The following is a 128828-nucleotide window of genomic DNA, read 5'->3' on the forward strand; positions in this document are numbered from 1 at the left end:
GTGTCCAAGCAGCTGTGCAAACTTGTCCTCTGCCACAATTTGTTCAAAGCTCTATTCTTTACTTCCTCCTACGAATTTCTACTAATGCTACTACTACTAACAAATCACTGCAGCACTAAGCCACCTGAGACCGACACAGCTACACTTATTTCCTTCCAAATTTATTCAAAGCATCTCTCTTTACACCCTACCAAAAAGTTTCCATTTCCCTTAAATCTTTCCTTACAATATCCTCCCAACCAGTTCGGGGACAACATTTTTTTCGTTTAGCCCTAAAGGGTTGGCCGACAAGGACGGTCTCGATCTTTGGCAATCTTTCATCCTTCATCCACAAAGCGTGTCCTAGCCATCTCAACCTTTCTCTCATTATAGCCCTAGAAAGCCGGATTGAGCCGGACTTTTCGTAGAGCTTACTGTTTGAGATACGGTCAGTCAGTTGGGTACCCAAAACAATCCGTAGAAAATTTATCTAGAAAACATCTAGCGAATCCTCTTCCGTCTTTTGGAGCGCCAATGATTCAGAATCTCAAATAAACAATCAAACTTATTTCGAATCACTGGATGTGGCCCTTTACGAAGAGACTAATTTAAAGCCTGTTCACACGTATGACATAAACCTCATTCGTCAAGGAGACTGTGATTCTTTCAGTGCTTCCATTCCACTAGTATGGGAATAAAGCACTCAAGTGCGAAAAAAAGAGTAGAACTATAGTAGGGCACAATCCGGAAGTATGTTATCAAACTTACTATTTGAACAGCAATGTTAACAAAATTGATTCTTACGCTATATTACCAGTGTTTCCACTTCAAATTTTTTCAATCCCTAAAAGCCTGGAGAAAAATCCCTATTTTCAATACCAAAATCCCTAGAAGTTTCCCCATTTTCTGACTTCTTTCCAAGTCACAAGTGAAGCCTTATTACGCTGAATGCTGAATTTTTATAGCATTTGTTCAAGGCGACTTATTTTGCAACTCAAGACCTTTTACGTGTACCAAAATATCTTCTTCTGACGTTAAAAACAATGCTTTGTATTTATCGACTAGTTAAGTTCGGTTTTGATTTATAAATTCCGGGTCCATATGTCAGATTCTGGAGTATATGAATATAGTTTATTTATTTGTTTTTCTTTGGCATTATTTTTTCCTTCTCTATTGCTACTTTTGTAACACCCTCGTTTTCATTTGAATTGGCACGAAGAATTGGCATGAATGATATCCAACCAGTCGCTTTTTCACGCAGTATTTTGTTTTGGATTTTTTTATATAGAGTTGTAAATATCAGCAAGGTGTACTAGCAAAAATGAATCACTTAGAGCTTGATTTAAGGACAGCGCCTGCATTTTGATCTTTTGAACTATTCGATTTTAACCAGTGTAGACTGCTACTTGCCTCCCAGTTTTCCAGAAAATGCCGAATGTAGACTCACTTTAAACTGTATTCAGAAAAATTTAATCAGAATTACCAAATCATATGATTTAAGAGAAAACACCAAATACTAAGATTAACACCCCGAGTCATCATTGTCGTCGCCATCCCCATCGTCTTTCCCAATGCCTAAAAAAGTGACGCATTCGGACGCAGTTGCATCGGATTAAATTTTTTTTCTTCTTCATACTCTCGGTGAACGTAGGAGGGCCTTTACGCTTCATCCCATGCTTGACAGAAATCGTCGCAGCCGAAGTTACGTTTTTGAGCCCATTCCTCTTTTAATTTTTTTCCTGTTTTCAGAACGTTTAAAAGTTTTTCCACAACGATATTTGAGCAGGGAAGTCTAAAAATAAACTGAATGACATGAAGGACGCTAGTGAACTTTAGCACTCAACTTGGCGTCTTGATGGACGCCACCCGATTCCAAAAATCAATCGGGTTTCTGCCACTGAGCAAACTGTCGTCTAGACTAAGCAGCATCAATGCCCGCCACTTTTCTTCAACCAGCCCGAAATCCCACGAGGGGTGCCCGAACTTTTGGCAAAAAGACGCAGCGATGGAATATCACCATCCGATGCGACTTTTGGGTCTACAATCTCTACAAAGTTGTAAATGTCGTAATCAAATGGAAATCGGTCGACTAGCTGGGACGCAGCTTCAATATATAATTTCTGGGCAATCTACTTGATGCTCTTGCACTTCTCCGTGAGCTTTGTATCTTTTCCTGGTAAGAAAACAGACGGGCGATCGCTTCTGGTCCCAGGTAAACCTTAGAGGCGGGTACGAAGAACTCTTCTCTTTTAAGGTTCACATAGTCTTTTACCATAAAATTGTGACAAAGGCTCTAGCACTTCTTTTTTAAGCAAGTAAAATCGTAAATGTGCATAGGTGCTTCTATTTGTATTTGTCTATCACTTCGGTCCTTCCACGTTGGTTGTTTTGTTTCAAATTTTGCGGGTTTATCCAAGTCCGACAAAACAAGAACGTTTGTCAATCGCTTTTGCCAAAATCCCGCTGTTGTTACTAAAATTCCTATTTTTTCCGTAACAAAAATCCATAGGCTCGGCAAGAAGAAAAGTGGAAAATTCAAATTTAAAGTAGAAATAAAGTACTAAAGTAGTTCTAAAAATATTAGAGGAGAAACATTTAAATAAAATAGTCTACTCTAAAATATAGTAGAAATGGAAGCACTGGATTCTATATAATTTTTTGTAGTAAAACACTTTTATATATCCATCTGCCCTTCTTTAAGAGCCTTTGGAAATAATAAAAAAAAGCTGTGTGTGAACCCTGATTCAGCAGATTCAAACTAAGCTGTTTATTTTGCATTACTGTGCACAAATATTAGCCTCCAACTAAAAGAGTCACCAAGTCAAGTAGGCTTGGGCATCATGGAAGTTTTTGGAGAAAGGTTTTATATATAGGTTTCATATTATAGCAAAATAAAGCTAAACTTAATATTTGATGTGCTAAAATACAGTTTTAAGTTCGAAGCAATATTTCGACCTGGCATGAGAACAATTACACAGTCTTAATTTATATAATCAGAGAGTTTCCGTGACTTTTTATAACGTAAAAATAATAACAGCATATTGTCAATGCCTGTATTTATCTGTAGTGCCTCAAAATCAGATTTGGATGGTTTCTTATCATATGAAGGAGTAAGTTTTGTTTTTATACCTGAATGCTTATAGTCATTCAGATATTACTATAGTCATTCAGATATTACTTTAGTCATTCAGATACTCAGAGTCATTCAGATTACTATAGTAATTCAGATATTACTTATAGTCAATAGTATATATCAAAAGGTGACACATTTTGCATGTAGTGTGGTAAGGATACTCTATAAACCTGTTCTAGTTGGGTGGTTAGCAAGCTATACTTGACATCCGATGTCCATAGGAAATTTTAAGCCCTTGTTCATCAGCAACTGGATTTGGGATGGGTGTGAGCAGACTCATCCCAAAATCCGTAGGCCTAACGGGAGACATTCAAGGAAAATTACAGAAAAGGTGGGCGAGAGCACAGCATGACTGGCCTCATCCCCACATCACTATTGCGTTTTCTAGATGAAGGGCCAAAGATTAAAACTACCGGTAGGGAGTGTAAGTCTAGTTCAATATCCTTACCTTTTTTTGCTTACACATATTTCTTTTTGTCTCACAGGTAAGAAGTCTAAGTTAAAACTCTTAGGAAAAATTATTTTTTTATGGATGGTGGTGGGGGGGGGGGGTAACGTAACTTGTGGTTTTGCGTTTGGGGGAAGGAGGCGAAGTACTTTTTTCTGGTCATCAGGAGAGAATGCATGCTACCGACAGGCATAAAAAGTTGTTCGACTGCCAGGTGAATTTTTCAGGAGAGAAATGTTAACATAAAAATTATTAAATGATTATCTTGATTCATCTAGACACGGTAGAATTGAGTCATTCCAACATTTAACACAATTCGAGTTTTCGGTTGAATATAGACGAATCTGTGATTTTTATTGAAATTATTATGTCTAAATTTCCAATATGTTTTTCCTCTGCTATCTGTAATGTGTGCGATATCCTTTGTCCCTTAGGTTTGCAAATTTTATTCCTACATTGAAATAAGATTAAAATAAGAGGAGACAATATTCATACATCGAAATAAGATTAGGGTTGTATCGGGGTGCTCCAGAGCGATAATTTTTTTTTTTAAACTCTCGTGGTATGAAACAGAACGATATTGCAAATTGAGCAGTATTTTTCAATTTAACCTAAAATGTTGAATTAGAGTAGTAGCATGTATTAGGTATTATAACTTAGGTATTTGGAGCATTCCCATGCCCCCCCCCTTCCAAAAAAATTGTTACGCATGAAATGACGGGTGATTAGAACATTATGACCTTTTATTTATTGCTACGACAAGATAATATAGACAAATAACGTTCCTCAGTGTGTAAATATGATTCCAAAGCTTTTTTGGTGTTAAAGTTACAATTAAGTCCCCTTAACATCATGGTAATATCTTACTTAAAGATTAATATTAGTTACCTATCGAAAATATTTTACCGGATGCCGAGGATTTTCTTTGCTAAAAGCCACCCACGAGTTACTTTTCTTTACAAAGCTCCACCCTTAACTCTAATGAGGCACAATGGTCAATTTTGGCTCCTTGTGATTTAAGTCATCAGTCACCATGACAAGGTGCTAGGTAAACCATAAACAAACATATAGAATGTGTATAATTAGCCAATGTAATAAGCACCTAGAAGCCCCCCTCCCCATTTTCTAACTATAGCAGTCAAAATAGTAATTCTTAAAGAAACATACACTATTTTTTATACAAAACTTTTATTACAGCTACAATAAACTTAAACAAATTCAGATTAAAGAAAAAAGAAAACAAGAAGTATTTCCTGAAGAAAATTAGAAGTTCAATAAAAATAGTCCAAAAGTGTTATATATTTAGTTATGTGCAGGAGCGTATCCAAATATTTCGCTGGGGGGGGGGGGGTAAACATTTAAAATAACATTAGTGGGGAGGGGTTAACACTTAAATTATTCGAATCTATCGAAAAAAGGAGGGTCATTAAAGTCAATAAAATTGCTAAATTCCATATTTAGAATGTTTCAACATTTGAACAGTCATGAATCAAAATAGACTATTAAAATTACCGAGAGTATGAGGTATTTATTTAGTGTTTAGGATAAAAAAGAATTTGTGACATGAGACCTTTGAGGAGAGAGTAATCCAGTCACTTAATCCTCCCTCTGAACACGCACCTATATACATATATAGGTGTACATATACAAATATATATATATATATATATATATATATATATATATATATATATATATATATATATATATATATATATATATATATATATATATATATATATATATATATATATATATATATATATATATATATATATATATATATATATATATATATATATATATATATATGTTTATATATAACAAAGTTTAAACAGGAGGCAAAACCCATAATGCGCACGTTTTATCAGCACTTGTACTTAAAAATGAGAAATCAGAAGGATGCCATCTAGCAGAAATTATTTTATCTGCATGCTGAGCAGCTGATACACTGGGCAACTGTCTCGTTAAATCACCTAAAATAAACAATAAAAGAGTTTAAAGGAAATCCAGCATCTAAGCTATTTACTTACACCAGAACCGTATCCAGGATTTTTCTCGGGAAGGGGGGGGGTAACAAAAAGCTCATAAAGAATTATATATATTCATTTGTTGTTTTTACGAGTCGGACAAACATTTTGGAGGGGGAGGGTCAAACCCCCTAACACCTCCCTGAATACGGCCTTGACTTACACCACACACACCAAAAATTAAAGGTTAAAAAGAAAAGTGCTCTGTGATGTTAAGTGATAAGAATTCCATACAGGGGCAGAAACGGTTTTACGACCTAACAACCACATTAGCTGCCCCTTGGCTGAATAACGCATACTCTTTTTTGACAACTTCTATTCTTTAGATATTTCTATGCGCAAGAAATGGGAATACCCTCGTATTTTGGAAAACAAAATTACAGAATCTTCAATTATCTCTGGAAGCAAAAGATAAGCAGGGAAACAAAGTTGGTTATTCGATCCAGCATATATGTAGTTTAGATTAACGGGGATTTGCAGCAATATACCAGGAACGGCTTAGGGTATTAACAAACTTTTATTGCAAGATTAGTTTAATCTGACTCTCAGCTTTAGCATATTAATAGAAACGAAAAAATGAACAATAATAAAAAAAAAATAATAAATAAATGTATAATCTAATAAATAATTTGTACAGATAACCAAAATATTAAAAAACTTAGTTTAAAGGAGCTAAAAGTTTTAAAGGACTTGGTAAAACTGTCAAAATGAAGGTTGAAAATAACAAAAGCATTAAAAGAATCTCCTTTAAAGCTCATTCCAATTATGTAATATTTATATATATCAATAATTGTATGAATGTACATTTATTTATTTATCAGTAATTTTTTTCCAAAATGGCACTATATTTTTTTCAGAAAATTGGCGTTGTGTATCAACATCGTGTTCCCAAAATATCCCGCGACGCTGTTAAAATAACCAAAGCCGATCTGCAATGGCACTCTGGACTTGAAATGCTGAGGTCAAGGGGTTCGAATCTTAGTGTCGCTGGTTATTTGGTTTGGAACGTGGTCAATGATGTTACCCTGTAAGCACAGCCAGAGTCGACCCAGCTCTAAATGGGTACCTGGAGAAATCTAGGGAAAAACACGGGATGCGTCGGATAATTTGCCCCCAGCCACGCATTGCACTCCCGGCCGAAAGCATTGAATTAGGAGATCGGTACCTACGCAACGCAGACCTTTGATCAGCAAAGGGTTGCCACCGTCAGTAGGATTTTACTAGATCTATTAAAAAAAAAAAATCTAGTAAATTTCCCGAAATCTAGTAAAAACTAGTAAGAAGTCATGATTTATAGTAAACAAAACATTCTTTTTATTTTCCATGCATTCAAGGAAAAAAATTATCGTAAACATATGACAATTTACAATTTTGGCTTGTCTGTTTTACAATTTACAATTTTGCTTGTCTGTCTTAGAGACAGACAAGCAGTCACCTATTCCCATACAGACGCTTCACTTCCGGCGTCTAAAGGTCGACAAAATCAGTTTTCTGTGTATCAAATCTTACCAACTAAAAATAAAGCTATAATGACACTTGGATTTGTGGTGATTGGGAATCTATTGGAATCAAAACAAAAGCCAACCACCCAAGGCGATTAGGTGAATCTCCTCAGTTTGAAAATTTTTTTTGGAGAAAAAAGGAGCCTGCTGAGAGAAATTAAAAGTAAGTAGAAATGTAACATTATATTTACATATATATATATATATATATATATATATATATATATATATATATATATATATATATATATATATATATATATATATATATATATATATACATATATCCCAAAAAAGGATTTTTGAACTTGTAGGTTTCCGAAATTTTCAATCATACTATAAAAACGCAAGAAAAAAATTTTTTTTGAGCATTTAGTAAAAATAGATGCGATCTAGTAAATTTTCCTCTCCGATTTAGTAAATTCTTCCAGGTCAGGATGGCAACCCTGGATCAGCATGCGAAAAAGTTTAAGAAGTTTAGTTTAAGAGTTGCAATGGAAGCGAGAAACGTAATATTTTTAGAATGATAAAAATTATTTTTGTGAAATTGCAAACAAATTAAGATTAAAAAAGGAAAAGTACGAAAATGTATTTCTGTTATCCTGAAAAGTATGTAACCTAATAAAATATATTGTAAACGTAAATATATTGTATTGTAACGTAAAAATAGAAAGTATGAAAACGTAAAGAGTGTATTGTAACGTAAAAAAATGAATTTCTGAACACGCACTTGCATATATACATATTAAAGAAGAACAGGAATATGTTTTAGAATGATAAACATACTCTTTATGAAGCCGCAAAATTACTGTGATATTATTACACAGTAAACTAAAGAGCAAAGGAAACTTAATAAATTTTCGAAGTTTCTTATTATGAAAAAAAGAAAAAATTTCATTATAGACTGGATATGTATCATTATCATCATCATTTTATTTATAACACATCACAAAATACTGGGCAGAGCCCAGAAAAAGACAGTGTAAAAATCAAGAAAAACAAAATAGAAACAACAGAAATAAAAACATACTTTGAAAACTACAAATAAGAGACAAACAGAAATGACTAAAGATGGGAAGACTTCTGGCTTTCAATACAAAAATCGGTACTTTCCCATTATATGGGGACCTATGAGGAAACCAGTCATGAAAAACCCGTTTTTGACGGGTTAATTCAATAGACGACTTCAGAGTAATGCAATCCATAACGTGGTTTTCATTGCGTATACGATATTTAAACTGTTGTTTTGTGGGGTATACAGTGGGGGAAGGTACCTAGGTTAGGTCAGGTTACGTATTTAATATATGCAATGCTTTACCTCCCCCCCCCCTCCCACCCCCTAAAGTGCAAATATATAGCCCAAACTTGTTAATAAACTATTATGTATTCATCCTATTTTATTTCATTAGCATTAATCAAACTTGACTTTTTAGAAATGTCCATATAATAGGAGAGCACCGAGAAATCAAGAATACGCTTCTCAATAACCCAGCGGGGTTTACCAATTGATACTTTTTTGCAGAAAAGATTTACTTGTCCAAGTTGGAAGCTCCATTAAATACTTTGCAAATTCAAAATAATGATGATGAACTTGCTTTCTCATACCACAATTAAAAAAAGACGAAAGAGGAGCAAGGGCAAGTAAGGGAGGAACTGTTAGACTATTATATAACCGAAAACGGTGAGCACTACTCAGATACGACACGTTCGAAGCCAGGAATGCATACGCAGCCCGGATCTTACTAGCATAATTTAAAGTTTCTTTCAGGTTTGCTCCAACAGGTATGCCCAGGTATATATAGTTTGATAAGTATTTTCTGTTTTGTCTCAAGGTGGGGGAGGGGGGTCAAGTAGAAACTTTTAAGCGTTTTGAGATTTTTTGATCAATCAGCTTTCCGTTTAGTTGTGCCGTCTAGCAGCCCCTTCCTCATTCCTCGCTCTTTGCACTAAAATTTGACTATTTTTTCCATTTCTTTAAGAACGAACACTGAATTACAGGGGGTCATTGAGTTAGAACGAGGCGAAGGACGAGGAAGGCTCATATATGGAATATTTTCTGTTCGTTTTAAGTTGTAATGTTGCTCCTTACTTTCAGTTAAAAAACTTGTTTATTTTTAATTTAATTTTAATACAAAAAAGAACCAAGGACATCAAAAAGAAAACATTTTCTGCCACCAGTCTTCCAAAATATTTTTCCACTTGTACATAAAAAAATTCTTATATAGAAGGCCTCGAAGAAATGTGATATTAAATTACCAAGGACATCAAAAGCAAACATTTTTCTGCCACCTGTATTCATTTAAGGCCTATCCATATCTGAAAACCATGTATTTCCATGTATTGAAAACCATGTATTTCCATGTATTGAAAACCATGTATTGAAAACCATGAATGTTAAAGGTCAGTTTTCATGCGCAAAAAGGTACGCCAGTGTTTGCAAACCGATCCGTGAAAAATAAATTTTCGTAAACTAATTCGGTAAATTTCACACTTCAAATAGTAATTTGTAATTTGCATTTTTCGCACTTCAAAATTCAAAGATATTGCAGGAACCTACAAATAACTTATTTAAATACATGTCTTGAGTTTTACTTTACGCAATATTTCATATTTATCCTCAGTGGGGTAGCCAAATTCCTTATTATATATCAAGCGCTATCCAAACAGGTTAGGTCGACTTCAATATGTGAATCCTACGATAGAATGTGTCATGTCTGCATATTTTTTTTCTTGGTTCCTGAAGTGAAACAATGATTTTAATATTTACACTGTATGTGATACAAGTTAGGCAATAAAACTTATACTTTTGAATCAATATCTGGAAAGGCTAAATATTACAAAATGGGATAATTGGTCTTTTCAAAAAGATGTTCTTATAGGTAAGTAAGCAACTAATAATTTGAAGTTTTGAATAATTTTATTAATAAACAAATTAATGCATAGCTTAAACTTTAGCATTTGCATGATACATATGCTTCTTTCCTATTCCTATTTTTTTTAACAAGATGTTAGGCGTAGTCTATATTTTAATAATCCAATCACTTGATTTTTACCCAGTTTGATACCAGTTAATGATTGTGTTTTCCTTCTGCTACAGCAATCGGGAAAGTTACGCTTTCTAGATCTGCAAGATGATAATTCTTTTCGCTCATTTTTTGCTGATTTTTCACACACGTTCTTTGTTTTTGAACTTGGCAATCCCCAAACGTAAGAACGGCATACCTGATTTGAAGACCTTTTTCATTATAAATTGAGTTTCTGATTTGAAGACCTTTTTCATTATAAATTGAGTTTCCGGGTTTTCCTAATTTTTCAAAACGTACATCGTTATGTAAGTTTCGACTTACCAAAATTTAAACAATTAGATTTCATTTACAATGTCCTTGGTACTTTAAACTTATGAGGCAGGACGAGAATAAACATTAATTACGATTAATTATGTTATTTTAGTTTTGAACTATTTTAATGGATTTTAAAAACCAGTCAAAACTTGTGGTAACGTAACAGAATTATAGAGAGATTTTTTTTTTGGGATACTTGCCTTGTAAATCTGTTAGTATAAGCTTCCCGTCATATCCAGCAGTGAGGAGATAGTAGGCCGAAGGAGAAAAACGGACACTCCGTACATCAGAGGCGTGAGGTTTAAACATCTGAACATGTCTTGCACCACGTATGTCATAAAAAACACAAGCTCCGTCCTCGTGACCGGTTACTAGAAGCCGCCCCGATGGATCAACGCAAGTTGAAGCTACTGCGGAGCCCTAGAATTATTTTCCTTATTATTTTTATTATGATTAATAAACAATAATTATTATTCATAATGATAAGTATTATAATAATAATAAAATAATAATTATATGATAATAATATATAATTAATAATAAATAAAATATGTAATTAATTAATTAATAATAATAATATTAGTTATTATTCTTACTTTTTTTATTATTAGTTCCTTCTTTAAATTTACTTCACAGAGAGAAAAAATAACACTAAATTATAAAGGGCGGGTGCATAATATACTAGTGAAGTGAGATTGTACAGATCTGGAACTGTCTTTTGAGTCAGAAAAACTATCAGATCGGACTCTAATTTTTGCTCTAAAAAAGATGTAATAATATTAAAAACGAAACTTGATCATTCCAAAAACCAACATAGAAATGGCTCAAGTCAGGCATCCCACCTAGGGAATGCCTTTCCCCCCTCACTCTTTACCTCACCCAAAATCTCTTGATTTGTCTTAACCAAAGTTGTGGCCCCTTAAAACGTAACCTCCATCCTCAAGAAGCTTCCTGTCTTCAAAGTTATCCTATACTTAGATTATGCAGATGAACTGAGTGTCAATAAAAATATCTTATCGCAAAAAATGTGATTTTTATACAATTTTCTAGGCCTATAATGAAGGAAATGTAGAGAGGGCTAAGACTCGTTTTGCGGATGAAGGATGACAGATTGCTGAAGATAGTTCCTTTCGTTCATCCAGCAGGGACCAAAACGAAAAGCATGTCGTCTACGACTAAAATGGAAAGAGTTCGTAGGGAAGGATAAAAAAAATGGAATTTCTTGGAATGGGTAAATAGCGAGGTTTTGGATAGATTGGGGTGGAGAAGGAGCATGCACAGCTCTATCGGCTTCAGGCAAACATAGGGTATACCTTCTGCTACCTTCTATGCACGTACCGTACGTGGTGTGAAGTACGAGGGGACCAAGTTTCGCTCGGTAAAGCGAATTTTAGGCTTAAAAACAGAAGAATTAAAGAATCTTAAATATGTCAACAATTTGATAATTAAAAGCAAACGAGAAGTTAGTTTAAAATAATTTTTTTTTTTTTACCAATTGTTAAATAAAGCATTTATAGTCAATGGAACTGCAGCTAAACTAATCTTTCGATTCTTTAGCCATAGAACCAAGAAGTAAGATTTGAAAAACAAATCAACAAACGAAAAAAATAGTATAAAAAAATAGGATATTTAATACTAAACATAGGATATAGGATAACAGTCCTGCTCGCAGTGTATGTCACTGGGCTTTGTTAGGATTGCCGAGTATACAGTTCATCGTTCTGGTTGTATATTAGTATAGTTTTATTAACTGTCAAGAATATTCTGTGGTTTCAAATATTAATTCAATCTATTGATCTATTTTTTTCTTTTTTCTTCGAGAAAGTCTATATTGATTATATGAAAAGAGCTTAACTTACTTAGAAAGGCTCTCATTTCAAGTCCTACATACGTCTTAAATGATATTATATGAACATTACAATTTATGCATGCTTGTATACAGCAATTGTTTGAGGAGACTTGGGGGAAGGGTGTATCCATGAGAAATAGACTGTAAAAGTACAAACGACTTATATAAGAAATTTTATGTTGTAGATTTTAAAACTTTAAATTCTTCTGATTTTTTACGGTTTTTGAGACCCCAGGCTGAGCTTCCTCGTGTGTGTCATATTATTATTTGATGTGAAGGGGCTGAAGGGTCTTGATTATTTGATGTGAATGGACATTAAATGCTGAATTTAGGGTATCAGGTTGTATCCACATTGAAGCAACAGTCTATATAAAAGATTTTTATTGGTAACAGAGATAAAAAAAAAGAAAAGAAAAAAGGAAAGAAAATTGCACAATTTTTCAGAAACAAATTATGAGTTGTAAGCAGGTCCTAGTAGTACTAGTAGTAGTAATTTTCATGCATTCCTTTCGAGTTTAATATATAAAATTTTCAATCAGACTGAAGTTAGAGAGAGAGAGAGAGAGAGAGAGAGAGAGAGAGAGAGAGAGAGAGAGAGAGAGAGAGAGAGAGAGAGAGAGAGAGAGAGAGAGAGAGAGAGAGAGAGAGAGAGAGAGAGAGAGAGAGAGAGAGAGAGAGAGAGAGAGAGAGAGAGAGAGAGAGAGAGAGAGAGAGAGAGAGAGAGAGAGAGAGAGAGAGAGAGAGAGAGAGAGAGAGAGAGAGAGAGAGAGAGAGAGAGAGAGAGAGAGAGAGAGAGAGAGGAGAGAGAGAGAGAGAGAGAGAGAGAGAGAGAGAGAGAGAGAGAGAGAGAGAGAGAGAGAGAGAGAGAGAGAGAGAGAGAGAGAGAGAGAGAGAGAGAGAGAGAGAGAGAGAGAGAGAGAGAGAGAGAGAGAGAGAGAGAGAGAGAGAGAGAGAGAGAGAGAGAGAGAGAGAGAGAGAGAGAGAGAGAGAGAGAGAGAGAGAGAGAGAGAGAGAGAGAGAGAGAGAGAGAGAGGATTTATTGAAAAAAAAACATAAAAATATTGGCCTGGAAATTTTTTGGGGACAGGGACAGGGGGGGGGGAGGGCTAATCAGGATTTTTGCCCGGGCGCAAGAGAGGCCAGAACGGCCACTGATCCAAGTTCACTGCGATGAATAACGGGCATCGAGGTACTAAAGCTAAACTATGAAACGCATCTCATTTTAGCTGAAATCTGTTGAATTTTAGCAGAATCTTAGCTAAAATTTGATAATTCGTCATAGGTGTTCGTCAAAAATAAACAGATTATTGAAATAATTGATTCTTGGATCGAATACTCCAGGCATTACCCTGACTTCTTTTTCGCCAACAAAAAGTGTTATTAACTTTTTAAAAGACCAAATTAAAAGTAAAGTTACAAGTATATTTACCTTATTGATAGAGAGGTCACTCGTAACTGGCGTGACTACAGAGACACATCCACCTATCCGTAGATCCCAAAATCGGACAGTTTTGTCTTGCGATCCACTTGCGAACATTGCGCCACCCCATGTATACAGTGAGAGAATAGGGGCTGAAAAATATACATTATGTCAGAAAAATTGCAAATTTTAATTTGCATAAAATATGCAACTAGTGGATTAGAGCAGTAGACGGCCAAAAGTTTTGCTTTAAGCATGATCATTCCAAAAGCTAAGAGTGGTCAGATGCAATGAAATCTGAACTGAATATGGTTAGTAGAGATGAACTGAAGTAAATACATTGCATCTTTTTTTCAAATGGAAGAAAAGAGCGTCATGAAAATTTGAAGCAAATAGAAACTATTCCACGTGTGGAATAAAATGACCACACACACCTTGCACTAAGTTTATAATATTTTGAAGAAACTTCTTATTCTGATTAAACAAGCCTTGGATTTGAGCAGTCTTTCTAAGAGGATTGGGACAAAAAGTCAAACTTTGGCGTAAGGAGTAAGTGGTTGAGAAGGGGAAAGTACCTCTCGTATACGAAATGGTTTCTGGTTGTTTACAATTTTAGTGTGATTCTGTCTTTTCATTTTAAAAAACTTATGTTTTTGTTTTGCTTTTTTTTTTTTTTTTTACTAATTTCTATTGGTTTTGAATCACCTATCAAGAGTTAGCTTCAATTTGAGGAATGGTTTCACCCCCTAAACGAAAACTCTTTAAACCAAAATTTTGGTCAATTCTTTTCCAGCCATGCTTCAAGAAAAAGAAACTAATTTCTATTGGTTCTGAATCACCTACCAAGGGTTAGCTTCAATTTGAGGAATGGTTCCACCCCCTAAACGAAAACTCTTTAAACCAAAATTTTGGTCAATTCTTTCCCAACCATGATTCAAGAAAAAAAAGAACTAATTTCTATTGGTTTTGAATCACCTACCAAGGATTAGCTTTAATTTAAGGAATGGTTCCACCCCCTAAACCAAAACTCTTTAAACCAAAATTTTGGTCGATTCTTTCCCAGCCATGCTTCAAGAAAAAGAAACTAATTTCTATTGGTTTTGAATCACCTACCAAGGGTTAGCTTCAATTTGAGGAATGGTTCCACCCCCTAAACGAAAACTCTTTAAACCAAAATTTTGTTCAATTCTTTCCCAGCCATGCTTCAAGAAAAAGAAACTAATTTCTATTGGTTTTGAATCACCTACCAAGGGTTAGCTTCAATTTGAGGAATGGTTCCACCCCCTAAACCAAAACTCTTTAAAACCAAATTTAAGTCGATTCTTTCCCAGCCATACTTCAAGAAAAAGAAACTAATTTCTATTGGTTTTGAATCACCTACCAAGGGTTAGCTTCAATTTGAGGAATGGTTCCACCCCCTAAACGAAAACTCTTTAAACCAAAATTTTGTTTAATTCTTTCCCAGCCATGATTCAACAAAAAGAAACTAATTTCTATTGGTTTTGAATCACCTACCAAGGGTTAGCTTCAGAGGAATGGTTCCACCCCCTAAACGAAAACTCTTTAAACCAAAATTTTGGTCAATTATTTCCCGGCCATGCTTCAAGAAAAAGAAACTAATTTCTATTGGTTTTGAATCACCTACCAAGGGTTAGCTTCAATTTGAGGAATGGTTTCACCCCCTAAACCAAAACTCTTTAAACCAAAATTTTGGTCGATTCTTTCCCAGCCATGATTCAAGAAAAAGAAATCTTCTTGTGCTAATTTCTTTTTTGTTTTCAAAATAAATAAAACAGTTCGTGGCAACGGAGCAACCCGGCTCAATAGTAACCGAGCCTCTAATAAACGGAATTTTGACATCAGAAGATACATCAAAAGAATGTATTTTTATGCTGACTTTAAATATATAATTTCATCAAGCTTAGTCTTACACATCAAAAGTTAAGAGCCTGAGAAAATTTGCTTTATTTTTGAAAAAAGGCGGAAACACCCCCTAAAAGCCATAGAATCTTATTGAAAATCACACCATCAGAATCAGCGTATCAGATAATCCTGCTGTAGAGGTTTCAAGCTCCTATTTGCAAAAATGTGGAATTTTGTATTTTTTGCCAGAAGAAACATCACGGGTGCATGTTTTTTTTTCAGGGGTGATTGTATTTTTTTTCAAGGGTCCTAGAATGTCGCGAGAGGCCACATTCAAACGGAAATTAAAAGTTCTACTGCCATTTTCAAGTGACCAACAACGTTGGAGGGCAACTAAACCCCCTCACACGCTCATTTTTTTCTCAAAGTCACCGAAAGAAAATTTCGAGAGAGCAATTTTGTCCAGCATAGCCTAACTAGATTTTATCAATGTCTTTGAGGACGACTTAGCCTCCCGCAGTGCCCAGGGGAAGAGATGCAAGTTATGAACTTTACCCACTGTTTATTGGTTATTAGGTAGCTTCATACGTTTTCAGGGGGGGGTTCTGGGGCGGCGGGTGGGAGGGTTCGGGGGAGGGGTTAAGTGGGAGGATCTTTCTATAGAGGACTTTTTTATGGGGGAAGAGAATTTTCCATGAAGGAGGGCGCCGGTTTTCCCAGCACTATTTAAAAAACGATCAGAAATTAAATAAAAAAAAACAAGTTTTTTTTCAACTGAAAGTAAGGAGCAACATTAAAACTTAAAAAGAATAGAAAATATTGCGTATATAAGGAGGGTCGCCTCAACTCAATAGCTCGCTCTTGCGGTAAAGTTTTTTTTTTAACTTTTAAAAGAGGTTATTATTCTAATTAAACAACCTTTGTGATTCAGGAGTCATTCCTAAATAAATAGAACAAAAATCCAACTTAGGATATTATAAGGTTATTATTAGTTAAAAAGGTAAAACTAATATGCAAATTTCGTTTAAATTATTCATGTACGATGAGGCAAATTCAAAACCTGCATTAGTTCAAAAACGTTCGGAAGTTAAATTACAAAAAAAGTCTTTTTTAACTGAAATTAAGAAGCGACATTAAAACTTAATACCAACAGAAATTATTCTGTATATGAAAGGGGCTGTCCCCTCCTTAACGCCCCGCTCTTTACGGTAAAGTTTGACTTTTTCTCACATCTCTACTTTTAAAACAATAAAAAACTTTAGCGTCAAGAGCGAGGGATTAAGGAGGGGACATCCCCTTTCATATACGGAATAATTCTGTTCGTTTTAAGTTTTAATGTTGCTCCTTACTTTCAGTTAAAAAAAACGTGTTTTTTTCATTTAATCAAACAGTTCGTGGTAACGAACTGTAAGTAAGGAGCGACCCAGCTCAATGGTAACCAAAACTCTATAAAACGGAATTTTGATACCAATAGATACATCAAAGAATCAGATTTTAATGTTGATTTCAAATATATAAGTTTTATCAAGTTTAATCTTACCCATCAAAAGTTACGCGCCTGAGAAAATTTGGCTGATTTTCGAAAAAAAGGGGAAAGACCCCCTAAAAGTCATAGAAACTTAATGAAAATCACACCATCATATTCAGCGTATCAAAGAACCCTAAGGTAGAGGTTTCAAGCTCCTATCTACAAAAATATGGAATTTTGCACTTTTTCCCAGAAAGATCCCGGATGCGTGTTTATTTGTTTTTTTTCCCCAGGGGTGATCGTATCGAAACATTGTTCCTAGAATACTAGGGTAGGGCTCATTGGAACAGAAATTAAAAGTTCTAGTGCCCTTTTTAAGTGACCAAAAAAATGAAGGACATCAAGGCCCCCTCCCACGCTCATTTTTCCCCTAAGTCACCCGAGCAAAATTTTGAGACAGCCATTTTGTTCAGCATGGTCGAAAATATGATAGCTATTTCTTTTAGGATGACTTAATCCCCCGAAATCCTCTGGGGGAGGGCTGAAAGTTATGAACTTTACCCAATGTTAACAGTATTGGTTATTGGGAAGTATACAGACGTTTTCAGGGGGGATTTTTTCTGGTAGTGGGGGTGGGGGGGGGGGGTTATGTGGAAGGATCTTTCCACGAAGGAAGTTTTCATGGGGGAAAGGACATTGCTATGAAGGAGACGCCGAATTTCTCAGCATTATTTAAAAAAAAGATCAGAAATTAAATAAAAAAAAACAAGTTTTTCAACTGAAAGTAAGCAGCAAGATCAAAAATTAAAACGAACAGAAAATATTACGTATGTGATTGGGTTCATCCCCTAGTCATTACCTCGCTCTTTAAGCCAAAGATTTTTTAGTACTTTCATAAGAGCTATTTATTCTAATTAACGGCCTTTGTGATTAAGCGGTCATTTTTAAAGAATTGGAACAAAATTCAAACTTTAGCTTAAAGAGCAAGGTATTGACTAGGGGGCGAACCCTCTAATATACGTATTAAAATTATATGAATATAGAAGTTCGTTACGTAAGTTACGTATATTTATTACTAATAAAAACGTTCGTAAATAAAATTAAACAAGTTTCGAGAAAGCCATTTAACCAAATAAAAGTAAAATGAATATTTCAATTTTTGTTTTAATTATTCAGGTACGGTGAGCCAAAATCAAAACCTGCATTAATTCAAAAACGTTCAAAAATTAAGTAAAAAGAAAACAAATTTTTTTTTTAACTGAAAGTAAGGAACGACTTAAAACGAAAAGAAATTATTCCGTATAAGAAAGGGGCTGTCCCCTCCTCAACGCCTCGCTCTTTACGCTAAGATTGACTTTCTCACAACTCTATTTTTTTAAAATAAAAAAATTCTGCGTAAAGAGCGAGGCGTTGAGAAGACAGCCCCTTTCATATAAGGAATATTTTCTGTTCGTTTTAAGTTTTAACCTCGTTCCTTTCAGTTAAAAAAAAAACTTATTTTTTTTTATTTAATTCTGTCAAGATCGCACCCTTCTTGAGATTAGATTAAAAAAACAAACAAGTTTTTTCAACTGAAAGTACGGAGCAACATTAAAACTTAAAACGAACAGAAACTATTACGTATATGAGGGTTTAACCCCCTCGTCAATACCTCGCTCTTTACACTAGAGTTCGAATTTTGTTCCAACTCTTTAAGAGTGACTCCTGAATCACAAAGGCTGTTTAATTAGAATAAATAGCTCTTTTGAAAGTTCTAAAAATATTTTAGCGTAAAGAGCGAGGCATTGACGAGTGGGCAAACCCCCTCATATACCCTCTCGCGACATTCTAGGACCACTAGATCGATACGATCACCCCTGAAAAAAAAAACATGCATCCGTGATCATTCTTCTGGCAAAAAATACAAAATTCCACATTTTTGCAGATAGGAGCTTCAAACCTCTACAGCAGGGTTCTCTGATACGCTGAATCTGATAGTGAGATTTTCATAAAGATTCTATGACTTTTAGAGGGTTTTGTCCCCTTTTTTCGAAAATAAGGCAATTTTTCTCAGGCTTGTAACCTTTCATAGGTAAGACTAAACTTGATGAATCTTATATATTTAAAACCAGCATAAAAATTCGATTTTTTCGATGTATCTATTGGTATCAAAATTCAGTTTTTTAGAGTTTCGGTTATTATTGAGCCGGGTCGCTCCTTGCTTACAGTTCGTTACCACGAACTGTTTGAGAAGTTCGTGCCTATTTCTAAAACTATCCAAATTTTGATGAATGATCATCATCCCCAAAAAAATGTGTGTAAATAAAATATTCTTGAGGAGGGGGCTTGCAATACGAAAAAATAGGAGGGGGCATGAAAAATAAAAATAATAATTATAGGTATATCCTTTTCACAGATTTTTAAGTGAATCATTTGGACAGATCTTTTATATAGGCATGTTCTCATGGACACTAGAAGGGGTTAAATGCCGACCGAAAAACAAGAAGTCGTTTAATAATTGTGTATGAATACACGAAAGAGATGTATTACCAGTTAAACATTGGTGAAAATCTACTCCTAGTAGCACTTACCCTCCTCTACTCATCCCAAGTAATTTTTCTGCTGGCACTGATGGTCCCTCACCTCTCCACTTTTGTGCCGATAGGCTAGGGATTGTTTTTTAGTTACGGAGAAAAAGACTTTCTGTTATAAAATCTTTCCCTCTCCGACACCAATATCTCTGACGTAGTTCAAAATATTCGCGAGAATTCAGAGGGATTAGAGATTAATTTCTAACCCTCCCCCCCCCAATTCTGCAGTTGTTTTGACTTTACTATAAAAACAAAACAAAACACACAAAGTCTTCATAATTTCATCTATACTTTTCGAAGATGCAAATTCGTATCAATTTTCATCTACTCTGTTATTTGTGTGAACCCACTCCTAAGACAAGCCTCTACTCCGCCTAGAAAAGAACTTTGTTTCCGGAACTGTTTAGATCAGATACATAGCAAATACCATCTTATTATGTCTCAATATCTCTTCAATTGGGGAAATAAAAACAAAGGAAAATTGATATGCTGCACTTACAAGTATGTCCCCCAAAGGCCTGGAATGCCTTCCCAGTTGTACAATCAGTGATATAGACTTTACAGTCCCCAGCGCCTCCACTTATTAACAAACTTGACTTGTTGATGCTATCTTCAATAAAACAGACATCACGAATGGTGCCATCATGCACAGATACATCCACTTCGTCACCTGGAATTCAATCAATTCCTGAAAAATCTTAATAAACATCATTACCTAAATATCACTGTAATCTCAAATTTATAATTTTGATCAATATTTAATGTTTTATAATCAAATAACTAATTGTTATCAATAGTTATTCGTAAATATAAGCTACGAAGCATTTACTACTTTTTCAGATTTCTCGTTTATATTTCTCATTTTCTTTATAGATCTTGCATATATTTACATGTAGTTAAGAGTCTTTTTACTTTAAGCAAATACGAATTATAACAAAAACACAAAATCCAATGTTACAAAATCTTGATATTTTAGAGGATTATAGGAAACCAAAGGTGCATTCCTTGTGTAATTACAGCCTAGCTCAAATATGTTATTATGCAGCATTTTGAAGTTAAAATTGCGTTCCCACAATTACCAAGCCAAACAAACATTAGTAAATTATTCGAAAATAAATCAAAGGGATTGGGATAGTCTTCGGAGTATATTTGATGCCCAGAAGTATCCCTAAAGAAAGGTCCTGACGAAGCCGAGAACACCCTGACAAGTCAACGGACAATTTTATTGGAACTAACATTAAGTGAAAACAAACCCTGGTTCAGCATCAGCTGTAGGAAGATTATTTAAGCAAAGCAGAAAGAAAACAAACACTTGGTTGGGTCTGAAAGTGAGAACGATCGAGTACGATTCTTGGGAGCCCGTAGTGTCGCTGGTCAACTAACCTGCAGTGGCGATTCACCAATCGCAACAACAAAAAGAGCAGAATTTTGGCACCAAACTTAAAATTTTAAAATGTTACAGCAAAAATATTTGTTGCAGAGTAGTTAAGGAGGGGGTGGATTCGTCAAAGGGATATCCGTTCTCTCGTTCAGACTAACAGGACTGTGATTCAAGGTTTTCAGGCAAAGACTGAAGTTCTTGCGAAGTTTTTTTTTAGGTTTTCAGTCACTGATTTCCTCATTGTACAGATACAACCCTCGACCGCGTCGACTTCTCTGCTCCAAAATTCCAGAGGTTTCTACACCACCTTCATGTAACCAAATAACATCACCCAGATAGGATACCGAGTCTTGTCCTCAAGAAACTACTAGCTGGACCTCAGTCATCATTATTCTGGCTCTGATTTCACTATGGATTCTCCTCAAGGATGTAGAAGTTTACCCATGTCATCCCTGATGCCAAGCAGGAAAGTAATCCTACCAATTTTGACCCGTCTTGTGCAATAACTCTCCTCCCTTGCATTGGTAAATTCAATGAGGGTATGTAAAATAGCACCTTCTATATATCTGGAGCCAAATAATCCTTATAAGCAATAAGCAGTATGGGTACCGCCGGAAAAACACAACTGCCCAGCAACAAAAGTCGGGAGATTTTATGACCTAAGGGTATGATATTAGTTGGTAATTATTGATATTGCAAAAGTTTTTAATAGTCTGATATAAAGATCAGGTAAAAAATTCCAAGCAGACAAAATTTGTGATCGTCTCCTTGAGGTTGTTGGGAGTCTTCTAAGTAACGTAATCCATATAGTTCTCAATGGATTTATTTCCGTGGAAAGTATAGCAAAAGCTGGGGTTTCTTAAGAAATATTGTTGAATTCATACTTTTTCTGGTGTATATAAACGACATAGGGGACAATCACATTACCCCTCTAAACTATTTCGTTTACGGCATAATCGTCTATGCAGCTGTCTATATAAACGAAAAACCTATACAAGGGGGACCCAATAGTACTAACCGGGTGATTTTACAACCTCGTACTGAATGATTTCATGTGGCGCCAATAGCTGGTTTTAAAAAGTGCATCCAATACTCTCCCTTTCGCAATTCATATCCACCTGTACCGCCTCCTTTTAAGCCAATATAGCAAATACGCAGAAACATGGTATTGTCTGATTACCTACGAGGGGAGACACCCTTCACTGATTACTTGAAGGACAACTTTGTAAGACGCTGCACCTCCAACCAGAATGGTCTCCTTAGGGACGGTGTCCTAAAAATCCGTCAGTTGCTTCCTAATTCAATAGACACAGCTCAATTCAATAGACATGGTTAAATAGTGGAATATCAGGCCCTAAGCTAGTAGAATCCTGGTGCCCTGAGTATTGTCATAAAAAAAATAATCCGAATCAAAAGAGCTAGCATACGGGAATTTATTCTAGCACTATATATAGGACCATTAACATGGAGCACACATAAATCGCACTCAGGTTGAATTAGGCCTAGCGTTCAATGCATACTGATAGAGCTGTATTTTATGGTCTGGGTAGATAATTCCAGTGAAGAAAAGCATTCTTGAGCCATATGTTGAACAAGAAAAAGTAACAGAGGAATTTAATCGCAAGCTCCTAGCTAATAAGAAGGTACACGCGTCTTTCTGCTAAGCCCTAGTATGACAAGGTTGATCCTGAACCGATTTAAAGATAAGAATTGTATATACTATTTTGGAAATCTCTAAACATATAATAAGATGTTTATTTAAAAAAGACACTACCACAGGCCCCAAAGGACCGAATACATATTTCGGGGCAAAAATGAATACAGAAAAAAAAAGTTCCAAATCAACAATACACTGGAAACTGGCTAAAGAATGCAAAATCAAAAGAACGGGATGGAAAAATTATATATAATAACCTTAATCAGTGCTCATCCCTTTTCTTAAAATGGATGAGAATTCACAAATAACATAATTTATTCTGCACACCTACACCCCGGAAATTTTAGCATGGGGTAATTAACAAAAACCATATTCCAAATATTTTTTTTTTCAAACTTTGTATTGAATAACTCGTTTGGTTATCTAATTGGGAAAGACAGGACATGATCATTCTTTCATCAAATCATTTCCAACAACATGCTCTTCTGAAATATGTCCACATCCCGAGTTCAATTTTTATTCTATATTCAAAAGATTCGGGATTTTCGGGAAATCTAAGCACGCAGATTTCAAGATATTTGGCCAAGACCACGCTTAATATTTAGCCCTAATGTGAAATAGGCATATTGAAATTTGACCAAAAATATACATTGGATAAAGGCAGGGATGTCAATCCTCAGAATCTTAGGAGGGCAAGAATATTTTTCATTTTTTGTGAAGATAAGGATAATGACATTTTCCAAAATCTAGGACGAGGGTAATTTTGTTTCATTCGATTAATTTCAATGGAAATACGAAAAACAAAGGTATTTTTCAAAATACATGGGGATTGTCCCACAAGCCCCTCAACTAGTGCCCCTAGAATTAAGGGTAAGGCAGATTGAGCCCTCTAAAATATTGTCAGTTTTATTGGCTCTATACAAATTTCACAATTTTTAGTTCGTCGATTTATGTCTTTTTCTACGTCCTCCCCAACTTCCCATTAACGTATATATAATTACCCGGGTCACCTCGCAACCATTATCCATGCACATCTGATGTTGACATTTTTTTTTTTTTGTCTCAATGTTTACCTGCAAGTGGTCAAAGGAGGAGGAGGAGGTTGACCTTGACCGTGGAAATATGCAAAAAAATTCAACCCCTTTCTCTCCAAATAATTCGATGACTCTATTGCCTAACTTTATTTTACCTAGTCCTATTATTAAGCTTCACTCTAGTTTGTGTCTCTATTTTTTCTTCTTTTTTTGTGAATGAGAAGCTTATACAGTTGATTATAGTAAAATCTTAGGTCAAGAACAGTTATAAATGTAATTAAAAGCTGTGTCATATATATATATATATATATATATATATATATATATATATATATATATATATATATATATATATATATATATATATATATATATATATATATATATATATATATATATATATATATATATTCAAGACTACCATATAGACTTCCTTTCTAGAAATTTACGTATAACTTACAGGCTCTTCATTTTATTTAAGTTTACAGTTTTAATAATCCATTTATGGGCTTTGAAAAACTAAGATAGCCTTAACTACTGGCAAGTTTTGAAAGTCATATGGCAAAAATGCTCTACCAGTCTTTAAAATATATTTAGACTTCATCCTTCTATTTGATGCATTAAAACCAAACTTCCTCCTTCAAATCCCTTATGAGTTATTTTTTCAAAAAATACCATCTGAATTTTTTTGTACACAGGAAATTGTTAGTTCGTTACGAAAGCTAAGCCGAGACCACATTCCATACTTTTCAACCAAAGATAATAGAATACCCGTAAGTGATGGCACCCACCAAGGCATATGTAAAGGAATCCACTTACAAGGAACCGCATCTTCAAGAAAAGGCCCAATACGACTCTACTTGAGAGCATCAGACCCCATCTATGTATGGGAAAGTGTAATGTAAAAATATTGTGGGATTCACCGAAAATAATTTTGGAATTCCTAAGTTTGAACCCTAATACATGCTAACTATTGTAAGTTCCTGTCTACTGTAGTAGTATTTATTAATAATACTCATCCATTCAAATGTGAATTCAGTAGTATCTTACAATTAAGGTAATCAATTTAACATGGGCACAAGAGTAAAAGCAGGGTTGAAACTAGGTCAAAAACAAAATCAAATACATTTTGAAAAAAAATTACTAGTTCAGCCAAAGAAAATTAATTTTCCTGTTTTATTCTTAAAGATGGTAGATGTTATATTATTTTTCTTTATCTAGGCGTTTTTCCTATTAACCCAAAAGAAAAACATAAGCTGGATGATAAAAGCTGGCTGGCTATGAGCGAATGGCGTTGTCATCCAACAGGATGACAAATAAAGATGCCTACATCATTAACATTCTGTATATTGGCAACATACTTCTCTGTTGGCAAAACGACAGTATTACAGTCCAGATCGAGATTGCTTGAATCTGACAGCTCAAATGAGCAGTCTTGTCGTCCTTCTACTGTCACTCTCCACCTGTTACACCCACATCTGATTTTAGCTTTTCAGTCTCTGTTAAAGACCTCTACATTACCATCTATTGTCAGTAAACAGCATTTGTATAAGGTAGGGTCGATGGAACAACACTAAAACTGCAACAGAACTGTCCACACATTTTAGTTGCTTTTAGAAGTTCGTCGTGAAAATTGGTTTGGCATAAATTCTCCTCAAAAAGGGATGTAAAATCGATATGTCTGCATTGAACTCTATCAAACAATTCCCTGTCAATTATTCTGGTAAGCAATTTGAATTCTGCACCGTCTTATATACTTGGTTGGCATCAAATTGGTTTTGGTTTGGTCTCAAATTTCCTCGTAAAGGGGTGTAATACTCGATATGTTTATATTGAACTTTATCAAGCAATTTCAGGTCAATTATCTGGCAACCAATTTGAATTCTGCACCATGTATATAACATCTTTTATACTTGGTTTGGCATCAAATCTCCTCGTAAAGGGGTGTAAAACTTCATCGAAATCTATCAAGCAATTTGCTGTAAATTATTCTGGCAACCAATTTGAATTCTGCACCGAGTACATTGCATCTTATATACTTGGTTGGCATCACATTGGTTTTGGTTTGGCATCAAATTTCCTCATAAAGGGGTGCACAACTCGATATGTTTACATTGAACCCTATCAAACAATTTCGGGTCAATTATTCTGGCAACCAATTTGAATTCTGCACCATATATGTAACATCTTTTATACTTGGTTTGGCATAAAATCTCCTCGTAAAGGGGGTGCAAAACTCGATATGTCTGTATCAAGCTCTATCAAAGAATTTCCTGTCAATTATTCTGGCAACCAATTTAAATTCTGCACCAAGCGAATACCATCTCATATCCTTGGTTGGCATCAAAATGGTTCTGGTTTGACATCCAATTTCCTCATAAAGGGGTGTAAAACTCGATATGTTTACATTGAACTCTATCATACAATTTCCTGTCAAATATTCTGGAAACCAATTTGAATTCTGCACAAAGTATATACAATCTTATATACTTGGTTGGCACCAAATTGGTTTTGGTTTGGCATCAAATACCCTCATAAAGGAGTACAAATTTCCTCATAAAAGACTACAAATTCACTAAAATTGGATTGATATTCCACGGGGTTGATAATGTCAACCCTGAATTGGGTTGAAATTGGGTATGATGTTTCGTTGATATTTCAAGAACACACTGGATTAGGTTAACTTTAACTTCAACGATAAGTCATGGATTCAAGATACAGAAGAATCTATACAGAGAAGCAAAATTTAAAAAGAAGAAAATGAAAAATAAATAGAGAAGAGAAGAAAAAATAGAGAAGTGAAGAAATAATAAAAAGAGAAGAAAAAAGCCTAAGAGAAGGTGTCCGAAGGAATATTACTGGATAGTAAAACAAAAGAAGTCTACAATTGAATGTCAGTTAGTTTTTTTTTATTTAATCAAAAACAAACAAGAATTAAAGATGAACTTAAATATATTTCCACTTGAAAAAAACGCCATTTTTCCTTGAAGTCAACAATAACAATAATAGCAAAAATAAATTGGAGCTAAATTACCAAATCAATAGCCAAATCAAGTCAATCTAATAACCAAATCAAAATAACTTGTAGATTAATACAATGAAACTGACAACAAATACAGATAACCTTTTGAGCTAAATATATTGTTTAGAATACATGCTTCAATTCTCGCCTTTCTTAAAAATTTTATGATAACAAGCATTAAATTAAATTTTACAATATTTTGATATATGACAGATATCCGTTTTACTGGTTTATTCAACATTTCCCTATACAGTATATCGCGTGGGTACCATCAAATAGAACAGTACCAAACTAAGATATTGAGTGTTACTATCAGTTATTTACTCAGTCTAATAACTTATTAGACTGTATGATCTTATTACAGAATATAAAAGCGATTTCTTTAAATAGTTTTTGTCTGCTTTGTTCATAAAGTGTTATGATACACATTAAGTACCGTATATGTTAAATAACTCATTCATAAAGCCAGTTTGTTTATTTTGTGTTCAGTACATTTGATGAATATTTGTTTCTGCCTGATTGGTTTACAAGTTTTTGAGCCACAAGATATTTTAAAATAAGCACAAAAGAATGTTATGACAAGTTTTATTTTTCGTGGTCTGGATTTATCGCTATTAAATTACTCTAAATTTGAATAAACTAAATAAAAGAAATAAATTGGAGCTGCGTGGACACCGGGTAGCAGTAGCTTCAATACCTATAAAATTCTTATTTTCAACGTCAAACCTCATCAGCTTCAGTGTTTTATCATTTGAGCCGGTAGCTATCAAGTCACCATTTGGATTCCATCCTAGACAGTAGATTGACCCTTTATGATGGCCGGTCTTTTTACAAACAAGCCTCGGAGAGCTAACAGCGTCATTTCTCCTAAAACGAAAACCAATAATAGAAACGAAATTATTTCTAGAAAAGCAATCTACTTTAGAAACAAACAATTGTCCTAGAAAAAAGACCAAAATATATCAAAGAAAAAAATCCCGAAGTATCGATAAAAGATAGAATAAAAGTTCTATCTTTTCTTTTAATCCTTTAAGAACCAATATTATTTTACAGATTATGAATAGTCTGAAAACTTCCAGAAATAAGCCTACTGCCCCAAGTATAGAGGAATACATCCCATTCCAACAATACATGCTGTAAGTCCAGTCTTGAGCTCCATGCACTGAGGTTGTTTATTAACTGTCTTTGGTCAGTGTTTAAACCCACCCCTAAAAAAAACAAAACAAGAATTGGTGTATTTGGACTTCTAATAATGACTAAAACGGAAGATGAATTAACACAAGTCTTTCCGTGGAAGAATTGGTCAGGTTGTTGTTTAAAGTTCGGCTACTAACTTCGCCACAAAATTTCTCAGTATTAATGGCTCATTTGCTCTTGATTTCGTTAATTAACACTGAGATAATTCCAAAATAGTAGTCAGGCAGGGGCGGATCCAGAGCAAAATCTTGGGAGAGACCCAATGTGACAAGGGTGCCAATGAGCAAAATCTGGGGGGGGGGGGGGCTAATATGACAAAGGTGCCAATAATTTACCAAATTGACAAATTTATTCTATATAAAGATTAAAAAAAAAAAAAAAAAAACAAGGAATGAGGGCACCAGAAAAAACTTGGAGGGTGCCCGGGATCCGCCACTGTAATCAGGTCTCACATATGAGTCTTTTGGACTAGAATATTATTTTAAGCTGAATTTGCCACCGGAGAACTTGGTCTGTGGTTCCAGGTCCGAGCGAATGGTTTGCCCTTAAAAAGTAGATTAAAAGTATTTGAAAGAAATGTTCAGGGCCCGAGATCATGTTGTACTTGCTTTTTATGTGGTATGGAGGCTTTCAGATTTCAGATTGAAGTATTTGGGTAATGGGGAATGGTTTTTTCCTGGGATCCTTAAATCTTCATCCCAGGAGACGATTATAGCAGTTACTGGATTTATAAAAGAGGGTCTAAAAAAATGTAAATAATGGGTTTATTGTTTTTGTTTGTTGTTAGTAGTTATACCATTTATTTAAATGTATGATGGCTGTTGTCTTATATATGCATTGTAATGTTTGTGTATGGCCTAGTGGCTGAATCAATTATCTATCTATCTATCTATAGCTGGAATATGCCACCAAAATCCATGCATGTCTTAATGTCTCAAGCAGAGACGTGTCCGGTAAAGTTTCGCATACATGCCCTAAAATCAACACCTACCCGTGTGCATGTTTTAATAATGGACAATGGACAGCCTCGGTATAACTATTATATTCTTCACTTAGCATTCCATATGGCAACACGACAACATGACTCCAAGAAAACAAATGTCAAAGCTAAGCAGACTGTGTTGCTGTTGCCACCTTACGTTAGACATATCTTAATTTCAAATGATTTTTTAATTCAAGTTTCCTTGAATTCTTTTTAAATGGAGTAAATACCCCATTAGGCAGTAAAGGGCAGTAAAGTTAGCCAGTAAATAAATATTAGGCTACTCTAAAAGTTTTTTCGCAGGCTGACTAATGATCTGCGTAGCACAGGTACCGATATTCTGATTCTATGCCTTCGGCCAGGAGTACAATGCGTGGTTGGGGGCAAATCATCCGACGCTTTCCGTGTTTTCCCCCAGATTTCTCCGGGTGCCCATTTGGGGCTGGATTGAATCTGGCTGAGGTTGCAGAGTCATACCGCTGACTCCCGTTTCAAACCAAACAACCAGCGACACCAGGACTCAAACCCCTGTCCTCAACGATAAAGGATTTAAAGTCTAGCGCGCTAGCCACTTGGCTAGAAGACGGAAGACGAATTGGCGAAAGGGTTACGGAGTCGAAAAAGGTAAGCTCCTCAGTTTTGTTGAATTCTAAATAAATTCTAAAAACTAGTGGTGAAGCTATTATAAAATCAAAAAAGCATTGTTTTTTATTGCAATAATTGATATGATGAAAAGACAGTTAAAAAAGTAATAAAGTAATAAAATAGATATATCTTATTTAGCAGCAAAGTCATCCAAACAAGAGTTCAAAATACAACAACAAAAATAACTATCTGGTAAATAAAGTATTGAAAAAAAAGATCAGTTTTAGTATTTATGCGCCATAAAAGGAAAAACAGAATGATGCTATTTGCGTTATCTTTCACTAGAAAATGCATTAAACATTTCTCTATACAATAATGTTTCAGCGCTTCCCTTAGGGCGATAGAAAAAAAAGAAAAAAAGGTGATATCACTACATCCCATATGAAAAGCTGATTTTCCTTTTTGCTCAAGACGGGGGACTGTAATTTTCCTGAATTTGTTAGTTAAAATAGCTAGTTAGATATACAGTTAGGTAACCATGCATATCCTTATTTATATCTAAATCAATTTTCTGCTAGACTTCGCAAGCAACTGCCAAGTAACAAAGGGATGTCTAATGATGCGACTAAAGGTTACCGCCTCTTATAAAATAGCCGATTGCCACATGCAACAAAAAGTACACTGTTTGCGTAAAAAAATCCCTCTTATAAGCCCAGGGGCGTCGGTGCTGGGGGGGGGGAGGCAAGGAGGGGCAGTTGCCTCCAATAATTTGAAAAATATAATTTATTAGGTAGCTTTAAAATTGTTCCTCGTTTTAAGTGTCCAATTTGCTCTTTATTTTGAGCAGATAATTTTTTTTTAAATTAATCCATGCTCATTTTTAACATAAGGAAAACAAGAAAAATAGGGGTTTATTACACTTCATAATATGTTCCACATTGATATTTTTCCAAATATACTGCCTTTGAGACCTTATCAAGTAAAATGTGAGCTTAGTTAATGAGAAAATTGTAAAATGTTCTATGCTTCCTATTTCGCCACATTTGCCCAGGTCAATTTCCCCCCTGATATCTAAGGTGCCTTTATTTTATAAAATCTGTCAGTTTAAGATTAGATTCTCTTGTTTTAAAACTTTCAAAAGGGGAAATGAATACACCATCTACACCATCTAATGAATATACACCAAATGAATACACCATCTACACCTGTAAATAAGACAGAAATGGAATCTTTAAGAATAAGAAGGTACAATACAGTGAATATAATTTCCAGAATTAAAAAGAAATCATTGAAAAAGAAAATAAGACTTAGTACTTTTTATAGTGATATTCGCACTATAACTAGATAGACCAAATCGATTTAGTTTAGTCATGGAATTTGGTAGATGGGGCCCGCTCCAGGAATCATTTAATTATTTAATTTTTATGTCCAGTATTTAATTGAAACTTCGATTCTCTAATTTATCATTGAAATGCCTAATAAGCATTGATAGCGTCCTCTTCCTTACGTTTTAGACTCACATACTGACGCATAAATATTCAACTCCCTCTATGTACAAAACCATGCTGATTTCTTGTTATTTTTCGCTTTTCTAAATATTTCTTTTAACCAGCTACAAAAAAAGAACTGACGTAAATGTGCTAATAATTATGACTGAAATTAGTTGCATTTCACACAACGCCAGCGCTACTTGTGGGGCATTTATCTCTGCATCAGCATACTGTACGAAATGTCTGCTGAGAATAGAGTTAAATGAATTTGAAGAAAATATACATATTTTTCTCACAAAGTCACAATTTAGAAGTTTTATGTGCACGTATAAACGGTACCAACCCATTCTCTTTCTCTATTGTTTTCGGTTTAATCATGCAGCACAAGGGGACTGTACTTTGCTTGTGAAGGGAATTATAGACATAAAAACGATATTCAGTGTAACCCCTTCCGGGAATGTATACCCCTCATACCCTGATTTACACAAAAAAAAACTTTTGCGTAATTCCTATAGAATTCGTTTTCTTAAAACAAAGATACAAAGGGGAAGGTAATTTTCCAACTCTAAGAGTCAATTCTCCCTTCCTATTGGCATCCCTGGTAATTTTTAATGAATTTAAGGTTTCTGCTACAATGATGCCACGAATTGTCAAGATACTCTGGATATTGTTTGTCAAACAATACCCAACGGATACGTTAAAAATTCTAACTTCATTTTTCGAGTACTTTCAAATTTAAAAAACGGTCGCTTTTTAAATGTGGGGAATATGTCACAATATAATGTTTCACAATCTGTGATAATGCTTTGCCTTATCCTGTATCTTTACTCAGACAACGCTATTGAGCTGCCTATGTTTTTTTTCGGCTTTGGCCCGCTGATATTAATCTATTTATTAATATAAATCGGCGAATCCACAAACAAATCAATTAAAAAAAATCACCAATATTCTTTCAATAAGTCACGCATATTATAAGTTTAGTGCAACAATTAAATCTTACAGTCAAAATCCATTCAAAATTACGAGCAAATGAATAGTGCGATACCCTGGGATATTACAATAAAGCTTGATTCAATTACGAGATTGAGCATCTTGTGCTGGGTGTGGGGGTTGGGGGAAGTGGAGGGTGGATGTGTATTGCAGCATTAGTGGTGAATCTGGCTGAAAAAAGCTGAGTGTACACGACATTCACCTTCGCCCACCGAAAGCTTGTTCACGCTATATTACTGCCGTCTACAGCAGCTCATCGCTGACAATTTTAGTAAAACCTAAACACCAGCACGTATATTTATGATTGTTTAATATGTGTTTATTATTTATAATATATTGCGTTATGTTTTTAAATTCTCCAAGTAACGTGTTTGTTAAAAAGTTACCTTTCTCCACTACAGTTTGAATAGCATCTACTTCAATAGCACCTCCTCTTGCCCCTACCCAATAAAATACTGTAGCTACGCCCCTGTATAAACCCCCTCAATACCCCCTCCCCTCTTTTAGTAAGAGAAAAAATGAAGCATGTGCTTTGAACGAAAACTTTCGAATGAAAAAAACACCATTTATTTATTTTCAGTTTCATGATAACAGTTATATCTTTAGTGCAATTCTCAAAGATGTAGGTGACAACACACCTGGAATTCTTTATCTAAGTGACAAAGCTGCACTTATCCTGTTTGAAAGTTTTAAGGATATAAAAAGTAAATTTAATTTAATTATATTTACTTAAAAATTTAATATATTTAATATATTATAATATATTTAATTCCCTATTTTAACAAAAAATCATGTCAACTTCTTTGGTTTTATGGCCCAAATGAAACAAAAATCTAAAGTTTATAGTATATGTCTAAGAAAAGAGCAAATTTATTTTTAAAAAAAGCAAATTTTTTTTAAACAAGCAGAGATAAGTTAACTTAAAACAAACAAAAACCATCGCTTTGCAGATAATTCAAGCTGTGTTTACAAAACTAGCTCAAACAAATTGACTGGTGATATTTTCTAATTCCTCTAGAATTCTAAAACCCAGTACTTACTGAAAACTGAGATTACCCGAGGTTTGCTTCCCAAACAAAAGCTTTGTTTTTTTTTTATATTGACTGTGAAAAAGTCCAAACAGTATTGGGAGAACTTAACAATACATTTTTGGTGACAATGTGCAAGCTGAAGTTAGTAATCGGATTTCTATTTACTGTTATTTCCCTCAAAATATAAGAAAAACACTCCATCGCTCACTATTTCTTGTGGTAACCTCAAGAGTCTAATTCTTTATTCCTTTAGGCTAATGCAACTAATATTTAAAACACGTTTTGAAAAAAACTGTCTAGTGGGAAAAATTGCTAATTCGAAAGTATTACAGTAATGATGAATTATATATGTTTCCGCTTTAAAGCAGAAGCTTATTGCGAAAACAAATTTTTAGGATTTTTAAAAAATACGTTAAACCATAAAAAATAACGACCGATCATATTAAATAGTACACCATAGGAATCGCCATTGTCATTTTAATGATGACAAATTTCAACATACCTTAATCGTATTGTTATTATTATTATAGCTACTTTGGCAGCGGCCTGTTATTGGATTCGTCGTTAGCATTGGGTTAAGAATTTCTTTTTTCTTTCTATTTTATTCTATATTTCTTGTGTTTCCATCTCCCAATCTCTCTAGGGATGTTTTTTTTACTTCTTGTTACAGTTTATTTTTCTTTAAATCCAAGATAGTGGAGCCCAAATAGTTGAAATACTTCTAAATTTATAGTAGGACTCCGGCTCATTCCTTTTCAAGCTCAAAAATCTGTGATCTAATTAATGCATATCTTTGATATTAACAATGATGAAAAACTTTTATATTATAACGTTAGCTACTCAATTATTTTATTAATTTAGTAGCTTTGTACTTTAATTCACTATCAGTTAATTGATGTATTAAAGGGATAACCTAGGTTGAGTTTAGTAACAATACAGCCAAGTTGTGTATACAATACAGCCAGGTCAAGAAGGAGATATGTTCGATAGAACATATACAAATATAGGTTAGAGAATAGCAGAAACGTCAGCAGAAACGGGCCAAACTGCTACAATTATTACGAACATGTTAGCTCTTGGAGGCCCCCCCTCCCTCACCTCTTTGTTCTTGTTCAGACATAAAAAATGGTTAGCCCACACCTAAAACTACCATGAGTGATACCACTGAATGTTAAAAGGATTGAGAAGTTGAAGGAATATTACTATTATCCCAGTTAAGTGGATGAAACCCTTCGCAATTCATGTAAACTTTCAAACACAATATCTGAGTCTTCTAATGATTGATATTCACCAATCTTATCAATTGACTGAGGAAGTTTAGCCAGAAAAGTATGGCCGATGATGAATATCTACTATGATCAATTAAAGATAGGCTAGAAACTGAAAGATGATGATAAATATAAGCTAGAAGCTGAAAGATGATGATGAATATAGGCTAGAACTCTATCCATGGAACAACATGGCCATTATTAGATTCTGATACAGTATTAATATATGAGCCCTCGATCACCCTTCGAGCTTCCTATTCGTCCTCAATGATGTGTATAGCCATGAGATATTTACCCATTCCCTAAAGCTGGACCATAAAACGTAAAGGGGAAGGCAGAGCTTATGGGTCCTGAAAATTGCTGAAAGGTAACTATAAAAACATTAAATACAAGATTATTTGGGAGAAATTAAATCTTCATTTTCTTATCTGATGCACCGACCGCGGAGATTTAGTGACCAAAATGAGATATTGTGTAAGAACTTTGTCCTTATTAAGAAAGAAGAAAAAGGAGAAAATTATTATACAATGTAGGAAACGTTGTCAAGGTTGTTGAGACTCTAAGTCCTAATTTTGCCTGTAAAAGAGTCGCTCCATTCCAAAAATATGTTGGAAAAAAAGTACACATATTTAAAATGCTTACTGCAAAATTCGTGTTAGAACAGATAATAAAAAAATAGGCAAAGTAGGAACATAATTCTCAATATATTATCGGTTCTCATTTGAAATCATATCAAACAGTTCGTAGTAACGAACTATTAGTAAGGAGCGATCCGGCTCAATCGGAATTTTGATTTCGATAGATACATAAAAATAATCAGATTTTTATGCTGATTTCAAATATAATATATAACAAATAATTTTTATGCTGATTTCAAATATTTCATCAAGTTTAGTATTACCCATCAAAAGTTAAGCGCCTGAGAAAATTCGCCTTATTTTCGAAACAAAGGGGAAGCACCCCCTAAGAGTCCTACAACCTTAATGAAAATCACACCATCAGATTCAGCATATCAGAAAACCCTACAGTAGAGGTTACAAGCTCCTATCTGCAAAACTGTGGAATTTTGTATTTTTTCCCATAAGAAAGATCACGGATGCGTGTTTATTTGTTTTTTTTGTTGTTGTTTTTTCCAGGGGTGATCGTATCAACCCAGTGGTCCTGGAATATCGCGGAAGGGTTCCTTCGAACGGAGATCAAAAGTCCTAGTGCCCTTTTTAAGTGAACAAAAAAAATGGAGGGCAAATAGGCTCCCTCCCACGCTCATTTTTTCCCCAAAGTCACCCGATCAAAATTTTGAGATAGCCATTTTGTTCAGCACGGTCGGAAAATATTATAGCTATGTCTTTGATTATAATTGATCCCCCCCCCCCAGTCCCCGAGGGAAGGGCTGCAAGTTATGAGCTTTGCCAAATGTTTACATATAGTATTGGTTATTGGGAAGTATACAGACGTTTTCACTGGGGATTTTTTCTGGTAGTGGGGGGGGGGTCGGGGTACAAGTGGGAGGATCTTTCCATGGAGGAAGTTTCATGGGAGAAGGGACATTGATATGAAGGGGGCGTCGGATTTCCCACCATAACTTAAAAAAAGGACAAGAACTTAAATATAAAAAAAAGTTTTTCAACTGAAAGTAAGGAGCAACATCAAAACCTAAATTTTTTTAAACAATAGAAAACTTTAGCGTAAAGAGCGAGGTGTTGAGGAGGGGACAGCCTCTTTTATATACGGAATAATTTCTGTTCGTTATAAGTTTTAATGTCGCTCCTTACTTTCAGTAAAAAAAACTTGTTTTTTTTTATTTACCACTATTAAAGATTATACTTTTTTTCATTAAAATAGTTCATATTATACTTTAGTTCAAAAAGAGAGTGACCGAAGAAATGTTACCACTCTTTTCTAGTTTAATCTCACATTCAGCCTCATATTAAATGCTTTGCCAAGTTGAGCCTCATACCCAGTCTTCCAAATCCAGTGAATGGTAGGAAAACATACAAAAAAGGAAGCCCTGTAAAATAAGTGGCTACGCTCAGATCAGACCCTTCCCATTTAATCGAAGAACAAGCATTAAAGTAGATAAGCTTCTACTGAATACACCTTAAAGGTAATTTTACCTCAACTCGGATATTTTTGGATAGTCAAAAACTCTTAAAGTCCGGGAATTTGATCCGACATCATAGAATTTTCCAGATGGATGAAATTAATCGAATCGAACCCATTAATCAAAAAGAAGCATAAAAACAGATAAGCTTCTATTGAATACACCTTAAAGATAATTTTACCTCAACTCGGATGTTTTTGGATAGTCAAAAACTCGTAAAGTCCGGGAATTTGATCCGACATCATAGAATTTTCCAGATGGATGAAATTAATCGAATCGAACCCATTAATCAAAAAGAAGCATAAAAACAGATAAGCTTCTATTGAATACACCTTAAAGATAATTTTACCTCAACTCGGATGTTTTTGGATAGTCAAAAACTCGTAAAGTCCGGGAATTTGATCCGACATCATAGAATTTTCCAGATGGATGAAATTAATCGAATCGAACCCATTAATCAAAAAAGAAGCATAAAAATAGATACGCTTCTGTTGAATAGACTTATAGATAGTTTTACCTCAACTCAGATATTTTTGGATAGTCAAAAACTCTTAAAGTCCGGGAATTTGATCCGACGCCATAGAATTTTCCAGATGGGTGAAATTCTGCACATCTTATTGCCTGACTGTCCTCAATTATGTTTGCAGGGGCAAAACAGGAGCGCACATCGTTAGAAGCCTGCAGGTGGTCAATTATTGACGAGTCCAATGGCTATAATGAAAAATAAATATATGTACTTATGAATCCAATACATTTATGTATTGACTTTACTCATTATAAAGTCAATGCATTTATGTATTGACTTTGACTTTATTCTAAATACCTTAAGAATATTTAATTGAAGAAACTAATATAATGTTGCCACCATGTTCTTAAAGTAAAAAAAGACAGAGTATACTCACATGTTTGTAGAGGAAAATATCAAGCAAGAAAAAATAAATATATACATACAAAGGTAGATGTAGAGCTGAAAAAGAAAAAGGCCATAAGTTAGGTTAAGATCTGAACATATTCTATTAAAAAAAAATAAAGAAAAAAATAAAATGCACTGAGTACTAAATAAAAGGGGAGCTAGGCTACTTAACTCAACTATTAAAAAAAAGTTTTCTTGCGATAGTCTGCGAAACGATATTTGTTTGTTAATTTAACTTTCAACTTCACTATTCGATTCCGCAAGAACAACTTTTCTAAATAATTATTTCTCGTTTTTTTTTCTTAAATGTATATAATAGCGCTTAAAACAAGATATCTTTCTAACTTTGGCGATGACACTAAAGAACCCAACACGAGTCCTTCTGGAAATATAGTGTTAAGTCTATGGTTCTACCTCCTACCTCCCTCAATTTTTTTTACTACCTCCCTCGTTTTTTTCTTAAATGTACATAATAACAATTAAAACAAGATATCTTTCTAATTTTGGCGATGACACTAAAGGATCCAACACGAGTCCTTTTGGAAATATAGTGGTAAGCCTATGGTTCTACCTCCTACCTCCCTCAAATTGAGATCACACCAATGATTAGGGATGTTTCCCCCTTTTTTTAAAAATCAGGCAAGTTTTCTCAGGCTCGTAGCTTTTGATGGACAACATTAAACTTAATGAATTTTATATATTTGGAGCCAATCCTTTTGAAATAAACAATTGTTATCAAAACTTCGTTTTTTAGAGTTTCGGTTACTATTTGACCGAGCCCATCCTTTCTTACAGTTTGCTACCGTGAACTGTTTGATCGTATGACCTTAAAGCAAATCCGAATAAACAAACCATTCTTCTCTAAAGGCATTTTGTTGAAGACAATTCAACAATTCACCACATTACTCTCGCGTAAGAGCATTCATTCTTGGAGCAAAGGGAAAAAAAAAAAATTAACTTTACTGTGGAAACCGAACGTAGAAAGAGGGTGAGGGTAGAAGTATCCTCATGACAGATTCTGCCCACTTTGTGTTTTAACGTCGTTTTTTGTGTCCATTAACAAAAGATTTTTTTCAAATTACATTCGTTTCTGAAATATATTCAGGGCTATCTTACTAAATATGAGGGAGGCTTTCTTTCCTCAAACCCTTCCCTCACTTGTCCTTGTTCTTTAAACTAATATTTAATTTTTGTACAATAATACTTGGACACCCAAGGCTAATTTAGGTTTATTTGTTTTCAGTGTAAAATAAAACGTTTTAATAATGAGAAAGAGTTGTTGTCCTGGCTTAAGGGCCGAGAAAATCAGACCAACTCCCCCCCTGGTGAGGACTGTAAGTCCTGTGCCGAACCGTTTTACTTTTTGTTATTGTTACGAAGGGCCTTAGGTGAATAGTTTCTCAACTGATGAGTGTTTAAACGTTAAAAATTCTCAGGAATACTATGTTTCACTTACAAAACCCATAATAAAAATGCGTATATTACATATGACTGCTAAATAGTTTCCAGAGCCTTGTTCTTGTTATATAAAAATAATTTGAAACAGAACTCCGGATATATTAATGATTTTTTACTCCAAAGTGCATCACAAAAACACCACGGTGGTTGTAACCCATATTCAACCCATAATATATACACTCAACTCAAGTTCGGTTTTTTAACACAAATTATTCCAGTTAAAAGTAACATTTCCACAGTAAGAGAGGTACTGTAATATCCCCAACACCGATATTTAATTCAAATTAATCCACATATATTCCTTCAACTGAAGCAGAGCCAGGAATTAAATCCCCCGCCTCCCCAGATTTTTTTGAATCCAGCTCTCGCAGAAAGTTTAGCAATCTGGATCTAAAAATTTCAATTGTTCTTAGACTTCAGAACCCTCCATCTCCCAAAAGACAATCCAGACTTTCTCCGTGTGGTATAATGACCCCTGAAACTGGGAGAATTTTTATACAGCTTTCTAATAGTTGATGATCAATTGTCTACCTCAAAATTCTTCCTCAATGACAGTTTAGTCCTCTTTGAGCCGAAATAGTTGTTTACACCAAGTGGTGTGCACCCTTTTCCTATTAAAAAAAAAAAAAAAAAAAAAAAAAAAAAAAAAAAAAAAAAAAAACAGGATACACACCAATAATATAAATAATGAAATCTTACGGGTGGTTTTGGAGCTCTCCGCTTAGTCATTTGAAATTTTAACCTCGCCTTATCGGCTAGAATTGGCGATTCTGTGCTCGTTTGCCACTCATAGTTGTTGTGGTCTTTGGTGGTTGTGACTGTTTTTCTCCAGTTGTCTTTCAAATCACAATTTTTGTCAGGTAACGAAGAACAACTCAAAGAATTTTCAAGAGAAGATATAGATCCAGCGTTAACACGAGGCAAATTATAAATACCTTCTTCGATATTTAAATCAGGCGTTGATTTTGATAACGTACACTTGATTGTACTTTTTGTGTCAGCATGTACGGAATTACCATATATATGTATTTTCATTTGAGGCAGAATATTTTCATACACGTCTTTACTATAACAGTAGTTGAGTGAGAACTGACCACACAATTTATGCAATACTGTTAAGGTTGTTTATTAGTAATTACGTTTTATATCCTTTAAACACCATATGGCGTCAGTATAAAATTAAGCTATTCAATTTGCCTCAAATTCTACCAATCTTATGTTGGCTAATTCATTTTCCCAACTGATGCCTTCGTTGTTTCTTTGTAATCAATTAAGCAAAAGATATATTCTGGTCGTTTTGACTTCGAATTATTATAGGAATTTATTTTTGCTGGTCTTAAGTTTAATATGAATCTTTACTTTTCTCTGAAAAACTTCTTTTTTCGAAAGCTTTTTTTTTAACTAATTGAAAGAAAAGTGGAAGTAAATTAAAACCTAAAAGCCCAGACATAAAGTTAAACGCTAATCAAACTTTCAAGTAACAGAAGCTACTAAAATTGAGTGGAATTACTAGTACTATTACTACTACATGCTCCTCCTCCATCTCGATCTATTCAAAGCCTCCCTCTTTACACCCTCCCCGGAAGTTCCTATTTCCTTTAAAGCTTTCTTTATGACATCCCCCCACCCAACCGGGGGCGACCTGTTTTTCATTTACCCCTAGACGGTTATCCAAAAAGGAAACTCTTTTGCAATCTGTCATCCATCATTCGCAGAACGTGCCCTAACCACCTCAACCTTTCTCTCTTTATAACCCTAGAAAACGGGAACTTTTCGTACAGACAGCCTGCTGTTTGAGACACGTTCAGTCAGTCGGGTACCCAAAATAATCTGTAGGCAATTTCTCTGGAAAACATCTAGCAAATCTTCCTCCGTTTTTCGGAGCGTCCATACTTAGAACCATACCTGGCCACTTACATCATTGTAGCTTCCAATATTCTAATTTAGGTTCTTACATTTATCTTTCTATTCTTTCAAAATATTTTCAACAGTGAAGAAACACTCTGAGCCTTGGCTATTGTAATTTTAACATCTTCACTGCACCCAGAGTTTTTACTGCTAATACTACCAAGGCAAGTAAAACTGTCTAGTTGATCAATCATCTCGTTATCCAGCATAACTTTTTCATCTCCACTTATTTTTAGCGTCAGCGACTTATTCTCCTTAACATAATTTTTAAACCTATTCTTGCACCTTGAACTCACAAAACTTAAAAAAGTTCAATAATTTCGGTAACTCGCTACCTCTGCTAACTAGTTCATTCATTGAGTGTAATTACTGCTCCCTGAGACTTCTAAAGGCCACAGCGTCTTTACCTTCATTCACCCTCACGACAAGTATCTCCTGTTTAAGTCTTCAAGCCTTGTAAATTTAAGCCAATCGAATTAGAATCAATTTAGTGAAGAAATAGAATTTCGTTACCAAATTTTTGCATTACATCGATAAAACCAAACTATAATTATTTGGTTTCTATGAAAGTTTACTTGACCATACGTATCCTGCAAGTTTCAAGTCTATTAGAGAAAAACAAATAAGGTGAACTGTTTGCGAATGAACTTTTGGACTTTAAGGCTGCCTTCGATTCTGTTGATCGCCGTTCACTTTGGCTGATACTAAGAACTATGGGTCTGCCCAATAAATATTGCTCACTTTTTGAAAAGCTGTATGAGGATACAGAAAGCTGCGTGCAAGTCAATGGAAGACGCAGTCCCACATTCGCGGTGAAGACTAGCGTCCGGCAAGGTTGTGCCGCCGCTCCTGAGCTTTTCAACTGCGTCATAGACCATGTTATGGCCAGCACGATGAATCGCCTTCAATTCGGAGACCGGGTACTCTCTGATGCTGACTTCGCCGACAACATAGCGCTAGTTGCGAGCACCGTCGAAAAGATCACCAAAGCTCTCCAGGTGCTCTCAAAAGAAGCCTTGAAAGTTGGCCTGAAGATCAACTGGCAGAAAACCAAATTTATGCTCCTTGAGCCCCCCACGTCCTGTTCTACTGTAAAGGAAGTCAACATCGGAAGCAACCGAGTAGATGTGGTTGAAGACTTCACTTACCTGGGTTCTATTCTGTCGAATGATGGCTTGATCACAAAAGAGCTTACATCTCGAATTGCCAAGGCTTCAGCACTTGTTGGGAGGCTTAGCAGCATCTGGCGAAAGCCAAACATAAGCCGATTTACCAAAATGCGCATCTACAATGCGTCAGTCCGCACCGTCCTGCTGTATCGAGCGGAGACGTGGCCAGCTGCCAAATCTATCCTCAGCGCCGTCGATGTCGCTCAGACGAAACATCTCCGAAGAATCGAAAGACTTCACTGGACTGACCTCGTTAGCAACCAGACTCTCCTATCACGTACGGCTCAAACTCCTTTCTCAACGCAGCTTGCCCAGCGTACTGTTCGGTGGTACGGCCACCTCCTTTGCATGGCACGCGACGCCCCAGCACGGGTTGCATTTGACTTCGACCCCACCCTACACGGATGGAAACGACCCAGAGGACGCCCACACACTAGGTGGAAAGACAAAGCCGATGAATTCCTCACCCAAGCCCACATCCCGGTGGAAGAAGCTGCGATCCTGGCAAGCGATAGGTCAACCTGGAGGCGCCTAGTCTCATCGTTCTCTACGCCGAACCCTCGGCAGGAGCCTTAAGTCAAGTAAGTCAAGTCAAGTTTGCGAATGAATGTCACCATTCTATACAAACAAAGCAGCTTCAATTTTTGTTTCTGAATTGAAGAGCCCCTTTCCTACATAAACACTACTTTAAAGCTTGAACTCAATTCCCCAAGCCGTTTTCGAGATATTATAAATACGTTATTTTGATAAACAGGGTATGCACACTTTCTTTGATTTACCTGGCCACTTCCCGTTCATAGATTCTGAACTCCGCAGAAACTCATAGCGGAAAACGATTGGAATGACCTGAAAGAGCAATATTTACCGTCTTTCCTCCATGAACTCCTTTCAAATGAGAATTTAAGGTCCAAAGGCTTCTCCAGTGCTCCCTAAAAAGATAGACTGGATCCCCAAACCATTCTCGAAATATTGCAGATAGGCTATTTTGATTACCTGTACTATTACACTTTTTCTTAACTTGCCACACTACTTCATCATGAATAAAACAAGTTACACTCGCACTAATGGTGTCTTTCGGTACATCGCGCTACTTTATTGTGAATAAAGTCCCAAAGGGTCTCATACTGCATATGCGTCAAGGTGAATAGGAGAAAAAACATCCTAAAGAGCCCTGTCTCTGACCTCTATCTTTGGTCAAAGCCATGGACCATTGGTCCCCACTGACAGTCCCTGAAAGTGTTAAGTCGATCCTTCAAAGCCATACGAAAACATTCCTGATACATAGTTTGATCACCTGGGCATTCCCATTGACTAGGTGTTTCACCGTGGATAAATTATAAGTCTCACACGGACTTATTGTTAAAAATCTTTAAGCAGGATCTGAGACAAAACGTCTTTGAACACTCCATTTATTTCGCCCTTCCTAAGAGTCAAAACTCAAGATCCAATTGGACCCCACCAACAATCTCTGACAGTTAATATCGCTACTCCGGCCCGTTCTCAAGATGTTGCATACATGCCACCATCATAGCCAGGGTATACACAATATCTTTTTATTTAGCCCGCCACTTGAACGTGAACAGATTCTAAGTTCCACAAGGATTTACAGAATAAAAAAATTTTCAGTGGGTCAACAACAAAACGCTTTCCTCTCTCGCTCTCTCTCATTAAACAAACTATATTTTCTTTATATAGATTCCTATTCTGTTGCCCTTTTAAATGTTCTTCCCCCCTTTTAAATCAGTTTGTTCTCCATCACGGTGATCCAGGATTTTTTTCGGGGGGGGGGGTACTAATTTTTGACTCAGTTTTCGACTAATTTTACTGATTTTTACCTAGGTTTTACTAATTTTCGACTTATTTTCGACTCGGTCAAAAATTTCGGGGGGGGGGAGTTCAAACCGTGTAGCCCCCCCCCTGGATACGGCCTTGCCGTCACCCCTTTAAATGTGTTGATTTTTTAAACCTTGGATTCTACAAAAAAAAATCATTGGCTCATAGCTACAATATTTTTTGAATGAGTCGTCATACCCGTGAACCTTTTCAAAAAATTATTTTACTCTCTGGATGCTGGGAAATTGACTTTCAGAGGATCACCGATAATTGTTTCTTCTGAATGTTTTGATAGGTTTTCACCTCTTCGTTCATGTTAGGGTGTTAGGGTTCAGTTCATGTTAAGTTATTGCTGAATTATGTTTAAGTTTGTGCGGCATGAGTGCACAGGTTGATAATCTAAGTGATTTTGTTTTCTATATGCTGCGATTGGTTATTCCTTAACCCAAGATATGTTGGGGGTATGTTGTTGAAAGCTGAAGGTGACAGCTTTTTCGAAGATATTTCCAAAGGAGATGAGGAATGTCATAGCGGTGGTTTTCTTTTGATGACATGTAGCTGGAAATCATACGCTACAGGCGTTTTAACCTATAAGAGGACGTGAATTTTAGGCGAACTCTTAACGCATGTTGAAGTATAATACACAACATTAGTTGTTTTTCCACAGGCGTACAGTATAAATATATAAACAAGTATATTTATGCTCTGCACGGGCGGTTTAGAAAGTTCAGAGATTTATTGATTGTGTACCTAGTATTCAGAACTAATTTGCATGATGATTTAGGGAGGATTTGTCACGTGATTCTTTGGAATGCTAGGTAACCTTCCTAATATGGGATTATATAGTAGCGAATTGGCGATAATTTGTTATGTCAGAAGAACTAATATCCGGGACGTATATATCAGACTTTGTGGAGAAGGGTAGTTGACCCTGTTTGATAAGAGAATAGAAATATGAGTCAAGATATTGATATAAAAACCAATACCAATATATCCAATCAGTTCGAGTCTTATTCAGCCAATTTTCCACCGCTACCCCAGCCTGGGGATGCTGCTTCTTCACTATCGAGTAGCCATGCTACAGTGATTGTTTCAAACCTTCCGCAAACAGTTTGCAACCCCAAAAGTCGAAAGGAATTCTTAGACCAATTGTCAGGTCACAAGTCAGTTTCCAGTGTCCGCCCACGAGGTGACAAGTTGTATGTCAACATTGAGAAATCTGTTATTTCGGATTTCTGCAATTCGATTAGTGCAGCCGCATCGGGTGCTACCACTAAAACTGTGCTTAAGCGTCACCTTGGGATTGCTAGAGGTATCCCTGAGGATTTTGACATTGCTGGACTAAATTCGTACCCTGGTGTGATTGAAGCCACTCGTTTCGGCTCTTCACAAACAATTAAGCTAGAGTTTTCGGATACATTCGCAAAAGGCAATGCCATCAAGAACGGCCTGAAAATAGGTTACGAAATATTCCGTGTGTACGATTTCATCAGTGTACCCCGTTGCTGCTTCAAATGCCGATCCCCAGATCACATGATGAAGGATTGCACCAGTCCTGTTGATAAATGTGCTCGTTGTGCCGGTAATCATACTGCCACTAAGGAAACGCCTTGCCAAAATAGCCCCAAATGTGCGAACTGCAACGGTGATCATACATCCTTTAGTTTGAAATGTCCAGTGCTCAAGTCTCGCGTTTCGAGTAGTGCCCGAAAATGATGCAGTCCCTTTCAGCTGTCTCGTACAACATAAATGGTACCAGAAGAAAAGAGCATGTTATTGACGAACTTGCATGTAACTATGACATTGTCTGTTTGCAAGAACACTTATTATCGTCGGCTAATACAAACCTGCTAAAAAGAAGTGCTAATCACGTCGTTTTCGTATCGGCGGCACGAACTACTTTCGGACGGCCGTCGGGTGGGCTTGCTTGTATATTGAACCGAAATAGTGTTGCTTGCTACTCGCCTGTGCTTTTTCACAGTGATCCTAACATTTTGGCCGTGCGGATTAACGATTTAGTGATCGTAAATGTTTACTTGCCTTGTGACAGAAAATCGGTTCAGTCTCTTAACAGATTCGCTAAGACTTGCAGTGTATTACAGAAACTTTTGGAATCCGTCTCAAATCAAGGTTATCGTTTTTTGATCGCTGGAGACTTTAACGCTGACCTGCTGTCATCGAATATTCGCTCGGATTTGATATTTGATTCGCTGCCGCAGTTTAAGCTGGTTGAAAAAACTTGTATATATTCTTATCTTCATCATTCCGGTAGTCAAAGTAATATTGATCATGTTGTTTGTTCTCCGGGCCTACCCGTTTCTACTGTAACTGTTCATGAAGATCATTGCGATTTAGATCACCTACCGATTTCGTTTGTTTTTCAAATACCGATTTGTACTAATCGTAATGCTTTACAAGCAGGACGAAGATGGGTTTTCCGTCGAAATTGGAATAAGATAAATTTATCGCTGTATATTTCTACGCTAGCTATGCTACTTGCTACAATTCAAGTTCCTTTCCACCTTCTACAGCTTAGTTGTAAGTCTTCAAATGATAAAAATACTCTAAATGATTATTATCTAAAATTAGTATCTTGCCTTAAAACAGCTGAATTGACCGCTGTACCACAGGAGCGAGTCAGGCGAAACACGCGTAAACCGGAGTGGTCGTGGGATCCTGAATTGAAATCGATTAAAAATAAAGCAAAGTTTTGGTTGCGGATTTGGGTTTCTTGTGGTCGTCCGTCTGAAGGGGTTATTCATCAAATAAAGCAAAAGACAAAATTAGAATATAAAAAATACCTGCGCTCGACTAAATCAAAAATATCGAATTTCCCGTTAAGTAAATCTGATTGGCAAAAGGTAATTAATTCTGAAAAACTTGATGATTCTTTTGCTACAAGCCCGATTAGTGCCGGTGGATGGCATAGTTATTACAGTAAAGTTTTTAGTTGAGTGAATTATCATGTCCATTCGGTTTTTTCGAAACTTCTCATTGCCGCACTTCCCGTATCGCTGAGCCAAACTCAGATTTTGTCTGTTGAGCTCTCTGTGGTTCAGCAGGAAGTAAAAAGGTTGAAATCAAATTCCCTCGATTGTGATGGCATTTCTGCCAACCATTTAAAAGTTGATTGCCCACTTCTTTTTCAACACCTGCAGTTGCTTTTTCAAATGTGCTTGTGTGCGTCTGCGGTACCGGATAGCTTCCTATGTGGGTCTGTAACATCAATTCTTAAAAGAGGAAAACCTCCTAGCGATTGCTCGTCGTATCGGCCAATAACTGTGTCATGCAATCTCAGTAAAGTTTTTGAATATGTTCTTCTTCCGTCCATATCGAGTGCACATTTTGGTGAAAATCAGCTTGGATTTTCGTCTGGGGTGGGGTGCCAGCAAGCCCATCGAGTTCTAATTAATCTTCTTATCGATGCGACTAAAAAGGGATATGAGCTCCATCTTTGCGCCTTGGACCTTTCCAAGGCTTTTGACAGCGTCGTCCACTCACAAGCTCTGTTTTCCCTTTTTAGTCATGGCATTAATCTTTCTCTGGTTTCTCTCCTTCGTTATTGGTATGCCAATTCTTTTCTACGAATAAAAGCTGAAGGGGTTATTTCCGATTCTAAAATTCCGGTTCGGCGTGGTGTCAGACAAGGTGCTGTCCTTTCCCCTTCTATCTTTAAACTTTGCATTTTTTCTGTTTTATCTTCTATCCCAACCACTTGTATTTTTCAGGCGATTAATCTTTCTTACATAGCGTATGCTGATGATATACTTCTAATTAGTAGGACTAGAAAAGGTCTTTCTGTTTCTGTATCTACAGTTGCAACAAACCTTAGTAAGATTGGTCTATCACTGAATTTCTCTAAATGTGAATATCTTTCGTTTAAAAGTAATTGTAACTCGCCTTTAGATTGCGCTTCTTTTTCTGTCCCATGTGTTTCTTCTTTTCGGTGGTTGGGTATAAACATTGCTAAAAATCTTAAATCTCTCCGAGAACAAGCCGTGGCGAATTGTAAGAAAAAGATCCAAGTATCTTATTCCAAAATTGTTGCCAATCGGGGGAAATACAGTAGGAAGACCCTTGCTAAATTGTATTCTGTTTTTACTGATCATTCAATTTTGTTCCTTTCTGGTGTTTATCCCATTCTTGGGCGAAAAAATACCCGGTCATTACGTTCTTATTATTTTCGGTTCTCGCGTTTTCTACTGTATTTGCCTCCATGGTACCGGAACCGTAACCTTGTTTCAGTTTTTGGGCTTCCAGATGTAACTGAAAAGCTAGTTGAGCTTGCTGACAAACTCCCCCAGACAGTGAAGGCTCTCCCAGCTCATCATGGGTTTGTACGCCTCCTTCATTGAGTTAGTGTCTTTACTGTGTATTTAGTCGATTTGTATGTATTTTTTCTTTTCTTTTATTTATACTCCGCTTTTGTTACCTTAGCGGGTTAAAATTAAATTATTATTATTATTATTTGGATTCAAATAATGGACAACCAGAAGGAAAGTCATATTTTACCCATTTAAGGTCATATTTGCTCCATAAAGGCATCCTATGTCTTTATCTCTGTCTTTTGTTTCGTGTATTAGTTTATCTATGTCTTTTGTTTATGTTGTTGTCTAGGATGTTGAATATGCTGTTGTCTCTGTTAATATTTCTATGTTGTGTTCTGTTTTTGTTGTTACTGTAATGTATATCAGATGAAAATGTTAAGAATGTGTTTTAGATGGTTCACATTTGTTAAAAAGAGCCCTTAGGGGCTGGGGGGGGTGGTAGAAAGGTAACAGAACAATCAAATAATTTAGAATATATACAAAATAGCAAGGAGCCTTTAGGATTTATTTATAGATTTAAGGAGGGACCCAAGGCCTCTTGTGAGTACTCTTGATCAGATATTATAACAAGAAATTTTTAGAGAAGAGGAAAGGGGAAATTTTCTTGGGAAAATTTTTAGATAAAATAAAACACGTCCGTAACTTGTATGGAGCAAATAACATATAATTTCATATTTTCTACTGTATTTGCCCCTGTGGTACTGGAACTGTAACCCTGTCTCAGTTTTTGGGCTTCCAGATATATTTGAAAAGCTTGTTGGGCTTGGTGACAATTTCCCCCAGACAGTGAAGGCTCTCCCAGCTCATCATGGGTTTGTCCGCCTCCGTCTTTAATTTCGTGCTTTTACTGTGTATTTGCTGTGCTTTTACTGCGTATTTAGTGTTTTATTGTGTATTACTGTGTATTTAGTCGCTTTGTATGCATTTTTTGTTCTTTCTTATATCTATACTCCGCTTTTGTTAATTTAGCGGGTTAAAAATAAATTATTATTATTATTATTATTATACTCTTCAGCTTTAGCTAGAAGAAAAATTGCGAAAAAAGACGGCACGGTACAACGGAAAACAGAAAAGATAGGCTTAATATCTACTCTTACAGCAGACGTTTTCGTAGGAGGAGAGATGTGAGATATCATGAATATACTTCCCCTTGAGGCGACTTCCATGAAAGTGGAGGTAGGTATATGAAGCAGCAGGGATATGAGGATGATGAGTAAGGCAAAGCCCACCCGTCTAAGGGTGAAAATACCCGTGACTTTAGCGACAAGAGGAGTAAAGGTAGTAGCACGTGAGTGAAATCGGGAGGCAAAGCTAAAACATAAGTGCCAGCTAAACACTCAAATTTGGACCAAATAATTAATGATTTCCAAGAGTAATCACGGATCCTCTATTTAATTTAAGCACATAAATATCCTCTTAAATTAGCAGCATTGGGAACACGACAAAAAGAGAAAAAATCAAAAGAGTTTCCCAAAGGCTTAAGAAAAATTGTCCTTTTTGGGGAAGAATTGATCGGACTGGAACAACAACCCAGGCCTTTTAAATGCACAATTTTCAGAAGCCTTAAGTTCCTGATTCTGACACAACTACACAATTTCAGACTAAAAGGTGAAATACATTAGCCTATACAGATTGAATAAAAAAAAGTTGACAGCCAAAATGCGACACCAAAAGTTATATAAAGCTGTTTTGTACTTGTTATTTGTGACAACCCATGTCTCAGCAGCAAAAAAGGCTAGTCAGAAATAGCCAATGGAAAGCAAACCTGGTATATAAGACCAGTTAGTAAAAAGCAAATACCACGGGCTATGACTCGAAAAGCCACTCATTTCAAAATCTAGCAAACTTCCATTGCTGCAATCAATGTTTCTCCTTACATTAGCATTAATCATTGAGCCTCGGTCATAATTTTACAAGGTTTTAACACACTATTCGTTTTTGAGGCTACTAATTACAAAATAAATATAAAAAAACAACTTAGAATTGGAAATGTATCAAAGTCACGAGTTTAATCATTTTAATTCAGAGCTGAAAAACACTATCCAGAAATCATTTCCATTAATGACCACTTTCCAGTCTTCCTTTTTCTCGCCAATAACGGCCAGACGGATTTTCGATGGGCCCCAGATGGAAATATATGGAAAAGCTAAGCCGGATTTGCAGGCTAGTCCGCAAATAGCGTAGCATCCTTAAAATTGGGACAATAGATACCCGCTAATGCTATCCGTTATGGGTATCGAAAGTGAATTGCAGCCATAGCAACCTTCAATTTCTCAAATAGTGAATTTAACGTAAAAAAAAACAACTGAAGTCAATACAATAACTGTAACAATCAAAGTAACCGAATTTTAATATCCTCTCATGCAAAAAAATCGTAAGTTAAGTGACGATGATACGGCAAAGTTTTTGCTACCAGGAATTTTAAGTTAAATTAAAAAGGCCAATGAAAAATAACAGTCATTTACATGGTTTTATTTTCATCAAAGTAACCATGACATTTTGGCCCCCTTAGATTTTGAAAAAGTACGTTTTCGAATTTTCATTGAAATAAAATCGCACCACCACCGCCACCCTAGGACCTGAAAGATACTTTCTTTTGATGTCTTTACCAAAAAAGAATTCTTGGACCCCTACACGTTCGTGGATTGGCACCTCTGGTGACAACTTTATAGGGTCAGAGCAGGGACGCAAGTAGGGGGAAGGGTCTTTTCATATGTGACAAATGGCACATATCTCGTAGCAAAGTTTAAGGGAGTATGAAGTAATACATTTATTTAATGCCCTATTTCCGATGAAACCTATGTTAACTCCTTTATTTTCTACCCCTGAAAAATCTGAAGATCTAACAGGAATTCATGCTTGACAGACTCTGCAAGATATATCTACAGAACTACCTTAAATGAACTGACTCGAGCTTGTAGAATTCTATACTAACGCCTTACTAAAATTTCACTTAGCTCCACTTAAGTTTTACGGGGAATTATAATTTTCAAGGCTGTATCCAAGATTTTTATTCGGGTGAAGGATATTTTTTCGGGGTTTTACAAAAAAAACTTTAATAAACACATCAAAAATTTTACATTTTCGCTATGTTTTTAAGGTATATCTACATGATGTAGAATTTTGAAAACAAATTTTTCGCACAAACTATCTCCCACGATTTTAGCTACTGGAGAGGCATGGAAATTGAACAAAAGCAGATGCTAAGCCAGATTTTAATAGAAGAACATGAATATGCCCTACTAGCTAATCTGTAGCAGTTATTTCCCAGAAAGATCTTTAGCTTAAAAGATCCTTATAAAATTGCCTTGGGCACCCATGTGCTAAGAGCATATTGTGCTAAGAGCACAATAAAAATTGTAGCTCTTTTAAAATGTATCTAACTGGGACCTAGCTTCCACTTGGATCATAAAATTTAGAACTTACTGTTTCTTATCAGTTCAAAATTGCTTATTTGTTAGAACCTTCAAATCGATTGCCGAACTCATAATCCAATTGATAATAAAGAAAAATTGAAACAACCTAATTCAATTTTTAAAATATGGATATTTTATTGTGATACTCACATTTAATTTCACAGACGGAACGTATGAAGATTCCAACAGTTCAGTATCTTCTTCAAGAAAATCGTTAATAAATTCTAAATTTGTGAGAGTGGTGTCTAAGCCGTATGTTGAGGCCTCTTCAGAGGCCCAATTATAGCTTTTCCAGACATTTGAGGTAAGGCTACCATAATCCTGACTCCCTGACTCAATAAAACCTCTTTCAGTTGCCAAATGATGTTTGTCGTGTTGATTTGATTCCTGATTTTTCCTGAGAAACAACTTTCTGTAATCAAGCGTTTCCACTATTTCAAATTGTATCTCATTTTTGGGCGATGGACTATCAACACCTCTTGTGTTGATCTTTAAACCAATTTTTCCAGAGCACTCTTCTTCAGGACGATGGCGATTAGCACCGAAATAAAGCTTAGTCTTATTTGCTCGATGTGAATTTTTTGGAAGTTTCAATAAATCCCCCTCTAAACTGCTGTGAACATACTCAACTCGTGAATTAGTGAATTTTGACTCAAACAATGATTTCTTCTGATTTTCTGATATCTTAATTAATAAAGGATGGCGTTTGTTAAACAATAAACCGCGGTTCATCTTCATGGCCTATTAACCATCCACTTAGACACTAAGCACATAAGTACCGTCTGAGGCCGGTAAATTAATTACAGAGGAATAAAAAAAAAGATAACATCAAAATGGGAAGAAAATCAAGCTATTTGACACTGATACTATTTTTTGACTGATTATAATTAGTTATACTCGAAACTCTTTCGTGCCATATTTATACCCGTACTTTACGTCATAAGCGCATTGAGAGAGAAAGAAAAATACAGCTAGAGGACAGAGCGATAGTATGCCATTATTTCTGGCAAGAGAACATTAATGATTGGTATTCGTCCAGTATGGAATAAGCAGCTACGGTGGCTTTCGCCACAGACAAAAAAAAGTATATGATACATCTATATTGTCTGTGGCTTTAGCCCCGTGATTCCCAACGTGGGGCTCATGCCGCACCGGTGGAGTTTAGGAATATTTTGGTGGGTCACAGGCAGACCGCGCACCCTTCAGCTGACTATACTTTAGAGCAGTGTTTCTCAATCAATTTTGGGCCATGCCCACCTAGGCATTTCTAAAATGCCCCACTCGTGATATTTAAATTTTGTTATTCAAAATTTTACATGAATTCATCTGAAGGAAGCTTAAAAGGCTATTAACTTGGTATCTTTTATTGGGGTCGTCCCCTACGCATGTTTTACACTAAAGAAGAATATTGTCTGAATACAACACATTTTATACAATATATAACATCATTGCATGGTTATTATGTATCTTTTATTATCTTTAAATGCATTTGAATGTTATGTCATTCACATAAAAATTTTTTTTTTTAAGATTAAGGCTCTAAAATATAGTTGGCCAAAGGGTGCCCGTACTGCCCATAACCCACCAAAATATTACCATGCCCTACTGGTGGGACCTCAACCTCACGTTTGGAACCACAGCTTCAGAAATTTAGTTCTGATTAAAAAAAAAAAACATTTTGCGTGTGGAAGAGACCACATTCAAATGCATTTAAAGAGCAAAAAAACATATGATAGTATTGTAATGATGTTGTACATTGTATAAAAAGTGTTGTATTCAGACAATATTTTTCATCAGCATAAAATTTGCCTAAAAAAAGTTAATGGCCCTTTAACGGGTGAATACACATTAAATTTCGAATTACAAAATTTAAATATTCAGGGGGAGGGGGGGACATCAGTATTTTGGAAATTCCTAGGCGGAGTATGGCTCAAAATCGGTTGGGAACCACTAAAGTTTAGCCTACGAAAGAATAGCCACCTATCGTTTGTGCAAAATAACACTCAAAGGAATGATGGCTGGATAATGACCACGAGGAAAAGAAAGATTCAAAATTTTGACCACCAATGCATTCTAGTTAACATAATGAGCACCCGGTGGGGAGGGGGGGGGGGTAATTGCCCCTCCCCCTGCAAAACGGTGTTACAAAGTAATCCTCAGGAAACCAAAGGAAGGGAGGAGATTACAAAAAAATTATGGAGGCATAACATCAAACTTGAATATCAACATGCTTGCGCCCATGATTGCCTACCGATCGATATGCTTTGACCCTTAAAAGGAGCAATTTCTAATTAGGGGAAGGGGGCAAGTTCTAATCCAGGACTTTCCCCAATCATTTTCACTAAATGAGGTCGGAAAAAAATCGTTCGTGGTAATGAACAGTAAGTAGAGAGGAGCCCTTGTCAGTAGTGAGTGTTAACATTACATAAAAAAATCAGCTTTTTATTCTAAATAGGTGAAATTATTGAGTTTGAAGTTTAAGTGCAAGAGTTACTAGTACATAAGATTGCATGCATAATTTTAGAAAAAGAAAGAAAACAATAAAAAAGGGACAATCTCGGTGAAAATGCACCATCAGATTCAGCATGTCTGATTATCCATGAGATGATGTCTGAAGCGCATATAAAAAGAAAGGTTTAATTTTGTATTTTCCCAAAACAGATGCGTGTTTACGTGTCTTTAATTTTTTCTTTTTCTTTTTTTGCCAGGAGTGATCGTATTGATCCGGTCCTTCCATTTTAGAGTTACAAAGTCTGAAGGCGCCAAATACATCGGTGCTCGGTTTTCAAAATAAGTTAAAAAACATCAATATTGCTCAGTGAAGTCTGACACTAGAAGTTCCTAATTTTCTTAATATTTTTTTCAATGCTTTACTTTGAACAGACTATTTCGTAAAGATTATACTTCGTATAGCTAGAGATTTAAATTCCAATGAAATGAGCCGCCGAAAATTTTACATTTTATTCAAATTCAATTGAACAGTAATTTGTAACTAAAAGAAGAAAATTTTGAGACAGAGGTTGAAGCCTTTCAAAATGAATCTAAATTGCAATACAAAAAAAATCATAGCATTAGAATTACAATTGTGCAAAAATAGTGACCGAACCTTTACAAGTCCCTACTTTCAACAAAAAGGACAATCAGATTTTTTACATGGGTGCCTCCTACAAGAGGAAATACAACAAGTTTCTTTACCGGTTTGGGTTTCCAAGGGATACTATCCTTGGTAGCCCGTCTTTTGATTCAAGCCCTTCTAGGGAGGATATCAAGATGAATGGTTGACTAGTGGCATTTCAGACCCCAATTTTTTTGCAACCTAACTCTTTGAACTTTTTTTCCATACAAAAGAGGATGTCGAATCAGTGGTCTTGGAACATCAAGAAAGGGCTCATTTGAAATGAAATGGCAATGTCCTTTTTAAGTAACAAAATAGATCGTGCCATAGCGAAAAACCAAATTCTCATATTTCGTAGAGTAAAACTTGAATTTGGCCAAAATACTTGAGTATGCAAATTCGGATATAACCAATCAATTGTTAGTGATCTAAAACCTTAGGCTGGTCGTTTGCATCTTCCATTTTAGAAGGCTCAAAAAATCACATATGAGCCAGTGAGCACGACTGTTGCATTTGCAGTGGATTTAGACGAGCTCTATAGGAGATTAAATAAAAAACTCTTTCTCACAGCTCTCTTTTTTAAAACAAAAAAAAACTATAGCGTAAAGAGCTAGGCGTTGAGGAGGGAATAGCTCCTTTCATATACAGAATAATTTCTGTTCGTTTTAAGTTTTATTGTCACACCTTACTTTTATTTAATTTCTGAACGTTTTTGAATTAATGCAGGTTTTGATTTTGGTTCACCGTACATGAATAATTAAAACGAAATTTGCACATTAATTTTACCTTTTTTGGTTAAATAGCTTTCTCGAAAATTGTTTAATTTTATCTACGAACGTTTTTATTAGTAATAAACATACGTAAGTTACGAATTAACTTACGCAACGAACTTCTATATTCATATATTTTTAATAAGTATATTAGGGGATTCGCCCCCTAGTCAATACCTCGGTCTTTACGCTAAAGTTCGAATATGTTCCAATTCTTTAAAAATGACCCCTTAATCACAAAGGCCGTGAGTTATTAGTAGTAGTAACAGTATCAGTAGTTTATGTAAAATTTGGCTAAAACACGTGAAATATTTTTTTTAAGTTAACTCGAGCATAGTTTGAGGATTGCAACGTTTTGAGTCAAAATCAATCTAGGCACGGTGGAAGTGTGTTCGAAATTCAGGGGCAGATCTAGAGCAAAATCCTAGGGAGGGAGGGCAATGTGACAAGGGCGCCAATGAGCAAAAGCTTGGGGGGTGGGGAATGTGACAAAGGTGCCAATATTTGACCGAATTAACAAATTTATTATAGAAAGAGTGAAAAAAAGAAAAAAAGAGAAAGAGGGCGCCATAAAAATCTTAGGGGAGGGGGAGCCTCCCCGCCTCTTTGGATCCAACAGTATGAAAATTGACATAAAAAGTGTTCCTTACTGCAAAACACCCGCAGGTAAAACTCAGATTTTCTACCCACCCGACTCATCCCCGCACAACTTACTTTTTTTCCTAAGCCGATAACTGCGCATAATAGACACTTTTTTTATCTATCAAAATCGATCACAAATCATTAATAGATTAGCAACAACTAAATCAACTGATCAATAACAGTCATTAATGCGAAGATCAGAGATTCTTGACATAGAACTTGCCCCATAAATATGGAAAATTTTTATGTTACTTCAAAAGCAATTTAGTTAAATTACAAACGAAAGTAATTTTCACATGATTTATGAAGGCAGGTGTTTATGACTATCAACAACAAGTAAATCGACACAAAGAAATTTGCTTACATTGAAATAATTTTTTCCGTCTTGAATAGACCCAGGGGCGAATTTACAACATTTTCATTGGGGGAGGGGGGGCAAGGGGGGTCTACTTTCAGATATTCAAGGAGCATGGGCTATATAATAATTTTTTTCCACATTATTAGGGGGAGCGGCCACTCCCCCCTGCCCCTCCCAAACGATGCCCCTGAATACACACCCCGTCAAATAATAAATATTGTATAATATACATATAATAATATGATAATAAAAATACATATACGTATGATAATAAACATATAATAAATATTTTACAGAAAATTATTAAAGAATCACAAAGCACATTGACAAAAACAAAATTTTGTGGACATTGGGGACATGGGTGATTTCCACGCGCAAACCACCACCAATGGGGATATCTATACCCGCGAAATTTACTGCTTTTGTGTTATTTGAGCATCTTGTTTGACCTTACAAGCTGGAACTGGAACTTGTCTTCTGTATATAGGAGCGTGTCCATAGCTATAAGCTCTGTTTACAGAATTGTTTAGCAAGAAATGTCAGTGTACAGAAATCAGTGTACAGAAATGATCATAAGTGCGCAAAGAAACTTAGTGAAGACAATGTTTCCGAAAAGAATGATTTTGAAAGGAGAGAAAGGCTAATTTTCAAAGACCAGGATCAAGGACATCCCCAGTTTACACGCCTTAGTTTTCCGTACAAAATTATGTAATTTTTTCACAAGGATCTTTTTTGCTTTATTGGCAAAATTCTTGGCGATTTTAGGGTGGATTTTCCCTAGTTTCTATGGCTAAGGCTTTAAGCCCTCATCAATGATACGGCAAGGGCTCGAATGGCGAAGGGTAAAATGTCAAATTTATATAAATGTATAGTAAATATTACAGAAAATTTGGTATCTTGATTAACCTAATTGTCTATTCTGAATTTTTGGTAAGATGAATTAAAAAACCACCATTTTGATGCTTTAAAATGCGCACATGAGTAGTTATTGTACCTTAAATATTTTGGGGATCCTTGACAGATTCAAGTAAAATTATTAAGCCCCCTCCAAAAAAAGGTGGTATTATTAAAATTTCCCTTTTCCATTTATGTATTGTAAAATCAATTCTTGACTCAATCATAGGCGAGAGTAGAAGGCCAAGAACTTTCCTTAAAACCAATGTCCCTTTCCCCTGAATAAGCCTAGTTCCCCAGCACAACAAATATATTAAGATTTCCCACCTCCAGCTTACGATTTTTCAAACCTATTTTGTTTTCTTTCCGACAAATAAATCCGTATTTTATTTTTGAAGGTTGGAGGTGTTTTAAGGGCTGATGAACCCAACTGCAAATTCAGGAATATGATGAGGGTTCAAATAATGCACTTAGCAAGCTTCTATGAAATTGTAGCTACTCTGAAAATCTACTATGAAATTATTCCCTCTAATCATATTCCAAATTTAAATTTTTTAAACATCTGTGAGTGTAACATTAAAAGAAATTATGAGGAGTTCAAGACACAGTTTTTTTTTATCTGGTTTTATTATTGGAATATGACAGTCTTTTTGGTACACAGTTATTTTGGTATGTATACCAAAATAATGGTGTTCTTTCAGAAAGTAAACTTTGAACAGGGACTTAAACTTCGCTCTCTACTGCATAAAAATAAAGGATAGGCTTTTCAAAACATACTTCAAAATAGAATCGGGCCTTTGTAAACTGGACTCAGCGACAAAAGGGTGTAGCATATCCATTACTCAACATCAGGGGTGTTAAGGAAATACATCAACATCTGCTAAGTACGTGTAACTTTTTCTTAGGTGTGAGACCAGCTTTTATTAAATGCAGAAAACGAATAAAAAAGCATAGAAGTAGAATACTGAAAACCCAGACTAAAAGGTTTACTCAATAGGATTGACACAACATATGTTGATAAACACGTCTAGCCCTCATGTTTCCCAGATTTTGAATATCTTATAACTAGGAAGATATGAAATTGGGGAGGCATGCATTTGGGTTTTAACCAGCTTATTCCGAAACCTTTCAGCTTTTCCGCTTTTTCAATCATTTCTTACATTTTCCGGATATATCATTAAAGAGGTTTACTCCCCCCCCCGCCTCCTTGAAACAAATTATAACCAATGTGCCTGCTTCTGTCACCCCCAATTCCAGTGAATGATATTTTCTTCATTGAATTTTCTCTGACCGGTGAAATACCATTACAGCATTTGAATTTCGTTCTACTTAAGGGTGTCCCTTTACAAACCATGTCCCTCTCTGTATGAACAGGGGCTAACATGTCACCAAACCTTGCCATTGTTTTAGCAATATTTATCTCGAGTATCATCATTCGTCGAGAGAGTACATCGCAGCAAATGCCAATTAAAAGAAAAACAATACGGTAGTCACAATAATAATAAATAATAATAATAACAATAGGTAAGAGATACCTCGGTGTCTCCGTCAATATAAAGATTCGCACTGTCCCTATCCTTACAGGTGTTCCTTTCTTTCATGATGCAGCGACTATCAAGTGAGTTTCCCCGATTAATATTCGTATCCAAAAAACTATCTTCACCAGAGGAGAAAGGGTGTTCAAGATATGAATGTCTAGTGCCATTACATCTCCCTTCGTAATAAGAATGCCGACGTCTGAAGAAGGATGAATCACAGCCCCTGAGGCTAAAATAATTTACCGTGTTATTCTTAGCGGGCAGAGAAGTACGACGTGATTCGTTTCCCTAGAAAAAGATAATACAAGAAGAATTAGAAAACTTGAAAATAAGAAACCCAGTATATTAAAGTTTTTATGGTTTTGGCTCCGCAACTGAACGGATATAATTTTTAAAGAGGAAACCAACACGCAAAGGGGTCCAGATCCAGAAACCCAACAAGCATAAAAAATAAAAGATTTCCAGGAATTCAACCTGGACTTGCGTTATTAACTTTGATTTGAGTATTTATGGGGTGTCAATTTTTTTGCTTTTCAGCCACCAATACAGAAAATTTCAAATCTTTCATATTTTTTTTTTAATGGGTTATAGTAGCCTAATGGTTATAGCTCTAGAATCCGCATTTGCCGTTTTCATTCTGGTCGCTCTAACAGATTAGTTCTTAAAACCCTTTATTTTCACGGATTTATGATTAGAATTAATACTACTGGTAACAACTCGTTGCCGCACCAGGCCACCTGAGACCAACACACCTGCACACGCTCTGCCTTATGACTGAACGAAGAGTGAAGCTCTGGATAGTGGATGGATGAGGACGATGTGCAGCTTCATTGAGAATACCAGCCTCATTTCCAGACTGGGGCTCATACAATAAGCTGAAATAGGGCTAATTTCTCTTGGGTCATTTAAATGTGCTTTAAACATATGTTTCAGAGATAATTCCAGGTTGAGAGTACCATCCCCTCTCGTAATAATTTCCAAGTATGCCAGGTGATCACTTGATTATAATTGCGCCCATTTGTTTTATCTTATATCTCTCAACGACTTTTCTCGCCGTTGAGATATTTAAATTTTGAATCTTACTTTTCTATGGTCCGAGAAGAACGGAAGACCCATTAAATGCCATTTCTTTACAAACCTTTCATGCTGCAAATAGATTATTTTCAAATATAATACTAAGCTTCCTCTTCTTCTAATACAAATGGAATTTCCTCTTCCATTTGCGCTAGAGCTTCTGCATATTGTGATGCGCGCTTGGGTCACAAGATATAATGAGGGTAGCATTTTCTTCTTTAAAAATCCCACCAGGTTCACAACCTTCTTTGTTGGTAGTTTTTCATCATGTGGCAGTTATTTTGAGCTAAATATAAATCACACAAGAACCGACGCAAAGCATGCAGTAATCTTATCACACTTTTCAGTGGCAGCCTCACAAACGACTTTCCAGGAACAGAAAGTAGGGTGATACCGCGATAGGTGATACCACGACTAACACAGCTGCGCACATCCCTCCTCTATCCCAAGCTATTTTCAAATCCTAACTCTGCCCACTCCCATCACATTCCAATTTCTGTAAAATTCTTCCTTATGACCTCTTCCAGTCCCATTGGCCAAATCTTTGGCAAACCTCGGCCTAATTCAAACATCATGTGTAAAACATGGCCTAAAAATCTCAACGTTTCTTTTATTAGAGCCCTAGAAAGTGGAACAGAACCGTAATTTTTTTTTCAGAACTTGATAACTTCGATTCTTGATTGTATTGGTTTACCAATCGAAAGATAACTTCAAACAACACCATCAACAGCAGTAGTAGTTGAAAACAGTAGCTATTACCTCCCTTCCTGAATCCTGAGGCGTGGGATATGGCATGTTTAAAAAGTCTGAGGAAGAAATACTTTAAGACAAAATATCCTCAGTTGGTTTTAAGTTCTCATTTGACTGACCACATGTCAAACAATAGGTCTAATCCGTATCACAAATGTGGTTCGATTCCACTTTCTAAGGCTATAACGAATGAAAGACGGTACGTTTCGGCCATACATGTGTGGCAAAAAGAAACGGAGGTCACCCCCGAACGGAGTGGGAAGATGCCAAAAGAAAGAATTTAAAGGAAATAGGAACTTCATCGAAGGGGACAAAAAATGTTGTTTTCAATAAATTGGAATGGAGGAGATTGCACAGGTGTGTCGTCTCGGTGATACAGTGAGTTTTTAAAATTAAATATTTTTATTTTTTACACCTTTTTTATAGTGGCTTATAAAAAATATATTTATTTTATTAGCAATACCTGTAGGTTAGCGACGACTGACTTAAAATAAAGTGACTGCTTAAAATTTGAACACCCTCCCCTCGGCTAAATTGAGAGACCGCAGTACATGAATTAAAAGCGGATTCTTGAAAAGATGCAATGGCCCGAAAGTCCTCTCTTTTATTAAGCATGTTTCTTGTTTCCTTTTTTGCGACTTCGGACAAACGAAAACTTACTTATGATTTCCGTACATGGCATACGTTGTACTAACGAAAAATTTAATCTTTTGGAAAATATTGTGAATACTAAATTACACGCTGACCTTGACAGAAAAATGTCGCAAGCCCAATACATAGTTTCAAGCATATCTTGAACCTTGCGCTCTTGGAATCGATGGGTCGGTTCGAGGAAATAAGCGGATGTGCAATACCGAAAAATAGCTGTGTGACAAAGAATCTTTCCTGGGTATGCATGCCTAAGCACTTTCACATCACTGCCGCGAGTTGAAAGAAGGGGGTTTTGAAAATACCCTTTTTTGGTATTTTCACAGGAAAAAAAAATCCAACTACTCAGAATTCAAAAACAGACAGGTTTTCTTAACACTTCTTAAACCCATATATTAGGTTTTCTTTTTTTCTTAATTTCTTTATGTCTTTATTTCCCATGTAACACCCTATACTAAAGATACTATTTAGCAGACAATATACGGTCGAGCGGCTTGATCAAGCGATTTCGTCATTCGGCTGACATGTATTTCAGTTATGCTTCAATCAATATTCAATCATGATCGAAACTCATTTTCAATTTAGTCTTCGATTCGGATTAGGAAGTGTCAGCTACGAATGTCTGGTAATGCATCTAACACAGAGTAAAAAATAAAAAAAATAATAGGAAACGTTGTTAATTTAAGCATTGGAATAAAGTAAGATACCACTTCACTCAAGATAATTTCCTTAAAGTTCTGCACTATACTGAACCATATCACCACAGGAACTTCAGAACAATGAACGAAGAGGGTTATTATTTTTTTTTTATTAAGGTTTGTTCGACACAACATATAGAAGAAAGGAACAAAAATGCACAAAGCGATGAAACTCCGAGACTTTCCGGCACATTATGTACCTAAATTCGGGTATGGATTTGGAAGACCAGAAGATTCCGATTTTAAAGTCTTTAACGACCAGCACTATTCTGTCAAATGCCACAGTTAATTAGTCTTTACTTTTCATTTTTCAAAATTCAGGGTGATACCTCTACCAATAAAGAAACAAACTCGCGGTCAGACTTTTGACTTTCCGTGTTTCGAGGAAAACATGTCTCCTCCATGGTTGTCGGCGGGTGACTGACACAATGCTTGATCAAAATGGACAGGTCAATTGACTGATTCAAGCGGAATAGAGACTCATAGACAGTCAATTATACTTGAGTGAATCGGTTGAAGGAAGCTTTTAATCAAAATGATTCACCGTCTAGGGCATCCTTTAGGAACACACACTTTTTGTTCATTACCTTGAATAATGCTGTTTCACACTTCTGTGTAAAAATAACGTCAATTCCATATGATGATGAAAATTTCATCATCATCATCATTCAGTTTAATGATCTCTTATACAAATATCGTTTAATAAGGTTAATTAACTTTTTATTGGTCAGAACAAGAAAGCGTTCACAATTATTACTTTTCTCGTAAATAGTATTAAACTATTACTAGTGGCTATTGCTGTTACATTTCTTCTTCGTGCAAATTTAATAAGACAGAAAAGTATATCCCCATATTGTATTTTTGAATAAATACTTAAGAAAGGAAAATCGTCCATAAGCCTACAACTCAGAACCAATTTGCATCATATATGTAACGGTAAATAAATAACGGTAAATGATATGGTAAAAACGGTAAATAATGGACCATATCTTGGGATCGGAAGGGAGTATATCATCAAGCCCCATTCTCCACTCCCAGAAAACTATTGGTCTTAACGACACTGGTCTTAAAAAAATACAAAAATGGTATTTCATCCCTCTCCCCCTTAAAAATTGTAAAAACAGAGATTAAATAATTAAAACCCAAATATTACTGAAGAAAGTTAGACAAAATCAATAAGCAGAAAGTGTTTTAGCAATGCTCCCAACCAAAATGCGGGATATGGTCCTGGTGACAAATAAATTATTATTTATTTTTGTTATTATTATTTTATAATTATATAATATTATTATATAATATTATATAGTATAATATTATATTATTTTATTATTTATAAATATTATTATTATTGTATTATTATTTTATTTTATTATTATTATTATTTTTTTACAATATTGAAAAATTACTCACGCTGATGGAATTGTTATTAAAATGGTGGAGAAGACAGTCTTGCTTGCGCATTTCAATCGATCCCCCAATAAACAGTCGCTTGTCTATTCTTCCATGCTGAGTCAAGTCAGATTTTAGATCACTAAAGAGAAGGTCAATTTTCTTTAGCGCCAACGCTTCGTCCATTTTTGCAATCCGATAACTAAAAATAAAAAAAAAATAAAAGAAAAGTGAGAAAAATTTTCAAGATCAGAAATGTACCAGACCAAAGTTTTGACTTGACTTTTTAATACTACCCAGCGAAGGAAAGTGACTTTCAAAAAGACAACCACTACAGCCGTTTTCCACGAGAATTTATATTTTCCGCGAGAATTTACTTAGACATTGCCAAATTTAAAATCTCAGCAAAATGTAAATCTCAGAATCTAGGGGGGCATTTTTGTCATTTTTCTTCAACGAAAATACCAAATAAAAGGGTATTCTTCAATGGAAATCTAGAAAAAAGGTATTTATCGATATATTAGGGTGGGTGGGCAGTGCACTCTTCCCCTCCCACAATCAGTACCACTCCTTATGCCTAAAAATTCATCGAGGCTGGATTATAACACTACTTGGAATTTTCTTAGAGAATGATCTAAATTACTTCAAAGGGGAAATGTTTAGTAGTTTCACACTTATTTTCGACGTTTCTATCAATATAAAAATGCAGTAGTAGATGAATAAAATAGACATTGGCAGAAAAATAGCATACCAAAATATCGCACAGGGAATACAAACCAAACTTTTATGAAAAAAAAAAAAAAAAAAAAAAAAAAAAAACACTACCCTGGAAGCAAGATGAGATAGGATAGTGAGATTTTCAGGAATGTATGCAGAACTTAAATAATGCCCCATGAAAGCCCTTTGAAGCATCTACCTCTACCTCCGTTTCCCTCTAAAGGACACGGACCTTGATAACCTTGAACTAACTTTTTAGTATAAAGCTGATACCTTCAGAAATCACAAATGACGGAAAAGAGAAGTGTTTTTCTTATGTATGTTAAATCTTTATTAATGAGATTTTAAAATTTTGTAAAAATATTCTTTGAATTTGGAGAAAAAACCGTAACATTGTTTAGAATCCTGTTGAATCCATAGGAATTATCGGTACTTATCTGTTAGCCAGATCAGACTCGAGAATTTGGATCCACAAATACAGAGTCGGAACAACTGAAACGCTTGGGAGATAGATAGGATATATATATATATATATATATATATATATATATATATATATATATATATATATATATATATATATATATATATATATATATATATATATATATATATATATATATATATATATATATATATATATATATATATATATATATATATATATATATATATATATATATATATATATATATATATATATATATATATATATATATATATATATATATATATATATATATATATATATATATATATATATATATATATATATATATATATATATATATATATATATATATATATATATAACGAAACAATAGTAAAAAAAAAGGAGGAAAACGAGGATTATACAATAAGGACACCAGAAGAAATCTTATACCCCCCCCCCCCTGCGGATCCGCCAATCATACAGAATTTGAAACTAAATCTTCTTTTAATTAAACATTAATTTTCATTTCAAATTAGTGGCGTCCGTTCCCAAAAATGTAGCAGGTTGGGCAAAGTGTATCTTCAAAATATAGTGAGGGCGTAGTTCTGTTGCTTTTCAATTTTTAATTGAAAACAAAAAATAAGGTATTTTTCAGTACCAAAAACCAAAAAAGAGATTTTTTTAGAATCGAGAGACAAAAATCTAGGCAAGCACCCCCCTCTCCCATTGGCACTACTACTTCAAAAAGTGTTTTCTTATGGCTGCTACACTTTCAAATGGATTATAGTCAAAAATAACTCTAACCCTTTTTGGTACATAAACTATCAGGTTAATTAAGGGAGTAATGTTCCCCCTATTAAAAATTTACTTTAACAACTAATTAAATAAAAATTTAAATTTAAAAACTTTGCGGAAAGTTTAATAGAGATAACTAACAAAGCAAGAGCAAAGACAATAAACATGCCATATACTCACAGACAGCAATAGGTAATTTACTGTGGGGGCTTACGATATTGTTTATTCTTCGTTCTACCTTTTCTTATTCACTACACTAATAAATAATGTTAAAATCTATTCCAACTACCAGAAGTTAAATTTGTGCTTTTCTGACTCAACTAGCAATCTTTGAGAAGCATGAAAATGTCTTAAGGGCAATGAAGAAATTAACATGTACGCTTATAAGGATTGATGATGTGCAATGCAATGACGTAAATACATGTCAACAGTAGGATGGCAAAAAAAAAAAAATAAAGATTGAGTAATCGTAAAAATAAACATGCGAGTTGAAAAATCTCATTGGCTAATGTACATGGGTAATTCAGGGGCGGGTATTTACGATTGATCTGTTATCTTTTTAATGCATAACAAAGAGAAATTACCGTTGTGCGCGTCTTAAAAAAAAAAAAAAAAAAATGTGCTTAATTGCGATGGTGTGTTTTTGCGAAGTCACAAAACCAATGCCAAAAAAAAACTACTTGTTAACCCGTTCGGTACTGGTGCATTACACGTACTCTTTTGTATACTGCTAAAGAAGTGAAGTTTGGTTAATAATAATGAAATAAAATAAAATAAGATGAATATATAATAGTTTAGAAACAAATTCGGGCTATATATTTGCACATTAGGGGGGTTGGGGGTAAGGCATATCATATATTAAATACGTAACCAAACATAATCTAACCAGAGACAAATACCCGATTATAATGGTTTATGAACAAAATTATAAGAATTACATGTTACGATTATGCAAATCCCAAATTGTAATTTTAATATTTATCTTAGATCACCCGTTTCACTCAATTGCACTCTAACAACTGTTTTATGGCCGGGTTTCTGTCCCGGTATCTGCAGCATCTCCAGTTTGACATTCCATATACAGTATATAAAAGAGTAAGTTTAATGCACTAGTACCACCTGTTCTTGTATTTTATTTGAAAAAAAATGGTACTTGTCTATTATATTGACCGTACTCAAGAAGTGAAGTTAGGTTAATTATATTGAAATATAACACACCATGATGAAAATTTAATACTTTAGTACCAAAATTATGGAAACTACAAAAGAGAATTATGGAAAGCAGACCGCCCAGAACGCATTATATTAAATATCTAACCTAACCAACTCTATATATTAAAAATTTGATTAAAAAATATCTCCACAGTAGTTTATCTCACTCCGGCTAACAAGATTATCACCGAGTGCACACAGAGAACCTGTTTCATTACAGACCAAAATAAAAGTGGTCGCTATATCATAAAAGTACCTATATATATATATATATATATATATATATATATATATATATATATATATATATATATATATATATATATATATATATATATATATATATATATATATATATATATATATATATACATATACATATATGTATATTATAATCTACCAAAGTTTACCAAATACTAAGTAGACTATTTTATACTAAATACACTTTACCATACTTTAGTATAGTATGCAAAAAATACACTAAAAAGTAAATAAACTTCATGGTAATGCTTGTCAAGTTTCAGTTTTTGTCGAAATTTGCATTTTATTTGGATCTAGTTGCCCTGTAGTGCCTTTGGTCACTGAAAAACGACTCTACAGCTTTTGATTTTCGTTAGGATGAGCCCTTTTCCCGATCTTCTGGGACCGTTGGTTCGACGCGATTACCCTGAAGGAAGAAAAACCACGCATCAGTGATGGTGGGGGGGTTGTTTTTCCCCTGTTCCGAAAACCCGGCAAATTTTTTCACGCTCGTGGCTATTGATGGGTAACATTAAACCTAACGAATTTTATATATTTGGAATCAGCATAAAAAGCCAATTCTTTGATGTATCGATTATTATAAAAATTCTGTTTTTAAAGTTTCAGTTATTATTGGGGCAGAGTTCATTACCACGAACTGTTTGATTTCAATATAGCTTTTGTTAATAATAAAAAGCAACAGATTGAGAAACGTCCTTTCCTATGAGCTCTGAAACATCTCTGTAATATTTCAGTGCCCTACTAGCGGCGACAAATAAGCAGGAAAACAAGAAAAGGCGATACATCACTGCTTCCCATACGAAAAAGTGTTTTTCCGTGTTACTCAAAACAGGGAGACTGCAATTCTGTTAAATGAGGTTTTCGTCTATTTAAATTCCAATGGTGCGTTTTCGTTTAGATCCTTTCTAACTAGATAACCTTTTTAAGTAACAAAAGAGATTGCCTCAGCAAAGAGATATCTTCTGCCAGTTTGTGCCACAAAATGCACATTTTTTTCTCAAAACAGGTCGAAATGCCAGGAAAATAGCCAATCAAGTTTTGAAGGTCTAAAAGCTTAAGCAAGAGGTTTTCATCATCTTCAAAAATGGTTCTACATTGTGTGGATTAAGCTTTACAGTATGACGTCTGTTGTCACAGTAATTTCTGTCTTTATTAGTGAAACGTCAGTTGCTGATAACATGAGAGTTGTCGTGACTATGTAGGCACATTGATCTTGCCACAGCAGAGTTGTATCTTCTATTCTTCTGCCATTTTGTATCACAAAACAACCATTTCGGTCCAAAGAGGGTTAATATTCCAGGGACTACGGTTTCTAAAGTAGCCAATTGATTTGAGACGGTCAAAGCTTTAGAAATAAGGTTTTCAGTCCCCTTCTCATCTTGAAAAATAGCGCTCTACACTCTACGAACTAGGCCTTGCAGTATGACGTGAATGTCACAATAAAATACCCCTTGGACTGTTTAGGTATATAACGAAGTTTAAGGAAAGTAAGTGGGAAAGTTTAAGGAAAATAAGAGGTATAAACGGGATAGGGTATTAAGTTAAGACTTTCGAGGAAAGTTGAGGGGGTGTAAGATTGAGTAAAGAGACTATTAAGTGCATCCGGATTGTAAAAACGGGGTCTGGGCAATATCCCAAGAAAAGCTAAGGGTATGAAATTGGAACTTTAAGTGTATGTTGCTGAGGATATAGAACTAAATCAAAAGAAAGTATGTCCATCCAGATGGTCAAAAACGCGTATCTGCAACATCTATGGAAGGGCTAAGATTATTAAGTTGAAACTTTCAGGGCATGTTGAGAGGGGTATTGAAATAAATCAAAGGAAACTATATGCATTAAGATTATTGAAAGGATGCATCTGCGAAATCTCAGGAATGGCTAAGAGAATTAAATTAAATCTTTTAGGGATCTTAACGGGAATAGTAGCTTAATATTTGTCCTTATCCAAGGCTGTAATATGAAGGGGGTCACAATGGCTTCTTTCCTATGGAAGCCCACAGAATATTCAAATTGTACATCCATTTATTTGAAATATTCCCTGTACCCATCCAGCCAAATAGTACAAATATTATTCAAATTTGGTTCATTTTTAAGCAGACAAGCCGAAAAAAGCCTGACAAAAATTCCTTTTATTAACCAATTTAAAAAACTATGTCGATTAGAAACAGGCAGAAATTAATTTTCGGAAGGAGCTTTCCAAAGAACAAGTCAAAATTATAATACATTTTCAAATTTGAAACGAGCAGAAATAATCACAAAAAGGAGTAGGACTAACACCTCCAATGTCTTCTAAAGACAAGAAAGTCATTTGCACTTTTTTAAAAACAAATTACAGTTTGGAGGTTTTCTCTTTTGTTTCGTTAATAAATCACAAATTGCTGAGATTTTCGAAAATAAATTTCAATGTATATTAACCTGTCAATCTACATTTACTAATTCTTTTCAGTAATGCTAGTTATTATGGTGATTTTTAATGCTATGAAAAATTAGAGCACGCAATCCGAAATAAAAAGCGTTTTCAGTAAAGCGATAATGACACACCATACCCAAAAAGTTCAAGTGTATGGGTCTGCTTTGTATGCACATGTTTGATTGTATTTTTTTACGTGAAGACTAGGGTCAGAAACGTATAATTATTTACCTTTAAATTATTTACTTTCAATTAAGCTAAGCTTAGGCTGACCATCTAAATCAGTGATTGCATATTTATTAAGTTTCTCTATTGTAGGCGAGCCCTGATAGACCCTGTCTAACGTTGGGACTTAGTAATAGTAAAAATAATTGATTGTAAAAAAAAAAAAAATCCCAGACAAAATCAATAGGTGGCACACCAAGAGTGGAAACATCAATTGAGATCGGAAACATCAAAAATGCAGTTAATATAAAGTTCGCAGCAAACACAGTGTAGCATATTATATCTAAAACATTGGTCAGACATGTAGCCCAATTCGAGATTTTACCATGCTATTTTTTACATTTGATTTTTGAGATATTTCAACTTTCAAAAAGCAAAAGAGTTAATAATTTCTTAGACCACACTGCTTTTCCATTTAAGAAAAATTGAGAGAGAATTTAAATAAAACATATAAGGCAATATATAGCATGAATGCTATTAACCTGGTAAATCTAACCAGGGGTGGTGACCTAGGGTTTTATGGCCTTTTTTTTCAAGTAAATATAGTCTTCATTTTTAATAGATCTAATTTATCCACTGACTGTAAAGAGGGGAATTACCTTTTGTGCAGCAGTTCTGGAATTGTTTAGAATGCGAGTTGTATTTATTGTTGTTTTTTTAAAGTTTGTCTGTTTCTTTCTCCCATGTGTTTAGTTTGTCGTTTTTTAGATGGTTTTATTTTAAAACTGCTTTTTTCTTCTTTAACTTTTCTTTTTGTTGAGAAAGGCTCCCGGACGTGGAGCCAAAATATCCGGATTTTTTTTTTAATTAACGTTATGTTCTTTTTTTTATTTTTTTTGTTCCACAGCTTTATTTAAATTAAAACCCGTTTTTCTTTCTTATTTTTTTTAGAGTTAAAAAGTTATAAGAGCTTAAAAAAAAGTTGTAGACTTACCTGACGAATATAAATCTCTTTGGATATGGTAGCATCACTTGGAATCATTTTGGAATTATTCACTTAAACACTGAAATAACACGGTAGCAGCTTCCATAGCTTCAGCAACTCCAAAAATTAATAACTTAAACACTGATTTGACACGGTGGCAACCGTTGGAAAAAAAAGTAGTGAATTAACAAGAAGTTAACATATCTCTCCGGATATGTGAATATATAGCATCTCTTTTAACATTGAAAAAGAAATTCAGAATCCTTCCTTAAACATTGAAGTAGTATGGTGGCAACTTTCGTGGCTTAAGTTACTTCAACATTGATTAAGGCGAAGCTTTTTTTTAAAATAATTATTAACATAATGGTGACCACACTTACTTCACTAATTATTAACTTAAAATCTGAAGTAACATGGTGGCAGACATTGAAAGGAAGGCAGGGAACTAACAAGAAACGATAATAGCAATTTCAGAAAGTATTTTTTTTTATAACAAAGGGGAAAATCTTGAGTGTTTTTTTAGATTGTATTCTCGTATCTCTCTTTAAACTCGTTTTACATTAATCATAAAAGGAGTTTGCTAATTCAGCTTAATTGTTTTTCAGCCCCCCCCCCTCTATTTCTGAATATTACCCAAGACTGTACACAAAAGTTTGATAATTTGTTGTTGTTGTTTTTTTTCGTTGTTCTTTTTCTTTCTTTTTTTAGTTGAGGCAGTTGCTGATGAGGAATAAGCGAAAAAAAAAAAAAAAAATGCAAAACCAGCCAATTTCTGTATATAGTCAAGGCATATGCCCAGAGGTTAGGAGAGTGGAGGCCTAGGAAATAATTGGAACAGTAGCGAATATTATGTACAGAAACAATTGTTGAAAGGGAATCAAATACTGTTTTGTCGTTTTTGTAGCTGGTTTAGAAAATGAATCTGCATCTAGGTTACCCTTGTTTGATAGCCAAAAATGAGCCAACTATGACAGTTCTAAGGCATTATGAGAAAAAAAAAAGTAAAAGCAGGTATATTCTGACTGAAATTTAGTTTTAAAAATTTTAATCTCTGCTTAAGTACATACACCTTCTGCAAATTTATCCGACAATCTATTGAATACAAAGAATAATGAGTTATATGGGTTTTGTTCCCTTCTGCCGGGTTTGAAAGGGAAGAGACACTCAGCAGAATAAAAAAGCAGAAACGATCAACAGTCTTACAGTTAGCGTTTCCACTTCCTGCTTGTCATAATCTCATTTGATAGTCTCAAAATCCCTATAAATCCCTTATAGACGACAACAATCCCTGCCGTGCGTATAAAGATGCAATTACATTATGTTGAAAACCATGTAGTTTTCCGTGTGGGGGTGATCACAGGTATTTCTCCATACAGACAGAATAATATTTTCAAACTGAAACGCATTTAGCTCATGAAATAATTTAAAATGACCACCTTGAGCTGATATTTGAGACCTTCACTTAATTTTCTATGACAGAAAATATCATAGTGTTTCGCAAAAATGAATCTTTCTGAAAGACAATCCACTGCTTGAATTGCTGACAGTATTGCTATATCTGTCTCCTAGCCCGAATAGATTCGCTATACTGCACAATTTTCTATACTGCTAAATAGCACCTTTTCTTTTTCATCCACAACCAAAGCAACTATTAACACAAGGCTTAAGCCTCAAATACATGGGTGAGTTTACAAGCTATAATACAGAAGTCAGTACGCTTGTTGTGGATTACACACAAAATTTCCAATTTATTCTGTAGCCCATTAGTTGGAGTGTGGAAACCACAAACTGTCGTCTGGGGTTAAGATTGATGTTCTCGAATCCACTGCAATACTCAGGTGTTTTTTTTTTTTTTTTTTTTTTTTTTAAGCAATGCTTGATATGGTAAAGGTAAGGTAGATAATACGGCATTGGACTTTGCAGTCCCTACTGGAGGGTGCTGATCTCAGTTTCACGGTCCTTCAGCCAGGAAGTGAAAGAGGGGGGGGGCAATCGTCATGTGCTTTTACACACCCTTCCTGTTTAACTTCCCAAAAATTGCCCAAGGTACCCGTTTAGACCGGGGTCGACTCTGACTACGCTTGCAGAGTCATGTCACTGACACCGGTTCCAAACCAAATAACCAGCAGCACCAAGACTTGAACCCCCGTCCTCACGGACAAAGGATTTCAAGTCTAGCGTTCTAACCACCCGGCTAGGACCGCTATCTTTGATATGTGACCTTAAAAATCAGCCGATACAGTTTCTTTTTTTATTCTCTAAAATTAAGAATAAAATGTAAAGAGAGACTATGTAAATTTTTTTTTTAAACAATAAATTTAAAATATAAAATGTGGGTAAAGAATGTAAACTAAAACTCCAAAACAAATAAATAGGAGACACTCATAATGTTATGAACTTGAAACTGAGCAACCACCATATTTTCATTGGTAGTCTGTTTGCTAACATCTAATTTCATTGACAATATAATAATGCCTCCGAAACCTTCGTCGAATATCTTAAACTTAAAGACAAATAATAATAGCAACACGAACACAAGCTAATGTTATCACTCGTGGCTAGTTACAAGCTAGCTCACTCAAAAGCTGGCGAGTTGCCGGCAGTTCAGCTTTTCCGGAACATTTTCACAAGCACCTAATGGAGCGAGTGCATCAATTGCACCAGAAAAATTTACCAGGTTCATGTGGAAAAGCCAGCTTGTAGTTTGTAAGCTCGCCCCGTAGACTTGAGCCTTTAGGCTTATTCGCGGGTAGCCTTAGGCTCTAGGTATTTCCATTCAAACGCTTTCGTGGACTTGCATGAATAGAAATTGTCTGTTTATTCCCAGTGATAGTTACAGGTGTGAAAATGCATAAGCCCAGTGTGAACTATCACTAATGAAGAAAGTTAAACATAAGAATAGAGGTTTATGTTAGTCATTATCGACCCCTAATCAACTTTTTTAAAATAAAAAATCGCCAAAGAAGAATTCAAATATACAACCTTGCGTCTCCCCTTGGGTGGAATTTTAATAACTAGAAGTTTAATTAGTAACCGTTCACAGGGTCTTAGGTGCAGTCATGGTAGACCTCGGTTCCAGGTTTTTCCACTCATAATCAGTGAATTCTCCTTGAACAAGCCTGTGTGAACGGGAGTTCACCCAGTCCTTGTCACAGAAATGGCAGCTCTAAGGACCCATGTGACCAACCTGCGATTTATCTGCATGTTATTATTGGAACCTAGAAGGAGATCCGATAAATATTTTGTTTCATTTGCTAATGAATTAATTATTCACAAGAAAGCTAGTACTGAGACATTAGTAAAGCTCACTCTTTTGAGGTATCATTGGCCTTTACAATTTTAGCTTCTTTCGATTTAAGAAGTCCAATATCATAGTAGTGGTAGTGACATATTGGTTGTTTCGACCCTTCTCATTCCGTATTTGCACTGCAACAGACAAGAAGTCCTCGGTTGTTCAAGATGGTTTCATTTGTCAGTTTTGATTATTTTCAACTCATTGAATAATGTCGTGACTACGAAGTTTCCAAAGGGAACATTCATTGAGATGGGGGAAACAAACATATCCAGCCCAACCCTTTAGGCTTAAAATGTGTCTCCGATATTCAGTAGCCGACGCATTTTTATAATTCAGATTTTCTACGAGGTCAACCATGGCTTGATGTATCAAATTCCAATCGACCTTTGCTTTATCCCGTCAGGGCATGCCAAATTTGTCGAGATGAGCTGATAAAATCCTAAGCCCAGCTCGCTGGCAAATCTTTCGCACCAACTCCTTGACTTAAGGCTCCTCCGACTTGCTACATGGCGTAGAGAGCAAACCAACTTTGCTCCTTCAGGTGGACCTATCAGCTGCCATGAGGGGGGCAAGTTCAAAATAGGATCTTGAACTTGATCTTGACAAATTTAACAACAAGATCTTCAAAATAGAATTGTGCATTCATGTGGGGTTTGCTGCATGTAAATTCTTATGAATCTTTGCAGGACAAATATGATTCTATTACCTTGATTGATGGTTCACTTATGAGGAAAGCCATGCTTTACATGATTCCATAGCCAGACATGCTTGTTGAAGTGATTTATTCAGATTCCTTTTTACTTTTATTTTTTTTTAACAAAATTCAGGGCGTTTGAAATGCTTCAATATAAAATAGGCTCACGAAGTTACCGGTAAAGGCTCTGACTAGTTCTTCTACTTCTTCTCTCATCCTTAAAATCAATCCATGAATTAGTTCTATAAAAGATAGGCTCACAAAGTTACCAGCAGAGGTTCTGTTATTGTTCTACTTCTAGTTTCATCCAATAAAACCAAGCCACAAAACAGTTGTTAGAGTGGAATGATGAGTGATTTTGGATTTACAGTATTTAAACTGTTGTTTTTTGGGGTTTAGGGGGGAGTTACCTAGGTTAGGTTACGTATTTAATATATACTTTACCCCCCACCCCCTAATGTGCAAATATAAAGCCCAAACTTGTTTCTAAACTTTTATATATTAATAGCCCAAATTTGTTTCTAAACTATTATATATTTATCCTATTTTTTTTTTATTAGCATTAACCAAACTTGACTTCTATCGTGACTTCTTTCAATCTTAAACATTACTGAAACTGAGTCCATATTGGCCACCATCGAGCTCATTGTATTCGAGCAAAAACCAACAAAATTGGTCATTGGTACCTCAAAATTCAGTGAACACTGCTTAACCGTGTTTCAACTTTCGCTCACTCATCTTCGCATTTAATTGCATCGACTAGATCCAGTTATGAGCAAAAATTATACATCTAGCTGTTTGACGTTGTTAATATATGTGTTTTCATCAACAATCGATCTTATTTTTGTAGCGAGAAAGTCTTTATAGCACCCTACTAGGCTCTATCCCGTGAAATTAGTTGCTTTTTGCTTCCAAAGAGGGGGGGTTAATTACTCTCCACCCACTTTCGACTATTAAAAAGGGCAATTTCAATTTCCAATCAAATGAGCCCCTTTTGAAATTTCTATAACAACTTTCTATATAAACTTTATATGCCCCCAACGGCAAAACTTACAACCCTTGCACTGAGGGCTCTGAAGGGGTTATCATCCTAAAAGACCAAATTTCTAGAACTTTCAACTATATTGAACAAAATGGATATCTCAAACCTTTGCCTGGATGTGTTTGGGAAAATGTTGGGCGTGAGAGGGGCGTTAGTCGCTCTCCAATCACTTTCAACTATTAAAAAGGCACTAACCCTTTCAATTTCCAATTGAATGAGCCCTTTTGAAGTTTCTACGCTTTCAATAAAAACCTTATATGCCCCTAGGACATAACTTACAACCCTTGCCCTGAGGGCTGTGGGGGTAGGAGGGGTTGTCATCCTTAAAGACCTAATTTCCAAAACTTTCAACTATGTTGAATGAAATGGCTGTCTAAAATATTGATTGGATGTGTTTGGAGAAGATGGGCGTGAGAGGGGGGTTTGTTGCCCTCAAATAACTTTTGACTATTAAAAAGGGCACTAGCCCTTTGAATTTGCAACCGAATAATCCTCGTTTTAAGTTTCTAAGAAAATGATTTAACTGAAAACCTTGTAAACCACCGGGACATAACTTAAAACCCTTGCTTTGAAGATTTTGGGGGGAGTGTCCTGCTCAAAGGTAAGTATTTCATACGCTTGAATTGCGTGGAACCAAATAACTATCAAAATCTTGAGTGGATATGTTTGGGGAAAGGGTGGGCGTGGAAGAGGTGTTAGTTGCTTTCCAATCACTTTCGACTACTAAAAAGAGTACTAACCATTTCAATTCCCAATCGAATGAACCCTATTTGAAGTTTCTACGACAACGCGTTATATAAAAACCTTATATGCCCCCTGGGAGTAATTTACAACCCTTGCCCTGAGGGCCGTGGGGGTGTTGTTAAACTCAAAGATCTCATCTGCAGAATTTAAGACAATGTTGAAAAAAATGGTTATCTTAAAGTTTTCCTTAGATGTATTTGGAGAAAAGGTGGACATGAGAGGCGGATTGTTCGCCCTCTAATTATTTCGAATATCTAAAAAGGCACTAGCCCTTTGAATTTCCAATCGAATGAGCATTTTTCTAAGTTTCTACGACAACGCGTTCTATAAAAAACAGTATATGCCCCCAGGGCATAACTTACAACCCTTGCCCTAAGGGCTGTGGGGGATTGTCCTCAAAAACATAATTTCTATCTAAAAATCAACTACGCTGAACAAAATGGGTATCTCAGAATTTTGATTGGATGTGTTTCGGGAAATGGTGGGCGTTGAAGGAGTCTTAGTCGCCTTCCAATCACTTTCGACTATTAAAAAGGGCACAAGCCACTCCAATTTCCAATTGAATGAGCCCTTTTCAAAGTTTTTATGACAACTTCTTCGATACGAAGTGCCCAGCTTTAAAGGTTACAATTAATAAATAATACATTTTGCCAACAGCGTTCTTATATGCCCTCAGGGCATAACTTAAAACCCTTGTCCTGAGGGTTGTGGGGGAGTATCCTCCTCTTTAATGAGTCCCCGCTTCTTGGCTCTTGCCCCGCATCTTGTCGCGATCGCGCTGCCTATGATTTATACAACAATTTTCTATATAAACCTTATATGCCCCAAGGGCATAACTTACAACACTTGCACAGAGGGCTCTGAGGGGGTTATCATCCTAAGAGACCTAATTTCCAGAACGTTTAACTACGTTGATCAAAATGGATATATCAAAATTTGATTTGATGTGTTTTTGAAAAATGGCGGGCGTGAGAGGGACGTTAGTCACTATCCTATCACTTTCAACTATTAAAAAAGGCACTAGCTCTTTCAGTTTCCTATTGAAAGAGCACTTTTGAAGTTTATACGACATCGCTTTCAATAAAAACTTTATATACCCCAGGGCACAACTTACAACCCTTGCACTGGGGCTCTGAGGGGGTTACCATCGTAAAAGACCTAATTTCGAGAACTCTCAACTACGTTGAACCAAATGGATATCTCAAAATTTTAATTCGATATGTTTGGGAAAATGGTTGGTGTAAGAGGGGCGTTAGTTGCTCTCCAATCCATTTCAACTATTAAAAAAAGCACTAGCCATTTCAATGTCCAATAGATTGAGCCCTTTTGAAGTTTCTACGACAACGCTCTCAATTAAAACTTAATATGCCCCAAGGGCATAACTTACAACCCTTGCCCTGAGGGCTGGGGGGGAGGGGTTGTCACCCTCAAAGACCTAATTTCAAAACTTTCATCTACGTTGACTAAATTGGCTATCTAAAAATTTTATTGGATGTGTTTGGGGAAAAGGTGGACGTGAGAAGAGGGTTAGTTGCCCTCTAATCACTTTCGACTGTTAAAAAGGGTACTAGCCCTTTGAATTTCAAATCGAATGAGCCCTTTTTCAAGTTTCTACGACAGATTTCAATAAAAGCCCTATATGCCCCCAGGGCATAACTTATAATCCTTGCCCTGAGGGTTGCGGGGGAGTGTATCAACTACGCTGAACAAAATGGCTATCTCAAAATTTTATTGGATGTGTTTGGGGGAATGATGGGTGTGGGGGGGGGGGGCTAGTTGCCCTCCAATCACTTTCGACTACTAAAAAGGGCACTAGCCTTTTGAATTACCAATCGAATGACCTTCTTTGAAGTTTTTACTACAACGCCTTCAATAAAAACCTGGTATGCCCCTAGGACATAACTTAAAACCCTTGACATGAGGGTTGTGTCCTCCTCAATATCATATTTACCATCTGGATATCAACTCCGCTGTACAAAATGGCTATCGCAAAACTTTCATCGGATTTCTGGGGGAATGATGGGCGTGGGGGGTGGGCTAGTTGCCCTCCAATCACTTTCGACCTTAAAAAGGGCACTAGCTCTTTGAATTTCCAATCGAATGAGCATTTTTGAAGTTTCTACGACAACACCTTATATAAAAACCTTATATGCCCCCAGGGCATAACTTAAAACCCTTGCCCTAAGGGTTGTGGGGGATTGTCCTCCTCAAAAACATGTTTTCTATTTGGAAATCAACTACGTTGAACAAAACGGCTATCTAAAAATTTTGATTGGATGTATTTGGGGGAATGATAGCCGTCGGGAGGGGGGGGGGGGTCTAGTTGCCCACCAAACACATTCGACAATTAAAAAGGGTACTAGCCCTTTGAATTTCTAATCAAATGAGCCAGTTTTGAAGTTTTTACGACAACACCTTCTATAAAAACCTTATATGCCCCTAGGGCATAACTTAAAACTCTTTCCCCGAGGGTTGTGGTGGAGTGTCCTCCTCAAAAACATATTTTCTATCGGGAAATCAACTACGCTGAACAAAATGGTTATCTCAAAATTTTGATTGGATGTGTTTGGGGGAATGATGGGCGTCGGGGGGGGGGAGTCTATTTGCCCTCCAATCACTTTCGACTATTAAAAAGGGCACTATCTCTTTGAATTTCCAATCGAATGAGCATTTTTGAAGTTTCTACGACAACGCCTTATATAAAAACCTTATATGCCCCCAGGGCGCAACTTACAACCCTTGCACTGGGGCTCTGAGGGGGGATATCATCCTAAAATACCTAATTCGCAGAAATTTCAACTACGCTGAACAAAATTGATATCTCAAAATTTAGATCGGGTATGTTTTGAAAAATAACGGTCGAGAAAAGGGTGTTAGCCATTATCCAATAATCTTATGCCTTTAAAAAAGGTACTGGCTCTTTCGGGTTTACATTAGATGAGTTCTTTTGAAGCTTCAACAACAGCGCTTTCAATAAAAACCTTATGCGCCCCAGGGCATGTTTTTAAGCTCCTTTATTGGAGATGTTGAGGGGGAGGGACTGTCATCCTTAAGGACCTAATTTCAAAAACTTTCATCTACGTTGACTAAATTGGCTATCTAAAAATTTTATTGGATGTGTTTGGGGAAAAGGTGGACGTGAGAGGGGGGTTAGTTGCCCTCTAATCACTTTCGACTATTTAAAAAGGCACTAGCCCTTTGAATTTCCAATCGAATGAGCCCTTTTTCAAGTTTCTACGACAAAGATTTCAATAAAAACCCTATATGCCCCCAGGGCATAAGTTATAATCCTTGCCCTGAGGGTTGCGGGGGAGTGTATCAACTACGCTGAACAAAATGGCTATCTCAAAATTTTATTGGATGTGTTTGGGGGAATGATGGGTGTGGGGGGGGGGGGGGGGCTATTTGCCCTCCAATCACTTTTGACTACTAAAAGGGCACTAGCCCTTTGAATTTCCAATCGAATGAGCTTTTTTGAAGTTTCTACGACAACACCTTCTTTAAATATCTTATATGCCCCCAAGGAATAACTTAAAATCCGTGTCCAGAGGGTTGTGGTAAAGTGTCTTTCTCAAAAATATAATATCTATGATGATAGAAGCTCTACTCTACAACAGTACTATAACAAAATTTTTTGTGGGTGTGTTTGGGGGCATAATGGGCGTGGGGGGGGCTAGTTGCCCTTGAATGAGTGTTATCAATTAAAAAGGGTACTCGCCCAGCGACTTTCACATTAAATAGGCCTTTTATGTAGTTTCTACAAACACACCTTCTATAAAAACCTCGCATACCACCAGGGCAGCACTAAAGAATCTGGCCCTGAGGATTGTGGGGGAGTGCCCTCCTCAAAAATATATTTTCTCTCTGGAATAAAAAGGCGCTGAAGAAAAGGTCTATCTCAAAATTTTGATTGGATGTGTTTGGGGGAATAATGAGCATGGGGAGGGGGGGCTAGTTGCCCTCCAATCACTTTCGACTATTAAAAAGGGCACTAGCCACTCCAATTTCCAATCGAATGAGTCCTTTTCGAAGTTTCTACGACAATTCCTTCGATACGAAGTGCCCGGGTATGGAGGAAAAAAAAAAAAAAAAAAAAACACATTGTGGCAACATCGTTCTTTACTTAAGCAGCGCTAGCGCGCTGCCTATGGTATGACCTTAGTATGTGCCCTCTATTTCTTCAAGTTGGTGACTGCTCTGCATCATTAAATCAAGTTTGTTACTAGATCTGTACGCCTTCTGCCCGTTCTCGAAGTTTTTTAAATACTTCTTATATATTGCCTGTTTAGTTAGCAATAACTTTCCAGGCATAAGCTTTTTCTTATTGACATTGCAAAGTGCCGTTTCTTAGAGCGATAGTCTGGCACTTTTTTAGAGGAATGACTTGGAGGGATTCTACTTTTCTTTCTGCGCTTTCTTATTGTCTTGGCTGACTCTCTTTTCTTTCGTAAACATTTTTCAGCACCTGACTCTTCACAAACACTAGGATCAGACTAAGAGATCGTATTATCCATCTAGTCGGATATTCCTGCTTTGACCATAAATTATCTCATTTTCACGTAGTCCGATATTCTTGTTCTGGGCTGAACTGCTTAATTTTTAACTAGGTGGATAGCTTGTTAATGATATGAATTGTCGAATTACCTGTTCGCAAAATAATATTTTACAGAATATATTATATTCAAAATAATAAGAAAAAGCTTTATCTATCTAGTTGAATATCTGGGCTTGCTACTAACTGTAGTTGAATACTGTTTTTACATTCAACATAATGCAAAATCTTAAGAGGTACTGGTGCACTAAATGTTACACACGAGGGGTGTGGGGGGTAAAGCATAGCATATAACGTAACACGTTTTCAGATACCTTACGATAGCGCTGAGGAAAGAGATGCGCGTGCTATTTGAACATGCTCAGGTTCAATCCCGCGAGTCGTAAGGAAGTCTTAGTCAATGTTCTTAGAATTTTTTTTTTTTAGATTGTTGAACTTTATGGAATGTTGGTCACAAAATTCCTTTTTAATAAATTGATTTTGCAAAAAAGCTATTCGGGTATGTTAAAATTTATTTATGTTATTCTCAATTTTATAGACGCCAAAATGTTGATAAAAAGTATTTTTCAACAATACTTAAAACTGGAGTGTTAATTGAGGAGAGGAGTTACCTCCTTAACCTTTCTCCCCCCTACTCCTTTATTTAACTTTTTTTAAATTTAAAATTTTCAATGAAACATATCTTTATTTGTGTTTTCAAAAAAAAGAAAAAAGACAAAAGAAACGAAGTTTGCAAACTTGCCAATTATATTCCCAATTTTAGCAATTTGCCATTTTGTGTTCAATTTTTTATTTTAATTTGTGAAAAAAAAGTGATAAAAAAGTATTTTTAACAAAACTTAAAAACAGGAGTGTCAATTGAGGAGAGGAGTTGCCTCCTTAACCTTTCTCCCCCCCCTGCCCCTTGATTTAATTTTTTTTTTCAATTTGAATTTTTCAATGAAACACATCTTTATTTGTGTTTTCAGAAAAAAAGAAAAAAACAAAGTTTGCAAACTTGCCAATTATAGTGCCAATTTTAGCAATTTGCCATTTTGTCGTCAATTTTTTATTTTAATTCCAATGCACAAATTTAGGTTGAGTCTAGCCATGAATAGAACAACAAGGGTAATAAATTATACAAAAAAATCCTGCCTTGTATTAATTCATGCATACAACTAGTGGAAAAGTCTATAGTCATACCCGCCTCGTCTTAGCGATCTTATTGCCTCTCTTTTCTCTTTGCCCTTTGACTATCCGGATATGGACCCCTCTTGCCCCCCCCCCCCAAAAAAAATGCTGGAGATTCGCCCCTGCCTATCCACTGCTATGAGGGGGGCAAGTTCTAAAATAAGCTTTTGAACTTGACCTTGAAAACAAGATCTTAAAAATAGAATTGTGCTTTCATTTAGGTGTTTTCAGAAAAAAAGAAAAAAACAAAGTTTGCAAACTTGCCAATTATATTGCCAATTTTAGCAATTTGCCATTTCGTCGTCAATTTTTTGTTTTAATTCTAATGCACAAATTTAGGTTGAATCTAGCCATGAATAGAACAACAAGGGTAATAAATTATACAAAAAAAATCCTGCCTTGTATTAATTCATGCATACAACTATTGGAAAAGTCTATAGTCATACCCGCCTCGTCTTAGCGATCTTATTGCCTCTCTTTTCTCTTTGCCCTTTGACTATCCGGATATGGACCCCTCTTGCGCCCCCCAATAAAAATGCTGGAGATTCGCCCCTGCCTATCCACTGCTATGAGGGGGGCAAGTTCTAAAATAAGATTTTGAACTTGACCTTGAAAACAAGATCTTAAAAATAGAATTGTGCTTTCATTTAGGTGTTTGGTGCATGTAAATTCTGACGAATCTTTGCAGAACAAATAAAATTCTATTACCTTGATCGATGGTTTGCTTACGAGGAGAACCATGCTTTACATGATTCCATAGGCAGGCATGCTTGTTTAAGTGGATTATTCAGATTCCTTTTTTTTTTTATCAAAGTTCAGTGCGTTTGAAATGCTTCTATATAAAAGAGGCTCACGAAGTTACCGATAAAAGCTCTGATTAGTTCTTCTACTTCTTCTCTCATCCAATAAAATCAGTCCATGGAATGGTTCTATAAAAGATAGGCTTACATAGTTACCAGCAAAGGTTCTTTTATTGTTCTTCTACTTCTTCTTTCATCCAATAAAACCAAGCCATCCTTGGCCTGGAAGAAATAATTAAAGTCGTTCAACAGCCCAAGTACATTAAACACATACTCAAGTAGTGTTTTCATCAGATAGTTATGAAAGGCTTCTAAGACCTAACCATAACCATGAGTTGGCTGTGCAAAAATCACATTCGCAAAATCCAGCTTAGAGGCTATTAACCTTGATGAAAGTCAGCTTCTTTGTCCTAGTGACAGTGCCGTACGAGGTTAGAGGTATCAACAGGCTTAGAACACCTTCACAATTTTTTTTCGCCTATCACTCATGCTGAAATTAGAGTAGACAGTCCTACAGAGATTTTCTGGTTCTGTTTTACTTAATGGTACACACCGCTATAGACTCTGTCAAGGAGAGACAGAGCGGGAGAGATTTAGTCAAACGGGAGAGACAGATACCCGGTACTAAAACAGTTGCTAGAGTGAAATGATGAGTGATTTTGGATTTACAATATTTAAACTGTTGTTTTTTGGGGTTTAGGGGGGGAGGGGAAGGTACCTAGGCTAGGTTACGTATTTAATATATGCTATGCTTTATCCCCACCCCCCTAATGTGCAAATATATGGCCCAAATTTGTTTCTAAACTATTATATATTTATCCTATTTTTTTTATTAGCACTAACCAAACTTGACTTCTTTCGCATAATTGTCATTTGTAATTCTTATTATTTTGTTCATAAACCATTATAACCGGGTATCTATCTCTTCCGTTTGACTAGTTTCCTTAATAGAGCCTATAGCGGCGTGTACCATTAAGTAAAATAATACCGATTTTCTCAGTTAACTAGGATTTTCACATGCATGTGGGGCATTCAGATGATATGTACGGCATACTTAACAGTAACTGTCCAGGGAAAATGTATCTTAAACATTACTGAAACTGAGTCCATATTGGCCACCATCGAGCTCATTGTATTCGAGCAAAAACCAACAAAATTGGTCATTGGTACCTCAAAATTCAGTGAACACTGCTTAACCGTGTTTCAACTTTCGCTCACTCATCTTCGCATTTAATTGCATCGACTAGATCCAGTTATGAGCAAAAATTATACATCTAGCTGTTTGACGTTGTTAATATATGTGGTTTCGTCAACAATCGATCTTATTTTTGTAACGAGAATGTCTTTATAGCACCCTACTAGGCTCTATCGCGTGACATTAGTTGCTTTTTACTTCCAAAGTTTTACCCTGTCAACACAGTCTTATGCAGTAGAGCTTCGACCGATGAAACTAAATCTTCAACTAAAAGCAAAGACAGCTTGTTTTCCACTATGACCTTAGTATGCGCCCTCTATTTCTCCAAGTTGGTGACTACTCTATCATTAAATCAAGTTTATTACTAGATCTATACGCCTTCTCCCCGTCCTCAAAGTTTTTTAAATGCTTTTTTATACATTGTCTGTTTTAGTTAGGTACATAAGCGCCAATTTCCATAAGGTTTGTGCATTTTATGGTATTAGCACGAAAATTTGCACACATATGTAGAAAAATACGGAGAATCTGACAGGGGACAGATTCACATTTTCTGAGCACTTTTTTCACGTTTCACCATGTTTTTTCTCACCGTGCGAAAAATCGTGCATTTTTGAAATTGCAAGATTTGGACGTTTGAAGCGTTGTGTCTGGTTGATTCAGGTCTGCTGATTCTGAATATGTGCCCACTTTTGAGATCAAATCAGTAGTTTCCGCTATTTTCATCATCGCGGGTCGTACTCTTTTCTTTATACTGAGGTAGTAGATGTGCTTGGGGTATCTTTCATAGCTAAATCGAGCATACTGTGTCTAAAAATGTACTCAATTTTAATATTCAGTCATCCGTTACGGAGTAATCATTACTTTCATCATCACCGGGTGTAGGCTGTCTTTCATACTTCTACATTACAAACTCTGGTTCACCTTAATGTGCAAGTGACGACTGTGGTCTGAATGAACGGAGCATTTGCGGATTTAATACACGACTCGAAATACCTCAAATCACTAGCAGGTTTAACAAAGAAAAGAAGAAAATCCACGTGGCACGTACTTTTAAAGAGAAAGCATATGAGAAGAGAAAAGTAACGTACAATTTACCCTAAACAAGTTCTGTTTTCTTTTATAAATATCTTCGTATCATGAGTCATGAAATAAAGTATTCAGAAGACTAAATTTTTGCCGCTCATGTGATTTCTTGACTTTATTTAAATTCTCAACACGTGACTAATAGTCTTTTCTGCCTTAAGTATAAAAGCGATATGAGGTATTTGAGTTGCGCACAGACAAAGTCCTTGAAACTTTGCACACAGACAAAATTTCTTATGATATTTTCGCTTCGAAGGAAGCAGTTTTAAAAACGCGTGAACACAGAGGAACTTCGTCTTATTCCGTGAAAATCACAGATCGTTCCTCGGATGAACTAGCGTGACTTTTTGAAATCAACTTTGAACAAGAGTCGAATCTTCCATTTTTTGGCAACTATGGTAGTCCAGGAATTGAAGGACATCTTTGTAGTGGCCACTCTTGGAAATACAGTTATTCCAACGCGCATATCGCTTTTCGCGAAGACCTCACACTTACCAACCACGAAGAAGGTGATACTCGTGCGCTGGTCCATGCCTTCCATCAGGCCTAATGTGAGTATAACTTTATAGCCATCAGAACTGTGGATTCTGATGTAGTTGTGATCGCAACAGCTTTGTTCCAGCAGCTTCAGATTGAAAACCTGTTTGTCATCTATGGGCATGGATCAAAGACGAAAATACTGTCCATTCATGATATTACTAATCGTCTAGGACCTGACAGGCCTCGCAGCATTCTCTTTTTGCATGCTTTCTTTTTATCTTGGCCAATTCTCTTTTCTTTCGTAAACGTTTTTCATCACCTGACTCTTCAAAATCACTAGGGTCAGACTAAGAGATCATATTATCCATATAGTCGGATATTCCTACTTTGACCATAAATTACCTCATTTTCCCGTAGTTCGATATTCTTGTTCTAGGCTGAAGTACTTAATTTTTAACGAGGTGAATAGTTTATTTATGACATGAATTATCAAATAATATGGTGGGCAAAATAATATATTGCAGAAATAATACTGCAGAATATACATAATAATAATACTGCAGAATATATTATGCTCCCTACTTTACGAATCTTTGACCAGCTATACAGTATTTCTCGTACAGTATGCCTAGAAACTACGCTATTTGTTACTGGGCTACAATCCCCTACCCTTCTCCTTTCGACAAAAAGTTTGTAACTTCCTTGATTCATTCTACATTTTCAAGCATTTTTTCTACATAATATATGTAGCATGTTTTCTGCATAATAATACTGCAGAATATGTTATATAATAAATACTGTAGAATATATTATGTTCGAAACAATAAGAAACAACTTTATCTATCTAGTTGAATATCAGGGCTTGCTACTTACTGTAGTTGAATACTGTTTTTACATTCAATAGAATGCAAAATCTTAAGAATACGCATTAAGCACCCTCCTGACTAGGCTTTCCAAATTAGGTGGGATACATGCCAGAAAAACCATTGTGCTCTACAATCAGGCAAATAAAAATTTTTCCTACCTGATGTATTAAGGAATGTATTAGGACTTTTGAAATGTTGCTTAAATATTTTAAAATATATACTGTTTGGTGAGCATAAAATTTGAAAAAAAAATACTTTCTTTGAGTCCCAGATATATCGAATAAGTAAATACCGAATAATACAAATTTCTAGACGTACCAATTATTCCTGGAAATTTCCGAACCCCTTATCAGATAAAAAATCCCACAAAATGCCTATGAATGTCGCAAAAAAGGGTAAATCTTTAAAGTGGATTAAATAAAAAAAAACAAGTTTTTTTTAACTGAAAGTAAGAAGCGACATTAAAACTTAAAACGAACAGAAATTATTCCTCTTTCTCACAAGTCTATTTTTTAAAACAATAAAAAACTTTAGCGTAAAGAGCAAGGCGTTGAGGGAGGGGACAGCCCCTTTCATATACGGAATAATTTCTGTTCGTTTAAGTTTTAGTGTCGCTCCTTACTTTCAGTTAAAAAATTGTTTTTTTTTTATTTAATTTCTGAAAGTTTTTGAGTTAATGCAGCTTTGATTTTGACTCGCCATAAATGAAATCTTCATATTAATTTTACTTTTTTGGCTAAATGGCTTTCTCGAAATTTTGACCTGACGTAACTTACGTAACGAACTTCTATATTCGTATATTTTTATTACGTTATAAACAAACTTTATTACGTTATAAAACCTCGCGCAAAGAGCAAGGTATTGACTAGGGGGAGAACTCCTAATATACGCAATAATTTCTTTTCGTTTTAATTTTTAATGTTGCTCCTTACTTTCAGTTGAAAAAACTTATTTTTTATTTAGTTTCTGATCCTTTTTTAAAATAATGCTGAGAAATCCGGTGCCCCCCTCACAGAAATGTCCCTTCCCACATGACAATATTCCCCATGGAAAGATCTTCCCACGTAGGGCCCTCCTCCGACACCCCTCCCCACCAGAACAAATCCCTCTTGAAAACGTCAGCATACTTCCAAATAACAAATACTATATGTTAACAATTGGCAAAGTTCATAACTTCCAGCTCTTCCCCCGGGGACTGTGGGGGATTAAGTCATCCTCAAAGACATATTCATTAGGTTTTCGACTATGCTGAACAAAATGGCTATCTCAAAATTTTGATTTGGTGACTCTGGGAGAAAAGAGCGTGGGAGGGGACCTAGCTGCCCTCCAATTTTTTTGGTCACTTAAAAAGGGAACTAGAACTTTTAATTTCTGTTCAAATGAGCCCTCCCGCGATATTTTTTGACTACTGGATCGATACGATCCCCCCTGGAAAAGATAAAAAAAATAAAACTAAAATAAACACGCATCCGTGATCTTTCTTCTGGCAAAAAAAATGCAAAATTCTACATTTTGCAGATAGGAGCTTGAAACCTCTACAGTAGGGTTTTCTGATACGCTGAATATGATGGTTTGATTTTCATTAAGATTCTATTACTTTTATGGAGAGTTTCCGCCTTTTTTCGAAAATAAGGCAAATTTTTTTCAGACTCGTAACTTTTGATGGGTAAGACTAAACTTGATGAAACTTTAATATTCGAAATAAGCATGACAATACAACTTCTTTTGATGTATCTACAGGTATCAAAATTCCATTTTTTTGAGTTTTGGTTACTATTGAGCCGGGTCGGTCCTTACTTACAGTTCGTTACCACGAACTGTTTGAAACATTGCCTACAGTCTTGGATGAAGCATATATGAAGTGCATGCAAGCACTGCTGACCTGATAGCGCCAGTTGTGCAAGCAGTGCCGGTCTGATATCGTCAGTTGCTAAATTTACAAGGAAATCTTTTAGTGAAGTAAAATATTTGGTGATATTTTGACTCAACACAGAAATCAGACATAAAAAAAACAATAAAAAATTAACACTCGATTCCCCATTCAAATTTCTTTTCAAAAATAATAATCACTACTGCCTAAGCTACATCCCAGTCCCTATCCCTATCTCCTAATGGTTTGAATTTAGCCCTGACCTATACATAAAAGTTTTCTGATTTGTTTCATTTTTCAAACTGGGATTATTTGGCATTATAAGCTAACTGTTGATGACAAATTAGTCCAAAAGCAATGCAAACCAACAAAACGCAAACAATTACTTAGATAGCCTAGGTCTATATCCAGATATTTCTGGTGTAAATCAGCATATTACCAGATATTGGACGATAGAACCATTTAGGCTGAAAATTTATTCATTAAAACACTGAAGTAACACGGTGGCAACAGATAAAAAGAAAATAACTAATTTAACAAGAAATATTCAAACATTCTATTACGACTTTTTGATAATAATGATGCTGAAAGGGTTTTTCCTTTGGTTGTTGATGCCCTTTCCTTCATTCATGGTCTCGAAGAATGCAGAAACAATTTTTTACTGAATTTTCTTATTGTTAGGTTATTATTGTTATTATTATTAGGCAATTATTTTTATTGTTTTCGCATGGTTACACAAATGAACATTTACCACAGAAAAATTAGCCTTAAATTACATTTAGAGCATACATTTTGAAAGATGTCATCAGAGAGACTAATTAGTAAGATGAGACAACGATTGAAACGACCTTGTGGGTTTGCTATGTCAAGACGTTAAGACATTAACGTCTAATGTCACACCTATTTCCTGCTTAACGCTGCCCGGAGGTTTTTTTCATTAAAATTCAAATAAAAATGTTTACAATTTTCATTTCTTTTATATCTTTTTTGAAGTCTTTTTGTTTCTTAGGGGGGCTGTTGTCCCACTACCCTGGCGGCATATATGCATGTCATCAATTTAAAATTATTTGGTATGCAAAGGTACACTGAAGTTAGGCTTAACACCTAGACGTTAAGCAGGAAAATTGGGACGCTTGACCCGTTAAAATATGTTAATACTTCATCGTATTTCACTAGAAACAGTCGGCAAATTTTGTTGAAACGTGCAAATACGTTGTTTGCATAGCATAGCTTCTGCTCATTTTTTTATTTTTTTTTACTGAAGGAATTACTTTAAAGTAAGCATAAATATCGAACTAAATTCATAAGCAAAGAATTAAACTAGATCTTTCAGTAATCCCATTTAAAACGCAAAAACTATAAATCTTATAAGCTCTGGATGTTTTCTTGCTGTTCCATTCCTCAGCCCATATTAATTCCTCGGTTGTTAAATATATAATAAGCACAGAGAAAGGTCTCAGCTGCTATTATAGTAACAGTTGGGCCCTTTCAGCACAGAGAAAGGGCACAACTGTTACTAGTTTAAACCTACTAAATGCGAAATAAATTCAAAATAGTTTTCAAACTAAACTCAAAATGACCTTCAGACAGACAAGGCATTTTTCTTTTTTTTCAAACTAGTCTCTCTTTTAAAATGCATACTCACGGGAAATTTTTTTATTTTTGTCTTAGTTTAAAATGAAGCTTTGAGGTTTGCGAGATTTAATATTACCACCTAGTATGCCTGTAGGGGCATTGAATTTTGAAATCTCACTAAAAACCCAACCTTTCTGAATTTTGACTATGCTTTGAACAGAATAAAACAAATATTAAATTTATGACACTGGTCCAAAATAAGCATGTTGGCATCTCACACAGGCAAATGGTAACACTGATGAGCACTGATTGATAGCAGTCATCATCAACTCATTTATATTAATAGAACCTTCTTGCATATAGAATACTACTACTACTACTAAAAACTCACTGTAGCACTAATCTGCCTGTGGCCAATGTAGCTACGCACGCTCCTCCTCTATCCTTATGTATTAAAAGCCTCTATCTTTACATCCTACCACGAAGTTCCTATTTCCCTTAAAGGTTCCCGTATGACATCCTCCACAGGTCACCCCCGCTTTCCGTTTGGCCCTAGACGGTTGCCTGACAAGGACGATCTCGGGAATGGACACGTGATTACATATATAATACGAGACTGGTATTTCTTTTGTTCGTTATACATTTCATTTGTAAAATCTTCATTTATTAATTACGACATTTGTTCACCCTTGGCTGTTCGGTGGCTTTGCTTTAATCTCTTACTATTATTAAAGTAACTAAAACTATTGTAATGTTTTTACTTTCAAATCTTGGAAATCGCTTTCAATCATCCAAAACAACAACGCTAAAAACTCAATGAAGGTATTTAGCTCTTGAAAAAGAAATCTGCTATTCAATGGTTCTAGGCGAATTGCCCCCGGAAAGTCTTCGCCCAAAAAATTTCCCCTATATTCAAAACTGAGCAGCAAAATGGAGACTATGACAAATAAAAGAATGAAGAAAACAAGGTACTTTGGAGCATTCAACCTACGTTCCAAAATATAGATATAATAGATTGTATAGAATATCGTATTGTATCTATTTTTACGTTTTTATTTCTTTTAGTTTCTTTCGTGTTTTTGGGAGATTGAGTTATCATAACAGGGTAAGATAAGGGTTATAGAAAACAATTAGAAATTATGGATTTAGCGAAAACTATAGAATTGTTGCCCTCTGAGGGAAGTGCACAGAGATAACAGGCTGGATCTAAGAAAAACAAGTAATTGATTCCTGTTGACTTGGCCTGATACCGACATCTATAGTATAAAATATCTATTCACTCCTTGCGATCGAAAACACGTCCACCAGCCGTAAATCAGAAGGCTTTTCCGTCTGAGGCACCTTTAAGGGGCGTTTTTTTAAACCAATTTCAATAACACTGAAATTAATTTTATCGGCTCCAATCTGACTTAGAGTCAACCTCCAAGTCAAAATCAAGAAATGTTGCACAGAAATGTGCAAAAAACCTATGATAAAAGTGCACAGAGATTAACTTGGCCTGATACAGACATCTACAGTATAAAATACCTATTCACTCCTTGCGATCGAAAACACGTCCACTAGCCGTAAATCAGAAGGCTTTTCCGTCTGAAGCACCTTTAAGGGGCGTTTTTTTTTAACCAATTTCAATACCACTGAAATTAATCTTATTGGCTCCAATCTGACTTAGAGTCAACCTCCAAGTCAAAATCAAGAAATGTTGCACAGAAATGTGCAAAAAAAAACATATGATAAAAGTGCACAGAGATTGACTTGGCCTAATACCGACATCTATAGTATAAAATACCTTTTCACTCCTTGCGATTGAAAACACGTCCACCAGCCGTAAATCAGAAGGCTTTTCCGTCTGAAGCACCTTTAAGGGGCGTTTTTTTAAACCAATTTCAATACCACTGAAATTAATCTTATTGGCTCCAATCTGACTTAGAGTCAACCTCCAAGTCAAAATCAAGAAATGTTCCACAGAAATGTGCAAAAAACCTATGATAAAAGTGCACAGAGATTGACTTGACCTGATACCGACATCTATAGTATAAAATACCTATTCACTCCTTGCGATCGAAAACACGTCCACTAGCCGTAAATCAGAAGGCTTTTCCGTCTGAAGCACCTTTAAGGGGCGTTTTTTTTAACCAATTTCAATAAAACTGAAATTAATGTTATTGGCTCCAATCTGACGTAGAGTCAACCTCCAAGTCAAAACCAAGAAATTTTTAAGTTGGAGATAATTCCTTACTTCAAATAAGAAAGCAAATAATTTCTGTAACCTTTATCTAGCCTGCTCTGATAACTCAACCCCCAGCCTCCAAAAACACATAAAGAAAAATTGAAAGGAATAAAAAATAAAAATAAATCCTATAGGATTTTCTACATCACACATTTTACCTACACCATATAGATGGAATATTCCAGCATCAATTCTTTTCTTCATTCTTTTTAGTTGTTTTACTTTCCCTTTGGATGCTAAATTTTACATATAAGAAAAATTTGTTAGGGTAATTTACCGGGAGGTGGAGATTTACCGTGGGGGGAATATACCACAGGCGAACATCTTCCGGGGGTATTTATTTTCCGGAGAAATTTTCTTCGGAGAAGGGGATTTTCAACGGGGGAATATACAGGACACCCTATTTAATACCATATTTGTCCATCTTAAAATTTCATCTCAACGTGACCGATATTTACCAGTGTAAAACCATAACATTCTTAGCGTCCTATACTCTTTTATTCGATTATATTTTGATATTTTTCACGCCGATAAAATTTAAGATCCTTCAACACAAATAAATGACAGGTCTATCGTGAAAATTACTCACATTTTATGGAAATTAATTATTTATTTGGTTAGTTAGATTTATTTCCACTCATGTAAGTCTCTCATATTCTTTAGTTTACATTTTAAGAAATTCTAGGAAGAAGAAGAAATTTGGTAGTTTTATAATATTGCAGTGACAAACTTCGAAATTAATCAATAACACTTTTTTAATTTTATTCTCGAATCAGAAAACTTTTTTACGCGGAAATAATCTTAAACAGAAAAATAATTGGAATGAAATCGCTGAATCTTAAGATAGAAAATCACTTTGTGTAATTTTCAGGGACTGATGAACCTAATTTTTTTCTCAAAGAGATCAAAAGAATCTCAGATAAATTCTCGAAATTTCGGCTAAAGTGGAATCACAGACGCCAAAGTTCATCATTTTCATAACGAAGAAAAATTCTGGCAACGATGCAAGTGAACCTTTTCACCCGTGATATTCTCCATCGGCGATATCATATTGTTCCCACAGCAGCGATGCTTACACTAGAGAAATAAACTTGAAAACCTGACAAACCTTAGTGATATTAGGAATAATGAACGTCAGTGGCAATACAGATGATCTATCGATAGTACCTTCGCTGAAAAAGAAATGAAAAAAACAAATTGTAAAACATAGAAGTAACATACATGAAAATTGTCGTGACAAATAATATATTAAGGCAAGTAGGGAGGGGTAATTGATCCCAAGATTTTTTTTTGCCCCCCACTAGAGTTCAAAAATTATTTTTGTTGTTTGATTTTTAAAAATCCTTTTTATATATTCATTGAAAAAAATATAAAAGACAATAAAATTGCCCCCTCATAGATTTGGAAGAAAGCTGAAAAAAAAAAAAAAAAAAAAAAAAAAACGCCGTAAAACACGAGAGCAACGTCAGTTAAAACTGCAATGACAGCTAATATATTAAGAATGAGACTGAAAATGAAAACTGTCAAGACAGTAAAACAATGCATAACATTGTTTTACATTGTTAACATAGTATTTTTGTGTAAGGAAACGTCGCAAATAGCGACGAAGACCACACTGCCTTTCCATATTAAACAACAAGTAGAACAATAGGAAAATTTTTTATATAAGACAGTGGAACGCAACTTTAAATGAATATTTCGAACCTATATCCTAGGGCCGTCCAGTGGCGCCAATTCACGAAAATGTAGGGGGGGGGGCAAGGATTTTTTTTGATTTTTTTTAAAAATTAAGATGCAAAAAAAAGAACAACATTTAGCAAACATACCTAAAACAGGGGGTAGCGGCGAGGTCGCTGCTTGGCAAAATCGTCGACTAATCTATCCAAATCCAGTTTCTTTACCTCCTCTTTTTCAACGGCCATTATCATGAGATCACTGAGTCTGTCGTTTCCCATCGTCGATTGCAGATAGTCTTTCACACGCCCTAATGCCCAGAAGAATAGTTCATTACTGGCAGTGGTTACAGGCAAAGTAGCAACTAGCTTCATCAGTTTTAGCACTGCAGAATATGCAACTGGGAGGTCGGATAAGATTTCGATAGCTCGAAGAAGATCCATTTTTGAAATATCACTTTTTGACAGATGCAGCTTTGCAAGATAAAGCTGGGATTCTATGGCATGGTCATCGACACCGAGAATCTCTTGATAATGACACATAACTCTTTCCACTTTCGAAAGTTCGATAAAATTGGAACTTGATGGGTCGAAGGCAGATAAAGCGTCGAGCAGAGGCATATTCTGCATGAAACGTTGGTCCATCTCACTCGTGAAACGATCTATTACCTCAAAGTACAGAAGTTTACCGCAGTCTGATTCAACTGGCTGACTGATATTGCGTTTACCGGTTGTTGAGTTTGAAAGAAAGCCTTTGAGACGAATGGAAATGGCTTGACTTCTCTTGCCTCGAGCACTGGTCTTAGATTGTGGAGATTTCGATTCCTGGATATCGTTTAAAGCCAAGAATTCAGATATGTTTTTGCTTAAGTTGTTCCATTCGTTATCATTTCTCAGCTTCTGGAGTGTCTCATATGTCCCAGAAATCAGTGCAAGTGCCTTATAAATCAACAAACTTCCGGATTGAAGTTGCTCTGATAAACAATTTACAATGACTAATACTTTTTCCATTATGTGTAAAGTTGAAACAAAAGAGGCAGAGTTGATATTGTCCAGTAGTCCTTTTGCTTCACAGGCTGCCTCACAGTTGGAACTATCAGAGACTGCGGCAAGCATAGCAACAATACAATAAACTCTGACCTTCACCTTCAAAACAGAACGGGCTGCGTAAAACAAGCGTGTATGGATAGTCCTCTCAAGCTCCAACACTTTTTGCCCGCTAATACGCTGGGACTCCACAAATAGCTCGTGACGAGTATTGCTGCATGATATAAATGCGTAGGTCTTTGCACCACAGAGAAAAATTCAGAAAGTTCGCTGATATTTTTTAGGCAGTCAGTCAAAACCAAGTTTAATCTGTGGGCGTGACAGTGTACATAAACTGCATGAGGCACCTTCTCCCTAAACTTTGCTTGAACTCCGTTAAATTTCCCACTCATAACGGATGCGCCATCATAACACTGGGCAATACACAGCATCGAATCTACACCAAGATTTTCTATAGTTTCACAAATCGAGGTGGATAAGCTCTCGGCGTCTAATTTGTGCATGTGATAGCAGCCGATTGGTCGCTCCGCTACTTTTCCATTTGATATGTACCTGAGTAGGATCGCTAATTGTTCTTTTCTAGAAACGTCTTTTGTCTCGTCGACAAGAATAGCAAAGTAATTAGCTTATTTTACTTCTGAAATAATATCTTGGCGCAAGGCATTTCCTATCAGTGTAACTGCGTCATTTTGGTACTGATGACTGCAATAGTGACCATATAAGCGCTGTAACTTGGCCTCCAGCTTTTCGTCGCCTTTAGACATTTCCTCCATCAATTCAACCAAATTACCTCGGTTTGAAGATGTTTCTTATTCGTCATGACCCCTCAAAGCAAGACCCTGGTGGCCAAGAAAGCAAATACCGCAAAAAATATACTTCACATGATTTCTATTTTCTTGAACCTCTTGAAATCTGGATTGAATTAGGGTAGTTACTCCAGGTTTTGAAGTATCAGCACTCATTGTCTTAAATTCTGTCGATACTGAAATACAATGTCTAAGTCTTTCAAAACCATAATGCTTCCTTAATAGTGCAGAACTGTCTTTCCTCTTACAAAATCCTGACACAGTAAAAGCCCTTTTTCCAGCAGTTTCTAAAACCCTCAGAGTCCCCATAGAAAAATGGTGGCAAGCAAAACAAAACACGGAATTCAAGTTTTTTTAGTATTCAATCCATTCATAAGTCTTATAGTACTGTGCACTGAATTTCCTACCGTTAGAAGTGGAAGCCGGATATCTCTCAAGAATAGGTTGAGCTGGTTTGTCATGATGCGTCCTAGAGATACCTCAGAGAGTTTCTTGACTGCTACTGGAACCCGCAAGGGGTTCAGCGATGCAGACCGAACTTTCATGTTGATCTGAGCCATTTATTGTTCCGCTAGTTTTCGAAATTCTGTCACAGGCTGGGGAATTTATCTCAACTAACCTGAGACTTTGGGCGCTGACACTATTGCCAGTTTCTTGCACTAAAGTTTCTTCATTTTTCTTCCGCATTTTCACCGAAAAAAAATCTAAAGTTTGTTGTCGCTTTTTACTCATAGTTAAACGAGTAGTAGACAAGGACTTCACTCAGACACGGCAAGAGAAGAACTGAAGAAACACGTAGAAACTCACTTAGAAAATCACTCCCATACTCCTCGGTGAAACTACCCCGCTTAGAAACCCCATAAACCAATCACTTACATTTCCTGTTCACGACAGTCCCATACACTCCACTGGGACTAGTCATCCCATAAACTATTCAACAATGTCAAGAATCTGCTGACCAAAACCCCCTTGAAACCCTAGAACACATTTCCTTTCCCAGCTACTTAAAAAGGCAATATACAAATTCATAGTTTACAACGAATTCTTCACAAGAACAATAATGAAACGGGTACTGACCACATGAAGCTTAGTTTTGAATGAACCCTACTCGGAAATAAAATAGTGTAGACGCGCTCGCTCTTAGACATTTCAAAACAAGATTATATAATGAGGGCACCAGTTTGTTGGTCATATTTATTGGACCAGTTCGTGGTTTAATATAGCAAATATATAAAATATAAAATAGCTGTGAAATATAAATAAGAAGGTAATTTTCAAAGTCTAGGGGGGGCCATGCCCCCCCCCCCCTAATTGGCGCCCCTGGGGCCGTCCTCAGCAAAATAAATGTAGAAAAAACGAATAAAAAAGAACTCACATTAAAATACAGTCTTTAAAACTAAAATATTTTCAGAACAGCCCTAGCATCATTACTTCAAGGAAGTAATGGTGCTAGGGCTCAATGAAGCTAGGGTTATAATGAAGTAATTATGGTAGTATCAAATTCCATGTGACTGTGGCAACTACTATGTTGGTAGAATCCATGAAAGTTTAGAAAAACACCTACAACAGCACACAGATGACATAACTAAAGCTTTAATATCTAATAGTACAAATATTTCCTTTGATTCTTCTTTAAGCAGTCATATCTTTGATAATCCTAGCCATCAAATTGTTTTTGAAGAAACTTCCCTTATTAGTAATGATTTAGACATAAAACAAGTTGTTCGAGAGGCAATTGAAATTAGAAACGTTGTTACGTTGTTTAAAGTACAATCTTTGAAACTAAAATATTTTCAAAACAGCCTTAGCATCATTACTTCAAGGAAGTTCAACCAGGACTGGTACATCAAAGCGAAAAAAGACAATTCATTCAAATGGAATACAAAACATTTACAAACAAGCTCTTGAAGCTAATCTTGCCTTCTTGGCAGCCAGTCTAGAAGGTTTATCCGTAATAGGTTGAGTGGAATTGTTTACTGGTTTTTTAATATAATTAGTTAAATCATTTTAATTAAATTTATAAATAAGGCATTAAGTGAATATGCCCCTAAATCCCAATTTAAAGAAGTATTACTATTTATTTTGATTGCCAACTATGCCAACGAATAGCAGCTTATGTTTCTTTGATATATATAATAGGCATTTGAAGAATTCTAATTTCTCTTAAGCAGTTGCACTCCAAAGCCATAGCCAGGTTTTTTGTTCGGGGGGAGGGGGGGGGGGGCAGAAATAAAAATTAAAAAAAGCATCAAAAAATTGTTTATTTACGTTTCTGTTAAACGTAATACTTCTTTATATTTGCTTTTTTCTACATTTGTATTGCTGAGGACGGCCCTTGGATACAGGTTCGAAATATTCATTTAAAGTTGCGTCTAATGTCTTATATAAAACATTTCTCTATTGTTCTACTTGTTGTTTATGATGTATTGTCATAACAGACAGACGAATTGTCATTGTTATGGCAAAAGAAAAAAAATTGGCTTGACAGCTAATGTATTACGACAAGTCGTGTGTAGTAAGATTTACTTATTCCATGATACAAGAAAAAGGAGGGATCGTCTAGAATGTTTTTTTTACCGAGAGAATATATTTATTTTCGTGCTCTTGTTACTTGTGGGAGTGTAAGTCTCAGCAAGTAGACATTTCCCAAAAAAAGGAAAAACTAAAAGATCCCCTGGCACAGAAATGTCTGGTTTATTTTCAGTATTAAAAAGAAGGATATAAACTCTATAAGTATTTGTCATGAATTAAAAGGGAAGGGCTTGCTGTCTCCTATCCTTTTCCTTCGGCTGTTCTTGTTTAAAATAGAAATGATTCTGAATACAAAAAAAGAAAGAAAACTTAAAAATGAGCGAATACTCAAACTCCCAAAAGTGCTTCTCCCAAAAGTGCCCTTAGCTTTAGCGTTTGCACGGTTCGCACAAATAATTTCAGAAGGTTTTTATTTCAAAGACTGATCCAAGGCCGTATCCAGGGGAGATTAGGGTGTTTGAACTCTGCCCCACCACTAAAGTTTTTGTCCGACGCATAAAAATGTAACAGAAACGTATATAAATAATTTTTTGATGCGTTTTTTAATTTTTTCTTTGTGACCCCCCCCCCCCGAAAAAAAAAATCCTGACTACGGCTTTGTAATAATCTAAATATTTATTTCTCAAAAATATAATCTGGGAAGCTTTCGAAGAAATGACTTACCAAATAAAGGAACTTTATTTACAACTAAAGCGCTACCTCTTTAAGAGAAATTAGAATTCTTCAAATGCCTATTATCTATATCAAAGAAACATAAGCTGCTATTTGTTGGCATAGTTTATAACTAATTCATATACAAATTAGTCAATATTAAACATAAGTATAGGGACACTACAGAGGAATAGTAGTTGAATTTAAGTGTCGACAAGAGAAATTATTATATTCAGGAGAAAAAAATCAAAAGCTAAATGAACCCCCTCCACCGCAAAAACTCAGAATTTCGTGTCGATTATTTTATTATACGAAAATAAGCATAGGGTAAGACACCCAGTAGTCGGCCACCTGCCTATTCTTGGACAGAATCTTTTATACTATTTTAATGACCAATTTACAATGACCCGTTTGTATGTCCGAGTTTAGGCAGAATTGTCACTTGTTAGTAAATTCAAAAATAGGAGGCGCTGTACAAGTGAAACTATTTAAATTAGTAACCTTCTTGTTCAAAAATTCTTCAGAAATTTTTTGATACAAAAATTAAGTTTCTAGGTGGTATAATACAGTAATTAGAGTAGTTTAAATGTCAAAAAGTTTTCAAAGTGATTAAAGTGTCCGACTACTGGGTGTCTTACCCTATTATATTATTTTATAATTTCACGGGTTTAACCTATACATGGCTATTATTAAAAAAAGGAGAGGAAAATAACAATAAAAAGGAGGAAGAAAATACCTACAGCAGCAATAGGAAAGGAAAGGAAAGGAAAATAACAATAAAAAGGAGGAAGAAAATACCTACAGCAGCAAATCTTTCTTTCGTTCTTTGAAATACTCAACTATAAGCTTCTGTTCTGGAGTGTCATTCACGCTTGTTAGAACTGGATTGATACTTGACTTCTCTGAAGATAAAGGCAAACTAAAATAAAAGTTGGTATTAAGATCTTTTAGTTTCAAAATTAATTATATGAACAAAATTTACTTATGAATAATCTAAATTAAAAATAGGCCAGCTATATAGAAAATAGTAATAATAAATTTAAAAATAATTTAATAGTAAATAAAAAAAATAATATAAATAAGTAATTAAAAAATTATATATAGTAAACAAATTTTAATGAATAAATAAAGATAAATGGGGAGGGTCCCTTAATTCCTGTCATCAGAAAATCGAAAGAGAAGAGTTCACCAGGTAAAAGAAAAGCAAATATGAAGTAGGGTTGTCATATATCAACCAAGTTTTACGCAGATTAGAATTAAGCTCTGAGGTGATAATTCTGCCTTTTACTAGTTAGGGGTCAATTCAACCTTTGTGGGGAAGGAGGAGCAGAAATCTTAAAACCTGATCATTAAGTAACCTTGAAATCATAACAAGGATTTACAGAAAACGCTACCAGGACTCGACCAAACTTTCTTGGGAGCCTCCATGTCCATTCCTACCTCTGTAGAGGACAGGAAAAGGACGGTTTCAAAATTATATAACTACATCATCATAACATCTATAAGAAGAGAATGCCAAATCCCAACCTGACTTGGTTTGAAATAAGAACTAACGTCCTTTTGATTCTCAAACACAGTCAAGGCTCTCTAAAAGAGTGCGTAAAGTCTCGAAATCAGGATATCTATAAGAAGTGGGTGTCGGAAACCAGCCAACCTTGGTTGGAAGTACAAGTAAGTGTCATAATCATGTCTTAAAGGGTCAAGACATAATTCACTCTTGTCATTACAAAATCAATTGTAAAGGCGTTTTCCAACAGTAAATCAGACTAGGGGGAATACACAAACTGCTCTTTGGGGGGGGGGGGGCTGGCACACTGTGAATGAGAGAGATCAATCTTAATTCTTAGAATCACAATATCTTCTAGAAACAATTGTTTGGATTTTGAAAAAGAATAAGGAACTTGAGACTTCAATATGTGTCTTTTCAAGCTCTAGACCCTATCCGACTGCAAGAGAAAACAGAGTCCAAAAACACTTTTACTGGAGGATTAACTATAAACAAGGTTGTTTAATCTCAACCAAACTTGACAAGAGGTTACAAATCAAAACTAGTGATTAGGCCGTACTTTATGGTGATCTAGAATCAATCTGGACTCTAGAGGAGGGGGTTGAAGGATAATGCCCAAGTTCTGCCTTTTCAACCATATCGAGTTCATGAGCTGTGGGGAAGCAGAAAGGGGTTTCTCTAGATTCTTAACATGGAGACATGTATTGTAAGATCTAGAATCAATCCAAAAAATTCAGGGGAGGGTTTAAGGACCCCTGATCCCTAGTCAACAGGGTATCTATCAGAATTAGTTGTCAGATGTAAGCGAAACTTAGTTGAAAGGAAAATAATACCCAAGTCATGCCTTTTCAGCCATATTGAGCTCATGACCTACTCGACAGCAGTTGGGAAGCAGAAAGGGATTTCTCTCGATTCTCTCATGAAGAAATGTAGTACAAGATTTGTATCTTACGGTGATGTAGTATAAATCTGGCCCTTGTAGAATAGTATCGGGGGATACCTAATATACTTATCAGGGCAGACCTATTTACGAAAACAAGTTGTAAGATTTCAACCAAACAGGGGCAGAAGTAGCAATTAATATCCTAGTCATGCATTGTCAGGCATATCGAGTCACAGATCGAATTAGCATCCAAGGGAGAGGAGGAAGGGGAGGTGGGTCTATAGATTCTCTTCGAGAAGGACGTTTAGCGGGAAATAACATTAAATTTCGACACGAATCTAAGGAAAGCAGGGACTAGCCTCAAGCTTTTTTCTTTGAAGGCTAGACATCAGATCTCAATTTTGTGTGTGTGTATTTCAGGATTAGGAGGGGGGGGGGGGCAAACCTCTTATCATAGGTCCAATTACCAGGAGAGCTAGTATTACTAAGACATTCAAATAAATCTTGCTACATGAAATCCAAATAAATAAAGGAAGCAGTCAAACTTGAACTAATATTTTTATTGACATTATGAGCCAAGAGATTATAAGATTATTACATTATGAGAATTATAGATATAATTTTTCTTAATTTGCGTAAACAGTTTATAGTGGTTTAAGAATTATTGGCTGAAAATACACATTTTTGTGTATCTTGGTACATTTGCTGTTACGCGCGAATCAGCTAACTTGGAAGATACTTCAAGTCAGAGGCCCGCTCACTGGAAATGCGACTGGTAGGTAATCAGTGAGCAGAAGGTCTGACAACGGAATATGAGGTTATGAAGATTGGTATGGATGGTATGGATGGGTATATACTCAGTCGAGAGGTAATAGTCTTAGAAATACGAAAAAAACTCGTTTTTCGTTATTAAGTAAATATAAAGTCTAATGTATTTGATATAAAAATTATAGAAACTATATAAAATAATAATATCAATTGGTAACCCAAAGGCTAATTAAGATTGCAAACAAAAAGGGAACTACCTCCCCCTCCCTTTCAGATTTTATAAAAGTGTTGGGTATCATTTGTATTCCATTGAAACAATGGGTATTTTATGCTGTGTCAATTAATCTGTTAAAACATCAAGAACAAATAATGAGCATTACTGATAAGTACTAATGAAACTAGACTGATTCTTAACATCTCAGTGACTTTCGATTTGTTTACGTTGAAATTATAAAAGAGGAAATAGAAATTGGAAATATATCTAATTTTTGGTAAGCCAAAAATGAGTGTCTGGCATTTAGAATGTTTTTTGGTCGTTAGCCCTACTTTTATTTGTAATAATTTCTTTCGTTTTAATTTTGACTTCATTGTTCATTTCGATTAATATTTTTATTTCGTTTTGGATTTACTATTTTCTATAGTAAAATCAATTTATTTTTTATGTTCGACGTGATTATTAATTTTAGTTTCATGGTGTTTTAGGTTACTTTCATTCGTTTACAGTATTTCATAGCGGTTTTAAGTCTGAACAACCACACGGCATTATTTCTTTTCAATTGGCATAGTACTTTTACTGGTTCATTTGCTTCCGTATTAAGACTTTGGATTTCTATCTGAATTTGAAACAAAACTTGAACATTCAGTTTAAATTTTTGAATAATAGGAATTTTGTGTAACAGATTCGTTCAATAATTTGTAATAGCATTTCGGGTAGATAAGGAGATTGCTATTCAAATGGACTGAGAATCAGCTTAATTCTTAGGGTTCTATGTGGCTGAGGCCAACCTAGCTCCATGACGTAAACATCCTTGATTATAAATGTATCTTAATCTACCATTTTCATAAAATATATTTGTGTGATAAACTTTCTTGCGACTATTTGTTGTCTTTAAAAAATAAATAAATGAAACAAAAGGTTAACAAAAAACCTGATTCCCCCCCCCCAAATTTCTTGTCTTATATGAGACTCTGAATTCTCTAGGTCCTATACTTTTAATTAAGGCTTTTATATGGCCTGAAAATTTGAAGCACATTTGCATAAAAAAATTCAAATTTTTCGTGCCACGCATCAATATAAAAACATTTTTCTTTGAACTCCCATGGTCCTTGTTAGGGTCCCTTTAGTTCATTCTTTTTACCCTGAAAATTTTATACCAATAAAAGAAAAGAACGTTTCGCCTATTTTCCGATTTCAGAAGTCGAATTTTCTCTCCCTCTTAGTTTGTTTGGACCCAGCATGCATGCCCAGAAAGTTCCTAGTCATCTGGAGAAAAAAAATGGACCTATTTTTGGTTTCAGAAATGAAAAAAAAAATCTTTCAATAGGTTTTGTCTTCATTGAGGTCCCCTTATCCCTATCTACATGCCCTTTAAGTCTAAACTAGCAAGTTAAATCACAATTTTATTGACCCAGTTTCAGGTGTAATACATAGATCCAAACAATCTTTAAATTGTTTGTCTTGTTTTCATGAAGTTCTTTCAGACCCTGCCAGCATTCCATATTAGAACCTATGGTATCAGAGGGCAAAAAATTGGACACTTATTCAAGCATCACAAGCTAATGAAAATTTATTTCAAACTTGCTTTCTCTATAGGGTTTCGCCTGACCAATTAACATGCAAATATCATTTTTAAGCTAATTGGAGGGGAAAAATATGAGACAGATCTGAAACACACATTTTTCGGCCCTTTGCGTCTGATCCTTCTAAAACAAAAATATAGAGTCCACTTTCCCCTACAAAAACACTCCAAAAACTTCTACATAATCCCCACCTGTCATTACGGAGAAGTTACAGATATTCCATTTGGATAATCTGAATGCACATATTTTTTTTAATTACCTTTTTCCTTCCCCCAAGGCAAAATTTGAGTCCCATTTGATTCCTTGAAAACCCCTGAAAAATTTCAAACCGACCTCCTAAGCGGTTCCAGAAATAAAGCAATACATTCTTTTGATAGCCTGGATATACATGGTTTCTTCCAATCTAAATCGCTATTTCACAGGAAATATATGCTAATCCTATTAGCGCCAAGAATTTCTAACAGAACAGGGACCACATCTTGACCCGTCCCATCTACTCCCTACCCTTAAGTTAAAACTCGAGGTCCATGCCCCACCCCTCAACACTCTCTGAAAGTTTCAATTTCATTCCATAAGCCTTTCCAGGAATAATGAGGATACGCTGTTTAGATCGCCTGGCACAACAGGTGCTTTTTTAATTTGCCCGCCACTTAACCATGAATAAATTGTAGGGCCCATGGAGACTTATAGCACCAAAAAGTTTAAGCGGATTAAAGACCTTGCTTCCTCCCCAGTCTCAAACTTAAAATCAACTTAACCACCCTAGCATTCCTAATAGTTTCGAATTGATACTCCAAGCTAATATAGCCAACATTATTTTAGTGACTTATAGGGCAAAATCGTTCAGGCAGGCCTAATTTTTCAGGCGAAGACTATATTTTTACCCCCCCCCCCACTAGACACAAAGGTCAAAGTCCCCATAACCCTTCACCTTTCTTCGTCTACACTACCCAAAAGTTCGACTTCAATCCCCTAAGCTGTAAAATAGACATTGTAGATATGATATTATGATATCCTAGATGCACATAGAGCTTCTTCATTTAGCTCTACCTTCTCCATCAAGTTCAAATTCAACATCTGCTCACCCTCCCTCATATAAATTCCTTGAAAAGTATGAACTTGACATGCCAAATCATTCCCAAGAATTTTGCAGACATGAAATATTGATAACAGATAAAATAAAAGCGTTTATTTTTATCATTTACCTTGCTTCTTAGCTGTGCAGATATTATAAGTCACATAGAAGCTTATAAAGGGAAAATGTTTGTATCCCCTTTCCCGTTTTCCGACACAAAAATATGTTGTACCCTTTCCCCAACAATACCTACAATGTTTCACTTCATTCCCTGTGTTGTTCTCAAGACACTGCAAATATGCTGTTTCGGTGAAATGGATCACATTTCAATTTACCTCTGCCACCTCTCTTTAGTCAATATTTGAGTTTCACTTGACCCCTCAACCTCCCTGAAAGTTTTGCAATTACTCCTCAAAGCTATTCCCAAGAAATTACAGGTAATTTAAAAGTTGAGGTGAACACATCACCTTTTAACTTACTCGGGTACACGTTTTGTCTACGGAAATATACTCTTGGGAGACTTGGTGAATCTTGACCTGAAACAGTTCCAAGCTAATCAGAAAACCAAGGCCAAGCATGACTGCATTTTCTATTAACTAAAGGCTTCTGAATGATGGGTAATAATTTGCAGAGATTTTAGAGCCCAATGCCCTGGTGCTGAGGGAGTGTTGTTGACTCTGGAGATATACTTATTTGATCTTTGTGATAGCAAATATCACATTGCGCGGATAGACCACACTGGATAATTAGGATTGTTGCTATCCAATAATATTGTCATCAATAGGCACATTCAGTCACTTTGATATGATTTTGTTGATGAGTACTATTTTTGCGCAACATAGCTTAAATCTAACGAGAATTTTTGAAGCCAACTTTTTTAAGCAAGTTTTTAAAGCAAAAATATAGCTATAAAGTTACCCTTTAGTTTCTAGTTTTGTAGCATCGGGTGACTCACATAATGGAGATAAGTGACGAGCAGATACGTTTTCTCTGAAAAGTTGGTCAACCACACTAGCAGGTTTTTTTCCAGTTTCTGTCAGCTGAAAACTCGACAAACTACTCCTCGTCATTGCCTGCATCACCCTTGTTCTCCCTAAAAGCATAAAGATTGATCAACTGGAAGCAAACTTATAAACAGAGCTAAGGACTGCAATATACACATTAATAAACTAAAAGCATTGGTAAATTAAATAAATATGGTTAAATGAATATCCAACCTTAAAATCATTTGACTAGTTGGTGAAGACCAACAGATTATATGGTGACTAAGTAACACCGGCTAGGTCTACAGCCTCATGAAGCCTGAGAGCTTGGCTGTAGTCCCAAAGTCCCACAGCTGCTGTGCAAAAAGTGGGGTAGAATGGTAGCCATACTAATAGGCAGTTTTAATGGCCTAGTGAAATTTGTCAGCAGATTCTGTAAGAAAATGCCAGTGCTTCCACTATTCCCAAATTTGTCGGCAACTTTTCGAATGTTGTCGAGTTCTGCTACTGACTGCTTTGGAACTTTTCGCATACCTGTCCCACAGTTAAGAGGTAGTCCAAAAAACTCACTATTTTTATAGACAAATTATTTAACTGGAGAAATAGAAATGATACTCTGTGTATTTAACTTACCAGTGCTAAAGGCATATACCCATTTCACAGTCTATGCCCATTTCACACAGCTCTACATGATTATTATTATTTTTTTTTAATTCAGTAGAACTAATTTCTTATCATTTATTGCAGTTAATTTTTCTATATCTAAAATGATTTATGCTATCAACTGATGGCGTTTTTAAAACAAATTAAAAAGAAATAGCCTTGATGACGGGGATATAATAATTGCTTATTTCTCGATTTTTGGTAATCATTTTTTATTGACCTGTGGTAGGGTGTTTTCTTCTTTTAATAAGACTTCTTTAATTATTTATTTTTTTATTTATTGTTTTACATGCATGTTATTTTTTTTTATTCGTACTGTCAATCAATGTTTTGTTTTTCTTCTGTTTCTTTTCTCTCTAGCTTTAGTCTTATAGATTTCATTCAGAAATTCAGCCATAAGAATTATTCTTTCTATTGGGGGAATTAATTTTGATGCATTATATTTTTTGACAAGTTTTAAATTAAAATGTATGACCGTTAAATTGATGTGAGATAAAATGAAATCAGTGATGACAGTGGCCAAATATGGCTCTGAAGCATGGGTGCTCCGAAAAGCAGATGAAGATTTGTTATATGTTTTCCAGAGAAATTGCTTAAGGATTGTTCTGGGTACCCGGCTGACTGACCGTATTTCAAACAATAGGCTGTACAAAAAATGTGGTTCAATACCGCTCTCTAGGGCTATCATGAAAGAAAGGTTGGGGTGACTAGGGCACGTTGTGCGGATGAAGGATGACAGATTACAGAAGATTATTCTTTTCAGCCAACCGTCTAGGGCTAAACAAAAAGCAGGTCGTCCTCGTCTGGGGTGGGAGGACGTCATAAAGAAAGATTTAAAGGAAACAGAAACTTCCTGGGAGGGTGTAAAAAAGGGGGTTTTGGGTAGATTGGGATAAAGAAGGAGCGTGTGTAGCTGTGTTGGCCTCAGGCGGGTTGTTGCTGCGGTGAGTTGTTAGTAGTAGTTTAGTAGTAATTAAGCAAGTCCAAGAAATTAATATAGGGATTTAAATGAACACACATTTGATAGGCAGATATTTTACAAGTAGATAATATACAAACAGAAGTAAAGAGCACTCCTTTAATTATACCTTGCATTTAAGAGATAAATTCTCATTAAAAGTTAATCCACTCGATAATAGGGAACAATTGTCAACACTGGCATAATTCAACCCCACAAATCCTTCTATTGCTCTGACCTAACAAACCATATTGAAAATTAATAACTAGATTTTTTCTATTAAAGGTACTAAATATCTTTTAGAACTGCTTTAAGAGAACTCTATTCAAAAAGTGATTTAAGATCTCCCTTTTCTGAAACACAAAGCATAGTGATTTTTCTACCCTTTATATTACTTCATATAGGAAGAGAATGATTACTTCAATAGAATTATTACTTTACTACAATACTTTTCAACATTTCAACATATATTAGCATTAGTATAAATACAATCATTACTTTAATAAAATTGTATTACTTCATTTAACAAGGGAAGGGAATAACAAGGGAAAAGGAAGTAGGGAAAGCCCTAAAAGCCTTCATATTATTATGTAATCTATGATCTATTATATTACGTAATCTTTATATTATACATGTAAACTATACGTTTTGGCTAATTGCATAGAATTGGAAGAGAATGTTCTTCAAACCCAGGATCAAGCAAGACCACTTTTTCTATTAGCGCCTAATTATTAGTTTTAATAATCAAGTAATTGGTTTTGATGATTAATTGAAACCTGCCTGTAAACAATGGTTAATTTACACAAGTCAGAAAGAGATATATTAACTATTTTTAAATGGCCAAGATTAAAAGCTAGTGTCTTTACTTCCAACTCAGTGTTACCTTTGCTGAGTGTCTGAAAGGTCTTGATCCCCCCCCCCCCCCGAAAAAAAGTAACGAAGATAAATTTTACACAAAAAACAACCTTCAGAAGTTGGATTCAAAGAACGTGACATGATATCTGCTGCTCTTAACCGTCCATGTGGCATTACGTTGTGGGGAAAAAGCTTAGGCTTGATGGGAGTGACAAGCATGTGTTCAGTCCAATAGACTTCAAGGAGTGGCTTAGACAATTTCTCCACATTTATGTTGAGTGTGGCTTGTTCAAAAGGATTACAAAAAGCATCATGGGGCAAATGTTGAAGCCAGTAAACCACACTTAAATCAAAATCACTGAGCATGTTTTCGCACTGAAGAAGCTTATTGAATTGTATGCTGACATTCACTGATAGAGCCTTCTTCTGGCAATAATCTAAACAGGCCTCATAAAGCAGCCCCTTAATAAGAAGATTTACGAGCCTGTCGTTTTTTGAAACGCTAGTACTCTCTTTTGAGGTATTACTTAGGAATTTTTCAACTAATGGTAACAATGCTTGAAAAGCAGACATTCTTCCAGTCGTAGGATTCCAATTATAAAAATCTGCATGGTCACTGAGACGAGGTATAGTTAAAAGGTAGCACAATTGTGTATACTCTTCATTTGTAGGTGATAAAGGCTTAAGCTGGCTAAGTAGCTTCTTAATTTCGTCTACAGCTTCTTCTATGTTTGACAATTCATCTGCCTCACTCTTAATACACAACATCTCTATGTATTTCTGCTTAAGGACAACATACCTGAAAGGCGAGAATATATCAGATGCTTTTTCTAGATAAATTTTACACGTTTTTTTCCCAATTCTACCGCAACATATCTGCACCACAGTCATCTCTGTTATCAAGGCCGTATCCAGGGGGTTGGGGGTTTGAGTCCCCCCTCCCTGAAATGTTTGTCTGACTCGTAAAAACGTAACAAAAATGAGCATGAACAAATTTTTGATGGTTTTTTAAGTTTTTTTGTAACTCTACCCCCTCCCCCCGAAAAAAAAAACCTGGACAAGTTCTTGTCTGTTACTGAGCAATATAGTAATTTACTTTTCTTTTTTCCTAAAAACGAAGTTGTAATCAAAATTACGAAAATGATCACAGTCATTATTGAAATAACAACATACAATCACAATGCTTGTAAACCTAATAATAAGAAAAAAACAGCTAAAAGGACAAATACTCAAAACTATAACGGTTTGGAAGCTTTCAACACTGGCATGGACCCTATGTGTTCAGTAATCAATTTAATAAAACATTTTCCAAAAAAAGAAGCTTTTGGAAGAAATTAGACCAAAGATGAGCAGGAATAGCCACAGAATAATCAAACTTATAACTAACAGAAGATACTATTAATGAATAAATGAAACCCAAAACAAACTGAAATTAAAATCAATATTAACATCAAATCAAAGATTAATATAATGCTAAATTAAAAATTTAGTGTAAATAACAAAATATGGTGTCGAATATAGTGTTATTTTAGTTTTAAAAATAATACTAATTTACGTGAACAAACCAAATCAAATAATGAACGAAATTAAAACAAGTTAAACTCAAGTAAAACTCTAAACAAACAGAAATTATCTCAAACAAGAGGAGGGCTAATACTGCCTTAGCCTTCAAAAGGCCAGGGTGCCCTTAACTGAAAACGACTTGTTTAACATTAATGACAATACAACCAAAAAACAATATCTCAAAGCTAATCAAGGCTACGCAAATAGGAGTGGTGCTACCTCTAACTTCCCCCATTCTCAAATGCTCTAAACAGCTGGAATAATATATGCATCTCATTAAAAAAAAAAACGTATTGTGAACATTGTGGTTTTCAATTGTCGAAACATAAACAACAACAACAAAACAGAAATAAAATCTCCATAAAAATCAAGATTACTGAAAAGAGCTAATCAAAGAAGAATAATTGTTTAATATATAATGATGCTAATACCTTCAAGTCTCAACAATTTTCATCTATAAATATTATAATTACGAAGAGAACAAGTTTAAAATATATTTGTTTTCAGCATAGCGGAAATGACGCTTTGACCTTTAGAAGGTTTATGAAGCGTCAGCCCTACCCTTATTTGTATAAATAGGGGTCTATAAATAGACCCCTATTTGTGTTAATTTCTGTTCACTTAAATTTAACTTAATTACTCATTTCAAATTCTTTTCGTTTTGGATTTTATTTATCTATTGACAGTAGTTTCTATTTCAATTATTATCTCCTCGTCTCTAGTTTTAATATGGCTCTTTACATCTCTGATAATTTTCTTTTTTTAAACTTCAAATAAAACAAGTTCATTTATCATTTTTTAACATAAATTATAGTTTGTTTTAATTGACATAGTTTTTTTATTGGTTAAAAATGGGAAAATGTTTCTAATGTTTTTAGTTTTTCTTCGCAAGAATAAAAACTGTAGATTGCTATTCAAATTTCGTACAACAATGAATCAATCAAATAATTACAAAACTTTGGACCCCCACAAAGGCTCTTTGGCCTGTGAGCGAGGGAGACTAAACATAACATTAAATAATAGCACTAAAATCAAACAGAATGACAAGAAGGAGAAAAAAAAATAATAATTAAACAAGCAAGGCACTGTCTGCTCCAATTGCCATCATTACAAGGTCTAAGTTCTCCTTTATTTATCGAGGAATAAAATTATGGAATAGTGATGATAAGACAATTAATGACACCACAAGCTTTGAAGAATTTAGAAATAAAGTTAAGGAAAAAATGTATTCTAATTATGAGTTTTAAGTTATTATTTGTCATTTTTATTTGTATTTTATTTATGAATTTATGGACTAGTAATAATATCATAATTAATTATATAAAATGGCTTGAAAAAAATTAGAAACAAACTGAAGGAAAAAATGTATTCTATTTACGAATTCTAAGCTATTATTCGTATTTCTTTTTTTTTCTTCTTCTTTTGTTGTTTGAAGTGTGTGAAGGAGTATAGTGGATTATTTGGACGTTTTTTTTCTTTTTTTGGTCGTTACGGTGACTCCATGAGCAACTCAGCAAGGAATTATGTATTTTTATTTATACACATATACATACATTTTTTTTGTATTATCAGTATTTCTGGTATACTTAATTTGTGCTATTTACTAGTACTAAAGTTTTCTCTTTTTTTCTTCAATTCCTGGCACGCCCCTAGGACAACTTGCCCTTGCAAGTTCAATGACAGGCTAGAAGATTTAGCAGGAAAGGTAATTTTTTCTGCTGCCAGCAGGAATGGTAATTTTTTCTGCTGCCAGCAGGAAAGGTAATTTTCTCTGCTGCCAGCTGGAAAGGTAGTTTTTTCTCTCAGTGATAATGATATATGTTTCACTCGAGTATATTTTTTTTTTACCCGTTTTCCTGTTTCTGGTTATTATGGACCCAGGTTGGCTCTTTCCTAGATAACAGTGACAAAATTCCAAGATCAATACCAAAACGTCAATTAAAACTTTAAAAAGCTTCTAGGAAGTCTATTTATCATCTAGATTTGAATATGATGTCTATTTTTTTTCCATCTCTTTCGACATCCTAAAAACTTCGCAAAATTTGGTAATTCGAATAGCCACCAGCAAGCACAGATACACGTCTCTGATTTAGTTTGTGAAAATACTTTAGCATAAAACACAGTTTATTCCAATGCTCACTCATCCAGGAATGTCCACCCCATTGTTTCCGGAATTCCTACCTTATTTCCAAGAAGCAGGAGCTTCAAATTAAATCCATTAGTGTAGAGCATATTTATAGACCTAACAAATAAAAGCTTTTCTATTCATATAAATATTTACACAGACAGGTAAGCATAAGGTGAAGAAGCACCACAACTGCATGAATCCCCTCTCTGAGCCTTGACTTAGCTACTATTCTCTCCAGAGGCAGTTTTAGAGAAAGGACAGAGGGGGTACTTGCCTCAGGAGCTGGGATTTTAGGGGCGCAAAAATTCAAACAAATAGTATAACGGTTATAATAATGTTGTATTATTTTTTAATATTATTAATGCAGTAAAGGGCGCAGTTAACAAAGGGAAATAATTAATAAATTATTAATTCATTAATAAAATAAAAATGAATTAAAACAACAAATAAATTAAACAGTAATAATTAAAACATATAAATTAAAATAATCAATAATAATTAAATAATGTAAACAATAAATTAAAAAATAAGTTATTAATTAATTGATAAATTGAAAGTAATTTTGTTGGTAAATAAAAATTTTGATCAAATTTGGCCTGGAAATTTTGTGCGAGACAGGGGGGGGGGGCGCACTAATCAAGATTTTACCCTGGGGCGACAGATAGGCCAGAACAGCCAATGCTTCTCTCACATGACTGTTCTATTTCAAATACTGAGCATAAGAATATCTTTACTTAGATGTAGTGTATCCAATTGTACTTGAGAATATTCCTTTTCTTAACTAATTCGTAATTTGAAATAATCCTATTCAAAAGATTAACAGATTCATTAATAGTAAGAACCTAAAAATAGTCAGAAGATAGCCCCTATTCATGCGTTCTGAGTATAACCTGCAGTGTTTTTAGCACATTCCCTCTCAAGGCCTTAAACCTAAGGAGGTGGCAGATTTACAAGCCGTCAATGATGCCTGTAAAAAAAACCGTAGTACTTTAACAATCTTACTATGAGGAGTATACTCAGCTTGAGAACAGAAAAAAATCAAAACGAACAGGTTTATCTCCCTTTTTCTACAAGAGATCATCTAGTTATGTATTTCAGACTATAATGTGGATCCCCTCTGCTAAACAGTCACCTTTTTAACCCAGGCATTCACTATTATCCTTTTTTTGTATATTCTTCTCAGTTAATGAAGTCATTCAATATGACCTATTCAAATGCTGCCCACTATACAAGGGAATGAGAGTAGTTGAAGAGCCCTCAAAGTCAAAGACCCCTCAAGCATCCTTGCTCCATGCTAAAAATTCTTGAAGCCGTAGCTAAAATTCTGAATGCATGTATACTTGTCCAAGATACACTTTATCAGCGGTTTTAAGAAATTATACAAAAAAACAAGAAATCCTGCATTTCTTCACCGTTGATGATAGATAGGTTAATCTTTCTTTGATTGTTTCTCCAAAACTGGTCCAACTGGACCATTAGTCGCAGAATATCGGGAGGAATCTCGTATAAACGGAAGCTTAAAGTTCTGCTGCCCTTTGCAAGAGCTGAAAGTAATCAGAGGGCAAGTGGCCCTTTTCATATACCGTTTTTCACCTCCAGGACCCATCACAAAACAGACAAATGACCCGTCGCCTTTTTGAGGGATTTATCTAAATTAGATGAATGTAAATAGGGAAAAAAACATGTGGATTTCAGACAGCATTTTTAAGCCTGTTCGTTTAGCACCATTAGGGAGCTTTGCACTTACTCGCAGATTGGCATACACTTAGCTTTGCACTTACTCGCAGATTGGCATACAAGAGAAATATCATCTACAAAGCCAGAGTCACTAAGAACTGTATTACCCAACTTTAGTCCAAAAGTGAAATGCTTCGAAGTCCAATCCATGATGCAGTGGATCATAATGCAGTTGAAAAACACGGGAGCTGCAACACCAGCTAGTCATGCTCATGTTTTGACTTCAAAAATTTAGCTACAAAGTCCAAGTACTTGGGTAGAGCTATATAGCCTATGTGACAGAGCATCTGCTTAATCAATCATGTCTATTTCTCTGCCTGGCCAATTTCTTTCGAATACATTTCATAGAAACTGTAATCAACTTAGTATAAGGCTGCCTTAAAATCACTTGTTGTACCTAGTTTTTTTTTTCAGAGAAACTTGATGCTTCTGTCAAGGAGGGTCATCAGGATTAGTTTGACAGAGAGTTCTTCCAGACAGAGATTAGTTTGACCTTTCTTCCAATCTTAAGGTACTATTTTTGTCCTCCAAACCAGCAAAAATAGCCATTGTACAAATGGTAGCATCCCAGGTCCACTGTACTTAAGTAGTTTGGCAGGTATCCCACATCCAAATCCTCCTGGGACCATACTAATTTTCATTCTTCTATGCGCTTTATAGATTTCATCAGTTAATAGCGGTTGATTACCATGGATGACTGTCAAATCTAGTTGCAACAAACCAGTAGCAGAAGACAGATACGGCTTAGAAGACACTGTCTTAGCATTCAGGATGTTCAAGGTGTATCTATCCCTTCTCTGCTAGTGATCTGCCTAATCCTCAATTAGGGTACCAGTCTCTGATTTAACTGCATTGATAGTGGGGGAATGGTGATCTCAACATCACCAACTGTGGGGGACTGGCCATTATTTGATAATGGACAGATTCTAGCTTTCTGTCCCAGTCAACAAAATGGTGTTGGTTGGCAATTTTCCTTGTGACAAATGTTCTGAGGCTAGTGACTTTTGATGGGTAGCATTAAACTTAAAAAGATCATCAGCCCAAAATAGCAATTCTTTTAATGTACTATATCCTTTGTTATTATAATTCTGTTTTTTAGAGTTTTGGTTACTATTAGATGGAGTTGCACCTTACTTACAGTTTGTGGCTACAAGCTGTTTGATTTATTTGTCAGATAAAGACAAAGATGTTCCAATTTTAGAACTGGATGTTAGATTCATTTTGGAACGACCTGAAGATGTTCAAAGATGTATAAAATAAATATGTATACATAGTTTTTAATTTGAAAATAAAAAATACCACATACTGATGCTAATTACTAAATAAGGTACTTCCCAAAAGAAGTTGGCATATCTTTCAGGATGAGATAAAAAATGTAATATTGAAAAAATAAACAATTTAAATTTCAATTACTTGCCATTAATTAGAATAATACAAAAAAATCAGAGTTTTTTTTTAAAGAACCTCAAATTATGAACCCCAAATTATGCTGTTAAAATAATTTCAAAAAACAAGAATCAAGCAAAAACGATATGCAAGATTCAATTGTGGCCGTCTCAGAAATTCTTCTCAATAGAATTTTGGTCAGGCCAGACTTTTTTTTTGCAATAAACAAAATGACAGAAACCGCCAATTCAGAAACCTGCCCAAAAAATGGGCACCATCATTTCAACTACTCCTTTGAACTATCCCTCTTCCAATATTCCATAGCATGCTCCTTGAATGTGTGTAGCTGTGTTGGCCTCAGGGGGCTTCATGCTGCAGTAACTTTTTAGAAGTAGTAGTAGTACTAGTAACAAAATCGAGACAAAAGGGTGTAACAACAAAATAAAACAAAATGGTTTTGTTGTTACTTTTGTTGAAGCTCACTTGCACAAGCTAAGTTTTTGTAAAAACAAATTACCTAAATTTTGTTGAATTGAAACTCTCAATAGTTTCCAGGGGCTCAATAAAATCAAGGATGTCATCCCACTGTCCATCAAGGATGAGCTGGCGAAAGAATAACAAATCATCAGAATAGCAGCCATTTATCACCCCAGTCTCTCTCTCTATGCTTTGCTGGGAGATGTGAAGATTCCGGCTCTCTAAGAATTCAAGAATCAAAGTGACAACATCTTTTTCTGCTATATATATTCTTGGCATCATACTTGGTATTGACATAACCTCAACCAACCTAAAATGAAATGATTAAATGTGATATTAAATATATTATCTACTAGCACTATTACACTATACCAAGCCAAACATGTTGGGGTAAAGTGTCAATAAGTGGTGCTATTACATTTTTATGTGGCATATCTGTGAGTTTCTTTTTGGGGTGTCTAAAGTAAAACAATGAATTTGATATCTGTACCTTACATTATAAAAATTAAAGCATAAATGGGACTTTTAGAATCCAAAGAAAATAAGGGTTCTATTAACTTGAGAATGAAGCTGGAACATTAAGGGATCAGATATACCACAACAGGACAATGAGTCTTTCCAAAAAAAATGTTCCTGTGGGCAGGTCAATCCATTAATAATTTGAAGTGCTGAATAATTTTAACAATAAATATACAAATACATAGCTAAGATTCTTAGTTATCACTCATATAGGCCTATACACTTTTTTTCAACTCTTATTTCATAACAAGATGTTAGAGTTATGGTAACTTATATTCTTAGATAATTTTACTGATTGATTCACTTTTTTTAATACCCAATTTATTGCCAATAGATCATAGTGTTTGTCTTTTGCTCCAGCAATCAGGAAAGATACACTTTCTAGAGTTCATAAATGATATATTTCTTCTTTTTTTCACCTTTTCTGCTGATTTTTCAGACACATTTCTTAATCTCAAACATCATGTCAGCAAACTAATAAAACTACATAGGCTATACATATGGAGTTCTTTTACACTAAAAATCGAATTACTGGATTTTCCTAATATTTTAATATGTATATAGTTGTGTAAATTGTGTAAAGTAAAAAGGAAAGAGAAATGTATAGTCTCAAAGATCTTCTTACCAGTGGGAAAATCTGTATAAAAAGCAGTTTTTTAGTTGCAGATCCCTCAAAAAATACATATGATATTCTTTGAAAATCTTATCTATTTGAACCTATGCTAAAATAAGTGTACCTAACAAAAATTAATAATTCTTAAGCAAGAAAAAAAAATTCAGACAGCTGGGAAAAGAATACTTGGTGTGTTCCTCATAATGCAGGTCTTGGTTGGGCTGCAATATTTTATAAAACTAAAGTACCTAAGAGCTTTAACAACTACTCGGCAGTGTTATAAAATGAGAAATTTGAAACCCACACTAGATGGGCTGAAGACAAAACTGGCCTTAAGACTATGAAGAAACCTAATAAAGTGGTAGCTTTATAAGGAACTAAGCAGGATAGTCAACTGCCATCACTCAATTCTGCTTACAGTTCTTTTGAATGACTCCTTGTCACACCATCCACAACTATCCTCTAGTACCCATGAGCTAACAGTAGGAGTAGGGGTATTCATACCTGTATAGAGGAGGAAAGAGAAAAAAAAGATAAACTCAAAGGATCTTCATACCAGGGGAGAAAAAGCCCTTTTTAGTAGTAGATCCTTGCAAAAAAAAAATCACATTCTTGGAAAATGTTTGGCTATTTGCACCTAAGTTAACAACCAAAGTAGCATTATGGGATTTCAAGCAAATAGAACTCTGTTCAATTAACCCTACTATGCAAAAACTTTACAATAGCAAAAGTTAATAATTCTTAAAGAAAAAAAATAATTTAGACAGCTGGGAAAAGAATGCTTGGTGTGTCTTGTGTGCACCTCATGATACAGGACCAGGTTGGGCTTCAATATTCAATGAAACTCAGCCACTGAAACATTTACAACTACTTGACAGAGTTAAAGAATGAGAATGTTAAAGTCCATGCTATTTAGTCTGAAGACAAAACTGGTCTTAAGATTGTGCAGGGGCCTAATAAATTGATAGCTTTATAAGGTACTAAGCAGGCTAGTCAACTGTCATCCCTCCAGATGGGTAAACTTGGAAAACTTTATTGAGCTGTTAATGCTACAAGTGTTGCAATTTCTCCTGTTTCTGCATGTTTATTTCAAAGAATGTATGTTCCCTGGTGTCTCTTCTGGCACAAAAGGTACTGCTTATCAAAGTGGAATGATGACTGCTGAAAACTTTATTGATTTTCAAAAACACTTTCAAAGGCACACACAATGCAGTTGCACCTCATAAGATGTTTTTGAACATGAAAAAAAGGTGAGCCATGTTAGTCTGGAATCTGCTAAATCTAATGGGCTAACAATCTTTAAATTTGCACCACACACCATTTATAAGATTCAGTTGCCAGATATGTCTGATTTTGAAGCACAAAAAGGTCACTATAATAGAGCTGCTGATGTGGGGATACTTAAGCATTCTAGCAAGTTCATCTAAATTGGAAAAAAAATTGAGAGCTGCCTGGTAGTAGTCTACTGGCTTTCACACCACAAAATATAAGTTTTAGCTAAAAGGTTTCTGGAGTCTATCCTTTCAACTCTGACATTTTTATCAATGACTAATTTTTGAGCTCCTTTGCAGTTGGCTACCATTAAATTTTACCTTTTATACTTCTTTTCAACATAATGGTAATTATACTGACAGTGCATCATCCCCCTTCCTCCCTTGATGGACCCCTATATAACCCAAATAATACATTTTTTTTTTACTCCAGCACATTTGTTTTCAAAATAACATTTTGTCATTAATATTAATGAAAATAACAACTACCATTCCTGAATTGGCTATAAATCACAATTTTTTTCTCACTAGACAGTTTTTTTACTAGCACATTTTAAAACTTTTGGTTAATATATGTTGTTTTGATGTAATTCACCCAAGAAGTGATTACTGAATTTGGAAAGAGTATAAAATAAAGGCACCAAGTAGTGTATTCATTTCATTCCTAGCTAAATTACATGAATATGAATAAATTTACCCATAGTTTAGTAGGTGTCTACTGTGTGGAATCAAAGGTATCCAGTTTGACTGATTGAATATTTGAAAAAAGGGTAAATTCCTAGATTAACTGAAAATTGGGACTGCAAGAAATTTACATATATTTAAAATCAAAATTCCATCCTGGATCTGGATATAAGACTCAATTGCATTGCAAATCTAAATTACACCAACTTCTCTACTACTGGAAAGATTATAAGCCTAGAATTAAGGCAGAGGAGAAAAAAACATGTTAAGAAAACAATTTTTACTTCATTATATACATAATGATTTTAGTTAATGGATTTTGACTGCAATTCCACTATACTTTGCATCCAATCCCCCCTAATGTTCAAATATATAGACCAAATTATATATTTTTTCTGTGCTTTCTGTTCCTTGATTTTGCTGGTATTAATTCAATTTATGGGTAGACAGGTTGAAACAGGATTAATATAGGGCAAAATCCATGAAAAACATATAATTTTGGCTTTATATTGGTACACATTTAATACATTAGAGATATAGTAGCCTATAGTGAAATTATATTCAAAACCTGCTAATTATACAGGAAGAATTGTTTTCTTAACATGTTTTCTTCTCAACAGCCCTAATTCTGGGTTTAGCCTATAGTGTGTAAAGTAAATTTTCAATACAGATAAATACTACATTTAGATTTAGAAGAAAATGTCAGTCAATTGTTGGGGTAAAATTCTACTTTAGCTACTTTTGGCTAACTTAGAAAGGGGTTAGGTTAGGAAAATGAAACTTTCAGGGATGGGTCTACAGGCTAAAGTATGTCCTGGGAAGGTATTTTGAAGGGTAAATATATACCAAATCATATTATTGAGTTAGGAACAAAGTGAATACACCATTTGATGCCTTTTTTTATGCTTACTACAACTACAACAAACATTTATATTCGAAATTATTTATAGCCCCCCCCCCCCCCTATATATGCCAATTCAGGGTATATATTTCTACATTAGGGGGGGTGGGGGCAAATTTTGCTTCTGATGTAAATGGGAGGTAAGTTTAAACTTTACCCCCACCCCCCCTAATGTATAAATATATACCCTGAATTGGCATTTATAGGGGGGGGGGGCTGAAATTCATTGCCAACAGAAATGATTATTATATTTGTAATCTGCATTAAAAAAAGGCATCAAATGGTGTATTCACTTTATTCTTAACTCAATAATATGATTTGGTATATATTTACCTTTTGAAGTACCTACATCCACTCCTTCTCTCTCCAGAGGGTCCTGAAATTTCTCTACATGACAGGTCTATACCTATTGAAATTTTGACAAAACAACATCTTACCTTAATTTTCAGTTATAAGTTTCTTTTCCTCTGGCTTTAGCTTTGAAAATAAAATTTCTCTCATTTGAGTAGAATTTTAAGCCATATCAATGTTTTTTTTTTTCAGATTTAGGAAATTTATTTGGATATCTGTAAAACCTTGTAAATTGGTATTGAGCCAAGTTGTGAAGCTGGAACCAATTTTGTTGTAGGCTAATTCATTAAAGCAGAAGATCTATCTTACAAGGTTTCACTTTTATAACACACAGATTTTAAAAGTTCATAAAAGGTCAGGATCCTTTAGAGGAAGAAGGAGTGGAGGTAGGTATTTCAAAATTCCTTCTTGGGACATACTTTAGCCAGTAGACCCATCCCTGAAAGTTTCATTTTCTTAACTTAACCCTTTCCAAGATAGCCAAAAGTAGCTGAAGTAGAATATTACCAATTGTTGGTTATGCAGACCTAAAAAATTCAAGGTAAAATTCTACTTTAGCTACTTTTGGCTATCTTGGAATGGGGTTAGGTTAGGAAAATGAAACTTTCAGGTATGGGTCTACAGGCCAAAGAATGTCATGGGAAGGTATTTTGGAGTACCTACCTCCACTCCTTCTCTCTAGAGGGTCCTGAACTTTACCTACATGACAGGTCTATTACCTATTAAAATTTTAACAAAACAATATTTTACCTTGATTTTCTGTTATCAGTTTCTTTTTCTCTGGTCTTTGTTCTCAAAATGCAATTTCAGTTATTTAAGTAGAATTTTAAGCCATAGCAATGTTTTATTTCCAGAATTTAAGAAATGTATTTGCATATCTTTGAAACCTTATAAATTGGGATTGAGCAAAGTTGTGAAGCTGAAAACAATTTTGTTATACTTCATTTAAGCAGAAGATCAATTTTGCCTGGTTTAATTTTTATGACTCACAGAAGCGTAAAAACCATCAAAGGTCAGGACCCACTAAAGAGAGAAGAAGTGGAGGTAGGTACTTCAAAATACCATCCCTGGATGTAATTAAGCCTCTAGGCCCATCCCTAGAAGTTTCATTTTCCTAACCTAACCTCTTTCTGAGATAGTCAAAAGTAGCTAAAGTAGAATTTTACCAAATTCAACATATAGGCCTACCTACATAGCCTAGTCTTAAAGGTAGCCTATGCATCTTCTGCTTAAATAGCATAGAAAATAAGTATTTTTAGCTTCAGAACTTAGTTCAATCCCAATTTATGAGGTTTCAAAAATCTGCAAACACATTTTCTAAATTCATAATTAAAAACCCATTGATATTGATTAAAATTCCAGCCTACTCAAATAACAAGAATTGTATTTCAAAACTTAAACCAGAGAAAAAGAAATTGGAAATCAATGAATAATGTAGTTTTGTCAAAATTCCAATATGTTCTGACAACTTAGAAAACAGAAGAAAGTTAACATCGTCACTTGGCAGTACCTTCCTGGAGTTTGTTTTAGGCCCTGGATTCATTGCTGAAAGCTTTATATGCCCAATCTAACCACTTTGCAAGATAGCACACAGTAGTTTGTCTAGAATTTTATTTCACAAATTTAGCAAAAACGGATAGGCTAACTAAACATATTAACCAAGGTAGGTTGCAAAACCAATGGGCCTAGAAGTTATCTATCCTAGTTAATTTCATAGAAGAATTGAAAAAGGAAGCCTTCTGAGCTGGGGAAAGAGGATAAACACTACAAAAAATTAAGTTAAAGCTACCAATATATTGAACAATTTCGTCTATATTTCAAGCAGCCTAGATCAATTAATAGGCAATGAGTTGTAATTTCAAACGACAATGCTTCAGAGCCAGTGTTTTCATTCTTTGATGTTTCCATCGAAAATTTTCATAAGAATATAAGCAAAGGACCAAAAGCAAATAAACTCAGGGATATCACCTATGAGAAAGCCCCCCCCCACGCCAATTTTGTCAGCCAGTCAATAGAAAATTTGGATCCTTCACATATTGGCAGAAAGTGCCACTATTTCATAAGCGAATTTTGAAGTTGCTTCATTTGCCGGGTTTACCGTTATTTTATTTATTCTATCACGAAGAGATTTGATAAGTCATTAATAAATATAAAGCTCACAAAACGATTTAATACTGTTAATTGCAAAATTTCAATTAGTTTTTTCTTGGAGAAAAATTATTTGGTTGGACATAGCTGGTGGACATAGTTTGGTGGTGCGATGAGTTGTTAGTAGTAGTAGTGGCAGTAGTAGCAGTATTGGTAACAGTTACTTAAAAGACTTGCTAGAAAAAATAGGGAGTTCTCCCTTTTAGACCAGTGGTTCCCAAAAGATCTTGGTTCCTGCCCCACCTAGCCATTTCTAAAATCCTAATCCCTCGTAATATTTAAATTTTGTTATTCCAAATTTTACGTGCATTCTACTGGAAAAAGTTTTGTAAAACCCTTTACTTAGTATTTTTGAAAAATATTGTCTGAATGAAATACGTTTTACACAATATAAGACGTCATTACAATCCTATTGTATTGTAATTCATCTGAAGGAAGTTTGAAATATCATTAGTTTTGTATTTTAAAAAAATATTGTCTGAAGACATCACGTTTTATGCAATATGCGACGTCATTACAATGCTACGATGCATATTTTTTGTGATTTAAATGTATATGAATGTGGCGTCATTTAGATGAAAAATGCTTCACCACAATTAGGTCTCCAAATTATGGTCAGCCAAAGGTTGCAAGTACATGACCCACCAAAATATCGTGACATCACATCCAATCAAAATTTTGAGATAGCCATTTTGTTCTACGAAGTTGATTTCCTGATAGAAATTATGTTTTGAGGAGGACACTCGCCCCACAGCCCATAGGGCACGGGTAATGCCCTGAGGGGCATATAAGGTTTTTTATAGAAAGCTTGTCGTAGAAATTTCAAAAAGGACTCATTCGAATGCAAATTCAAAGGGGTAGTGCCCCTTTTAATAGTCGAAAGTGATTGGTGGGCAATTCCCCCCCCCTACCTCTCAAGCCCACCTTTTCCTCAAACACATTCAATCAAAATTTTGAGATAGCCATGTTGTTCAACATAGTTGAAAATTCTGGAAATTAGGTCTTTGAGGATGACAAACCCCCAGAGCCCTCAGGGAAATGGTTGTAAGTTATGCCCTGGGGGCATATAAGGTTTTTCTCATTCGATTGGAAATTTATGTGGCTAGTGCCCTTTTTGATAGTCGAAAGTTATTGGAAGGCATCTAACACCCCTTCCACGCCCACCTTTTCCCCAAACACATCCATTCAAAATTTTGAGATAGCCATTTTTCTCAAAGTAGTTGATGGTTCTGGAAATTATATCTTTGAGCAGGACACTCCCCCACAGCATTCAGGGCAAGGGTTATAAGTTATGCCCTGGGGGCATATATGGTTCTTATGGAAGGAATGCTCGCATAAACTTCAGAGAGGGCTCATTTGATTGGAAATTGAAAGTTCTAATTCACTTTTTAAACGTCAAAAGATATCGGAGGGTAACTAGCCCCCCACCCCACGCCCTTTTTCCCAAATGCATCCGAAAAAATTTTTAAAATAGCTATTTTGTTGAAATTGTTCTAACACCATATGTTGGGGTCCCCCCCCCCCTGTTTTTTTTCTTTCAGATAAGTGACCTGTTTTCGTTTTCATAATTACATTTGCTTATAGTATAATTTCAAAAGACAGGTTAAATTCCGTTACTAAGCGATAGTGGTTTCGCAATAAATAAGTTGTGAACTAAGTTCTATTTTCGTACTTCCTGGTTTTGGGAGGCATTGAAAGATAAATTTAAGAGGTACAATTGGTTTTGAATGGGGATGTAGCTGATTGGCTGGGCCAAGGGAAAGTCCACCCATATGAACAGTTGTGTGAAAAATATTGTTTTGTTTTAGTCTGCGTTTTGACCCCGTTCGGGGATATACATATATATTTGTGGTACTATTGTGACCTTTTGGAAGAATACAAATAAGGTATTTTCTACAAACTGTGTACTAGTTTCCGTAACCCAGGCAGGTGTAGGAATAGAGCTGCGAGGTACCGTCATTATTATATTAACAGGGAGGTTTGTTACCTCCAAGGAGAGAGTTAAGAGATTTTCTAGCCGTAACCCAAGGCGGGTACATTTGGCTTTAGAAAGTGGCCATTTGACCACTCGGCTGCGTTATCATACCCGGGGACAGGGTATACTGTAAATCCGGTAGTACCAAACCCGATATTTGCAGAACCGGTGTGGTAGACACGGGCATAGCATTATAATTTGGGGTCGGGGCTTTCCCCTCCAATAAGTGGTGACACCCGTATATTACCACGCCAGTGGCGTTGTGGCCTACCGGTATAACACTGGTAACTAAACACCACGAACATTGGTGGCAACGCTCTTAACCGTTGGGGTAAGAGCGGGAATCCCACTAACGTTTGGGCCGACAAGGGGTTCTCCCCTTCGAGTAAGTGGCATAGCAACATTTTTGCACCATTTTACATCAATAAGTGGCGACACCCGTACTTACACCCCAATAAGTGGTGGTAGCAAGAGCAAGAATTATTAACAGCGTTGATAATAAAAAAAAATTCCGCGTTTTCGAAGAGACTAGTTAATTTAGCCTACAAGAGTAGCCTATTGTGGTTACATATATAAAAAATCGCAAAGAAATTTTTTTTTATCTGGGCTGCGCCTTTTTAGATAATAATAGGTAACAAAAGTTAAGAATCAATAGATCACGCAAATAATTAACTTATGACACAAGGGAGGCTGCGCCGCCCACGTAGAATCGGCTAATTAAAAGGAAACAATTTTCACGAAAGGATAAAAAGAGACATTGATAAAAGAATTTTCATTCGGACGGAAGACGTAAAGTAAACCTTGAAATAATGGCGGACAAATGAAGATTTCAGAAAAGATCTACTGCGGTAAAACAAAAATTGAATTCAGAAACAAAATTGTATGCGACTCCCGCTGGACATACCCTAAGAAAACACCGTCAGATAGAACCATATATCACTCAACAGGTGAAATAGACATTTCTGAGACGGGTGAAGAGGAAATCTTCAAAACGAAATCAGTAATAGAGCGATCCCCGGTACGAACCAGGGAAGAAGAAAAAGGTCTAAGGCAACTTCAGATAGAATTACACCCAGAAAGAGAAACCCAGACAAAAGAAACAGTGGCAATAATACATGAAGAAAACTCACTATATGAAAGAACGGGTAAAACAAAACAAACTCACCCTTCAGAGAAGGTACAAAAAGTAGGGGAGTTGCGGGGAGAAGAAAATATTATACAACGAGCAGACTCAGAAAACGAATTAAGAGAATATAAAGACAATGAGATTCAGAGTAGGCCAAGTAGCAGGAGTAGTAGAAGTTCAATTTCCAGAAAGAGCTCACTAAAAAGCACTCAAATAGATATGACAAAACAACTTTTAAATTTCATGGAGAATGACAGATTAGCCAGAATACGAAAAGAGGAGGAAGATAGAAAAGAAAGAGAGAGAGATAGAAAAGAAAGAGAGAAAGAGAGGATAGCTAGAGAGCAGAGAGAAGAGAATAGTAGGATAGATAGAGAACGAAAGGAAGAGGCTGATAAAATAGCCAGAGAACGAAAGGAAGAGGCTGATAGAATAGCCAGGGGACGAAAAAAGCAGAATGATAAAATAGCTAGAGAGAAAGAAGAAAGATATCACTAGGACTTTAAATGAACCATGATAGGTCTAATTTCAGAAAGTGAGATTTTATCACAACTAACTTCGAGGCTGTCAGATAGCCATAATAATTTGTCTAAGAATCAATCGCTAGAAAATGAAAATTATCAAACATTAAACACTTTTACGAGAAAATATACAACTTCGCTAACTTTGGGGGGAGGTGAACCGGCCCATAAAACAAATTGGGAGGCTGCACCGCCCTCTCGGAAAAAGAAATGCTTGATGCTCAAAATGATGATAATCTAGTAAAAATTGATTTCTCGGAGCCTTTTTCTAAAAATTCCCATAATAAAGATGAGAAAGTAACCTATAAGAGAACGAATTGGGCTATAGCACATAATCAAGGAAATATTGACGATTTTGAAATAGAAGGAAACATAAAATAGAAGGAAAATTAAACGGAAAATTGACCGAAATGATAATTGACTCAGGGAGTGAGCAAACTTTTGTGCGAATGGACCTAATTAAAAAGATGGAAATAGACCATAAAAATAGCATTACAACAGTGTGTTATTATGGAGATAAGCACCAATGCTCGTCTGCTTGGGTAAGAATAGAAATTGCAAGGAACGACGGTACAATCCAAAGAAAAACGATAAAATTAGGCTTAGTACCTACTCTAGCAGTGGATGTTTTACTAGGAGGAGACTTTGGAGATATCTTTGCAGAAAATAGAAAACTTGAGAACACTTTTAATGAATATGAGACGCTAACAAGTACAGGCCAAAATGAAGCGCTGATTTTACCAGAGAATAAGGAGACGAAATTTATTGTACGCGCTTTTCCTCGGAAAGCTCGAGAAATTTTAGTAGAATATGAAAAACCAAATGTCGGATTTCAATTCTCATTTGATAACGAACTATTTGTTTCTGCGGTAAGAATAAAGAAGACTGAAAGAGAGAAAAGAGACATTAAACCGAGCTACAATGAAGTTATGCAGTCAAAGATGGTGGACACTGGAGTCCAAATCAGATTTATCGATGATTTGTTATTTTGCGCGAATGACAGAATTGAGAGAAGTAGAGACGAAAAGAGGAATGCAAAGAAGAGACAAATTTGGAAATTCAGCCTGCAGTGGCGAAAAATAAAAAAATATGGGCTGTGCCTTGAAAACTTAAATAATAGAGAGAAAAAAATATGGATGGGCTGTGCCTTAAAAACATAGATAATAAGGGGGAAAAAGAGGTCAAAGACCCATGGGGAATAAAACAAGAGGATTACAAAGTAGAGATGAATGACTTACAACAGGTTGGGGGAAAGTTGGGAGATATGGAATGTCGAGTTGGATTGGAAAAATTTGGGAAGTAATCCGATATTGGTCTGATCAAATCAAAAGAGAGTTTGTTCCTTTATGAGGGGGAGGAATCCCTTGGGGAAGATCCCCTGCGGGAAGACGCGAAAGATAGCCCTTTTCCTCAATGCACAACTGGCGGACAAGTTGTGATCCCTTTACTGAAGCCTTGTCTTTCCAGTCTTCAGTATTATCTTCATCCCTCATCGCCGAGGATTATTCATTCGATTATTTTAGAGGATGGGGCCCAGAGAAAAGCGATTCATGTTTCGCTCAAAATTTTGCTTCATTTCCCTGTACCCCTATCTTTGTCACTGGCCTTTGTATTTTCGGCCTTAGATTATTTGAAATTATGCCAAGGGGCAATTTACACTTTGATTGACATCTGGGATTGTTTCCACAGATGGAAATTAAATGCCTAGACCAACAAAATTTTTACGATGACTGGCATCATCATAAGTCCCCAAAATTAATTCTCTGCTCCTCTAAACTGTATATTCGTAACAGCGAGAAAATTTGTTTTTTTGATTATGCTATGCACCATCATTATCTACGAATCTTGAAGACTTCAACTTTCTAAATTTGAGGCGGATACTATACGATGTACACCATGGTTGTCCTACAGTAGAGACGTGTCGAGGACGACCGATCCAGAGCCAAGCGGTGGAAGTGGATAGCACAGACACTGGTGGAAGACAGAAGGCAAATGGATTTTGTAAAGTTGAAGTTAAGTGTTTATGTTTGTAAGGGTGGACCAAGGTAGCGTGTGGGCGGTCATTCATCTTACGGGGGGAGGTGTTGGGGTTCCACCCCTGTTGCTTTTCCTTTCAGATAAATGACCTGTTTTCGTTTTCTTAATGACATTTGCTTATAGTATAATTTCAAAAGACAGGTTAAATTCCGTTACTAAGCGATAGTGGTTTTGCAATAAATAAGCTGTGAACTAAGTTCTATTTTCGTACTTCCTGGTTTTGGGGAGTCATTGAAAGATAAAGCTAAGAGGTACAATTGGGTTTGAATGGGGATGTAGCTGATTGGCTGGGCCAAGGGAAAGTCCACCCATATGAACAGTTGTGTGAAAAATATTATTTTGTTTTAGTCTGCGTTTTGACCCCATTCGGGGATATATATATGTTTGTGGTACTATTGTGACCTTTTGGAAGAATACAAGTAAGGTATTTTCTACAAACTGTGTACTAGTTTCCGTAACCCAGGCAGGGTAGGAATAGAGCTACGAGGTACCGTCATTATTATATTGACAGGGAGGTTTACTCCCTCAAAGAGAGAGCTAAGAGATTTTCTAGCCATAACCCATGGCGGATACGTTTGGCTTTAGAAAGTGGCCGTTTGACCACTTGATTACATTATCACAACTGGGGACAGAGTATATTGCAACTCGGGTAGTACCAAACCCGATATTTGCAGAACTGGTGTGGTAGACACGGGCATAGCATTATAATTTGGGGTCAGGGCTTTCCCCTCCAATAAGTGGTGACACCCGTATATTACTACGCCAGTGGCGTTGTGGCCTACCGGTATAACACTGGTAACTAAACACCACGAACATTGGTGGCAACGCTCTTAACCGTTGGGGTAAGAGCGGGAATCCCACTAAAATTTGGGCTGACAAGGGGTTCTCCCCTTCGAGTAAGTGGCATAGCAACATTTTTGCGCCATTTTTGCATCAATAAGTGGCGACACCCGTACTTACACCCCAATACCATATAACAAAAACTCCGGTGTTAATCCGGTATAATCTAAAACAAGAGACAAATCCCCAAATATATAGATACTGCCTGAGTACTGCAGACATGCATGATTGCTTCCTGTGTGGACAGGGGTTGGGAATGTAAAAAAAAAATATATCGTAACGTTTACATGTAAAAAATGATTTTTTACATCAGTGAAAAAAACATTTTTTACATTAAATTTTTACATGTAAAGTAGATACCTCAGTCATAAAAGTTTTTGAGGCCAAAACATGATAAAATGCTTTTGTTATTTGTTACATTTTAACACGTAAAAGAAGAAAAAAATCCATTTAAAGTGCCAACCCTGACGGTGGACATGCGCAGGACATTCATCTGGGGTACCTCAAAATAGTGGGTATTCTACCCCATAAACAGCT

The 128828-nt window shown here is 35.5% G+C and overlaps 1 protein-coding gene across 1 annotated transcript; it reads right to left on the reverse strand.

Moving 5' to 3' along the window:
- Positions 1-5313: 5313 nt before the first annotated feature.
- LOC148956957 (WD repeat-containing protein 47) lies at positions 5314-121499 on the reverse strand. Its single transcript, XM_089087925.1, has 12 exons — positions 121434-121499; positions 115346-115615; positions 108125-108813; positions 105474-105648; positions 99325-99441; positions 92922-92985; positions 36859-37052; positions 27395-27564; positions 20103-20273; positions 13712-13854; positions 10634-10853; positions 5314-5536 (listed from the first exon to the last, which is right to left on the reverse strand). The coding sequence occupies exons 2-12, from the start codon at positions 115600-115602 to the stop codon at positions 5391-5393; spliced, it is 2346 nt and encodes a 781-aa protein (XP_088944051.1). The 5' UTR covers positions 115603-115615; positions 121434-121499; the 3' UTR covers positions 5314-5390.
- Positions 121500-128828: the final 7329 nt, after the last annotated feature.

The sequence above is a fragment of the Artemia sp. Qi Xiang Cuo genome, chromosome 1 (genome assembly GCF_049724085.1).
Source record: "Artemia sp. Qi Xiang Cuo chromosome 1, ASM4972408v1, whole genome shotgun sequence".
Lineage (NCBI taxonomy): Eukaryota > Metazoa > Arthropoda > Branchiopoda > Anostraca > Artemiidae > Artemia > Artemia sp. Qi Xiang Cuo.

Coding starts and splice junctions, on each gene's coding strand:
- LOC148956957 (XM_089087925.1), bottom strand. CDS start 115,602: ATGTCAATACCAAGTATGATGCCAAGAATATATATAGCAGAAAAAGAT. Junction 27,565..36,858: donor CCAAAAATATCTGAGTTGAG/GTAAAACTATCT, acceptor TTTTCGTTTTAG/GAGAAATGACGCTGTTAGCT. Junction 10,854..13,711: donor GTGACCTCTCTATCAATAAG/GTAAATATACTT, acceptor AAATAATTCTAG/GGCTCCGCAGTAGCTTCAAC.